The sequence below is a fragment of the Lycorma delicatula genome, chromosome 9 (genome assembly GCF_047948215.1).
Source record: "Lycorma delicatula isolate Av1 chromosome 9, ASM4794821v1, whole genome shotgun sequence".
NCBI classification, from domain to species: domain Eukaryota; kingdom Metazoa; phylum Arthropoda; class Insecta; order Hemiptera; family Fulgoridae; genus Lycorma; species Lycorma delicatula.
The window spans coordinates 115,781,507-115,898,658 of record NC_134463.1 but is presented as its reverse complement, the minus strand read 5'-3'; the positions used below and the strand labels follow the sequence as shown (position 1 = coordinate 115,898,658).

The 117,152-nt window shown below is 31.0% G+C and overlaps 3 protein-coding genes across 7 annotated transcripts; 2 read left to right on the top strand and 1 right to left on the bottom strand.

Moving 5' to 3' along the window:
- The first annotated feature begins 4,744 nt into the window (after positions 1-4,744).
- On the top strand, positions 4,745-64,129 carry LOC142330736 (uncharacterized). Its single transcript, XM_075376184.1, has 8 exons — positions 4,745-4,831; positions 29,146-29,278; positions 32,085-32,180; positions 35,766-36,032; positions 38,821-38,923; positions 45,278-45,363; positions 46,775-47,003; positions 63,957-64,129. Exons 1-5 carry the CDS (start codon positions 4,745-4,747, stop codon positions 38,823-38,825), a joined length of 588 nt encoding a protein of 195 aa, XP_075232299.1. The 3' UTR covers positions 38,826-38,923; positions 45,278-45,363; positions 46,775-47,003; positions 63,957-64,129.
- LOC142330365 (sphingosine-1-phosphate phosphatase 1-like) lies at positions 7,451-27,117 on the bottom strand. The gene is made up of 4 exons (XM_075375592.1): positions 27,019-27,117; positions 22,799-22,974; positions 18,205-18,341; positions 7,451-7,458 (listed from the first exon to the last, which is right to left on the bottom strand). The coding sequence occupies exons 1-4, from the start codon at positions 27,115-27,117 to the stop codon at positions 7,451-7,453; spliced, it is 420 nt and encodes a 139-aa protein (XP_075231707.1).
- A 21,972-nt stretch (positions 64,130-86,101) lies between the features above and the next one.
- Positions 86,102-102,881, top strand: LOC142329790 (lipid droplet-associated hydrolase-like). 5 transcript variants are annotated; one of them, XM_075374588.1, is made up of 5 exons: positions 86,102-86,285; positions 89,643-89,881; positions 96,723-97,042; positions 99,356-99,544; positions 101,710-102,881. In XM_075374588.1, the coding sequence occupies exons 2-5, from the start codon at positions 89,650-89,652 to the stop codon at positions 101,917-101,919; spliced, it is 951 nt and encodes a 316-aa protein (XP_075230703.1). In that variant the 5' UTR covers positions 86,102-86,285; positions 89,643-89,649; the 3' UTR covers positions 101,920-102,881. The 5 variants fall into 5 exon arrangements, with proteins under 5 accessions (XP_075230703.1, XP_075230701.1, XP_075230702.1 ...); XM_075374586.1 differs by having other exon boundaries at positions 86,105-86,355; XM_075374587.1 differs by lacking the exon at positions 86,102-86,285 and adding an exon at positions 86,681-86,836.
- Positions 102,882-117,152: the final 14,271 nt, after the last annotated feature.

Here is a 117,152-nt window from a genome sequence, read left to right as displayed (position 1 = left end):
CGAGTATATATGTAAATTATATGATATATAAAGACGATCAGAAAAACCAACTTAAATAACAGACCTGAAATAGAGTACATTTGAACTCTGTTTTTAAATACTCTTAAAGAGTAGTTTTTAGATGTAACTTTTATCGTAGTTATGGAATGTTAAAATTTCGCACGCGGGAAAACAGGTGACAAACTTAAGTACTTTTTATGTGTAATTTACCTAATGCCTACTTATTTCATTCAAATGAAATTAAATTTAAAACAATAACGCATAAAATAACAAGTTGTATTTCGGTATAAGATGTAATCTTTTTCATCGGAAGCGTAGTTTCATTTTAATACAAAACTTTTCTCAAGATGAATACTTCATTCAGATAAAACCTTTTTTAATATTGATTAATTTTTAGTTTTCCCTAAGGATTATCCATGTTCGTAATAATTACTCACAATTGAATTTTTTAGGTAGATTTCATAAGAAAGCCACCTATTGTAATGGCTACCATGATTAGACATCTGGAAAATTTCGAAATATCTTCGTGTTTCACATACCTCAGACCCCAAAACCACCATCAGCTCAAAGGTTTATATATATATAATCTATTTCACTTTCTTATGGACACGATAACTGCCATAATTTTGCGCCGATCACTTTCAAATTGTACATTAACTCGTTCCAAAATGTCGGCCGAGTTCGTTAACGGCCAAAATTTGACTATGAGGGTGAAAATGGGGAGGGGGCTTTTTCGGAAAAACTAAATATCGTTAAAACTTTCTTATTAAGTAAAATATCGTTTTCGTTTAAAGTTCTTACTATTCTTTTGATAAGGGCCTACAAGTGAAGTTTTTTGATGTCGCCAACCATTGGCTCAGGAGGTGGAAAATGGGGTTTCGAAGACAAAAAACACATACCTCCCTTATAATATACACAGTATCGAATCGGTTTAAAGTGGTCTTTAGTCTTCTAAACACTGTCTAAAACTTTTTTTGAAACAATTTTTGATATGATCAACCCTTACGGCAAGGAATTACCAAAATATTGCTGGAATTGTAGGAAGATGAAGCTTGTCGTATGCTAAACATGTGAAACTTTTTTCACATGCAACCATTGTCGTATTGAATAAATTTGAAGTTTTTCTTAATTTTAAGGTGTACATTTTTTATATCCCCTACTTATCACCGGTGAAATCTGTCTCCGCCTTCCGACGTGCCGAAAGGGTTTTTTATTTAAAATTGTATAAAATTAATATAATTTATTAAAAATGTATAAAAAATAAACCCCGCTTTAAAATATGCATAAATAGTTTAAAAAATGTATATATATTGTATTTATAGAGAATGTTAATTTAACAAGTTGACTGCCACACGGAAAAATTCAACATTTCCAAGGCTGTTATACTAATTTTGTTAAAGATATCCACCAGTGCTACTATTTTTTTTTCAATTTCTTTAAAGGTTTTGTTATTATATTACTAATTTTTGATACCAATTTCACTTTGCCACTTTAAAATATTTTAATTTAATTATAATATCTTTTACTTACTAACAACTGTTTATTTTTAATTCTACAACTCTTTTTTATTTATTGCTATACTTTTTTTTTTAACATAAATTACTAAAAATCACTCTCTTCTGTAATAAAATCACATTTTATTGATAATTATATTTTAACTGAGATTTTTAAAGTAAAATTTGAATTTAGAATTTTTAAGAGTACTTGATATTAAAATCTAACTAAAGTTTGTCAGTAAACAACTAAAATTAATTCAAATTTTATTACAACACTTTTCAATTATGTTTACGTTGTTTTTATTTGGTGATTTTTCAGACAATAAACATTCTTTAATTTCAAATTTAAAGAAAAACTTCTATGCTATATACAACACAAAATGTACAGAATTTTATCTTTAAAATAATATGTAATTTGATACAAAAAATAAAAAATAAAAATAAACAATAATGTAATGTCACATCTTAAGTGTGACATTACATTAAGACATCATTTGATGTCTCATAGTAGTATTGGATTGCGAAACTGAGAAATTAAATGATGTCTCATAGCAATAATGGATAATCGGCCGTGACATCATTTGATGTCTCATAATAGTCGACCTGTTAAAGGTGAATAAAATCTAGAAGTGTAATCAGCATTATAAAAGCCTATTTAGTTTAGGTTTCCATATAAAAAGGATTCTTACTGAAACGTTCACGAAAACGCTACACCAATATTAAACAGAGTTTTTCATTAATAAATTCATTAAAAGGATTAATTATTAATAGATTTCCTAATTAATTTTTACTTCTTCCGTAATCCATTAAAAATACGATAAGAATAACAATACGGCCTAGTCAAGTAGTTGTGAGCAAGATATACGGGACAAATTCTTAAATAAATAGAATAAATTACTAAAAAAAAAGAAAAAAGGTAATAAAATTCAGAAATATAGTGCCATTTAAGTAGTATTAAACCAATCAATATATTGGCTTAAAATATCCATAGACACAATTTCGTAATTTTTTTCTCTCTCACAAGGACACTTAAGCAATGAAAAATAGATTAACAGAATTAAAAATATTTTAGTTTAATTTTCAGATTGATAAAAAATATATCTAGAACCGATATAAGTAATCTATTATAACCAGAAAATTATTTTTGTTCATCAACTGTCATTTTATAAAAGTAGATAACAGTAATAAGCCACACGGTAGTTTGTATTGAACATTGAAGAATAGTGGTGGTCAGCTGTCAATAATCTATCTCTATTATTTAAACCTGAACCACCAACAAACCTACCAACCTAACCTATCCTAACTAATAACTAACTACCTGTCTATCTTGTTTGTACGTGTTCACCTCAACTGTTTTGTAAATAAACTTAACATGGTAGAATAGTCACAATGAATCGGTTGATTATAGGAGTAATCCCTAAACTTTAGCCATGTTTGTGTTCATATTTCTATAATACATAACCAGTCCTTAAAATTTTAAAATAAATTTAGTAAAAAAATTCTCTATGTTAATATTTTTTTTTTCTTAAAATCGTACCTCAGTTTTTATTCAACTAAAAATAAAATGATTTTTAGACGAAAATCCAATTTTCAATAAGTTAACGTCTGTAATTTAAATTTTAACACATTTTAAGTATATTAATAAGCACTACCAAATTTCTGTAAAATTTCTGGTATTGAGTATATCTACTGATAATTAATAAAATAAATTTGACTCGTCTATTAATGAACCTATTTGTTCAATCCTAAAACGAGTTGAAAATTGAAAGTAAGTTTTTTAAAAGATAAAGTTAATGTAATATTAGAAAATAAATTAGAATCTCTTAACCGATTATAGTTGTCTAATATATTTTTTCACATTTGAACATTTTCCGATGATTTCAAGCGGTTTTATTGCAATAGGAAAACACTAACAAACAGTTATATTCAATAAATACTTTCGTCGTATGTTGGCCTCCTAATAACCCATTAGTGCTACTTTAGTTATGATGTTTGCCACCAGATAGAAATCAAAATTACCAGGTACTTCTAGATTAGAAGCAGACATTATTAATTCACATAATTATCTAGAACGCAGTAAATCTGAGATTCTTTATCCTTGATACGAATCCAAGTTGTAGCAAGAAGAAAATCATCGTGGAGGATAAGATTACGGGAAAATAAAAATGGCATTGATAAGGGACGATCTACTCACAGATCATAAAAGTAGACAAATAACAATACCCAAAAAGTGCTACAAGAATTATATCCAGACAGTAGGAATCCATCCCGCCAATAATTCAAGAAGTCTGGGTATCTTTATTCAGTATGGGAGTAACACATGTAGATCAATTATTTTAGTTAATGTAGCTTGAATAAACAGAGGTTCCCTCACATATAAATTAGACAACTGAATCTAGAATCTGTTTTTGAAGAGAATTTCTTAATTCCGGAATTGGATGGTTTGTGCAAGTATCCTTTCTTTCTTTTTCCTGTTTAGCCTCCGGTAATTACCGTTCAGATAATACTTTAGAGGATGATATATATGAGTGTGAAATGTTTTGTACAGTCTCAGTTTGACCAATTCTAAAATGTGTGGTTAATTGAAACCCAACCACCAAAGAACACCGGTATCCACGATCTAGTATTCAAATCCGTGTAAAAAAAAATTTATTTACTAGGAGTTGAACGCTGGAACTCTCGACATCCAAGTCAGCTGAGTTGGGAAAACCCTTCACCACTAGACCAACCCGGTGGGTTGTGCAAGTATCCAACTGAACTGTGTAAATAGTTCTGTCAATTTTTCACTTGTAGGTGGATTTATACATTAGAATGAATAGAATTTAATCTTATTTAGATTTTATGACTCGATCTATTTAAACGAGTACTATTCAGAATAATGATTTAGTAGTTCTATTTAACGACGAAAAAACTCATTCAATGATATTTTGATCATTTTTGTGCATTAACATTATTTTTATGAATTTAGTTGAGGACAACATTTAAAATCTGAATGTAATTTCAATTGCCGGATTTTTCAATCAGACTTGTAAGAAAATTATTTCATTAAACGAAATATTGCCAATCATTTTGGAAACTGAAAAATGAATTATTTAAATCCAATTTTAGTAAATGTTGTACCGTATGAATAAATACTGAACTACATGCAACTTGAAAAATTGAATGCATAATCAGTGATATTGTTGGAGGGAAATAACCCACTCAACGGAGGGATTTTATTTTTTAAATGTATATGTTTACTTGGCAGCATGGTTGATTATGATTGGAGGGGAATACTGAATCACTTGTTGAGGGACCCGCCAGTTGCGTACGGGCTTCTGCCAGTTTTAGTTGTGGTTCGTCGTAATTTTTTCTTTAGTATATTTATTAATATTTTTTTTAACTGTGATTTTCTACTTATATTTATTTAATTTTGATTTTATATAAGACTGTTAGTTTTTTCGTATGTTATTGTATTTGTTAAAAATTATTAAGTGATTTCGTTTAATGAGTAATGTTAAGATTTATCGTTATCTTTGAAGTTACGAAGTTCAAAATTAATAACATTGTTTTGTTTACATATCGATAAATCGGACGTAAATAAAATGTAAATTAATTCCAATAATTACTAATATAAATTTTACTTATTTCTTGGAATGCAAATGATTAATTACTTAGAAATTGTTTATGTATCGTTATATTTATCCTCTAATCAAAATATTACATGTTTATTCGATTAGAACATTCTTCTGTAAAGTGATGTAACATTTCATTATTATCGCTTGAATATAAAACTTAAAGAAACAAACAAAATTAAAATAAATTGACTTATGTTTACATCAACGTAATGTGTGACATGATTTTAAAAGAGTGCTTTTATAATTATTTGCTCCAACGATGGTGGTGGCCCTGATATTTAAAGGTCGCGGATCGATTTCGCGGAAATGGAAATGGTCGGACTGAGAATGTACAAAGACTACACTTCATTTACACTCATACATATCATCGTCATTCATCCTCTGAAGAATTATCTAAACGGTAGTTACCGGAGGCTAAACAGGAAAAAAAAGGAGGTACTCACCGGCTTGGTCTAGTGGTGAACGCCTCTTTCCAAATCAGTTGATTTGGAAGTCGAGAGTTCCAGCGTTCAAGTCTTAGTAAAGTCGGTTATTTTTACACTGATTTGAATACTAGATCGTGGATACCGGTGTTCTTTTGGTGGGTGGGTTTCAATTAACCACACATCTCAGGAACGGTCGAACTGAGACTGTAGATACTTCATTACATTCTGTTATACTTCATTTACATTCATACATATCATCTTTATTCATCCTTTGAAGTATTATCTGAACGGTAATTACTGGAGGCTAAACAGAAAAAAGAAACGAAATAAAATTACTTACTTTTTTTTCTTAAAATGTTTTTTATATAATCTAAATTTTAAACATTCTGTTCGAAATTTTTTGAATAGCTCTATCGGGGTGGCATGTACGATTAATAAATAGTCTTTGTGTGCGGAAGGTTGACAGTTTCAGGTCCGGCCGGACCACTTCAATACTGTCGGATACCTTTTCTTAGCAGCCACCAATCTATTACTGAATTTTAATTAACAAAATATCCTTGTCTGGCAATTAAAAGGATTTACAAGATACAGGTACGTAAACAAGGGACATTTTTACCTGAATATATAAGATTGCCAGAATATATGAATCTAACAATTCTTCTTTTAACATTTTTTCCGGTTTCTTTTTTATACTTTTTTTAAATTCTTAACGGACAGTTAGTATTTTTTGTAGCATTGTATTTTTCATCCGTTCGAATTGCAAATTAGGACTGATTGACGCTAAATAAACGCAGTTTGCCTGGCAAAATTTATGGATATTACATATATATTAAACATTTCATGGTGTATATAAGATAGGATTTGTAATTTGAAATTAATGAATAAATGATCGATCTTTTTAATGGGGTAGTTGTAAAATAGAACAAGATTATATTTGATTAGGAAAATTGTGAAGTTATGTTTTCATGTAGTCTATATTTACATGAAAACTATACTTTAAACAACATCTTAGATGGTCCCATGTTTTTAAGAACTGGTTTTTTTATCTTCTGTATCTCTAATCTGTATAAAATTCTCAAACATACAACCTCTTAATGAGTGAGTGATAGATTGAATAGCTATTTTGAAAAATATATTTTTTTATGCAACTGTTTTTTCCTCGTATCTTCTAACGTTTTTTTTTTTACAAGGACATTGGAGCATATTTTTTTATTTTATAAGCACCGTTTCAGTTAATAATCATTAAATGCAAGAAGCAAAATTCTAAAACTTCAATATATTATAAACCATTCAATAAAAATTCGATGAATGATAACGATAATAAAACTTGTTTATATAGATAAAAAGGGCTTTAACCTTGAGTGCTAAAGTTTAATAACGCATTAAGGAAATATATTAGCAAAGCAAATAATGAACATATTTACAGATAAGGGTATTTATTTTATGTTAACACACACGTAATAATAGAAAAGAACCCGATCGTTTTATCACCATTTTAAAAATATTTTTTAAGTCAAAATGTTATAACTGATTATGATATGATGTAATTTTTAGGCTGATGATAAAATGAACGTAAAATTACTTTACCAAAGAAGTTCATATACAGCTTTCTTCTACACTTCACTAACGGGGAAAAAATATTTAACGATTATAAAAAAAATAACAGATATTAAATGGTACGTAAAAGAAGTAATTAAACTGGTTATAAAAGTGTTTTATTTATTTATGAACATAAAAATAAATTAAATTGCATAAAAAAATTAAAAAGAATGTAATACAGACAAGAATAAAGTTAAAAGAAATTGGGTAATAAATGAGTAGATTAAAGGAGGCATTACATTACAGAGATCCGGCATAAGATACATGTAATGTTATTTTCAGTCTTTTTTTATTTTTTTATCCTTTTTTATGGTTAAAGAACTGTAAATTAATAAGAAAGGACAATAAAAAAAATACATAAAAGATTAAAAAATTGAAATTAAATTAACTTTTCGGAGAAATAAAGATTACATTCACTTCGAGAAAATGTGTGTAGTACTTTTTTCTTGATTTTTTTTTTTGTTTAAGCAATCTGATATATTAATTTTTTTTCACTCCAGACGCAGCCTTTTTTATGGCTGTGGTGGATGTAAAGCAGCATCTGAGATATATACAAGAAACCAATTGTAGTAGTAGCTTCTGAAAACTTTTCTTAATGGACAGCCAGTCATTTAAACATAAAGAAGTTCCACTTGTAAAGCTGAAAATCTACATTTCATGAATGTATGGCTCGATGAAAATTCACTGAGAAATCACCCGGGTTAATTTCCTTAGTAAATCTGGCACGGGATTATCTTGATGATGGTTCTGCTTATTTCAACAAAGATATAAATCTCATGTTAGCGATGAGATTCATCATTGTTAAGAATTTTTTATGTAGGATTAACATGCAGGGTAAATGTGCTAAGATGTGATAATCTCATAATTTTATGTTAAAAATGTTTCAAAATTGTGGTATTACTAGAAATATAATATTAAATACATATTAGAGAGTGAAATTCAGACACAATACAATAAATAAAAAAATATAAATATTTTTTTCCATTTCATACAACACAGTTTTGTGATATATGAATTTTTGTGCAAGTGTTTTGGAAGGGGATCTGTAATTTGTATGAGATAGAGGAAGTAAACATGTTTGTTTAGCTAAAGGCGATTCCCGTAGAAAGGCCAAGTATAAAAAAAACAAAAAAAAACAAGATTTATAGTTCTATTTTTTCAGAAAATTTTATTTGTAAATGAATTTTATTAAAAAATATAATGAACCACGTGAGCTTTTTTTATTTAGACCAATTTAAAATAGAATATAAAGGTATGTAGATATGAAGGTTAAAGATTGTTTTGTTGTTTGATTGTAGTAGTGAAAAGGAGGGAGGGTTTTAATATAATGGAAGCGAACTGGATAGTATTCTGCGCGCTTTCACCTCGCAGACTAAACTAAAAAACTAGATATAACTTTAGTATTGTGGCGTAGTTACGTTAAAGTCACGACTTAGTATTGTCCAGAGGGTATGTTCTGACATTTTCGCTGTACTTTATCACAACACGACATCAACTATAAACCGACCGTGGTGGTGTTGGTTGGCTTAAGATAAATCCGGCTTCGGACTCTCCCCATTTAACCACAGTGTTTGAAGTATGACCAATGAGAACGTCGACCTGCATAACCGCTATATTGTTTTATCGTAAGTATATACCAGAACTAAGTTTAACATTAAACTTAAAGGGACATTACCCCCCCCCCCCCTCATTGTAATTCTATGTTATTAAGGAAACAATACTTCATGTAATAAATAATAAAAATTCTGAAGGTGAAATGTTTGATATTATTGTTAAAAAAGAAAATCAATTCTTTGTTGCACTTAAAACAGGCAGCGACATTAAAAAACTTTACCGATATTTCCATTAAATTTAAAATACAACTTTTCCTCCTTGATAATGTTAAAGAGTATGATTACTCTTAGTAATTAAAATTGCCGATTTCCGTGGCGAAGTGGTTACGTCTCTGCCTTTCATCCGGTGGTCCCTGGTCGAATCCCGGTCAGGCGAAGTATTTTTCATACGCTACAAAATTTCGTTTTCAAATCCCACGGGTAAGCTTTAAGCTTATGCGAAAATATTAAGAATAAACTATGGCGCAATTTACGCAATAAGACACCGACTTTATTACGCATCACAAGGTGAACGTTTTGAACGATATTATTAGGCTCGGCTACATTTTGGAAAAGCGACCACAAACAAAAACATTTTTCTGTGCTTTATGGAACTCTACAGTTGGAGGGCTTAAAACAAATACTAGTTGGTTTATTTCCTTTTGTTACTCATTACCCTTGATTGGCAGTAGTTAAGTGGTAAAAGTTAACTACTTCCGGTATTCTCTGAACCAATTCCTACCGCCTGGAAACTGTTTGACCCATGCCAATTCCTCTGGGCGTTATGCGTGCGTGTGTATGACAAACATTGCTCTTTAATATAATATTATTAAAGGGATTGCAGTTGACAATTTTGTATGAAGTTTATTATACAGTTTAGTATATATATATATATATATATATGGCTTAAGATCACTCCCGGTAACATAAGGATTCCAATGCGGGGGTTTACATCTAAATCGGTTCAGTCGTTGAGTTGCTACGGTGGAACAAACATACATACATATATTCTCCTTTACATTACACCCCTTTTTTTGGCAGTCTTGTAAAAATACTTGACCTTCCCTTCTACTCTTGTGTGAATCCTTTTAGCTCTTGTCTAAAGTTGAAATAGACAGTGATGCATTCACTATAAGGATGTAATCCTTTCATCGTTAATTAACACTTCAAAACAACTTATTTTGCTAAAAATCTGGCAGTAGTTAAAAATTTACATATTTCATGGAAATTAATTCAAGTATTTTTTCCTCAGTCGTTCGTTATTTCAACCTTAGGTTTATAAAAGTATGTAAGAAACAGGTGTAAAAAAAATCGTATTTTTCCTTAATATGATGCAAATTAGCGAAGTAATATATTCAATTATAATAATAATAAGTATATATGTAGCTTTGATTATAACAACCGGTTATTGATTTTAATGAACAGGTTAGTTATTTTTGTATTTCTAGATATATGTCAAGATAAAATGTTGTTATATGCTCTGAATAGAGTTAGGTAACCGTTATTGTCACTCTGAATGAAAAAAATATATTGTTTTCTTAAATTTGATTATTTTTGTATATAGGGCAAACAAAAATATTTCAAAGTAGTTTTCATCATATTATAATGAATCCGTGAATTAGTTCATTTATGATGACAAATTAAGAATATACATGAATGAAATACAGGAAAAGAAATTTGACTGTTAATCATCGATAATGTTATATGCGTGTAATGCAGTTAGCCGCGATGGATTCCTGCTTCATTTTGCTGAGAATTTTTCTCTTTTATTTCGAGAACTATGAATTTTTCCAAAAAAATCACATGAGGAAAAAGGTGTTCCTTTATATCGTTTTATGAATACCTTTATTAAAATTTGAAATTAGCGTAATTTTTTTAATTTTGACACTCCAATATAGCACTCCCTTTTTTGGTTAAGACAAGTTTAGCCGACCGAAGACGTGTTACTACCCAAAAGTTGATTGTAATTGGTTGGATCTGTGAAGCTATAGAAAGGAACATACCACTACCCCTATGTAACTAGTCGAGTAGAAAGTATTTTATCATTAGTTACGTTATGTGTTGTTATACTTGTAATATGCCATGTCATCATATTTTGTTTCTTTTTTTTGGAATAATATTTTATTTATAGAAAACGGTGTTGCCAAATTTGTATTATAATAGAAGGTATAGGTTTTTATAATACATTATCTTTTAATTATAAATTTTCTGGAGTAAAATTGACAAAATGAGTAGCATAAATCTAAAAAAAGTTTTCATAATACAAAAAGAGGTTTATTTATTTTATTTAATTAACTTAATATAGTAAACACAATTTAGGAAACAGATAAATAATGTAATTAATAATAAAGCAGTTAACTTTGTCACAGATTTCAAACAAAGTCACATAAATGAGTTTTTCGGCAGTATTTAAAACAGTTGACTTTTTTTTTATTGACTTTTTTCAGAAAATATGTTGTATTAAAAAGAATCTTAATGCAAATTTATTCCGTTTTTTTTTTTTTGAATAAAAAATAAAATAAATAATACAAGCAAAACAGACGAACAAACTTTGAAATAAACAATTTATTATTATACAAATAAGGAAGCGTTAAAAAGAATGAGGAAATAAATGTATATTTATTAAAGAAAGAATATATATGTAATGTATATATAGCCGCAAGAAAAAAAGAGACGACTGGTTTTGTACATTAGCCGTTATAACATTCGTCCGTACGTAACGGTGATATTGGATATAGTTATCATTTGATCAAAAAAAAAAAAATTATTATAAATTAAAAATAATCATGGAAGACATAGTAAAATAGGAAAAAAACGACAATTGTAAAAGTAAATTTGTGAAGAACAACATTATTATTAAAAATAAATATACATAAAACGAGTTTCCGGGTTGAAATTTTTATTTTCTTGCAGTATAATAATGAAACGTAACATGAACTTTTTTTTATCTGTTATATATGGATATGTGAATGCATATGTCTGTATATATATGTATGTAATAAAATATAATACAGTTAATGTTTGATTAGAAATAAAAGACACGAATATATAGATGGATGCTATAAAAGGAAAGCCCATCTAAAAGCTTTGACTTTTTGACACATCAAATTTAATGGAATACATTAACGGTCCTTGGTAATCCTTATATGAAAACAGAATTGAATCGCTTTGCTTGGTTACCTACCTCCCTTTAAAAACTACCTATCTTACATTACTTACTTTCCATTGAAACAGAACCGAATGAAATAAAATGATAAAGATTAGAGAGAAAAGAAATAACATAGAATTGTTGCTGTGCATTTTTTTTTTGTTTTGTTTTTTCCTTCTCATTCTTTCTCTATTATAAGAATAAAGATTGCTATAGAACTCGCTTAATGGACTAGGTTATATCAAACTGATGAATTAGTCTGTCGAATTGAAACTTTAAGAAACTTGTTTTCAAGCTTTGTTTCTTTTTAATACTAATAGTATATGTATGCCTTTTCGTATAACTACTATTAAGATATTATGGCAGTATCTGTAAAGATTTATCTTAGATGGTCTATACTATATATAAAAGCTTAATTATATGACGAGTCCATTATCATTATGGTGTACTATATTTAAATTTACTTGTATGCATTTATGTATACTTCTGCAAATGATTTAAAAGAATAATGTTATACTCTCGTATTATTATTTCTGAGAAACCAGAATTTCGTAAGTCGTTAGGTTTTTATTATTTTACCTATGTATTTCATTATAATGGAAAAATTTCGATGCTGAATAAATGGGATTTTATTATTATTATGTTGTGTTTTTAATTTAACTGATTTTTAAAGAATAGTTTTCTTCTTTCCCCTGATATATTTCCGCTAAATGTACTTCACCATTATATTTTGTTCACGTCTCCACAAAAGTTGTTAATTTTCAATAATACAATCGGTTTGTATATCAACCGTTCAACTTTCCTGGCGAATATAGCTAAAATAGCTACATTAAAAGGAAAAGTATGATGATCATACTTGAAAAAGAATGGGTTATTGGGTTTTTCTAAATTTAAGTTTTTGGGTCCAACTATTTCATCTAGACCATTCGTTTTCAAAGCGGGCAATAATGCCCCTTTTGGAAGGAAATCTTTTATTTAGTGTTTGTGTTTTAATTTTTTAGTTCGTTCTATTTTATCTATTTGGTCCTTTAACTTTTTTTAGAGCGCTGGAGGCGGTAGAAGGTTCAGAGGGGGCGGTAGAAGGCCCACAGAAAAATATGATTAAATATGCATTTTAATTGCTCTCACTTGATGTAAGTTTCAACCCAGAAATAAGATGCCACGTTAAAAACAATAATTGCAATTATTATTTTTAACAGATGGTAAGTTTACAAATTTTGGGAGCGCTAGAAAATTTTTGATTCTCAATGTGGGCGGTGGGCGATAATGTTTGAGAATCGATGATCTAGACCAAATGAACACATGTTGTAAGTATGTATGTACGTACGTACGTACGTATATGTGTCGCACTGCGTTTGGCCTTATATCTCAGGATTGAACGAACCGATTTTTTCAAATCTGACAAGTATTTTTATACGTGGGGATATTGGCCATATTAATATTTTTTCTAAATCAGTTAGGTGGTGCGGGGGATCGTGATAAAACCAATTACGATTTTCTTCAGAGGTATGTTAAGGTTATTAAAGTAAATTTGTCACCTACATTACATATATAAATAATAAAAAAAAAAATCAGCCCCTACTTCTTAATATTGAGATACGGTTTTTTTGTTCTATTTCCCTTAGGTTTTTTTTGTCTTCAGTCGTTTGACTGGTTTGATGCAGCTCTCCAAGATTCCCTATCTAGTGCTAGTCGTTTCATTTCAGTATACCTTCTACATCCTACATCCCTAACAATTTGTTTTACATATTCCAAACTTGGCCTGCCTACACGTTTTTTTTTTGTTTTTTACTGTAATAAAAGTTATATACTTCAGTTTGTCAATATATTTTAATAGTTTTTTCAATTTATTTATTTATTACTTTTTTAAGGTTCTCTTCTCAAAAATCAAATATTTTCTTATTTAAAATTTATGATTTTGATGCTTAAATCTTATTTTGGTAATCATAATTGACAAAAAAATGTTCCGTTGATACAAAATTTAAAAAAAAAATCGGATTGTTACTTATTTAAACGTTATTATGAAAACAAAAGTTAATTGAATTGCCAAGAGGTTTTGTAATGAAAATGCTGTATATTGCGTAACTTAAATGGCGTAGCCGGGAAAGTCACCCAATAATTCGCAAATTTTTTTAATATTTTTGCAGTAATACTAATTAAATATTAATTAAAATTTTTATATAAACTTTGTTTTATTAATTTTTTTGCTTATATCATTACACGATTTTTCAGATTAGAAGATGATTTATTAAAAATGTAAATACAAATCGACAAAGTTTAGAAAGCTTAAACATAAAGGTTCTTTAGAAGTTCTACCTGATGTGTCTGAAATGGTGTTGGTACTGCTGACATTACAGTAGTAACGAAATGGGGGTGATCGTAGGTAGTAAGTAGACGGGCTACGCTCGGAATAGCCCGTAGATATGTCAACAAAGATTTATTATGTCAACAAAAGGTTTATTATTATTATTCCTTTTTTAAAAAATTTTTAATAATAAACAAACTCAATGTTATAAAACAAATTATATATATAATTTTACTTACTGTACTATATACTGCACATACAGCACATTTTCTGTTATAAATTAATATGAACAAAGACAGAAATAATAATCTAAATTACTATGTCCCCTAGTTTATTATATAATTCTTATTTTTTTAGAAAATGGTTATCAATAAGTTCATAAAACTTTCATACGTTTCATAGTTTCCCCTTTCTGAATCCCTTCTTAGATATAAGTGTTCTGTTGATGAAATTCTGTTGAAGTTATAAAAATGTTACAGATTGGTTTAATGGAAATTGTGTCATAATTTACTTACATTTAAACCTAACAGTGGCAAAATCATACCTGTGATGTTAGTAACTATGATTGTAACAGCAATATTGCAACCACAGTGTTAATTTCAAGTTTTATTCAGTCGCTTTTTTATCCTTTAATACTGCTTCCTTCTACAGAATACTAAACATTCTAATTTCCTTTTACAATAATCATACAAAAATTCTCTTTAAAAGAAAAAAAATATCCCTTTCAAATGAAATACGTAAGTGTTTAATATTATAATATGACAGAACATATTACAATATTATTGCCATATTGTAATATGGCAGAGAATAGTAATTTCATCTTCAACAGCATTTCTGTTTACATTTTATATCCATTTGTAGAATGATAGGAATGGGGGGGGGATGAAAGGAAATAGAAAAGAGAAATAACATGAGATATATTGAAAAGTGAAAACATACAAATAAGATAAAAGAAAATGGAGGAGATGAGTAAACACTGTGACTGATCAGTCACAGTGGCTCAGTCACTGTGTTCCCAGTCAGTGACTAGGAATGAGCCAGTTTAGTATAAATTTTAAACTATTAAAATAAAAGCTATTATACTACCAGACCTGGAAGTATGTGTATAGGCAAATGCAATTACTGATATGGCTTACCAGGCTTGACATAGTTGCAGATGTAGTGTAATGTAAGTGTAAATGTACTGGTAAACATGGAGTCTGGAACAGACTCAGGTCTACCACTCCTGAGAGCAACTCCCTAACTAACTTAAAGATAATTAACTGATGACTTCCTTAGATTCTTAGCCCTGTGGAGGATGGTTGAGGAGATCTGATGTTATCATAGAGTATAGATAGAATAGCAACCTGGATGGCTAGGGGCCCCCTGCCTGGGTGCTTACTTCACCAAGATAGGCGTTTTGGCACTAAGCCCCAATTAACCGAGATATTTGTTGTCACGATGAGAATGGATGTGAGGAGAACAGTGTGACAGAGCTGTGATATAGGCGTTGACCTTGCTCCTGAAAGCGAACTAGAGCAGAGAGAGATCGAGGTTGATTAAATTTATGAATCTGTTTCTTGATTTTTAAGTAAATCAAGAGGACTTTGATTAAATTGAATTGTAGGAAAAAATCGTCATTGCGATCAATACTTGTTTTGCTAGTATGAGGATCGTAGTTTTGGTGTTTAAAGACTCAATCAAGAAATTATCTTAGTGTATAGCCTAACTGAAGTTAGATATAGAAAGAGTTTTTGTGTGAAAACTTAGGTGTTAGAGGAAGGTGCAGGAATAATACTTCTGCAAATCTGTTAATATGATACTAGAGGATTTAAGTTATGGTAGGTGGTCATGGTTGGAAGAGGACATAAAAAGGCAATATTAGGTTGTATAAATACACTGATAGAAATATCTGCCGAGGCATTTGCATCAGTGGCATCCTGACAGAGGCCAATAGATGATCAGAGGTTTAATAGATGACCTCTGGTAAAGTCCATCAAGGCTAGGAATAGAGGGGGTGGTATCACTGGGTTCTAGGAATAGAGGGGGTGGTATCACTGGGTTCATCACCCGGCGAGTGTTTAAGGCAGATGTGTGTGGCCATCCTACTAAATAAAATATTTTTTTTTTTTTTGTCTTCAGTCATTTGACTGGTTTGATGCAGCTCTCCAAGATTCCCTATCTAGTGCTAGTCGTTTCATTTCAGTATACCCTCTACATCCTACATCCCCAACAATTTGTTTTACATACTCCAAATGTGGCCTGCCTACACAATTTTTTCCTTCTACCTGTCCTTCCAATATTAAAGTGACTATTCCAGGATGCCTTAGTATGTGGCCTATAAGTCTGTCTCTTCTTTTAACTATATTTTTCCAAATGCTTCTTTCTTCATCTATTTGCCGCAATACCTCTTCATTTGTCACTTTATCCACCCATCTAATTTTTAACATTCTCCTATAGCACCACATTTCAAAAGCTTCTAATCTTTTCTTCTCAGATACTCCGATTGTCCAAGTTTCACTTCCATATAAAGCGACACTCCAAACATACACTTTCAAAAATCTTTTCCTGACATTTAAATTAATTTTTGATGTAAACAAATTATATTTCTTACTGAAGGCTCGTTTAGCTTGTGCTATTCGGCATTTTATATCGCTCCTGCTTCGTCCATCTTTAGTAATTTTACTTCCCAAATAACAAAATTCTTCTACCTCCATAATCTTTTCTCCTCCTATTTTCACATTCAGCGGTCCATCTTTGTTATTTCTACTACATTTCATTACTTTTGTTTTGTTCTTGTTTATTTTCATGCGATAGTTCTTGCGTAGGACTTCATCTATGCCGTTCATTGTTTCTTCTAAATCCTTTTTACTCTCGGCTAGAATTACTATATCATCAGCAAATCGTAGCATCTTTATCTTTTCACCTTGTACTGTTACTCCGAATCTAAATTGTTCTTTAACATCATTAACTGCTAGTTCCATGTAAAGATTAAAAAGTAACGGAGATAGGGAACATCCTTGTCGGACTCCCTTTCTTATTAGGGCTTCTTTCTTATGTTCTTCAATTGTTATTGTTGCTGTTTGGTTCCTGTACATGTTAGCAATTGTTCTTCTATCTCTGTATTTGAACCCTAATTTTTTTAAAATGCTGAACATTTTATTCCAGTCTACGTTATCGAAAGCCTTTTCTAGGTCTATAAACGCCAAGTATGTTGGTTTGTTTTTCTTTAATCTTCCTTCTACTATTAATCTGAGGCCTAAAATTGCTTCCCTTGTCCCTATACTTTTCCTGAAACCAAATTGGTCTTCTCCTAACACTTCTTCCACTCTCCTCTCAATTCTTCTGTATAAAATTCTAGTTAAGATTTTTGATGCATGACTAATTAAACTAATTGTTCTGTATTCTTCACATTTATCTGCCCCTGCTTTCTTTGGTATCATAACTATAACACTTTTTTTGAAGTCTGATGGAAATTCCCCATTTTCATAAATATTACACACCAGCTTGTATAATCTATCAATCGCTTCCTCACCTGCACTGCGCAGTAATTCTACAGGTATTCCGTCTATTCCAGGAGCCTTTCTGCCATTTAAATCTTTTAATGCTCTCTTAAATTCAGATCTCAGTATTGTTTCTCCCATTTCATCCTCTTCAACTTAAAATATAGATTTTCCAAATTCACAAAATTACTTTAATTTTTAAATACTTTCAGGTATCTGGATACAAAGACATTAAGAAAAAGAACTAATTGTTTTAGGTGATATAATTATTTTAACAGTTTTCTTAAATGAAAAGGTAATAAATAGATATATTATACTAATTAAAATAAGATAACTTATATTAAACTTATAAATTATACTATGTTATATACTAACAGAAATAATATATAACTAAATAATTGTTTTCAGCTAAAATAACTACAGATAAAACAGTTTTAAGCCAGCTAACTTAAAACAATTCCAAAAACAGCTAAAATCTATGTTTACATAAGATAAATTTTACATAACAAACAACTTTTACAACATTAAAAAAAAACTCACCTATCATCCCATAAGAAGGCCAAATAACATTATATGGTGATGGTAACGAAGGTTCATGCATCTCACCCAACTGATAATTGGTCCAAGCACCAATAATAACACCCACACAAACACTAATCACTAATGTTGTATCACCCCTAAAGTAACAAAAAAATGTAAAATTTAAGTTTAAATTTTATATAATCACAAGTCAAAATTTTTGCTGCAAAATAAAAAACTTCCCAACCTTCAAAAATAAAACTGATGTGGACACCACATAACTATCTTGTACGCCTATTAAATTACATATACACATTTTTTTTAAATGAAGTACATAAAATTTTATTTCACTAATAACTTCAGATATTTTTTCTTTTTTTTTATTGTAATTATTGAATCATTATTTATTGTAAGTTTTTTTACAATCAGAGGTTAATAACACTGCCCAACAATGAAAATGTTCAGGCTCAAAAATAGCTTATTCTTAGGTATTTTCATCTGGAGAATTCAAAACACCATAAAAATGACCCATTAGGCCTTGTTTTGGAGCTACACTAACATGTCATTTTTTACCTATCTATGTTTTTATTTTGGGAATAATTTTGTTTTTGGTCTTGTCATACCAGTTACATATGACAAAACACAACGTTCTCCAGGTATTGTTTGTAGGTTGTAAACATTATTACTGTTGCTATGACTGTGAGTTTCATATTGTTTGTGTTGTAATTAGTGCAGAATTTCTGGTTTTCAGTGCTTTTGAAGGGAAAAATTTGTTAAATGAAAATGCCACAAAAATGTGTAAACTCAGTGAATAATTTTTGTTACATTTGTGGCAAAATAACATATTCATCACAGAAATGCAATCTGACACCTCTTGTGAAGAGTGCCTATCAGCATTATTTTGATATGAAGGTAAAGGACCAGGATAAGTAGTGATCGCTCTAGATATATGTTGCAAATCTTGTTCAGTTATACGAGAATGGCTAAAAAATAAAAAAAAACAATATATGGCTTTTGTGCCCATAGTTTGGCAGGAACATACAAACCATATAGATAACTATTATTTTTGCTTGACTTCACCTATAAAGGCTGGATTGTCAATGAAGACAAGAGGAACAGTTCAATACCCTAATCTTCCATTTACTATTCAATCTATTTCACATTCAGATAGTTTACCAATTCCTACTCCACCCTAAAATTATGAGCTTGAAGTAAAAAATGAACAGTGTGGAAGATGAAAAACCCAACAAGCCTTCCATATCCCATGATTCTGATTTTGATGAAAAAGATGATAAACCACACAGATTGAGTTACGCAAAATTGAGTGATCTCATTCGAGACCTTGATTTGTCAAAGGAGAAGGCAGAACCTTTAGGATTACGACTACAGTAATGGAATCTTCTCCAACATGATGTCAGGGTCTCACAGTACAGACATCGTCATAGGGATCTGCTTTCTTTTTAGAAGAAAAACAATCTTGTTGTTTGCTGTGATGTTAATGGCTTAATGAAATGTTTGAATTTGAATCATGAATCCAACTGAGTGAAGGCTATTTATAGACTCCTCCAAGCTTAGTTTGAAAGATGTATTACTTTAAGAAGGAAGATAGTTGCCATAATGGCAACCATCTTCCTTCTATTCCTGATGGTCATGCAGTTCACATGAAGGAAACTTATGCAAACATGGCAATCCTCCTAGACTCAATTAAATTTGCTAAACACAAGTGGAAAATCTGTGGTGATCTAAAAGTCATCGCTATACTCTTAGGAATGCAACTGGGGTACACTAAGTGAAACCTTAACTCTAGTGAGAAAAGTGCCGTTGCCAAGCCTCTCGTGGACCCAAAACGTATTCTTTTTCCACCCCTTCATATAAAGCTGGGTTTGGTGAAAAATTTTGTCAAAATGATGAACCGAGAAGGTCAGCCCTTTAAGTACTTAAGAAACAAATTTCACTCATTAAGTGATGCAAAAGTTTAAGGAAGGTATTTTTGTTGGGCCACAAATTTGACAACTTGTAAAAGATCCTGTGTTTGACCAAATTTTGGATACTTTATTTCGTACAAGGAAGTAAAAAGAATGAAAAAAACATTTATCCAGTTGATAATTTGTATTTGCATACAGACTGAAATAACTGCCATGTTATACAATGTTATTTCAATTGCTTAACTTTTTTATCTACCTGATTAATGGGATTCTATACATGTTGTTAAAGTGGAACTTTAAAAACCTATTTTCCAAATGAATTTACTTCTCATTTTAAAGGAATATTTACTGTTAGAGCAGTAGTAAAGTTCTAAGCCTATTAATTGATTTGTGTGCAGAAGATAATAATTGGGTGCTTGAAAAAGTAACAATATAAAATTTACAAGAAGTGATAAAAAAATGAGAATTTTATTTTGCATTGTTTTTTTGTTTGAATTAGTATTTTTCTCACATGATGACAGTACTATCTATAATTATATCAATATTTTCACCGATATTAGATGCAGAGTTCAAATTTGGCAGCCTAATAATTAAGATATATTTTATTATGAGTTATTTTGTTTCAAAATTATCGAATAAAGAATTTAGATTAAATTTTGTGTTAAAAAGGAATAAACCGAATGAAATGGTGAGGCTGTTACGTCAATTCCAAGGGTTACAAGTGGTACAAATGGTTTTAAGAAGAATGCCATGAAGAAGTTGAAGATAACAAAAGGGCTGGACATCCAAATCAAATCAACATATGAAAATATCAATGTAAAGGACATTGTGTCCAATAACCATTGAATCGCTATTAGAGAACTTCTGAAGAGGTGAGAATCTCTTAAGGCTCATGTAAAACAACTTTGGCTGACTTTTGGGTAGGAAATAAACTACTTTTGGGTAAGCAAATTTTGTTCCACAACTGTTGAAATCTTTAACAAAAACAATATCACAGAACTGTTAGCTGACATCGCTGATAACTCAGATTAATCCCAATGGAAGCTTTCTGAAGAATCAAATCCAAAAAAAAGTATGCAGAGTTTCAATGAATGTTAAGGTTCTTCTGTGTTTTTTTTTTATTACAAAGGCAATATCCGTTATTAATTCTCCCCACAAGATAGTATGGTCACTAAACAGTAGTTTTATGCAGTTTACGTAAGACAACCCAAAGATAATGATGACAAATCTGGGCAAATCATTCTTGCATTTTGCACTACAATAATCCCGCAGTAATCACTTCACTATTAATTGGTGATTATTTAACCAAAGATTACACCATACTGATGCTCCAGCTTCTGTATTCTCCAGACATGGCTCCTGGCGACTTTTTTTGTTCCCACTAATTAGAAAACTTTAAAAGGATAACAATTTTCAATAAGAAATAAATTTTTAAAATTCACTAAGTGAAATTAAGCTATATAAAAAAATGTTTTCTACAAATGTTATGAGGATAGGAAGACGTTTTGGTATAAGTTTGTTGCATATCTGAAGGGCTACTTTGAAGGGGACAATATCAATATTGAATAATAAATTCATGTTACCTACTATAAATTACAAAGTAAATATTAAAACTAGGAAATATAAAAAAAGAGGATATATATACTTTGCATGGATGTTTTTATGGCTAGTTACTTAAATTTTAGAATATATTAGTAACAAAAAATTAATTATAATTTATTTCAGGAGTGTTGGATGTTGGGTGTGGAAACATGTAAGACCTAACCCCTTGCACAAAAAGTTTAATTTTTTTATATCCTGGAGGAATTACATTGTTTTACATGAAGTTTACCTATAGTCATATTTTATATTAATAAAATTATATATATTCTTATAGTCCAATAAATAAAATAAAATAATTCAGACTATTCAGTTTATAAATTAAGTCAATGTCTTGAAATCTCAATTATTACTTTTTTTATAATAAATTTATGTGATATAAATATAACCACTTTCTTTTAAAAATTCACACATATTTTTACTTAGAAAATTTAAAAATGCAGTTTATAAAACCAATTCACCATGAAGACAACTGGACAATACAAATATATTCATATTTGTATACACCTTTATGAATATAAAGGTATGCTCAATTGAGATTAAAAGTAATAAAGAATACATATCAACAATATCTAACCAACATGCTTCAGAACTTCTACGAACAGAAATATTGTTTAAATAAGTATTATTTTTTAAAAGGTACAATTTGAAACAAACCAAATCAGTTGAAATACATCTGTAGAGGATTGGTTGAATAATATTTTCCCAGACTGCTGGATTGGTTGGTACGGAACCAATAACAGCTTGTTCGTGGTGACCTCCAAGGTCACCTGTTCTGACCACATGTGATTTCTTCCTTTGGGCTTTTATGAAGGATCTTGTGTATGTCCCTCTGCCATCTACTGATTTACCCAATTTGAGGCAAAGGATTGAAACAGTTGTCACTTATATTACTACAGATATGCTTGTTAAAGTATGGGATGACCTCAGACTTGTAGGGAAAACTGTAAGAGGTACCTTCCATTTTATTTGTGGTTCAATATTAAAATCAAGGTTAAGAGACATTAAATAACTTTAAAACCCCGATATTTTTTTTTTGCAGACCTATATATTTACTCTATGATTAAAATTATAACACAAGATAACAATACCTTGTTGGTGTCCAGCGGCCTTTCCCTTTTGGATAATAAGCAATAAGCAATATGCTGACAATAACAAGAACTAATGGTGTCCACTTGTTAGTTAATAATATGTGATCTAAACTATCAACCATAGGGACAAGTGGAATCATCAAAACTAGCGCCAGCAACAAACCAGCAACTACATCCTGTGTTAAAAATAAAACAAAAAAACAAATTTAATAGCTTAATGAATATCTCAATTAATTATAAACACCTTGTATTTTACATGGAATAAAGTGTTCACTTAACATACATTGATTGACTATTTACTAAACAAAACTTTTTTTGTCATCAATCTTTATTTTCTATATTCTCTTCTTTTCTTACAGTTAATATTTTGCAACCATACACTATTCAAATATTTTCAGCAATTTCTAATTTTAAGATCTACACCTGATAACAGATTTTTCTTCACAAAAGCTCTTTTTGTTCATATCAGACTGCTTTTGATACATTTTTTACTTTCAGTGTTTACAAATCCATCCTTTTTAATTTTACTACCTACATAGAATTTTAGGTAGATTTCATAAGAAAGTTACCTAAATAATGCGTACCATGATTCAACTTTCGGAAAATTTCAAAAATATCTTCACGTTTCACATCTCCCAGACCCCAAAACCACTGTCAGCTCAAAAGTTTACATATATATAAATTTATATATACATTTCATTTTCTTGTGGACACGATAACTGCTGTAATTTTGCGTCGATCACTTTGAAATTATTCCTTAAAAATAATTTATCCCAAAATCTTGGTCGAGTTCATTAACAGCCAAAATCGGACCATGGGATGGAAATGGGGAGGCTTTTTCGGAAAAACAGAATAAAATCTATAACTTTTTTATTAAGTAAAATATCACATTCGTTTAAAGTTCCTACTATTCTTTGGATAAGAGTCTAAAACTTATTTCTGGAAAGGTTTTTGATATCACCAACCATTGGCCCAGCGGGTGGAAAAAATGCGGTTTCAAAGAAAAAAAATCATACCTCCCTTAATAGGCACAGTATTGAATCGGTTTAAAGTGGTTGTTAATCCTCTAAACATTACCTAAAACTTTTCTCTGAAACAATTTTTGATATGACCAACCCTTACGGCAAGGGATGACCAAAATACTGCTGGAATTGTAAGATGGGTGAAATCTACCTCTGCCTTCTAGCGTGCTGAAAGAGATTTTTTTTTTATTTTTGGTATTAAGTTCTTTCACCTTAACATTCAATTAATATGATCTTCCTTTATGTAGTATTTTATTAATGTTGTTTTATTCTTATTTGTTTTCAAATTAATAACTCCCCTATCAATAAAACCACCTCACTCACAATTTTCTCATTTTTACTTTCTGTCAAGAGAATAGTGTCAGCGAATTTGAAATTTTTATTTTCTCTTCTCTATTTATTTATATTCTAATTTATTTTTTAATTCTCATAATGATTCTTCTGTGTAAAAGTTAAAACACACACTAGAGTTTTTTTCTCTTTATCCTTCACTTAATCACAGCTGCCTAATCCTTCAATAGGCTGTAACTTATTCAACTTTCTTGTAAATGCATATCATATGTCTACATATAACTGTACTTATAAAGCAACTTGTCATGACTGACTGATTCATCAGTGCCCAGCAAAATCTACTGAAGATAAATCAATAAAAATCTGTATATATGTTGTTCTTATGGTGTAAGTGCACACTAAGAAAGGATTTTTTGAAATTCTGAGTTTAAAGGGTTAAAATTAACAATGAAATTTACTATTTTTCCCCTCTCAGTAACAAATGAAGATAAGAACTTGATTTCTGGTATGTGCAATCTTTTTGTGATTATGTAAAAACCAATTTCTAGACTTTTTTGAAATTCAAGTATAAAAGGTTAAAATGGATTTTTGAATCTTTTTAAAACTGAATACTTTTTTAATTTCTCAGTAACAAATGAAGATATCAACTTGATTTTTGATGTTTTTAATTTTCATGTGAATATCCAAAAACTAATTTCTAAATGTTATGAAATTCTGAGTTTAAATAAGGGTTAAAATAAAGTTTGATTTTTTTTAAAAACTAGGTTTTTTTTTAATTTCTTTGCAACAAATGAAGATATCAACCTAATTTTTGATGTATGTAATATTCATGTACTTACTTACACAGACCTCGACTAACATATAATTATAATAAAAGAAAAACATATAATTTGAAATGTTTTAGATTTTAGAATGTATTATATTCACAAACCTTTTGTAGTACAGTCTGAAAACTGATTACTCACAAACACTAATTAAAATGTTGCCACCTGTGAAGAATGCATATTACCTTTATAATTTACTATGAAATATGATTTCTAATTACCCTTTACAATGGATCATTGTGATACTTTGAAGCAGACCAAAATTTTAGATCAGTCTTTACATGTCACACATGTGCTATTATTTTACATTATTGTTTGTTTTTTTTCATTTCCCCCTACATGATCTGTATTAGACTAGATTTTTCCCTTCTATTAATTTAGGAATTACCTAAAATATTACTTTAACAACTGCATAGCCCATAGGAATGGAAAAACAATTGAGATTACAATTTTTCTGTGATTACAGAATAATGAGAAGATATATGTTTTTACAATCTGGTTAATATGAACATGTAATGCAATTTTAAGACTTTAAAAATGTACAAATATAGATTGGCAAAATAAATAATATCTCTAAGGAGATGATATCTTTTTCAGTGTTTGTACTTTAATGACTGGTGATCTTGTTAAGGATGAGAACACTAACATATTTACAAGCTTATGTAATTATCCCAGTGATCTTAGAAATACGTAAAATTAATTGAATGATCTAATGGAATGATGCATAAAAGTGCACTTATAGAAGACTGCAGACAAGAGGAGGAATTCAGAATAAGCCCAGTAATTATTCATCTATTCATTAAGAAAATGCAATTTAAATAAAAAAGAACTAAATCTATGCAAGTAAGTTAATATCCAAGAGCGATCCTTAACTAGATACAGACTAGAATCAACACACTTTTTCCAAAGGACTCAGCAAAATAATTTAAGCTACTAGTTTTTAAGAGCTGGAAAAATGATTTTTTATAGAAATAGGGATTGAAACCTAGAATGATGTAAACTCCAATTAATATCTTACCAAACTTTAATCAGCATTAGTTTGGTAGCTAAAAGCCACCCAGAAGGCAACAGCCTACAAAAATTAAAGAGTTTGATATGTTTAACAATTAGTAGTGTAATTAGTTTCTATACAACAATGGTACTGGAAGTGATATTTATAACTAAGTGATGTTTTATTCCTTATTTAATATCTCTTGATTATAAAGTTGCAAAAGGGTCTGAATCTCAATCCTCAAGAGGGCAAAAGAAGTATTGAGGACACTAGGAAAATTTTGCAATATGACTATTTTTTATCATTTTTCAAAAAAACTCCACCACACATTATAAATTCTCCATCCTTCAAAACCAGTCTTAAAAGAAATCCTGCCATGTTTTATCAGAGATGGCTGGGCACACTCATCATCCGAAGCATCTAGGAGGTCATCATTGCTTACAAAACGTCTCCCTTTCAGTCTGTTCTTCAGCTGGGTGAACAGCAAAAAGTTACATGGAGCAAGGTCAGGACAATAGGGAGGGTGTTCTAACACTGGTGTTCCAGTGCTGGTCAAATATTTGGAACAAACTTTGGGCTTCCATCCTTGAGTTTGGGTACAGTTTCTGAGAGCTCTGACAATTCCTCATTTCTGCAACTGTCTTCCGAGTTTCCAACACAACTTGCTCTAAATCTCCTCTCAGACTAAAAAACACAGCCACTATTTTCTTCTTCACTAATCTGGATTTTCAAAGAGCCTCAGGTTCTCCTCATCTCTGAATACCCAAAACTTCTCATCCCTTGATTGTCATCTCATAACACCACAGCCAAGTTTCATCACCTATCAACATAGTGCCTATGTTGACAATACCATTCACATAGGAAAATTTCCCATTTTCAAACGTTTTCAGTATTTCACAGCATCATGAAACACTATACCTTCTGTTCGTTGGTCAAGTTATGCAGCACTTAAAGGGTTCAAAGCTTTCTAACTTGAAGATGATCTCCCAGAAAACATAACTACTGGTACACTAATGCCCAACGACACCAACAAGAATTTTTCATGCTGCAGCAATGTTTTCTTTAGTTACAGATGAAGAAGATTAACCTGACCTGGAGCATCCTCAAAGCCAAAATTTCCTCTTTCAAACTCTGAGTACCAGCTAAATATTTTGTACAATGAAAACAATCCTCTCCAAGTACAGGAGTCATTTCCTCTAAACACTGATCAACACTTTAGCCATGCAGAAAATTTCCCGACATTCAGTTTTTGATCACGATGACATCACTACTTCTTTTCACTAACACAGCAGAAAAGCAAATGAATAAATTGCATTAATGTTCTGCTTAACTAATATGGAATAACCAGAAGAATAACTTTACAAAATAAAAACCTATTCATCTAAATAAGATTTATTTGATGAAGATTAAGGTAATGAAGTTGAGGCTCAAATATATCCATACAATATATGTAGTACATGTATTACATCCATACAATATATCCACGTAATACATACTTCACTATTACAAACACATTTAAAATAATATTGTGAACGTATATTTACATATAAATATACAACTGATGGGGCAACTACAATCTTTGGTACTGTGATTAGCAAACATTTTACAGTACTATTTTCTTATCACTGTATTGCATTTATTAAAATAACCTTGTATCATGACAACATAACATGTAATGTAAGATACAGACAACACATTATCGATCTAATTTTTTGAATACTGCATCAAGAAAACTGAATATTTTAATCTTTTAATTATTTCTTATGATAGAATATTGTTAAATATTGTATGATATAACATTCACATTGACAATGTTAATATTAATATTAATGCTGTAGATTGTATAACTTCAGTTAGTATGACTTATCCCACTCCTCACACATGTTACTTTAAACTAATATCTGGAGATAGGATAGTTTGAATGGAATTTTACTGTTTTTTGTAGAAATTGCTCAAGTGAGTCTTTTTTTTTTAAAGTAATTTCTCATTTAATCATTTAAGGTAGAAACCCCTCAAGTGAGATTAAGCTTTTCTTAATAGAGTAAAATGTATCATATAAGTGTGATGCGACCTTACCCTTTGATAGATAAATTTGAATTTCAGTTATGAATAGATTTAAAAGACAGATCAGCTGATCAATGTATAAGACCATGATGATGTAGGAGTTTTGAAGGCTTGAAGTGTTTTATTACCTAATGGAAGTAGCTATAAAATGCTCTTGAAATTATGGTATTGCATATGAAACATTCAGTAATTCAGTATGAAAGTAAATCAAACCCAGATGACAGCGTATGAGCATCACCAGTTGCTGGTTACCTGGTAATATTAAGAAATGGAAGATTTAAAATAAGCCATGATACTACTGTCTTTAAAGATTACTTAACATTAATGTTAACTCTTCTAGATATTGCAGATCCTTGACATAATTTTAATGTCTTTTATATTAGAGCACTAAAAAAGTGAAGTTAAAAAAAATTATTTTGTTAATATAAACTAAATTCACAAGATATTTCACAAAGATTTTCACTATTTCACAAGATACTTAGAATAAAAAGTATCTTTGTTAACAACAGATTTTTTAAAAAGTCTTCCGTAAGGATGAATTGCTACATCACCTTCATTTGTAACATAATTATGTATTAGCTATCTGTGTTATTTGTCTATTTAACATATTTGATAATAACGTAACTACTTAGTTTACTTTCTTGCATGCAGTTGTCAAAAATTGGCCAAATCCTCAAGCGTCATGTATAAGATTCATTTTAAAATCCCCCTTCTCCATCACAGATCATGTATTTAAAGCTTGCCTCGTCCTTAACTCCATGTTTATACAGTAGCATTTCATCTGTTTGGGCAGAAGATCTTTCTGAACCATTTTTCAGTAAAAATTATATTTTTTTCCTAAAAGCACATAAAAACATGATCTATAATAAGAAAGTCCTCTCAGTGTAAGTAAAAGTGATTTTTTTCATTTTTTATATTTTCCTAGTGAGATAGAGGCTACTAGACTGAGAAGTAGGGTCAGACTAGCAGCTGGACTCCCATTAATGTATACTGAATCAAATAGCAGCAACATCTGTTTGTTTCAGCTCTTCTCATTCAAGTTTTCATTGAACTTGAATTCTATTTTTTCTATACAAGTATGTGTTTGTGGATCTTTTAACCATATAATCTTTGTTGAAACTATAATTATTAGTATGAAGTGTTTTATTTTTTCAGGTGCAGAATAGTGATTTACATGAAACATTCCATAGTCAGCTTGAAAGAGCAGAAGATGGTTTTTCTTTGGTTGCTGATTATTTTGGGCGTGGCATTTTCAATAAATTCACTGTTATTAATGATGCAACACTAAGTAATTGATTTAATTTTTATTGTTTATTGTAAATTGGTAATTATTTTCTTTTAATTAAATTTTCTTGAAATAGTTAAGTTGATATTAATTGAAAACATCAGGTATGTGGCAAGGTAACATTTTCTTTAATTTGTTGTTTCTGAACTAGGTGGTGTGATCTCTTTAAAAGTTAGAAAATATTTTTATTTTTTTATTTATCAAGAATTCCAAATAATAAAATTTCTGTTCTTACATCATGGAATTATTGAATAAAGTAAATAATTATACAATTTTTTTTCTCTTAATTACCATCAGAGACACTAATGGCAAGTGATGAATTGCTATATTTTTCCTTAGCTTGTTATTTATTTAGTGATACTTGGAAATCTCTTGTTTCTATATTCATTAAATTATGTCATATACCTTTAATTAGACAAGTAATAATTTTTAAAAAAAGAAGATAAATGTAATTTTTTTGTTCTTGATTATAGTATATATGACTCATAGATGTTATCGATTACTACAATTTTTTTGTATCCAAATATCATATTTACTTACATATGTAAGAAACTCAGATATATACATGAAACATTTTGCGCATAAGATGTGAAAGACAGACCCAAAAAATAATGGTGTAGGTTTTAGGAAAAAAGTACATGTAAAATTTTCAGTTAATTTCTATTTATTTTTTATGTAGTAAAAATTAAATAATAAAATATATACTTTAAAATTAAATTGTCATTAATTAATTATTATTATATACAAAAAATATGGTGCATTGATAAACACAATAACAAATAAGGAAATATACAAAGACTTGTAGGCACATCTAAAATAAAAAAAGAAGAAAGAGCCTATTGTAGCAATGTCGTATGGTGATTTTAAAAGACAAGCAAGTTAAAACACTAATATGGTAAATCTGAAAAAGGATTCTTACATGTTTTTTAATCGTCATTGCTGTTTGAATCTCCAACTTCAGAAGAGGTATGACTATTGTCCCATAAGGCAGTGTCTTCATTTCTATCCAGGCTGTTAGAGATACAGCAATTCTTTAAGCTCTTTACTATCAAATCATTTTAGTTAAGATTCCATGCAGCCAAGATCCACTCGCATATTAATGTGAAACTCAGCTTTTTCAGTCTTCCTGTAGGAGTTGTTTCATGGACTGCAGTTGCCATCCACTCGAATAAAAATGTTTCAAATGTGTTCTTCGAAAGGCCAATTAACATTGAGTGGCTGGAGTAATGACATCATTCTAGAAGGAATACAAACTTGCTTTGTTTTACTTTCTTGAAACATTTTTTCACATTGTCTATTACATGTTCACGGAAACTATCCATCACTAACATAATTTTCAATCTTAAAAGAGCACCAGATCACCACTCCCACATACATTTTACCCAATTTAAAACTACCGCATTATTCATCTATCCTTGTTCTTGGCACCTAATGACAACAGCAGGTAATTTTCAGCCTTTCGAAAGGTTTTACTATTAAATAAAATAAATAGTGAAAGTCTTTTGCCATATGCTAGTATTGTCAAAATAATAGTACTGTATTATAATACTGTACAAAGCCAATTTTCATAGCCACAAGCAAACACTGACAGCATAATTGTTTAATCTGCTGGTACATAAAAGTAAACTGATTGACTGATTGATAGGCATTTCTATCTGCCCTATTAAAAAGTTATTTTCTTGTTGTAACTGAATTACATGTCTCTTGAAGGCCAATAATTTTTCTTCAAAGGCATGCAGCAAACGTTTGACAAATAGATATATGTTTTCTTATTGATAATTCATACCTATTCGTAAAAAGATTCAATCATCGTTGACTTGCTTTAAAATTTGGTATTTGTAGCTCCCTCATGATTTATGTGGCTTTTAATTGTGCCATTCTGTTGAAACAGCAAATCATTGCTAACATATATCTTGAATATAAGAAAACAACTGCTCTTCTACTTGAAACTTTTGAATCCTGTCATGAAATACGCTTCTACTTTTATTGCTATTTGTAAGCTTTTTTCTTTTTCCAATCTCTTATATACAGTTCTGGAATATCATATTTACGGCCTGCTGCACAATTACAGATTTCCTCAGCTAAACGAATAACTTTTAATTTTGTGCTGACCATAAATGAATGCAAAATTTTACAACTCATTTTTAGTAACTCACTTAAAGTATTAACTGGATAAACTTAGTATAAGTATAAACACAAGACACAATCTACCTTCACATGACTAAAACAAAATGAATACTGTAATAATAATTTATTTATATTATATTTACTGTAATGTACTCGTTTGTATATATTAAACAATGTACATTAATGTATGTATATATATATAATATGTATACTAAGTTGCCTCTAGACCACTTAAATTTAATAAATAAATAAATATGGATGATTTTGTTAATTTTTTAAAGCTCTTCATGCATTTGTTATAGTCTTTTGATTATCTCATGTTTTCTCCTAACATGACTGCAACAATACTTATAATTCCTGATTGAAAGTAGTAACAAATTTTTCTAAACAGAGTTTATGTTATACTCTGAATGTTATGTTATATGCATTTTCATTTTTATGAATCTTCTTTTGAACATACTCTTTATTTCTCAGTTCAAATTCATCATTTTATTTTTCAGTTTGAATTCACTTTTTTATGGATTAGCTGTATACCTTTCATTTTGCATTCCTTTTTCTGTTTCCTAAATAAATACTAATTAATTATTTTTCGTGTTTATAATCACATTTCTAATGCATTTTATAATGGTCACCAATTTTATACGTGTTAATTTTTAATTTTTCAAATCAATTTTTTTTTCAGGATCAAAATCATTTTCTTCAAAACCTGATACTGTGCAAGCATTGAAAAAACCAACCAATATGTCACAATCAGTTGATATAAAAATTCAGAACCCAGGTAATATTACTTTGTAGAATTTTTCATCAGTTGTATAACTTTGTTTTCAGCTTAAATTGGCAAATATTTTATTTCATTCTTAATATAATTTCATACATTTATATAATTTTAAAAATTCATATTTAATTTTCAAACATTTGTTTAAAATATCTAAGCTTAAACTTAGAAAATGCGTTCATTTAATTTTTAGGACAATTTTTTTTACATTGTGTTCTATGCATCCAATTTTAAATGTATAGTACCAAAGTCAACTTGTCTATACACACAAGAAAAATTTCATAATTTGGATTGTAGTTAATTTAATATTTATGATGTTTATATAATTTATTGAAACTGAGATTTCACAGTAGATACTATTTACTATATTGTTTCCTGATTTGAGGTTTTTAATGTTAATTATGCTTGTAATCATTTGATCTTTTTTTTTAATGTTTTTCTAAGGAATTTTTCTTAGTTAAAAGTAACATCAGGCAGTCAATTTTTTTTTTGCAAGGGCAATTTCAACAAGATCCGTTTTCAGTAAAATTTTAATGTGAAATTACATTATATTGTTTTAATTAGACAATTAAATTCTGAATTACGTTAAAATTTGTTTAGACAATTTTTCTTTGTATTGAAACCAAGCATATTTTTTCTTCTTTGACAGTGTACAACCGTGCATTTATGTTTATTGTATACATTGGCATATGTTGATATAAAGACCTGTTTAATTGACACTGAATATCAAATGAGTTGAGTATTTACCTGGTCGTATTGCTTCAGCTAATATGTTAGGATGATCTTTGTTGGATGAACTACCTATACTTGCACATTTATTTATTGTTTTTCTATTAAATAATCTGACAGTCTTCTTAACCATTCAGACTTCCTTTACTGTACAAGAGACTTTGATTTTGCAGTTTTCATGTGGCTGTTTCAGTGAAGTTAATACACAGAATGAGTTGTAGTGTGTGTGAAAATGCCATGTCTGAATGAAGTAGACCTCTTATGACTCCATAACGTATTCCCACGATCCTTCCCTTGCTTGAAACATTTTTGCAGTGCTCTTTTAGAACGGCTACCAGCTGTGCTCTCATATCTGTCGTTATGTACTTCCAGTTTTTAAATCAGGAAACATTCAGCAGCTTCTTCAGCCTAAGGAAACAACAAACTATCATAAGCAGTTATTTCTGTTGAATAAGGAGACAGGTAAACCTGAGGAATTCTGTCTCTGACAAGAAATCCTGGGTTAGACGTGACAAATGTGAGTTTGTTATCAAGGTGCAACTATCACTTGCATTGTATTCCCACAGGTCTGGCCTTTTTTCCTGATTTGCAACACAATGATGACAGAATCTCCAGACAGTACTGTTTGTTGACAGTGTGGATGCATATACATGATACACAGCTGTACAATAGTAAAAAAAAACCAGCATTGTTTTCATTTTGCTCCTCACCTAACTTAATTTCTTTAGTCTTGGGAGATGATTGTGTCTTCCACTGTGACAACTGAACTTTTATTTCTGGGTTGTGCCCATACACCCAATATTCATCACCAGTTATGGTCATAAGAAAGTTGGTATTACTGTTGGACTTTACAACATCCTGTGCAGTATAAAAATGTATATCTTCCTATTCAAATGAAACCACTTTTGCGACAGATTTTGCAACCACTCTGTGCTTATCTAAATCATCTGTTAAATTTTTGTGTTATACCATTACTAATTCAATGTCATTTGCAATTTCGTGGATAGTAAGCTGACTATTTTCCATTATCAAATTCTGCATGTTATTAATGAGGTTTGGATTTTGGCTTGTTGACTGTCTACTTGTGCTAGTTACTCTCAGCTGAATTTTTGGTATTTTGAAAACTGTAATACCACTCTTTAATCTTTGTACAGCTTCATTTCTAAAACCCTGTTTAATCTTACAAATTGTTTTGCCTTGGCAAGACAAGTCATGTATAAAATAAAAATGTAAACGCCTACTATACAAATACACAATAGCTGCTGAACAACAGAAACCATGTACAAAAACTAATTGTACACAAGTTTTACTACTCATACTCATACCACTTATAATATTGAAATACTTTTCCAGGAAAAAAAAATGTGGCTGGATTCTTTTTGAAGACTTAGTGTATGTAATGTTTTTGTTTAACCTCCAATGGGCTATAAAAAAAAAGATACATTGACATAAAATGATTTTATTACTAAAAGTTGAGTAGTATGTAACTTTTTCTTCTATATAATCACCAAAACAGTTGACGCATTTGTCGTATCATGACACCAGCTTTCCGATGCCCTCTTCAAAAAAGTTTGCGATCAGTGAGGTAAGGTACGTCTTGACAGCCTCCTGAAGTAGTTCGTTGGTGAAGAAGTGTTGTCCACCCACCCATGCCTTCAATTCTCAAAAGAGGTGAAAATCACTAGGTGCTAGGTCTGGATTATACGTTGGATGGTTGAAAACATCCCACTTGAATTGTTTGAGAAGATGTTGTATCATGTTGGCACAGTACGATCATGAATTCTCATGGATCAAAACCATGCCGGACAAGAGCATGCCTCCTCGTTTGTTCTGGATCGATCTGCAAAGGTGAGATAAAGATTCACAATAAACTTCCTTTGTTATGTTGCCCTCTGCTCTATAAAGTTCACCAACAAGACACATTTATTGTTCCAAAAAACTACAGCCATTGTTTTCCTGTTGCTCAGTGTCTGTTTGAAAGTTTTTGGCTTGTTTGGAGAAGTTTGCATCCACTGCTCAGACTGTTCTTTGGTTTTGTGGATTGTGATACTGGATCCAAGTTTCATTGCTGGTAGTGATAGACTTTAAAAACACCCTCCTCCTCATTATTGTAACATGAGAAACTTTAAGGCTGATGACATTCACTGCATTATGATCGTCACTCAAATTTTTGGGACCCAACATGCGCACAGTTTCTGGTATCTTAGGTCTTTAGTCACAATTGTGTACAGAGAAGACCTTGGAATCTCTGGGAATTTTGCAGAAAATTGACTTATCGTAAACCTCCGTTTGTTACGGACAAAATCATCAACACGCTCAACCAGGCAAACAGTAGCAACAGACTTGGGTCCTTGCCCACCTTCATCATGGATGTACATTCACCCTTCTTTAAATTCCTTACACCATTTCCGTACACTACCATTACTCCAAGTGTTTTCACCATATACTAGGCTCATTCTGCAGTAGATTTCATCAGTGCTACATCCTTCTGCTTGCAGAAAACATATTACACTTCACAGTTCACAGTTGGCGGGAGCATTGATTGAAACAACTGTGATCAATTGCTTGTATCTCGGCCCAGACTAATGCATTGGAGCTGGCAATGGCAGTGGTTGTGGTGGGGGCCGGTGAAATCACACATCGTGCAGACCTGGCTCCCGCCTATCTCTTGTTTACTTAGATACACAATTGTAGGTTGAAAAAACAGCCCTTATATAATATAAATAAATAATGTTCTCTCTCTCTCTCTCTCTGTGTGTGTGTGTGTGTGTGTGTGTGCGCGCGCGAGCGCGCATATGTGAAAATCCTGATAAATTTTTATTATTGACTAAGGTTTTAACTTCTTTTAACTTTTTGCAGAGAGACCTAAAGAACTTGGAAAACAAAAATTATCATTAGAAAGATATAGTTCTATGTTAGAAGCAAATTTAACTCGAGATCAACATACTGCCTTAACGCCAAGCACTGATTCTCCAGAAATACCTTTAATGACTGTTATCTCAAATAAACAGAATACAACATTATCATTGCCTGGAAAGAATCCATTTGAGGATGATGAAGATTACTCATCAGGTACTCCGTTTGATGATGATGATGATTATAATAAAAATTTAAATCCATTTTCAAGTAAGTTAAATGTTATTGTTGACATGTATGTTATATGTACATTTGTATTATATTAAAAGATGGTTCACTATTAATGTAAATTGCCTGTTCAAGGAAATTTCCAAACTTTCAATATGAAAGATTTAATAAATAGTAATTAAATTGATTAAACAGAAAAGTTTGGCACAGCTGCATATATGTTAGACTAGAAATGTAAATGGCAGTTTTCATCAATTTGTGATTTAGTTCCTAATATAAAGTTATGACTTGTGATTTTTCTCTTATCAAAGCGGAGAAAACTGAACAAATTCATTATTATATGCACAGTGAATTATGAAAAATAAATGTTTTAAGGTTACACCAATTTGTAAATTGCTAACCTTATTCTTATTTTTCCTCATATTTATTGTTTGCAGACCTATTTTAGATGAATGGCTGTTTCTTTTTATGTCATAACTAGTATCAACTTGCACATAAAACTTGGTATGAAAATTATATTTATTTCATTTCATTTTGTATACTATACAGAACACTCTGTATATCATTAGATGTTATATAAGTTACATGAATGTGAATAAGTCAGATAATGGCCATTATCTGGAAAAAAAAAAACATTGCCAGTATACATTATATATGTTAAAAATCACAAAACTATTTCTCACAATTTTGAGTGGCGTAAAAGTCATTACCACCATTACAATTTGAAAACCATTTTAAAACTATTATAGGTTTATATCACTAGTTTTTCTATGACAGTTTGGGTTGAAATAACCTACTAAGGAGGGCTGGGACTGTTGTTTTTTGAAGAAACGGTTACAAAAGGGATCTTAACTAAAGGATAGAAATAACCTAGAAGTTTGTCATATGCTATTTCGTTTCTAAAAATTAATTTAATCATTTATATTTCCACCTTGATGACGCTGGGCCAGACTGTGGTACCTCAGGCTGTTAGTGTATTAATGAAGAAGTCTGACATCAGAGTTATAAGACAATGGATTTTCATAGATGTATTACCAAAATTACCATTCCTTTTAGGGTTATTGAAAGATACGATGTATGCCGTTAAACCAAAGATGCTTGAGAAATTAAACAAAAATATTACCTATTTGCTTCAGTATGTCTTCTAAAGCAGCTACTCTTGCTTTCAAAGAAAACTTCTTGTTTCAGTATTCTATGCATCTGTACAGATATAAACATTTTTGAGCTCAAATGTTCAGCAAGGTTAGTTGTGCATTAGTTTTAGTCGATGAACTGTAATTTTTGTGCCATTCTGTATTCTTTTAGGATTATAAGCTTTATTAATTAGAAAAGAGTCAATTAATAAGAGTCAATAATTGTTTTATAAATTTTTTTCAGTTAATTTTTAATTCAGCATTATTAGTGTTGAAAAATATTTTGACGTTTATGAACAAGCTCTACAAATGGCCATCAATCTCCCCATAGACTTGATTAATGACTACTCAGTGAAAGACTATTAATAAAGACTAAATCAAAAAGTATTGTACAATAATTAGCAATATCTAGTGCCGTTTTTTATTTAAACGTGCCTGTACAAAATTGAGTAATCGCTTTATTTCAGTTTACAGTTATATCTGTATGTAACATTTAAGTGATTCATAATGTAACTTGTATTGACGGAAAAAATATTATAATCAGATACAGAATTCAATAAATGCCCATTTTTGTTTTCTTTTTATATATTTATTTATTTAATTGTTAAGATTAAATTTGACTATATTAACAATAATGTTTAAATATCAAAATGTTTTGTAGGTTATAATTAAAAATCAAGACTGAATGTGGATTAAAAAACAACTTTCCACCATTGAATTCTGTTTCATACATTATTTAAATTGGTTTTATTGATATTGATAATCAGTAAAATAGAGTGCGTACTATGTTGAATTGTATAAAAGTGTGTGTGTATGTGCACATGCATGTTTTTATATATGTATTTATATAATCAAATAAGTAATTACCATGTTGACCACTGTGTTGATAAAATTTAATATTATATGAAATAATATGTTTATTATAAAACACAGTAATTAGATGAGATTTAATCATTTAGAAATTAATATAGTAAGTTTAACTTTTATAATTACTGTGTTTTGGTGTTTCATATTTCGCATAATATATATATATATATGTTTTATAATGCATATAAAAGCCTTTTCTTAACGAAGTTTCTTTTTTAAAAACCAAGTTTTTATTTTATTTACATATAAAATTTATAAATGTAGATATTCTTCGTGTAATATTATTTTGGATATACCTTCCCAACATAAATTTAATAAACAATGTTATGTGTACATGCTAACAGTGAGTTCAAGAATGAAACTTTTCATTACATTGTCATTGTGATGAAGTGAGTGCAACACTGAATAAAAATTACACAAAAGACAAAGCCTTCAACATAATAACATTTCTTAGAATTACTGCATTTCCAGGAATACATTCCAGTAATAATGCTTACATGTGCTAAGTAATATATTCTAACTATAATGTAATATAATATTCTACTATAGAAGAATATTTTATTCCACTATAGAGAATATTCTCTATGTTATAATTATAATTATACACTAATCTGTTGTTGCAAATTATCAATTTGCAATGTGCTGTAAGGGCTTCAATTAATCTTGTTTAGATTTAGGAATTCTGACTGACTGAGATACAGTTGTAATGTTTAAATAAGTGGTATCCACTACATTTTTAAAAAGATTTAAAACTGAGCCCTGCAGTTTCGCAATGAAAATAGAAATCTTTTATTTATTGAGCTAAATTTTGATGTTTTTTTTCATTCCAGGTTGATTTTATTCATCATTCAATAAAGAAGAGACCTGGTTTTCAATTTCAATTCATATCAACTAGATAATTTATTTTATATAGTATATATGCAGCTATCCATTGTATGTAAATGTAAAATATGCTAATGATTAATTTTTTATTCTATAGTAATTATATTTTTTGTACAGTATTTTATTTATCCTTAAATATTTCATAAATTTTTATAGAATCTGCATGTTTGTATATTTTTGCTTCTTTTCTGATAATTAATAATAATTGTGCATTATAATTTTTATTTATTTTTCATTTAACCCTTTAGTATTTGTTATCTTGTCTTTCATGTCAAGATTAAGTGATTAATTTATAAATCTTTTATACTTAATCAATTATTCAGTTTTATCATATAACGCATACTAAGCATTTGGGCAGAGTTGATAATGGGTTTTGATTTTTTTTTCAAAAATTCCTAATCTTTAGTAATATAAAAAATTTAATAGTATATTTTTGTATGTTATTGGTTGATATTTAAATTACTGTATAATATTTAATTTGGTGGTGGTTAGATATTTAGACTCTGACAACTTTTTAAGAAAAAATGCATATTCAATAAAACTGCAGTTAGCTAGGTAAATGGAAACAAAATTTTTCCTCAGCTCCTTAAATAATTATATTTCTTTTTTCTTCTTGAGAGCCAAACAAATACATACCATAATTGTTTTAAATAACTTATTCACTAGGTAAGCTTAAAAGCCTGTGTATAGAAATACTTTTAGCTTATCAAAAATCCCCAAGCATTATTAGGATTTGAAATCAGAACCTTCCAGATGCAAGGTGAAGATCAGTCCATTTTAAGGGTTAAAAATCTACCTGGATTTTTTTTATATAGAATTTTACTCTGGTGGATATGATTATGATGAGCTATACTTTATATTAAATACTTGTATTTTAATTTAGATCATTTACAATAAAGAAAATTTTTGTATCCATAAAATATCAATCTCAATGAAAAATTATATAGAATTATTATTCTTCATTTTACTATTGTCTTTTGTTGCAACATTGGCCTAAAGAATGTTACATGCCTATGGTTCATGCACACTTTAACTAACCTGTACTTTAAAATAATCAGAATTTTTAAAATCATATCACACTTTTCATTTATAATCCAAATATTTTTTATCTTAACAAGCAAAGTTACACAGTATTTCTCTAGGCACCAGATCTTATTTATTATCTGGATAGTAAAACCCTAAGTCAAAATTCCAAAAAATACTGTTTATAAAAATGTTCAACTTTTATTTGATCTAATTCTTGACTGCTGAAATCTTTTCCAGAAATTATTCATAGCAGCATATAAACCATAAAATACTGTTTCTCCTAAGACAGTTAAGCCTCCAGTTAACAATTCAAAAATGTTTCTGTGAAGATTATACACAATTATATTCGCTTTAATTTACATTGCTTGAATTTTTTGTTAAAGTAAATACCTAGCGTATAAACTAAAAAAGGTTTTACCAAAAGAAGGAACAAACTGGTTTAATTTTTTATCCTACAACTTTTTTTTGTGACATGTGTCCTAATTGAGTAAGTGACAAAATCTACTTTTCAACAAGACTGGGGGGCTCATTAGTAAATATTTCTTAACTTTCAATCATCTAAATTGATTTTAGCAAGTGCAGTGTTTGATTGAAGCAGAAGCCCTTTTGCTTCATTTTTGTATGGATGTTAAAATATTATATTTTAACATATATTTTTAACGGATAACGGGATATTTTTGTAATATAACGTTAAAATAAAATGCATATACAATTACACAAGGGTCAGTCAAATATAAACCATACTTTTGTTTTTATCATCTTTTAGTACAGAATAGAAATACAAAACATAATTATTGCTTTTCTATGTTGTCTAGAAGTTCTATACTTTTTCCCAACATGTGGGGAGCTTGTGGATCCTTTCTAGATAAAAGTTTGAGGATGTCGCAAGCCAACTGTGCATGAACTCCATTACTTCATTGCCCTTCTGGACTCTATCCTCTCAGTGCCTCTTTTAATGGCCTAAGCAAAAAGTCATCATAGATGGATAAATCTGGACTGTATGGGGGGGGGGGGGGTTTCTAAGATTTCTCAGTAAATTTCATCCAGTTTATCCTTAGTGCTAATGACTATGAGGCCTGGAATTGTTGTGAATGAAAATAACATCACTGATTGACTAGTCAGGCTACCATTTGTTTCCTGTATATGGCTTTCACTTTGTCCAAGAACTGGCTGTAGTATACAAAAAATCGATGAGCAATACTGTCTTTAAAAGTCCCAGAAGACTGTAGTGAGGCTTTAGTAGCTGAAGACCATGTTTTCATCTTTATAGGACAAGCCTATCCATTCTATACTTCCCAATTTTGACTGTGGAGTGTAATGATTGACCCATGTCTCAACACACGTTACTATTCAACACAAAAAATCCTTTCTCTCATTGAAATCAATTGAGGAGCTTTTTTGCAAATTTCCTGTCAGGCCTGTTACTGAGTTGTGGTCAAAAGTCTTGCAACTTTCCTCATACAGATATATTTGTAATAATGGAATAGGCATTTCCAAGACTGATAACCACTTAAAAACAATTTTATCAATCGTATGGTGCTGATAGTCTGCAGTGGGGTCATAGATCAAGCCCATTGGGCTGGTCTAGTGGTTAACTCATCATCACAAATCACCTGATTTTGAAATCAAGAGTTCTAAGGTTCAAATCGTAATAAAGGCAGTTTTACTTTTATATGGTTTTGAATACTAGATCGTGGTTACTAGTGTTCATTAGTGGTTGGGGTTCAGTTAACCACACATCTCAGGAATGGTCAACCTGAGAGTGTACATGACTACACTTCATTTACATTCATACAGAGGCTAAACAGAAAAAGAGAGGTCGTAGTTCAATGAATTATCATCCATCACACTTCTCCTTGAACGCCTGTTTTGGCTCATTTTCTACAGGTTTACCCTTCCTTTAAATTTGCTAGCTGTGTTGTAGACTTGGATACTGACAATATCATTTTCTCAAACTATCCTTGCAGTCTAGTGAAAATTCTGAACCCCTCATTTCTGAGAAACTTTATGACAAAATATAACATGACTGTGTAACCAACCATGGAAGACAATGCTGTGAAGACAAAAGCCCAGTTATTTGACTGACCCTCATATATGAACAAACTTAATGTATAATATACAGGTAGTGTGTGCTTCAAAAAATTACATGCTTTACAAAAATCATGGTGCAAAAGCCTAGCTGTGCTTTGCGTATAAAACCTGCACATCATTTTCTACACTGGGTATGTAAACCATTCTAGGCTTTGTTTATAAACCTGCTGTACATGCTTAACTCTTATTACAGGGATTATGTTTATCTGCTTTTTTCTTGTGAAGTTTTTCAACTTGTTCAGCAGTTGGCATTTCTCCAATTAAGGTTCAAAAATTATCAAGCAGCGCAAAGGAACCATTTCTAAAAAATAAAAGTTACAAAAATAGCAGTCAGTTACCAGTAAATTAAATGATTCCTTTTATTTAAATATTTCTACGGAAGAAACCAGTTTAGTACCACAAAATTATGCTGATTAAAGTGAAGAATTAAAAGTTTCTTACCAAGCAGCTGGAGCATTCAAAAAATTCAGTATGAGTTTAGTGTTAGTCAGTATTTAGCCTGTCAATCCAACAATTAGTTAAGGCAAGTGGAATTTTTCCACAAATTGCCGGCAAAAAGAAACCCAGTCACATAATTGATATAAATTTTATTAAATGTGTCCAATATTTTTACCAGAATGATGAGCAGAGCAGAGCCGAATGATGCCAGGCAAGAAGGATTGTGTCTCTGTAATACAAGCTGACTGGAAGAAAATTAATATTCTAAAAAGGCTTATCTTATGTAACATAAAAGAACTGTACACAGCCTTCAAAGAATAACATAATTTAAAAATTGGTTATTCAAAGTTTGCTGATTTAAGACCTAAATTTTGTGTTCTGGCTGGTGAGTCAGGTGCTCTGTTTGTATGTGTGTCATCTACCAAAATGTAAAACTTGTGTTATTTTCTCTAATAATGAAATTTAATTATAAAATTCTCCTTTCAACCATGGTATGTGATATAGAAAATGAAACGTGCATGCTGTCACAGTGTGAAAAATGTTCAGGCACTAATGATGGGCTCAAATTACTGCAAGAGAGTTGGGATGATTTTGATTCTGAAACTATCTTCAAACAGTGGGTTTCTGTTGACCGTTGTGAACTAACTACTCAAATTCTTCCATTTCATGAGTACTTAAAAGGCATCATGTTATAGTAAAGAAACAAGCTAATCCTCAACATTAAAAAGGAAAACTTGCTGGAGGGTGAATGTATTAGGAGACTTCTCTCAAAATTTTCCTTTTGTGATACAGGATAAAGTCCAGTAATATCACTGCTGAAAACTTATGCCGCAGTCATCCATTTCTAATATATTTAAAAAAAGAAGGAAAATTGCAAAGCCAAAAAAGCTACTGTGTGATTAGTGAGTACTTGAAGCACAATACTACATCGTTCTTGTGCTTCCAGAAGCAAGTCATAAATAAAGTAAAAACACTGTTACAAGTAAACAATTTTTTTATTTTTCTGATGGCTTCTCAGCCCAGTATAAAAACAAAAAAAATTTCATAAATTTGTCCTACAATCAAGAAGATTTTGAAATCGCAGCTGAGTGGCATTTTTTTGCCTCATACCATGGAGAGGACCATGTGATGGTATTGGTGGAACTGTAAAAAGGACTGTGACTAAAGCAAGCCTTCAAAGGACAGTCAACAATCAAATTGTTGCACCTTCTGAAATGTACAATTATTGCAAAGACAATATTAAAAGTATAACATTTATTTTCTGCTCCTAGTAAAGATGTTCAAGAGACTGAAGAATACCTCAATTCTTGTTATCAGGTAATCACAGTCCCAGAAACAAGAACTTTTCACAGTTATGTTTTAACAAGACAGAAATGTGTTCTGAAAGTCTGGGCAATCTCTAAATCATAAACACTTACACAAGAACATAAGTGTTTCTGATTGCTTTATAGGTTTACTAGAGTCAAAATGTAAAAATTATGTCTGCTGCATATACAGTGGCAAGTGGTGTTTAGGCAGTCAAAATACATGAAAATGAAGAGGAATATTGAATAGACTTTTCCCATCCGCAGGGTCCTAATACTTCATTCAAGAAATCATTGAGGGATAATCAAACATTGGTTCAACTGGAAAATATTTTAAAGATTCTCATGCTTTCAGAGCTTTTTCTATCAACTCCTGGAAGAGGACACAATGTAACACCAAAGATGAATGAGGACTTATCAGTTCTATTCAATAAAAAAAAAAAAAATGGCAGGAGCACTAAGGTATGTTAGTTAAGTTTTTGTCAAAAATGCAAGATTTATTCATAACTTCTATTATGAGGAGTAAAATAAGATAAAAGGAAATTGAACATCTTGTTAATGTATTTGAATTGTTTATCATTTTGTAATTATTATTTGTCATTTTGTGATTGACTATTTATTAATTAACAATTTATTCATTATAATGACTTTAGTTGTGACTTTTATAATCTGAAAAAATACATAACATCAGTATTTTTGGTTACATTTTTCACGGTTAGAAGGAACAGTGTTTTTAGCAGTTTTGATGGCTCATTACTTGTCAACCCCTTTGAGTAACAAAGCAAATTTTATGTGGTTTTAAAGTACGTAAAGAGTACTGTTGTAAAAATTTCAGATTTTTTCCACCTGTCCCACGTGTGATTTTGGGCCCAAAAAATGAGACATTTTCAAAATCACGGCCATTTTTTTTTTTTAATGAAGGACAGGATTCAGTAACAGTCAGATTTTTACTAGTGTTAAAAGATAAAAAACAGGCCTGTTACCTTAAGCCCTTCAAATTTTGTGCCCAAAATTTGAAAAAATAATAATTTGTAAATGTAACTTCAATAAACATTACAGGATTTGGTTGTGTAAGAAATTGAATTTTGAGTACACTAAGATGAAGTTCCATGTTTACTCATTCCAAAAGCCCTTTTTGATCCTCTCTACGATGTAACAAGAATTCTACAGCTCGTGGAAAAAGTGACAAAAATGGCTATTTTACAGGTTGACAAGTTAGAAAATAGTCTATTACTCAAGAAAAACATTTTTTGACCACTACAAGGGTAGTTATCATATACCAAATATCACCAAAATCAGAAATAGTGATGCACTGATCATTTTTTGAATTAAAATGGAATACCCCATATGTAGTTGTTATTTGTGACAGAAGATAAGTTTTTCTGTGATAGTGATTATAATTAAAATTTTATTATGTTAGCGGTGATAGTAGCTGCATGTTTTTTGTTTAATATTTTAGTTTTAAGTTTTTTATTTTCCTTTTTTATTTCATATTTAAGTTTTAATTTTGTTTTTAAATTTCTAGTGTATGTTTTTTGTTTTCTAGGCGATGATAACGTAAATGTTTTTCACCCCCCCCACACCAAAACAAAGTTACTAAAAATGTTATCTTCTGCAACAAAAATTTCTTAGGTAAACTTGTCTGTATTTTCTGTCAGTGTTCATTGATTTATGGTTCTGTTTCTTTGATGTGATGTAATTTAGTTCATTTTTTTTTAATGTAATAGATTAAGAGATTGTGAAACGTGTTTAAACAGACATAGCATTCCTCCAGGAACAAAGGAAGTTTGCTGTACATTTTTGGATATAAGGATATAAGCCACTATATGAAATTATACTACTTTACATCACCAGTTTAAAAGCTTATGTGCTAATTAATGGTTAGAAGGATAATGAATCCCTTTTTTTATTGTTTTACATACATGGAACCAACCAACTTACATTTACAGAATTCAGTGGTAGGCAGATAAATATAACCAAGAAAGGAGTAATCAACTGGAACACATATTTGTAGGAGATTTATTCAATTCCTATGTTCAAAGACAATCTTGGCGAAAATCAGTAGAGAAAGTTTATTTTAGTAATATGTAAAATTCTATTTACTTGTTACAAAAATTATGCAGGAAGTTTACATTTTAATAAAGGATTGTAAATAAAACAAATGAAGGGTGTTAAGACAACAGACAAGTATCACACAATCTAGCATCATTGAAAAAAAGGATGTTGAGTAACAATAATTTGTGGTCCAAGCATTTTCAATAAACTGGTTTCTATAGATCACCATAAGTAACTTAAGTACTGGGTACCACATCAGTGAATTGCATAATTACACAATGGTATTTTACGGCTTATATCCTTATCAGTCAATGCCTGAAGAAACCAGTTAATAAATTATAAGTATTCTATTAACACTTAAAAAGCAGTAGAGTTAATAGAATAGAATGTCTTTATTGATAATTAATTTTTACAATAAAATTACTGATTATCTCTTATATATTATATAGAAAATGAAGATTTCAGAACATTATTAACATTAAAATACAACTTAACCTTTTAACTTTTCTTCTGTTGGTGTTGGTGTTACAATTACAGCCAAACATGTTTTCAAATTTTTACACTGTTTTACTATAAGTCTCTTTACTCGTAGAACAATGTATGTAATGATTTTTCATGTAATAGAGCAGCAGTTTGTTTCAAATTAAAACGTGACTCATATTTTCTTGAGATTTTTTTTAAGAGTCTTTGTATTATATCAGAAATAAGTACATTAAAAAATCTTTACCATTTCTAATATAAAAATAAAGGAGATAAAATGATTAATTATTAACTTATTTATTCTGTTTAGATTATTCATTTTTACTTATTCTTTTATTTAATAAAATGAAACTTATAAAGTAAATAAATAACTGATATAAATTGTGAACCCAAAACAAATATTATTGTAACTCTTATATAAAATTCTGTTATAAATTCCTTGTTGTAAAACAGTTTCAGAGTACTTAAAAATATCAAGCATAATGCATTCATCATTATTCATTTTCAGATGGATTGAAGAAGCAGAGTCATTAGGGAAGAAATTTGATTGGGTTCAGATTTTTGAAAATAAAGGCGCTATAATGGGGTGCTCTAACCCACATCCACATTGTCAAATTTGGGCTTCATCTTTCATTCCAAATGAACCAAGGATTAAGGATATATATCAAAAAAGTTACTACAAAACACATGGTCGACCTTTGTTAATGGATTATGTTGATAAAGAGTTACAAAAAAAGGTAAATCTGGCTTTGATATTTACTGATTCCCTCTCAGATGCCATTCACTCATTCATTATTATTATTATTTTTTAGTTATTATTGCATTAAAATTAAACTTAAAATATCAAATGATCATTTAATGTTTAGAGCAAGTTTTTTCAATTTTAGTGCACTTTTTCGTTGATATTCTACTTTCTAAATGATAACTATTATTATTTTCCTGTATCATACTCTTGCTTAATTTTAAGTTTTCTGCTTGAAATTCATAATAATTAAGCATTAGATTATTAAAAGTATAGATAGCAACCCATAATTTTTAACAATTGTTTTTTAGAATCTATAAATTAAACATCTTTGCAGATTTTTTGTCACTATTCTACTCTTGTATATCGTTTTGCATGTTTATTTTTTATGTTTCATGGCTTCTAAATATCTAATAAATTCTATTTATATTCATACATCCTTGTTGAATAATGTGCACAATTAACAAAAACATAAAGTACATGTAAATTTATTGTGTAAATATTTGTTTGTTTGCATAATACTTTATATTGTATTGACTTACTTTAAACTTAAAACTATAACGGTAATCTAAGTAGGTTGTTAAAACTTGTTGGACATTATTACAATTGGTCCTTGACTTCTGAACATCAGTTGAGAAATTTGGAGATAAACTATGAGTACTATATATTATGTAGCTCAATACTGAGGTTAAATGTTAATAAAAATAACAATTAATTACTTTTTATGTTGAATGAATTTATTTTCAAATGTATCCTGAATGCCCTTCAGAATGCAGTAACTAATACATTTTAAGAGATCTAAGAACATTATCATTCATTACAATCTTGAAATGAAAGGTTGGTATTATTTTTCTGTAACAAAAATGTGTTATCAATTTTCCATTTGTGTTATTTATTTTTTCATAATTTTATTTTTTCTATGGATTGTACTATGCACAAAAGTCAGGGATTCTTACTTGTAATTGGTTTAAGAGCTTTTGAAAATTGACTTGTCATTAAATAGAAGGCTTTTTCTAGTATCTATCATGTTAAATTTAATATACAGTAAATACAATTGTTTAATTTATTATTCATGTTTGTTAGAAAATTCTTTATTTACTGATCTTGAATGAGATGTTTAAGTAAAATATTAATTATTTTAGCTGATGCTTAATTTATAAATACGCTTAAGAAGAAAAACCATTCAATATCGAAATAGTATTAATTACATTTAATATTCTTTTGACTTTCAGTTAGCAGTAGATTAACCGATCAGTTTATACACCCATCATAATTAATCACATCAATAAATCAATAAAATCAGTGAATGATGTAAAATCACTCATCATAATTTTCTTAATGTATGTTATTAGCTGAAGTAGTAAATTTAAATTTTCTGCAAAGTTACAATAAATCATACCCAGGACTTATTCAATTTGGTGAGTCTTAGCCTATATAGGGACCATTTCATTTTAACAGTCTGTGTTGAGCCCATTTACAGATGTGACATTGATTTAAAATGTAGACTGTTGTATAAAGAGGGAGGGTTTTAGAAAACTATCTGATGAGTTGCAACCAAATTTTTGTCCATGTTTCTTGGCATGACTAGGTTTATAGATATTTCATCTTGAAAAATTTTGAAAAAACATTAAAAACAACAATAAAAAAACAATGTTAAAAATATAATGAATGCTTCACTGCATCCATATGTTGTATGTTGGCTCTCCACTAGGTGGTTTATATGTTGTGCTTCACGCAACAACTTTTTACGTAGTATATTGGCTCTCCACTAGATGGGCGAACATGTTGCTCTTCATACAACTAGATTCAGTCTATTTAATCATGAGAGTGTATGCTGCCAATAATTGTTAATTATTGAATATTAGACAATTTTAATTTGTTTCTTTGATATATGTATAGTAGTTAGGTTAATGCAGCTGTTTTCAGTTCCTCAGGTAGTATGATATATTGGTTTTGTGATAGGTGATAAATATTTGATTAGTCAAATTTATTTATTTATCTATCTATTTTGGCAGTATTTGTTTGAATTTTTTTCTAAAGTCATGCTGAAACAGAAGAAAAGTAATATTGATAGAAAATCTACAGATGCGAGGCGAATGTCTACATCGCATGAGACTATGGAAGAGCGTAAGGTTCTATTTTACGATGCTATATAATATAGGTAGCACACAAAAGTTCAGATCTGCTTTTGAATATGATCATTTGAATTATATTAATAGTAAAGATTTACAAATTGGTGCAATGATTAAAATATCCAGTCATTGTTTTGCAAAAAAATGGAAAGATTAAGCATCTGGCTTCTGTTGCTCTGGTGGGAAAGTTTCACTTTCTACACTTAATGATCTGCTAGAACCAATCAAGAGTTTAGTTTAAGGATCTCATCCTTTATCAAAACATTTTCTTGATAATGTTAGAAGATACAACACTTTATTTCTTTCAATGTTAAATAAATTGTAGAAGGGATTTTATACCTACATTTAAAATTCAAGGTCAAGTTTACCATCATGTAGGAATTTTATTGCCAGCATCTGGAGTCAATTACCAATCTTTACAAATTTACTTCCTTTCTGATGCTGATCAAACTTCTCTTCGTTCTAATATTGTGAACATAATAATTTTATTGTGATTCATAATAATTCTGAAACATAATAATTTGATCAAGATAGTTTAAATGCAATATTGACAACTCAATATTGTATTGTGTTGCAATATTTGGGTAACGTGGAATATTTTAATTAATAATTTATGTTGATTGTGAACCTGTTAATCAGCATAGGGGTCACTATAATGCTCCAACTACTAATGAAGTTGCTGTTTTACTGGTCAAAAAATAAAGGACCTAGAGATATAATCTTACATGATAGTTAAATGCAATGTGTGTCTGAGCTTCATCGCTCTTATGATCTTAGGATCATAAGAGCGACTTCTACTTTTACAAGATCATAAGAGCTGTTTTACTTTTACAAAATAAAACAGTTTCCTGCAAGCAATTTTATGCTTATCAACTTATATTTTGAGAATTTTTTACATTATTACAGAAACTTAATTGATCAATGTTGTGTTGACATGATGGCCAAAATGATCACTGAAAGAGTGCCTTTTATTTGTAATAACCAAAAAAAATTACGTGCTGATGATTACATTCATCTTTGAGATACTGTGCAACAAGACATCAATGTTAATGCTAACAATGTGGGTCAAAGTGTTTCATACTTCCTTCATCTTTCACTAGTTTACCACAGTGCATGCATGAGAAAGCTGAAGATGCTACGACATATGTGTGTAAATATGGGCGTACAGATTTATTTATAACTTTTACGTGCAATTCTGAATGGCCAGAAATAAAAAATGAACTATTCACTGGCAAAAATCTACTAATAGACATGATATTATATTCAGAGTTTTCCATTTGAAAATGAAAAACTCCTAGACCTTATTAATAAAAATAAATATTTGGTTCGATCAAGTGCTATGTGCTAAGTGTCAGGTGGCAGAAAGGAGGCTTACCTCATTGTTACATATTGGTATGATTAGTAACTAAAATATGACCTGAAAAAATTGATCTTATCATGTCTGCTGAACTCCCTGATAAAAATGTTGACCCATTATTAAATGACATTGTTTGTAAACATGTGTCACAGACAGTGTGGTGATATAAATAGGTCATCACCGTGCATGATAAATGGAAAATGTTCAAAAAAATATCCTCAAATGTATATTTACAACACTCAGACTACAGATGACGGTTACCTGACACAGGAGTAGCCCAGAGGACAGAGGTCATATCGCAACTTTAAATATGCAAAGTAACATAATTGATAGTGATAATAATTGGATCGTCCCACATTGTCCACTATTGTCAAGTTGCTTTTATGCCCATATAAATGTTGAATTTTGCAACTCATTGCAAGCGATTCGATATATCTGCAAATATATTACCCAAAAGTTCAGACCAAGCAACTTTTTTGATTGAAAATCAAAGAAATGAATTGAATTAGTACATTAATGGTACATATATGCACATCTGAGGCCAATTGGTAATTTTTGGACTTTACAATATATATATATATATTATGCCACTATCGTTCTCTTAGCAGTTCACTTAGAAAGCTATCAACATATTTATTTCACTGAACAAAATTTCCAACAGTCCTTGAAGGTCCACAGAAGAGCACTCTTTTAAGCTTTGTCATCTGATGACTTTGCTGAGACACTGTTTTGAAGTCCGTTGCTACTATACCTATAATAGTAACATGCTTAGCTGAAGAAAGCATGGAACTGACTTTGAAGGATTCCCTGGAATTAAAAAGGATGCTACTCTGGATAGAGTACATACAATTCGTCTGAACCAAAGTGAATGCTTTCATCTGAGTATGTTATTGCACAATGTTAAAGGACCTACATCTTTTGATTACTTGAAAACTGTTAATGGTGTGCTACGCCAAACATATAAAGCTCCTTGTGCTGCACTTGGTTTATTGGAAAATGATAATCTCTGGAGGAAAGACACACTTGCTGATGCTTCTGTCAGTCTTCGCCTAAATCAAGAAAATTATTTGCAATTATATTATTTTTTTGTCTTCCTGTCCAACACAGAACATATTGTGGGAAATGTTCTAAAAAGATTTTTGTAAAGATGTTTTATATCAAATCTGATATCAAACCAATAACATTGAGATTGAAATTGAAGATATTGTCGTTATGTTAAGTGAGAAATACTTAACCAACACATGATAATCAAGACGCTATTAATCCTTACACAATGTTAAGACTTTCTTTCAGTGTTGATGAACAGAAAGAATTTATAAGTTATAATCTTCCTAAATTAGTACCAGATCAATGTTAGGCAGTTGATGATATAAATGATATAGTGTTGCTAGCAGTAACCCTAAGATTCTTTTCTTAGATGCTCCTGGAGCTACTGGGAAAACTTTCTTAATTAATCTGCTTCTTGCTGAAGTTCACTCAACTAAAGACGTTGCAATTGGTTTAGCATAATCAGGAATAGCTGCTATACTTACAAATGGTGGGAGAACTGGACATTCTACTTTTAAGTTACCATTAAATGTTGCATGTGGGCTAGAATCTGTTCATAAAAATGTTCTATATTTGAATCTGTTCTATATTCATAAAAATGTGAGAAATTTGGACAAATTTTGCAAGATACTAATCTTATAGTGCGAGATGAATGCACAAAAAGTCATCAAGCTCATATTGAAACCATTGGTCGAACCCTTAAAGATATTAGATCATGTGGTAAATTAATGGATGGTATAACTTTCGTGTTTGCTGGAGACTTTCGGCAAACATTGCCTGTCATCGTGAAAGGAACTAGGGCTGATGTTAAGGCATGCCTTAAATCATCAGCCTTATGGAAATTTGTCCACACTTTTAATTTAACAACTGATGGTGGCGATGTTAACTTTCCCTTACAACTTCTAAACATTGGAAATGGGACTCTTCCTCACAATGATTGTTACTTATCCCTCAATGAAAACATTGGTACCATTATGCATTCAATGGATGATCTCATTTCCAATATTTATCCAAAAATTAGTTAGCTTTTACAGAAATCATACGAGTGGCTTTGCGAAAGATCTATCATAACTCCTCAAAATATTTTTGAATTTGAAATTAATAATATAATTTTAGAAAATGTTCAAGGGCAAAACAAGGAATATCGATCTGTAGGTTCTGTAATCAATACCAAAAATGAAGTCCACTATCTTGCAGAATTTTTTAATTTTCTTAATCCTGCAGGTTTTCCAGCTCATAGTCTCAATTTTAAAACAGGAGTTCTGATTATTTTACTATGAAACCTTAACCCTCCAAGGTTATGTAACGGCACAAGGTTGCAAAACTATGCAAAATCACATCATTGAGACTAGTGTTTTGACAGGCCCAGCTGCAGGGAGAGCTTGTTCTTATACCCCACATCCCAATGATCCCAGCAGATGTACCAGTTCAATTCAAAAGGCAGCAATTCCCTATAAAATTTTCATTTGTTATAACAGTCAATAAAGTGTAAAGCCAGAATTCAAACACATTGGTATTGATTTACAATTAGACTGTGTTTCTCAAGACAATTATATGTTGGACTTTCTAGAATTGATAATTCAGACATTCAATACATTCTGCTACCAAAAAATCAAAACGCCACAAAAAATATCACATACCAAGAAGTTCTACCATTTTAATACTGTTAGAAAATTGGTTGGCTACATTATAATCTCGAGCAAAGCTGAGGTCAGGGGGATATATATATATATATATACATATATTTACTTATATACTTATAACTTATACTTATACTTACATAAGTAAGTATATATTTATATATACTTCTTATTATATACATACTTCAGTAGTTTTTATGTATATATATATATATATATATATACATACATAAAAACTACTGAAAAGAAATGGATGAAAATTTGAATACACTTTCTCCTTGTGGTATAAGTGCATACTAAGAAAATCCACTTTGAAATTCCGAGTTTAGTTCGTTAAAATTTAGTAACAATGACTTTTTTTTTATTTCTCGGTAACAGATGTAGATATCAACTTAATTTTTAGTGTTGATATAAATGATATATAATTTTTATATATCATTTTAATATGATATGTAAAAATTGATTTCTATATTTTTTTGAAATTCAGATATTAAGAGTGTTAAAATGGGTTTTTAATCTTTTTTTAAATTTCTTTGTAAGAAATGAAGAAATCAACCTGATTTTTTGTGAGTATAATCTCATGTTAATAAACCAATTTCTAGATTTTTGAAATTCGACCTTGAAAGGGGATGAGTAAATGTAAAAAAAAAATTAACAATGATTGTAAATTTTCCCAATCCTGACTACAGTAAACGAGACATTCAGTAGATTTGGGCTTGCAAATACTCTTCAGATAAACATTTAAAAACCATGGGTTTTTAATTTCAGATTTTTAAGGGGTGCAAAGTTAGATGGTGCTGTGGATCAATCAATACAATCACTGCTACTATAACTGTATGTGTGACTGGCTGCACCTACCTCAGGTTACTTGACTAAAGAACATAAAATAAAAGAATTGACCGCTATGGGAAATGGAAGTAACCATATAGCGCAGGCGAAGCTGCAATGGATAGCTAGTATATAAATATATCTTATATATAAAATACAAAAACATTTTCTTTAGAAGGAATATCGCAAGAGAAATGAAAATAGATGAGATCGTGGAACCAATATAACTGTCAAGCAGTGTTCCTTCTTAGCTGTGTGGATATGTGCGTGCTCATAGATTTTAAACAAATGGCACATATGAAAAATATTTGCGCGCACAAAGAGCTTTTGTTTGCTGATTTTTCAAAAATTAAAAATTGATATGTTAGTTGAAATTAACCAGCAAGTATAAAATCTGTGTAGATAGCAGCAATTGTCAGTGGTAACTGGCGAGGCCATGGAATAGTGATGCTCATTTGACAGCTGCGCAGCTAATTCTGGGAATCCCTGTTAAGCTTATGGCGCCATGTGTTCATAAGATTGCATCATTGTTTAAGCTGCTAATATCTTATTTGTGTTAAAATCATAATTATTTACTGACATTTTGTTATTAAATATTAATTTTATCAGACTTTCATTGAAATAATTTTATTAAAATAACTGGTGCACTAAATAATTAGTTGTATAATATAAGTGTTTGTTTAATAATAACCTTAGGGTTCAAAATTTTAAATCTAAGTTTGTTCATAAATTAAATTACCAAAATCCTAAATTATCTTGTTAAAAATTGAAAAAAGTTTAAAAAGAAAAAAACAGCTTGTAAAAAGTACGAATTCAGTTGAAAGAAATATTTACATTTCATCAAGAAATGGTATAATTGGTGTTTATTGTCATGATGGACAGGGTGGACCTGGACAGTCATATAGTGACTTTGTTACTGAAAAAATGTGGGATGGTGTTTGGAAATTGGACTATTAATAATTGCTATTAATTAATGCTATGTGGTGTTATTGTGGAAATAAGTGCTATTTAATTAGTAAATGCCACTCTGAAAGTGTACAAAAGTTAAGAAGTAAAAATATCTTATTACCAACAATTGATTAACTATTTTTATTAAATGAAACACCAGATGACCATAAGCAAAAAAATTAAATCCTGAGGAAGTAAAAATTTTAATTGATAATTTATTATTGGCAGTAATAATGAACATTTCTTTTCATTCAGTTCAAGAGATAAATAACTACATGACAAAATATGTCAAAATACCAGAAAGTTGGCAGAGTAAAAATTATGCCTTTTCATTTTTAGAAGTAGTTAGTTAATACAGTAGTAAAAAAAGAGATGATAAATGAAATTAAAATTGCTGATTTTCATGCCTTAATTATTGATGAAAGTACAGATATTTGTACAACATAATGTTTAATTTTATATTTTAAATCATTGAGAAAATCTAATCAATATAAAACAATTTTAGGCGGAATAACCCAATTCCTGTGATTCCTTTTCAATTTCTCTGCAATTTTACAATTTTATTTAGACAATCAGATTGATTTACAAAAGCTCATTTTGTTTACTTTCTGATGGAGCTTCTGTGATGTTGGGAAAATAAAATTCTATAGCAGCTAAATTAAAACAGTGTACCACATTTGTTACAACATGTGTTGCATATCGTTAAGATATGTGCATTTCTGATGCTTGGAAAGAAGTTAAAGTGACAAAAGATATTAAGTCTGTGGTAAGAACTATTTATACTCTTATTCTCAAGATCTACAATGAAGTGAAATAAATTTAAAGATTGATGCTTCTGAAAATGAAGCTATAATTTTCAAGGCCATCAATGAGGCAAGGTAACTCACCTTGCTTCATTGTTCTTTACAGCAAAATGCCTTGATAACCACCAAGGCATTTTGCTGTAAAGGCGATAATTAGTATGCTTTAATGAATCGCTTCTCGGCCTCTGGTCCCGTACTGTAAACTTGCTTTGCAATACTGATGCGATTTTCTGCAAGAAGAATGTTCTACATACACGTCGTCAGGGCTGTACAACGATCGGTGGCAGTTACTTAGCCTGCGTTGCTGTGAAGTATTATAAGGAACAGCGGTGTCGTGTGTTGAAAGGAGGGCCACCGTCGGCCAAATAAGGAGATTTTCTTTGTGTGTTGGTGTCCCCATCTTTGTAGTTCGTGAGGCCAAGCAAAGTTCCAGATCCTCTGGCAGGCTCGGGAAGCGATTTCGCTCCGACCTTGCCAGTGGTCTATAGTAGGAGCTTTTAAGCTTTGATTGTTTCGAGCAGGTTGCGTAAGGACAGGTGGCCTTGCTCGGAATAACTAAGCGAAAAACGCCCACCTGTTTTGTAATAGGTGATAGGATTCTTTCAAATTGCAGCTGTTGTACCTGGCAGTGCAATTGGTGTATTTTCTCATTGCTAAGCTGCTGTGGAGCAATCCGAGGGAGATTGCCTCGAGAACGTGGTTGTTTTAGCCAAGGACTTGGTTACTAGTGACCCCTTTCTACCAAAATAAACTCGAAAAAGGAATCGCACATTTTGGTCGAGTTTCGACAATTCCTTTCTTTTTCCTGGTTAGCGTCAGGTAATTACCGTTAAGATAATACTTCAGAGGATGAATGAGGATGATATGTATGAGTGTAAATGAAGTGTAGTCTTATACAGTCTCATTTCAATCATTCCTGAGATGTGTGGTTAATTGAAACCCAACCACCAAAGAACACCATATCCACGATCTAGTATTCAAATTCGTGTAAAAATAACTGACTTTACTAGTACTTGAACGCTGGAACTCTCGACTTCCAAATCAGCTGATATGGGAAGACGCGTTTACCACTAGACCAACCCAGTGGCTTAGAGTTTCGACAGTTAGTTGACTCGTACCTTTCCAAGTGTGCTTTGATGGTTTCTGATCTGGCATTAAAATGCGAGGGCCTCCAGGGCGCTAACCGAGCCCTAGATTCGGTCGTTGATCGACTATCTGGCAAGGTGGAAGGAGTCAGGACTTCAAACCGATAACAGGGAGGGTCCTTGGCGAGATCCTTACCTCTTTAAAACGGGTGTAGATGAAGGTGAAAAAGCCTGTCTCCTTCGCTGCAGTAACAGCCGCACCTGGGCCTAAGCGGACCACCGTCAAGGTGGTCCCAGTAACGCCTGGTCCGGGGGCTTCATCTACGATGACGGAGCTGACCCTGAAGAAGGTCCTGGATCCACGGAGAGAAAAGTTCAAGATCTCCCGGGTCACGAAAACAATTATATGTCCTGGAGGTCGTAATTGCGCAGCAGACGAAGTAGCTGCTGGAGGCCGACGTTCTGAAAAAGAACGGGCTGAAGACTTAGTTTCTGGCCCAACAGAAGCTTCAAATATTGGTGTATGATTTACCAAGGGCAACGAGGCCAGAGGAGCATGAAATCCTCAAGGCGATACACAGCCAAAATCCAGTGTTGGATATGGCTGTTGAGGACTTTCTCAAGGAAACCAGGGTGATCCGACAGTTGCAGGAGAAGGAAGCCTCAAAGAACCACTGTGTGATTGAGACCTTGCCTAAGATCCGGCAGGTCTTGGTGGCCAGTGGCCAGCTGTTCCTTGGGTGGACCTCTTGCAGGGCCGCTGACCATACAGAAGTACCCCGGTGCTTCAAATGTCTAGGCTTTGGTCACACCTCTCTCCGTTGTAGGGCACAGTTAGAGATGTCTGGCTATTGCGCCCGTGCAGGGCACAGGGCAGTTAATTGTCCTACTAAGACCGCGCCTGCAAATTGCGCTTCTTGTGCCTTGTTGAAAGACTTCGATGCCGGACAGAGCAGACAATGAAGGTCGCACGAAATAGCACGGGCGAAGATCGAGCATAATACGGCGTATGGCGACGCTTGAATTGGGGGGAAGCTTTCGAGTACGGTCGTCACTATATTGAACCCTTACGCCTGGGGCAGATAAACCTGCAGCATTCCCGGGCGGCCACCAATGAAGCCATGAGAATCCTTGAGGATATTACCTAGAGGTCCTCTTGATCCAGGAGCTGTACACGGTCGGCGATAGGGTGGTCGGCTTCCACGGGGCTGATGTTATTCATTCTCGTGGGGAACGGCCGCTCTCTGCGATCGTAGTCGGCTCGGTCTCGTTGGGTGTCTTCTGGATGCCTCAGTTTTCTGACGACCAATTCACCATCGTGCGAGTCACGAGGGGTACGCTCGATGTTGGACTGGTGTCAAAATACTTCCAACTTGGATGTAATGTCGATGACTTGTTGGCGAAGTTGGGGCGGATTCTGGACAGTCTCCCGGGCAAGAGTGCTGGTTGCTCTGGACGCTAATGCCAAGTCTTCCGCCTGGGGTTCACCGCTCACCGACTCCAGAGACGCTAGTCTCGCACAAGCCAAGAACCTTCTTGGCGTTGAAGCCAAGAACCTCTACTTGCTTAACGAGCCAGAACAACCGCCAACTTTCTCTTTCGAACTGGGGGAAAGTTACATCGACATCACCTTGGTGACGGCCGATCTCCTTAAGTGTACAGGTAGTTGGACTGGCTGGCCTCGAGGCCAGTGTGAGTGACCATAGACTTATAACCTATGAGATCGCTTATGGTGGTGGTCCAAGACCTCCAGATTCAGGTCGCTATAACCTAAGGGGCCTAGATCAGGACAGGCTGCGGCTGCCTTTCAGGAGTTGGAATGGCGCATGGAGCGCAGGGAGGAGGTGGAATTTATAGCTGAACAATTCGGCTGGGCCATCAAGACTGGCTGCGATGCCAGTCTTGATTGCCAGATGATTGGTGGCCACTACCCTTAGGTAGTGGCCAGTCCACTGATCGGAGAGTGTCTGGAGCTGTCATGACCGCTGCTTCCAGAGAACAGTCTGTTAAACGCAGGCAGAAAACGGGAAAAAAGTAGTGTTCCTCTGACCTTAGCATGCTGCGTGCAGGAGTTAGGTCTGCTAGGAGAAGATACCAGCGTCGCCCCCTAACGGGGATTATCGTATATGACGTGCGTTCTGAGGATCTACCGGCGCGCCCGTAATGAGTACATTCATATCATCAAGGAAGCCAAACTCAGTTTTGGTAAGACTCCATGCGCGAGTTGTAGCGCAACACTTGGCAGCTAGCGAAATCATGTTACCGGCCAAAAAGCCATTGCATGTGCAGTTCAGTGTTCGATGCGGTTTGTCACCAAACTTTAACATCTGTGGTTACTTACCAGGCGTTTCTGGATACTCTGGGGGTTGCTTTCCAACTTGTTGGAAGGTGGCTTTGGTGAGGGTGCTCTTAAAATCACAAAAGGATGTGAGGTCAACAGTTAAAGACCCACCAGCCTCTTGCCGGTAATCGGCAAGTTTGAAAGACTGCTTGTGGAACGGCTCTGGGAAAACATCGATATGAATTCGCTTCTAAATCAAGACCAGTATTGGCTTCATGAAAGGGGTTGGCACCGAGGATTGCATCTAAAATGCTCTTGCCGAGGTGGAAAGTGCCAACTGTAAATATGTTTTGGCAATTTTTATTAACATAGGGGCAGCATTTCCTTCTCTGTGTTGGAGTTCTGCCCTCCATGAGTTGCAATGCCATAATGTTCCCATAGCCTTGCAGGCCATGGTACGTGATTAGTTGTCTGATATATGGTTCTGTTTAAGGATGTGCACCTAGTTGTGGAAAAGTCCGTCACCAGGGGAAGCCCGCAGAGCTCCATTCTCGGTCCTTGCTGTGGAACCTGGCATTCGACGGATTTTTGGGACTGACATTTCTGGAAGGTGTCACAACCCAGGCTTTCGCCGATGACTGTCTCTTGTTAGTTCGTAGTAACTCACGACCGCAGCTGGAAGACCGAGCGCAGGCGGATTTGTTAACCGCAGAGGGCTGGATGGACATTCAAAATTTAAAGATTTCCACCAGTCCCTCCAATATAAATGCGACTATTCCAGGATGCCTTAAGATGTGGGCTATAAGTCTGTCTCTTCTTTTAACTGGATCGGAACAGGCTGCGGTACGAGTACGCAGCTGCCTTAACAGGCGTTGGAATGGCGCATTGAGCACAGTGAGGAGGTGGAATTGATGGCTGAGCAATTCGGCCAGGCATCAAGACTGGTTGCGATAGGGTCATACAGCAGCTCTTGAAGTCATGTTACTGGCCAAATCCATTGCACATGCTGTCCAGTGTTTGGTGCAAGTTTGGTGGTCAGGACCACACATTAACATCTGTGGCGACTTACCAGGCGTTCCTGGATACTCTGTTTCCAGATGCTCTTGAGGGTGAAGCAAAAGTTGGCGTCAGGGCGGGTGAGACACCATTAACCCACCGGGTTGGTCTAGTGGTGAACGCATCTTCCCAAATCAGCTGATTTGGAAGTCGAGAGATCTCAGCATTCAAGTCCTAGTTATTTTTACACGGATTTGAATACTAGATCGTGGATACTGGTGTTCTTTGGTGGTTGGGTTTCAATTAACCACACATCTCAGGAATGGTCGAACTGAGACTGTACAAGACTACACTTCATTTACACTCATACATATCATCCTATGAAGTATTATCTGAAAGGTAATTATCCGAGACTACACAGGAAAAAGAAAGAGTGAGACATCATTCTTTGGCATGCGGACTGTGGATCCCGTGGATATAGACTGAGTGGTTTCTTGAATAGCACTGAGAAAGGCACCGAGTATTGACCAACTTGACCCGGATATCTTGTGGCATCTGCTGCCTGTCATAAGAAAGATGCTTGGCACGCTGTTCTCAGGGTGCCTTAGCTGGGGTTGCTTTCTGACTTGTTGGAAGGTGGCTTTGGTGAGGATGCTCTTAAAACCAAGAAAGGATCCGAGTGAGGTCAGCAGTTATTGGCCATCAGCCTCTTGCTGGCTATCGGCAAGTTGCTAGAGAGGCTGGCTGTGGAACGGCTCTGGGAATGCATCAATATGAACTGTTTTCTAGATCAAGGCCAATATGGCTTCATGAAAGGGATTGACACCAAGGATTGCATCTTAATTGCTCTTGTTGAGGTAGAAAGTGCCGACTGTAATTATGTTTTGGCAGTTTTTATAGACATAGAGGCAGCATTTTCTTCCTTATGTTTGAGTTCTGTCCTCTATAAATTGGAACACCGCAATGTTCCTATAACCCTGCAGCCGTATTGCATGACTATTTGTCTAACTGTACAGCTATGTTTAGAGATGCGCACCTGGCTGTGTAAAAGTCTGTCACCAATGGAAGCCCGCAGGGTTCCGTTCTTGGTCCCCTGCTGTGGAACCTGGTATTTGATGGATTTCTGGAACTGACATTATCAGAAGAGGTCACGGTCCAGACTTTTGCCAATCACTGTCTCCTGTTAGTGCATGGTAATTCTCAACCGCAACTAGAAGATTGGGCTCAGGCAGCTTTGTCAACCGCGGAGAGCTGGATGGACATGCAAAATTTAAAGATTTCTGTGCCCAAGATGAAGTTTATGCTTCTCAAGGCTCAAGGGTGCAGGCAAATTATCATACATTCGTAACCCCCACATTAAGTATAAAGGCTGTGTGATCAGCTAAGCTAAAGTTCATAAGTACCTAGGTGTTTTGTTTGATGAGAAGTTGCTGTTTAGCAACCTTATTAGGCAAGTAGTGGTAAACGCCATGTCTGTGATGCACAAAGAAGATTGCTCAGAAGGATTAAGGGCTGTCGGACCATCATTTGTACATGGTGTACTGAGGTGTCTTCGAAATTATGGCCTCTTATGCTGCATCCATTTGGGCGCATAGGTTGGACAGAAATAGAGCACTTATTCAGAATTTAAGTAGTGCCCAGTGCATTAAATTCCAGTGGTTGTTAAGCCTGGTTGTCCTTAAAACAATCTCCTATGAGGCTACCACTGTACTGGGAAAGGCTCTCCCAATTGATTTAGTGGTGAAAGTTTAGGCAGTCATATGAAAGTTGCGAAGAGGCAGGGAGGCCGAGGTATTTGGGATGCGGTTTTAAGCCGAGCCTGTACCAGAGCAGAACGGTGATCAAAATGCACCAGTTCTAAATTTTGTTCAGTTGCCCACCTCACGCCTGCGAAGGAGGTTTTACAGCCTTGTGATGGCTGCATGGCAGCAAGAATAGCTCACTACAACTAAGGGAAGGTCCATCCTTGTATACATTTATACAGGACTTGGGGGGGATGGTATGTCTCTCCTTTGTTTTTAAGGGCAACAGGTGCCTAGTTGCTCTCTAACCATGCAAACTTGAACCAATATTTATTACAGTTCCACCTGGTTGCTAATGAGTGGTGTGTCTGTGGGGAGGTCCAGTCGAACGAACATATGATGTTCAACTGCCCAGCTCTGCACCCTGGAGCGTAAAGATCAAGGAGAAAATTGGCCACTCATAGCGGCGAGTCAATGAGCTGCATTGTCAGATCTTGTGGGTGTTCGTTGATGCCATTGCTTTGTTCAACCGACATCAATAGTTTATTTAAGGAAAAGACTCCTCCCTCACTGCTATGGAAAGCTACCCAAGAGTTACAGCTGGCCATCAGACAATTAAGCTCCAAGCACTTTAATATTGGTGGACAGGTACTTGCTGGCATTCAGCAACCTAGGCATGGCACAAATTGCTATCTTGACAAGATGAATTTAATTTATTAAATGCCATATTTATTTTAGTAGTAAAATATTTATGTGCCTACCCATTTTAGAATACATTACAAGTGAGTAGCGGGACACAAAGCAAGTGGTGTTTAGCACCATGCTTAGTTTGCTCATGCAATTAGGTTAGCTCTAGGAAGTAATTAGGACATTGGTCATTAAACTGATTCGAGGCTCAGTAGTCGTATGTGGCATAGACATTTGGTCATATCCTTTAGGTCGACCAAATGGGGTGGTGGCAGGAGAAGTGCCATGAAAATCAATCTTCTTTTTACTACATTTTTCCACGTGCTTCTTTCTTCATCAATTTGCCACAACACCTCTTCATTTGTCATTTTATCCACCCATCTGATTAAGATTCCCCTATAGCACCACATTTCAGCGTCTAATCTGTTCTTCTCTGCTACAATGATGGTCTAAGTTTCACTTCCATATAAAGCTACACTTCAAACATATACTTTCAAAAATGTTTTCCTGACGTTGAAATTAATTTTTGATGTAAGCAAATTATATTTCTGACTGAAAGCTCATTTCAAAAAAGAATGTCTACTATATGTAAGTAACTATAAGTCATCTGAAAGGAATATTGCTTTTTTGACAATGTAGTTTTAATGCTTATTCTTTTACTAAGGCTCAAAAGAATCTTTAAAGTTCTGGAAGAATACTAAAATTGTTTAAAGGTTAATGTGGAGAAAAAAATTAACATTCAGTATAAGCGATGAATGAAGACATATTTTAATTGTATGTGTAAAATTGAGTTAATAAGGGGGTAGTCTGTTTAAAGGGGTAGATCCCCTGAAGTAATATCTTATAGTGGTTCCGCAGGTTAAACAGAAAAAAGAAAGATAGTATGTGTGCTTATTTGGAATATCCATCTCTGAGTTGGGTCTGTTTTTCCAGACTTATGGGATAAGATATTTAAAGCTAGCAATGTAATCAGTTTATTATATTCTAAATAAATTAAGTGTAAGCATAATTGACTGATGTTTAATTATGATACTTAATGCAATGTTAGAATCTGTTTTATTTTAATTTGTCATGTAAATCACAAAGAGACACAAGGAGTTACTTGCGTCTTTCATGCATGATACATCATGAAAAAATATAAAATTATCTTTTAAATATTACCATTCAATTGTAGGCGTTCTGTGAGTTATACATTTAAATTTAACTCCAGTTTAAGTTGCAATTTTATTGTATTGAATGCATGTGTTGTTACTCCATTTGGTAATGGAGTAACAAATGCATTTTTAATGCATTTGGTAATTTTGTTCGATTTACGGGATTAGATAGCTGATATACCTTCAGGGAGACCAGTTTTTTCCAGTTAAAAATTTAAATAATTTTTGTCTATTTTCTGCCTTTTTAGGTATGAGATGCTTGCTCAGAGTCAACGAGATCTGTCCGCTGAAAAAGCAACTGCTATTTTACGTAATCTACCCGATGTTCATTATTCAAGAAGATAACTCCTTGCTTTCACTGAAAAGACTTGTAGTTACACATTGCAGATTTATGATATAATAAATATATTATAAATGTGTAATGATGTACACACTAATGATATATTACACTATATATATATATATATATATATATAGTGTAATATTTTATATTTACACATATATATTTATATATGTGTTAATAAGTAGATATCATATATATCTGATTGTATGTAATAACATTTTTACAGAGAAAGTGTTAATGCAATGGAGTGACTGTATTTTCAGAAAAAAATTAGTTATACTATGAAAATATTTTGTAAATCTTTAAAAAATATTCTACCTAAATGAAAGAATATAAGTAAAAAATGATTATTAAAATTAGCATTATTCTGAGTTTTTTATTGTTTTCCATTGGTTTTTAATTTCTAACTATTAATTGATCAATAACTTGTAAGACCAAATATTAGTGTGAGGGTCATTCTAATATTAACAGAATTTGTTTACACAGCTTCTTTATTGATATTAGATAAAATTACTAATAAATCGCCTCATTTTTCTACATAGTTTCTTTCAACAATACATTTTCTCCTCCGGATAGGTAGCAGCTACCTGATCCTCATCAATGAAACAAGATGGCGGCCCAACAATCACCTAATGCTTGACTGAGGCATCATCTTCAAAGCTTCTTTCAGAAAACCAAACATTTGGAAATCACATGGTAATAAATCTGGACTGTATAGTGAGTGTTTCAAGAGGTGTCCAATGTATTTTAGCGAGTTTATCATGAATCTGAGTTGCTGTGCATTATCATGGAGAAGGAGGACGTTGCAAATTGGTTGCCGGCATCATTTGTTGCGGTAAGCAGCCCTCATGTCATCCAATAACTAGCAGAAGTAAATCACATTTATCCTCTTTTGTTCATGTAGGAAATCAATCAGCAGCAGCACCCTTTGAGTCCCAAGACACAATTGCCAGAATTTTTCCAGCTGATAAGCATTTCTTGGCCTTGGATCGATACTCCCTCCTTGGTTTTTCTCTACTCCATACTTTTTCTTTTGTTTTCCAGTGGTCCTATGTTTTTCATCGCAGGTCACAATATTATCTAAAAAGTCTCTCCTTCTTCCTCCAACTCATTCAGAACCTCTGAAAGATGTCTTTTCGAATATTTCTTAGTGCCTGAATGAGAAGACATGAAACCACCTCACTGACCTTTGCTGTATCCAAGAGTGTTTGACAACACTGTATGCACACTCCCAACATTTATGCCCACCTGATCAATTTCAGCAATGGTTATGTGGTGGTCATCTTCAACAAGGTCACAAATGACCTAAATGTTATTATCATTGACATTGGTCTGCCGATGACGTTCGGGACTTTTGTTCTCCTCTCCATCATGGCCAATTCAATTCTTTTTTTTGCTGACTATCCCATCTAAACCTCTCTGTTTCCATCCCTATCCTTTTTTTTATCACACTTGTTGACCCTTTCATCCAGAATCTACTCTCTGCTAAACAGTTCCACCTCCTGTTCCTTTACCATTCTTCCATTATTCAGGCAATACTAGTTGCCTTATTCTTCTAGTTTGTTTTGCCCTACCCCTTCCACGATACTGTTTCCTTTTATTTGTTATAGCAAATCCTTTCACAAACGTCTATTGCTGTTTATGTCAAAATTTGTTTTTAATTCTTCACCAGTTATTTTTTTTTTTTTTTTCTTAAGCCGTTTTTTATTTTTCCCATTTTTCTTTTCTGAACATTCTACAAGATTCACATGTTGATAATTCTGTTTGGTCAATGTACCATTCCTCTTACATAATTGTAATCATATCTACTCTTTATTATTTTTGCTCCCTCATCCTTCTCATTTATACTTATTTTTAAACCGCTGTCTATCTTCACCGACAAATGCCTTCAAGTCCTCCTCTAACATTACCTTTTCCTTATCAAGTTACCTACGGAATTTTTAAATATTTCCTTTTTTTCATTACACCTACTTAAGAAGCATATATTTTTTATGAATACTTTCTTTAACTGGCATTCTCATTTTGGATTGACCTCACAGATTTCCCTCAACATCTCATTAAATTTCCCTTAGCACCATTCCCTTTTCATCTCTCCTTCCTTTCTCATTTCAGTATGATACTCTTTTACCAGTTCATCATACATCATTCTTCATTTTCTGTAGTTTGCTAGTTCCAACACATTGTCTCCTCTACTCTATCAAACATACTATCTCCACCATTTTTCTAGTCAGTATTGTAACATTCTGAGTTCGTAATGCAAGTAATTTTAGAGTTCGTAATTTTTATTTTATTTGATTAGGACTCATTTTTGACTTCCTATATATTTGCTTTTACTTCTCCTGAATCCTTTCACCCTTTATATGTGTAGTAGTGATGTTAGGACAAACATTTCCGCTTAACATCTCTGCTGCACTGTCAATATTATTCTATGACTTGATATCTTATTGTGAATATCTGTAGTTTTTATTTTTTTATTTTCTATTTCAGATTGATAGAATCAGGTGACACCACTGCTATGACTCAGCTTGAGAATAAATTTACTAAAAATATTACAAATTTACTGAAAAATGAAACCACAGCTGGTGCTAAAGTGTTTGTTGTAAAGTCCTAAATTATTGTTTGTTTTTATTAAAAAGTTATTCTTTTTAAATTAATTTCTTATTTATATCTTCATTCATGTACAATTTTGAACATAATTGCATCTGCATGTATTGATTCTACTTGACCTAACATTTCACAAATAATTGCCTACAGTAATGAAATTTGGTATGTTAGTTTGTAAATTAACGGTATTAATTTTTATCAGATTTTTAAAAACAAATCAGATGTTCTTGAACAGGGTTTGATTTCATGAAATTTTTATTTGGACATATTTTTCAGTTTATCAAAAATTAATAACACTAAATATATCTTAAAAAGATATTTTAAAAAGTCATAAAAAGCTCTCCTACATCTAAATTTATAGTTCAGTTTTTCCAACTTTTTACTGTATTAATGCATCTTAATTAAAACAGAATTGTTATATATTATTCTTAACTTTAACAAAATTTAGTAAATAACTACTCTATTACTAATTTGTCTTTCAATTATATTAAGGTTTTTTTCAGTTGATTATAATTTTATACAATAAAATGGAAAACTAATTTTAGTAAATTTGAAGTTTAAAATACGATGGTATCAAATAAAATTCAAAAAATGAAAAATAACGTAAAATTTTACTATCCAACATGATTTGAATATTTTGATACAATTAATAGAGAATTTGTACGTATGTTTTGTTTATTATTATTGTCTTTTGTTTATTATCTTTTATGATCTCACAGCACCACTTTAACCAGTCCTTATCCAAGCCTCTTCGATGGGAATTGTTTGGACCTTGTGGTTCTCCCAGTCCTTTTTCATATGTTCCAATCTTTGTGCCCTTTATAGTAGTGAAGATGTTTGTGTTTTGAGTTTTTTCTAGTGAGTGTTAGGCAAGTGTTTTTTTCTTGATTTTATTGTTTAATTTTATTTTATCTGTGGTGTCCTCTCGTGTTAGGTCAACTTCCTTCAGATCCACTTTTACTGCTTTGATCCATCTGCATCCTGTCTTGGTGTTTTTCGAGTCGAGATTGTACTGTATTGTATTACCTGTTTCAGAAGTTTTGCATCCTCATGATGTGTCCAAAGAATCCTAGACTCCTCTTACACATGGTATCAGTGATGGATTGTAATTCTCTGATTGGGCACAATCCACCACTGCCTGTCATTCTGGTCCTTTTTATTGATGCAGGTTCTTCCAAATCTTCTTTCGATTTTCGCCTCTGATTTTTACCCTCGACTTAAGAGTTTCTGAGGGTTAGTTTTATCGTGTTTATTAATTTCGTACGTAGTCCGAGGTGTCCGAGGTGAATTTTTAGTAGAGATATCTCTGTGGATCCCGTCATAAGCTTCTTTGCAATCTACAAATGTTATCACAATGTCTGTGTTTCTTAGCATGAGACTTATGATCTGGTCTGAACAGCTTCTGCAGGGTCTGAAACTTCCCTGGATTTTCCTAGTTCTTTCTTGAGTTGTGAACAGATCCTTTTGATTCTTGAAAGAATTTTGTAAGTTGTGTCTAGGAGTGAGATTCCACTGTAATTTTTAGGGTCGTTTTGTCCCCTTTTTTGTATAGCGGATGGATGAGGGCTGTCGTCCAGTGTTCTGATAGTTCTTTGATCCAGATGTGACTGTTGATAAAGGGCACTTTTTACTAATCTTTCTGCGTGTTTCCAGATCTCTATAAAAGTTTAAGCTTCTCCTGTTGCTTTGTAATTCTTCATCTCATTCAGTGCTTGGTGTTCTTCTTTTACCGTAGGAGAGTTGATGTTTTCTAATGGTATTGTTATTGAGGTGTTGGTGTTAAAGTCAAGGAGTTCTGTCTCTTCTTCACAACTTCGGAGTTTGTTGAAATACTTAGCTAGGATATGACTGTATTTCATAGCCCTTTGAACTGTTTGTTATCAGGCCGACCTCTGTGGCCAAGTAGATAGCATTTTGGCATTTCATGTTGAGGTCCTAGGCTCAAATTCCAGTCAGGCATGGCATCTTTTCATATGCTACCAATTTCCAATGGGCTAATGACCATAGTTGTTAATTACTGCTCTTATATAACAAATAAAAACTGTATCAGAATAAATATGCACTACATAAGATTTTACAATCTAATTTGGTCTTGAAATTTCTATCTAAGCATTACATAGACCAACAGATCGCTTCAAGAGCAATCGTTCGTGTAATAAGCGTAAAACAGTCGTTTGTGGAATGCCAGTCTCTCGTACCGCATGTCGAGTTGATTTCTACGGACTAGTGCAAAGCTTTTTCTGAGTTGTTCCACAGTAGCTTCAGGGTCGCGCGAGCGTCCTGGTGGTTTTGTTTGTTCAACAAAACATGTCTTAACGAAGGTTTGGTACCAAGAGTACCTTCTGTGCTTACTACGAGGCTCCCAACAATCCACCGGGTTGGTCTAGTGGTGAACGCGTCTTCCAAAATCAGCTGATTTGGAAGTCGAAAGTTCCAGCATTCAAGTCCTAGTAAATACAGTTACTTTTATACGGATTTTAATACTAAATCGTAGATACTGGTGTTCCGGTGTTCTTTGGTGGTTGGGTTTCAATTAACCACACAGCTCAGGAATGGTCGAACTGAGACTACAAGACGACACATCACTTACAATCATACATATCATCCTCGGTAGTAATAATACCTGAATGGTAATTACCGGAAGCTAAACAGGAAAAAGAAAAAGGAGGTCCCTACCGCAGGGGTGGCCAACAAGTCGATCGCGAGGCCAATTTTGGTTGATCGTCGATCGCTCGCAATATCTGGGGTGGATTTCCGTGTACCATGGACTTTGATGCGATTGTAGAAAACAAAACTTTCTAGCAGTAGTTTAATGCATTCTGGGAATTTGCCAAGGTCATAAATTCCTAGAATTTTGACAGCCTGACACTGTGATCTCCGCCCACCCAGCACAATACATTTTGACTTATGCGTTACACTTGTCACCGGACGCAACAGTTGCGACTCGACTCATCGAAGAACACAGTCGGTTAGCTTGAATATTTGGTAGTGTCATACGGTAGCTTCTTTTCTTTTGTAATAACAGTATTATTATTAATCGATATTATTTATCCTTGGTGACCCGTTCAGTTTCAATTTTTCTTCTGTTTAAAACGTAAGTACCTTTTCTTTGTTTTAAATTAAATTGCTTTTCTTACCTATTTACTTGATAAGTGAGCATTCTCGGCAACAGATATCTAAACTGCGGTCATTACACCGAGAGAAAAATAAGGGACAGTATTACAAATATATTAGGAATAACAATAATTCTATTTAAATTAAGAAGTCGGTATTGTAAACCGTAATAAATATATTGTAACTTTAACATACTTCTTGTAAATTTGAATATATCTATATTAGATTTTAATATACTTGTTTTGCTGTCTCCGATCGTAATATGTAGTATTGTTATTATTTCTCTCAATGTAACGGAGATAATTGCCGCAGTGCATGATTTTTTGAATTTTATCAACTAAAATATGACGTAAAAATATAGGAGAAATATATACAAGAGAGGTAATGGACATAGCATTTAAAATTGTTAATTCAATTCGAGGAAGTTCCCTCAAACGGCGTCTCTTCCAGCTGCAGCTCGATGAAGGCCAACCTGAATTATTACTGGATACCGATGTCAGATGGCTAAGCAGAGGTAAATTTATGCAGCTGTGCAGAATTTAAATTTAAATGATGAAACTTGGCTTAGTGACTTAGCATTTCTTAGCGATTTTTCTTCGATATTAAGTCATTTAAATTTAGAATTACAAAGTAAAAATAAAACAGTAATTGATATGATCAGCTGCATAGACGCATATAAAACAAAATTTATTTTGCTAATAGAAGATCTGAAAAAATAATCTTTCCAAATATGGCAGATAACTTACAAAAACATAAAAATATTAATTATAATATCGACAAATACGTCGCGGAAATCCAAAAAGTAATTGAAGATTTTGAGGTAAAATTCTAAGATTTTGAAAAAATTAAAGAAATTGTGGAATTTATATCTTTTCCTTTTAAAAAAGATTTAAGTGTGAAACGCATTAGCAAAAAAAATCAGCCATATTTCATATGGATCAAAGGGCATTAGAACATTAAATTATAATTTTATAAACCGACTTAATCTTACAAGCCAGAAAATTTGAAGAAGATTTTTGGAAATATGTCAACCGAGAAAAATATCCCAGTATCACCAAATGTAGCGAATATATATCTATTCTTGTTTCGGATCTAGATACCTATGCGAATCGGCATTTTCATACTTGAAGCTAACGAAGGCTAAACAACGTTCTGTCTTGACCGATTCCCATACTGAAGACTCATTATTATTATTATCTTTGTAAGGATATACACCTAATTATGATTCCTTGGTTAGAGACATGCAAACTCAGTCTTCCCATTAATGTTAAGGCAACAAATTAAATTCTAAATCTGTATTTATCTATAGCTACTTTGAATGAATAAATATTGTTAATAATTATCCATGTTCTTTTAATTCCCCTGGACGTGAGTTTTTTGGCCCTTTAAATAATTATTGTTGTTGTTGTTTTTTACGTAGATAGATAAGCCGTATATCTATATTTCAGTACGAGGTGTACTCGGCGAGCTATTGATAGATTAGATTATTAGTAAGTCATAGTATTCTTTCATTATAAATTTTCCTGGCCCAAAAAAACGTAAAAGTGAAATACTGAAATCAAATTATCACCCGTAATGTGCATTTTTATTAAAACTTTTTCATATTTACGAACAAATAGTACAACAACTTAAACATTGCAGTCGATAAAAAAAAAATTAAATTGCTTTTTAAATTAGTAAAAATCTATCTTGAAAAAGCGTTGGAAAATCGAATTTTTTAGGTACCGCATGTACGGAATGCTGCTATCAAAAGTCGGGTCTGGAAATTTATTTTCTTCGTGAGCCTATATCTCGAAAACTTAATAAGCGAATTAAAAAATAATATATTTTACTTATCTACCCGTACCTCGCTGGAATGCACCTTATACTGAAACACAGTGTATAAACATAGTATGCATTTCACACCCCTTCTTCACCCTTTCGTCGCTCGCGACACACTTTTAAGATAAAAAGTCGATCTTATATACAGAAAAGTTGGCCACCCCTGGTATAAACAATATATTTGCACGACAAAATTATTTACATTGTTAAGATATTGATTCATTTGTGTTACTATGGAAATGGAAAACAAATTTAATACATAATTCTTTAGTAAATTCATTAACTAAATTAACAGTATAAATGTCATTTCAAATTATTGTCATCAAAATTATCAGTTTTTAGTTGCAAAATTTATTAATAAATTTTTTTCATTTAAAAATATAATTATACCTACATCATTATACCTACATCATTTCATTATGCCTACATCGATATTAAAAAAAAATACAGAACAAAAGGACAATGTTGCTTGTGACGTTTGTCAAGCAAGAAACGTCAGTCGTAAAGTCCAAGTCCACTTTCACCCTGAAGCGAAAACTGAAGATGCAAACAGGAGCAGAAGAAAAAAGGGTGAAAGATCGAGCATATTGCCACACATTGGGTGCTTTATTGGCACAATTGTGGCAATACGAATATTAGGATTTATACTGAATACAGAAGAATAAAGGTAAACTTTATTTTTAAAAAAGGTAACAAAGGTTATTTATTGCTCTATTTGTACATCTTAATTAATATAGACTTAAGAAACTTATTAGTTATATCGCATATTTATAGCATAAATAAGAAATAAACATTTAAATAAACATTTCAAGTTTTGATGGTATTTTAACATTCAAATATACATAATTTATTGATATATAATTTTAAAAATGTCATGGAAAATAGATTTAAGAAAATTATTTCCTTATTATGAACCCCTTTGGATACGTAAAAGAAATAATATAATATAGTATTGTTATATAAAAAATAAATAGTTAAAATATTCGTGTAAATATTTTAACTGTATATAAATATCAGCTCGGTGAAACTTGGTAGTGTATGAAAAAGTGCCATGCCTGGCCAAGAAAAAATTATATTAATATCAATTAATAAAAATATTTAATATTTAAATATTAATTCTTTTACACAATTTTTATATCAAGTTTTTAATATTCAATACTAGCAAACATTTATTATATGTTTGCTAAAAGTAGATATATTTATAAATGCTGAAGAGGGAAAATATTACAGCAACATATAATATCTATTTTTCATGTATAGTTTTCATCCCTTTTAAGGTTGACTTTCAAAATATCTAGAAATCTCTTATTAGTTAGTTATTCGTGTGAAGATTACACACACCAAAACTCCAGAAGTGCGAGCGGTGTGTGTGTGTGTGTGTGTGTGTATGTATATATATATATATATGTATGTGTGTGTGTGTGTGTGTGTGTGTGTGTGTGTGTGTGTGTGTGTGTGTGTGTGTGTGTGTGTGTGTGTGTGTGTGTGTGTGTGTGTGTACAGAACAATATTCTGCTCATATTCCAAATATTCAGTATAACAAAGAAAAAATTTAACTTATTTAAACAAAACATACATAAACTTACACCTGAACCAAGGAGAATAAAAAGACCACACCATAAAGATACACTTTAGTCAACAGAAGAATCTCTCAGTTGAGAGACTATTACAAACCTTCAAAAATTGCCTCAAAAAATGTGAATCCCAACCATGCTAATAAAAAATGAAGCAGTAAACTGGCCCATAACAATAAAGACAACACGGAAATCCTAGCTAAATATTTCAAACTCCTAAATTGTGAAGGTCTGAGTAAAAAAGATAAGGTAGAAAATGTAGAAGAAGAATGGGAGAATGTTAAAAAGGAAAGTATTAAATCAGCAGAAGCGAACTTAGGGGGAACAAAGAGAACTGGTAGAAAACCTTGGGTTTCAGACAATATATTGCAGCTGATGGATGAACGTAGAAAATTTAAGAATGCTAGTGATGAAGAAAGTAAAAGGAACTATCGGCAATTTAGAAATGCTATAAACAGGAAGTGCAAACTAGAGAAAGAAGAATGGATTAAAGAAAAGTGTTCAGAAGTGAAAAGAGAAATGAACATTGGTAAAATAGACTGAGCATCCAGGAAAGTTAAGGAAAATTTTGGGGTACATAAATTAAAATCTAATAATGTGTTAAACAAAGATGGTACACCAATATATAATACGAAAGGTAAAGTCGATAGATGGGTGGAATATATTGAAAAGTTATACGGAGGAAATGAATTAGAAAATGGTGTTATAGAGGAAGAAGAGGAAGTTGAGGAGGATGAAAAGGGAGAAACAATACTGAGATCTGAATTTAAGAGAGCATTAAAAGATTTAAATGGCAGAAAGGCTCCTGGAATAGACAGAATACCTGTAGAATTACTGCGCAGTGCAGGTGAGGAAGCGATTGATAGATTATACAAGCTGGTGTATAATATTTATGAAAAAGGGGAAGTCCGTCAGACTTCAAAAAAAATGTCATGATACCAAAGAAAGCAGGAGCAGATAAATCAGAAGAATACAGAACAATTAGTTTAACTAGTCATGCATCAAAAATCTTAACTAGAATTCTATACAGAAGAATTGAGAGGAGATGGAAGAAGTGTTAGGAGAAGACCAATTTGGTTTCAGGAAAAGTATAGGGACAAGGGAAGCAATTTTAGGCCTCAGATTAATAGTAGAAGGAAGATTAAAGAAAAACAAACTGACATAATTGGCGTTTATAGACCTAGAAAAGGCATTCGATAACGTAGATTGGAATAAAATGTTCAGCATTTAAAAAAAATTAGGGTTCAAATACAGAGATAGAAGAACAATTGCTAACATGTACAGACCAAACAGCAACAGTAACAATTGAAGAACATAAGAAAGAAGCCATAATAAGAAAGAGAGTCTGACAAGGATGTTCCCTATCCCCGTTACTTTTTAATCTTTACATGGAACTAGCAGTTAATGATGTTAAAGAACAATTTAGATTCGGAGTAACAGTACAAGGTGAAAAGATAAAGATGCTACGATTTGCTGATGATATAGTAATTCTAGCCGACTGTAAAAAGGATTTAGAAGAAACTATGAATGGCATAGATGAAGTCCTATGCAAGAACTATCGCATGAAAATAAACAAGTACAAAACAAAAGTAATGAAATGTATTAGAAATAACAAAGATGGACCAATGAATGTGAAAATAGGAGGAGAAAAGATTATGGAGGTAGAAGAATTTTGTTATTTGGGAAGTAGAATTACTAAACATGGACAAAGCAGGAGCGATTTAAATGCCGATTAGCACAAGCGAAACGAGCCTTTAGTCAGAAATATAATTTGTTTACATCAAAAATTAATTTAAATGTCAGGAAAAAATTTTTTAAAGTATATGTTTGGAGTGTCACTTTATATGGAAGTGAAGCTTGGACAATCGGAGTATCTGAGAAGAAAAGATTAGAAGCTTTTGAAATATGGTGCTATAGGAGAATGTTAAAACTCAGATGGGTGGATAAAGTGACAAATGAAGAGGTATTGCGGAAAATAGATGAAGAAAGAAGCATTTGGAAAAATATAGTTAAAAGAAGAGACAGACTTATAGGCCACATACTAAGGCATCCTGGAATAGTCGCTTTAATATTGGAAGGACAGGTAGAAGGGAAAAATTGTGTAGGCAGGCCACGTTTGGAATATGTAAAACAAATTGTTAGGGATGTAGGATGTAGAGGGTATACTGAAATGAAACGACTAGCACTAGATAGGAAATCTTGGAGAGCTGCATCAAACCAGTCAAATGACTGAAGACAAAAAAAAAAATTGAAGAACCGACTGAACACCTAAATTTCACCCCAATAACACCACCAGAAAACATAAATCCTCCTGCAATAAAAGAAGTCCACCAAGCACTGTGTTAGATGAGACTTTTGTAGAGATCTGGAGACATGCAGGAAGATCAGCAAAAATTTTCCTTAGCTTGTCAACATCTGGATCAATCAGAACTACCAGAACACTGTATGACAGCTCTAATTCATCTGCTACACAAATGAGACATACAGATCCTATTAATTACAGCAGAATCTCACTCCTAGAAGCAACATACAAAATTCTTTCGAATCATCCTCAACAGGATCAGTTCACAACTCAAGAAAGAACTAGGAGAATACCAGCGAGGTTTCAATCTCTGGAAAAGCTATCCAGACCAGATCATGAATTTCAAGCTAATAATGGATTACAATAGGAAAAGAAACAGACATGGTGATGACATTTGTAGATTGCAAGAAAGCTTATATAACTGCATCCACAGAGAATTCCTACTAAAAATTCTAAGACACCTCGGACATAGCAAAGTAATAAACAAAGCAAATTATACATACCAATAACACATACCAAATTAATAAACATGACTAAACTGACCCTCACAAACACTAAGTTGAAGGTAAAATTCAGAGGCGAGCTCTCGAAACCATTTGAGATCAAAGCCAAGGCGATGGGCTATGATTGCTATTACTCAACCGTGTTCCAGAAGTGGTAACGAGGAAATAGCTCAAAAAATGCCCCCCAAAGTAAAAATAAGCTGAAAAAACAAAATTAATTATCTTGGTTTTCCTGACGACTTGGCACTGGCAGCAAATGACATCAACAAAACTAAATCACAGATATTAGAATATCAAAACATTCCAAATAAAATTGGTCTCAAAATATCATTTCAAAAGACAGCAATTATGTCACTTAACACAATTAAAAGAAGTCAACATCAACGATAATAAAATCAAAATAGTAACCCAGTTTAAATATCAAGGAGAAATAATAACAAACGATCTAAACGAAAAAACCTCAATCTAAATAAGAAGAACCAAGCTAGCTAAAGCTCAAAGATTAACCTGGTAAATCTACAATAAAAAATGCCTATCAATAAATGCAAAAATATGACACTGAAATACACTTGTAAAACCAGAAGTCACTTATGCAGCAGAAACACTCATCCACCTGAACAAACAAACAGACAGAAAGACTCCAGAAAATTGGAAGAAGAATTGGAACAATCTGCATCAATAAAAATACCAGAAAGACATGCAGTGGTGGACTGTGCCCAACAAAGTTGTGTACAAAAAGTTAGAAAGCATCACTGATACCACCCACAAGAGGAGACTAGTTTTCTTTGGACATATCTCAAGGATGCAAGAATCAAGATTTCTGAAACAGTTTTTACAGTACAATCTCAATTCGAAAAACACTAAGGCAGGATGCAGATGGATCAGAGAAAAGAGTATCTGAAGGAAATCGGCCTTACACCAGAAGACACCCCAGAATATACAGGTTGTTATTTTATTTTTGTAACATAAAATTAAATAAGAAAATCAAGAACAAAAGCACTAACTTTACACTCACAAGAAAAAAATAACTCAAACATTTTCAACACTAGAAAAGGACACTACAAAGATCGGCATGTATGATAAAGGACTGGGAGGACCACAAGGCCCAAACAGTCCCATCAAAGGGACTTGGATAATAGACTGACTGAAGTAATCCTATGTGATCATGAAATATAATAATAATAATAAACAAACATAATAATAATAAACATACAAATATAACCATTCTGTATTTGAAATGTAATTGATAGAATTATATTACATAAAATAAAAATCACATTTTTTAAATATTGTGTTAAATCTTTTTATTGGTTTGTTTTTCCTTTAACAGTAATTTTTTTATCTAATTAATTTTTTTAATATTGTTCATTATAGAAATTATAGTTATAGAAAATATACTTATAAAAAAAATCCTCAAAAAATGTCATGAAAGACCAATATAGTTTTGTTCATCTACAAAATATAATGCATAATCAAATTTGTTTTCTATAATGTATAAATAATGAAAACAATTTTCAAAAACAAAAAATCAAGTACCACCTCTTAAAATTAAAATGGTTTTTTTTGTTTCATCTTCCTATAGTTTAAATTTTTTCAAAATTTTTTATAAGTTTTTTTGAGGTACAAGGCAAAAACTGTTCAGAAATATCTGCAGACTGACTTAAAACTTTGGAATTCTGAATAACTTTACAAAGCATTTTCATCTTATTAAACCTCAATCTTCTACAACTATTATACAAAGCCAGAAATTAAAAATATTGAAAACTACCTCTCCACTTTTTAATTTTGTCCATGATTTTTAAGATAAAACCATCATGGATCACAGAGATTATATTAAACCGAAATTTGTTTTTACTAACATTCTAATATTTGCATTTATAGAGTTACTGCGTAATTAGGCCATTAATATTTTAAAACCTATTGATTTGAGATTTTGAGAAAAATCTGTCAAGTGAAAAACCAGGAAAGTTATCTTTTGCAATCTCTTAAAAAAGATAATTTTTTCAAAAATACACGAAAATAATAGTTTAAATAGAAATTTAAGCAAACAAATGATGTACTGAGTATATTAGGTACACACACAATAATCATTATGGTATATAAATTGACAATTTGAAATAAACATAAATAAAGCACTTCCTGTATTACAAAAACAGTGGATACTGATATCATGACATTTGTAATATTGATACCAAATACTTTTAAATAATTTAACAGTTAGAGAAGCTTCCAGAAATAAGAGAGAGGAAATAAAAAAGGAAGAATCTAGAAGGAACAACAAAGGGATTCTTTCCAGAAGAGGACTTATAGAAAAGCATAAAAAGCGCAGACAATGAAAAATTATTATGTTTGAACGATCAAAAGAACGAGGTGGGTACCGGTTATAAAGCAATCTTGAAAAGATGCAATGAACTGGAAGTAACTGAAGATCAAAACCTACTACAGATCCCAATATTTTAAACACCCATTTTGCACACGTAGGTAAAAGATACACAGAAAAATTAAATGAAAATCTTAATAATCCAGCACCCTCCACTAATCCATACCCTGTTATGGAAATAAATTTTCCATACTCCTTTTTTCTATCTCCCATGAAAGTAATAGAAATTTTAAACTTTATTAAATCTCTTAAGAATAACTCGTCTCCTGTCATTGATGAGATAAGCAATAAATTTTTGAAAAATATTTCCGCTTACATTGCAATACTTTTGAAAGAAATCTCTTCATTTTAGTTTTTTTAATTTTCTTAGTGTTAATTTTTCTTGAAAATAAACTCCGAATCACAATAATTGAAACATAATAAACTGACAATAAAGTCATCAAAATGATGAACACTAAGATAGCAAAAATATTCATCGTGTAGTACTGGTACCAAGTAAAGTCTAATGCAGCCGGCTTCAGATGTGAAGCACCTTTATGTCTTAGTACATATTCCACCCACCAGACTGCAGTATCCGCAGCTGACATTGGTTTATCTTTAGTTATTAATGATAATCGCATCATATTTTTCTTATAACTTAAATAAGAAAAAATTAGACTGCCTTAAACATATTTTGTTAAATGCAGTAACATTAATAAATATTAATAAAAAATAAATCTGTACACATTCAACCCACTTACAGTGTACTTGGGCATTTATAATGTCTAGGTGTTGATCAACATATACCTTGGTTTTGAATCAATATTTTACTGGTTTATATTGTGTGTTGAAAAGAAGTATACCCAATGAGTAGTCAGTGAAGGCAATTGTCCTCCTAAAATCAATTACTATAACACACCCCTTTTCTTAAAGTTTTAACTGGTATGTAAATGTTGACTAATATGTATTTTTCTGGATTAAATTATTTGTTTTTTTAAAAATATTTTTAATAATTTTTAGGCAGACGTCAACATAATTCTAACTAAAAATAGATAAATTTAAAATAAATTAATGTGAAAAAATAGCTACTGTAAGATGATCTGCAAACAGAGCTGTAGAATTATTTCTAAATAAGAATGTTATCATTAAAACTGTTCAGGTAGTTCTTGCCCTTTCCAAAAAGCAATGTTAAATGTAGAATATGTTCACATAATTATGTAGGAATATGGATCGGCATAAAATTAAAATTTTGAATTCATATTTTAAGTAGTACCACATATCCATAAAAACACGGACATAACAGTTAAAAGGTTAACCAAACGACCTACGACAGGTTCAGGGTTTCTATTAACTGAGTTTCTACTTACAAAATATTTAATCCAACATGAAACACAAATTCAAAACAAAAATTAAATTAATTTTAAAAAGACAAACAATAATTAAAAGAAACAGTCTCTCTCTCTCTCTCACTAGTTGTAAGGTATAATTTTTGTAACAATAACTTTATTGAATTAATAAATACGAAAAAATTACTTAGGAAACATTATTTTTAATTATTATACAGACATTAGATAGACAAATTTTATGTATGTTATGTTACTTTATCTTATTATTTAATTTTCCATTATCTCTCTTTATGCCACAGTTCATAACCTTTGCCTAAGTTCATTTTCAAGTTGAATTTCTTTTCGAGTAATGAAACCAATCATTCAGATTTTTTTTATTCATTTTTCGTTTCTGATAAAAGAACAATCTCATCAATCAATTTTAACAATTATTTATTTTTGGAGATTTAGTACTTTTATTTTATTTTACATTTGTAAAATGTAAAATAAAAGTAGTTGACATTTTTTCCTATCTGGTGTCTATCGAACCTCCATTGTTGGGCTAAAGGACAAACTGGGTGCAGCCATACTAATTAATTCCATCCAATAGCTAAATACAAACTATCTTATATCGTTCTCTCTGACTGCTTTTCTTCTTCCAATTAGATATTAGAATTAATATTCTTCCGGATTTCAGAAAATATCTTGACTTACATCTAAAAGAGTTTAATAATTTTTGTATTCAACCTAAAAGAATATTGACTTTGTATTTGTGAGAAGCTGTTTTAGGTTTTTGTACACAGCTTCATAATTCATATCCTGAAATTCAACCTTTAATCCAGCACCAGCATTCAATAAAGTACATCAGTACACAATAATAAACTGCTTCTTGAAAACTCTGAAGATAAACCTGACTTATAAAAACCTTCATCTTTGGATGGGCTATATCAGTAGTAATTTAAAAGATAGCAACATTTTTAAGTACATGTTTTAAATTATAGTTGTTCACCTGAGTTACATTTTATAAATTTTGACTTTAAAACAAGTACAATATTTTGTTCATGCCTGTTAAAATGTAGTCCTTTTTATATATGTATAGAATATCACTTATCATACTCGAACATAATTAATTATATAAATACAAACATAACTTGTTTGTATTCATATGGAATACATCCAGACATTAAATTTACATACATTATCTATCTAGACATAAAATTTGCAAGTTACAGTTAATATATTTCATTTGTCGTGTTACAGTGAAATGATTATTAAAAGTGGATTCCACTTTTACTGGCTAGGACATTGTATGAAAAGGTGTTTATTAGTGGATGCAATAAAAGGCTCAGTGAATGGAAGGAAAGAAAGAGATTTTAAATAATGGATGGGATTATGGAAAAGGGAAAGTATGCAGAAACAAGGTTAGCATAGGATAGAACAACACTGCAGATCAGCAGCCATGACAGGACCTGCCCTAATGGCAGAACACTATGAATGAAGTATTATTTAAAAATTTAATGACAGAGTAATGTTTTTTGTAAAAGAAAATAGTTTTACTTTATTTTTATAAATTAGTAGAAAGAGACTTTTAGTTGGTAATTTATTAAAAACTGTATAAATTAAATTTCCACCTACCAAGAATTTAAAAAGTGTAAATCCTAGTACTTTCGGAACTGTTATTCCATCTTCAGGGATTTTCTAAAAGATGTTAATTTAAATTCAAATCAATAACAGTTTTTAAATTAAACGGTTATGCTCATAATAGTCGGTCATCAAGAATAAAATTAATTTGTACATCAATAAGACAGTAACGTCATGTTTGTAAGATGCTTGTGACTATTATGAAATGATTCTATTTTCTATTTCTACTTTCATCTTACAAACATGATGTTACTATCTTACTGACATACAAATTAATTTTATTCCTGACAACCGACTATTATGGACATAACAGTTTAATTTAAAAACGATTATTGATTTGAATCTAAATTAACATCTATTAGAAAATCCCTTTAGATGGGGTAACAGCTCTGAAAGTACTAGGATTTACACTTTTTAAATTCTTGGTAAGTGTAAATTTAATTTACATAATTGTGTTAATACCAATGGTGCTAAATGCTTAGTAAATTATTAAAAATTACCAACATTAATTTTATGCATTTTCTGCCACCAAGTGTGGGAGCAATTACACTGTACTACTTTTATTATTGTACGGAGTACTTCATGGTAGTTATTAACTGATAAATATTCATATAATAGACAATGTAACACGAGTAATTAAAATTACTCAAAAATTAGAGTTAGGTAGAAAACCTTTCATATTCCTTATGTTCCTAAATGCTCCTGTTCACAGGAACCGGAGTTACACCAAAAAATGAGGATCTTTGTACATTTTCAGATTTTTTTTGTTCTACTGGGCGCAATTTTTAACTGATTTTGATGAAACTTGGTAGGATGATGTAAACCTATTACAAATAAACCCCTATTAACTTTTAGGCGGTTCTGTTCGCAGGAATCAGAGTTTGAGGCAAAAAAACTGGGTTTTTGGGTAAGTTTAACTAGGTTAACTAAAACCGAAAATCCTTCCTTTGACGTATCAGTGAGACAAAGTTATTTTACTACAGTTTAACTAAATAGAATTTTTCATTGTGTTATAACATTACTGGTTGCATTAAAACTTGTTAATATTAGGGATAAATTTGGAATTTAAATGAATTCCTTGTACTTTTATTCTTTGATCTACTAATTGTGAAATATACAAAATTGTGAACTAAAAAAATATTTGTCTATAACAAATAAAAATATTAAATAAGGAAATATTTGCATTTGAAACTAACAGACCCGGTAATGTTTCGCTTTCTCTATTTTTGAGTATATATGTAGATTAAATGAACACAATTGAAAGTTTTATACAACATTAACAAAATGAACATTATGGAACTCATCAAAATGTAACCTTTCTTCCTTTTACCCCTTTCCATTTCTCTTACCTATTTTTCATTATTACCACATCCCCTTTCCCTCATTCCCCCCTTTTCCATTTTCCCCCTCTTTCCCTTTTACGATTTTTCACAGTGCGTAAATCGGTCCAGTAGTTTTTTAGTCTATAACGGACATACACATTGGAAAAATTGAAATGAAATCGTAAAATACTTAGTATAACATCTGTTGCCAACAGATAGCGCTATTTTTTTAAAAAATGTTTTTTACCTGTCACAGGTATAAGTACATAAATAGTAGGTATATAAAAACACATGAATAGTTGAATGCAATGTTGTTCAAAATTTCAAAGCAATGGGTGAAGAACTTTCGGAGATTTAACATTTTGAGCAAATGAACATTTACATTTTTATTTATATAGATAAGTGTTGGTTCCTAGAAAAAAGTCTCCTTCATCCTAACCTAAGATAAAATAACATCCTCAAGTGAACGTGGTGAAAAAGTAGTTTTACATGTAATACCACTATTAAACTACCTGAAAATATAGGTTTCTTGTCAAATCACAGACTTTACATGATTTTTGTCAGGTCAATGATTGTTTTTAATCAATTTCTTTACATCAATTTTCTAAATTTTTCTATTACAGCAATTCTGCTTGGTACCAAATTAACATCTTGATTGCTAGGCCAGGAAAACTTTGTCTTGCTTTTAAAACAAGAAACATGTATACCATTTTTTCTTTTGTTGTAATTTTGGACTTGATTTTCTGTTTTAAGAGAATTCAAGTTTGCCTTAACTGATATATTGTGTTGCAAAATAGATATACAGACTGTAGATTTTAACTATAACCAATTCATTAAACAGTGCTCATAATTCTTATAACCTTTTTCTAAACAAGCAAAACGCACTCATAATTACATAATGTCCCTACAGTAAGAGTCTGTAACTGAATGACTGTTCAAAAAACCATAGAAAATGCTAAGGTAGCAAAGTCTAGGTAGAAAATCTTAAGTAAATTGCTTATTCTTGATCTAATAGGTAAGATGCTTTAGACCAAAGTCAATTTGGAAATAATGTAAGACCACATTTATATAGTCACGATGACAGATTTTTCTCTTCATTGAATAGTAAATTATTAGTTAGGAAATTTCCAATCATATTTAACTGTATTTATGGCTTTGATATAAGCACATTTTAAAAATGGTTTCTTATCACCAGAATTATACCATTTGAATGCAGCAAAATCGGTAAGCTCATGTACCAGGTTCCACAATTTCCTAAGAACTTAAATATATCCATACATAATTTAAAACATAAGTACCAAAATTTTGCATGTATGTAAAATGATTGCATGCACATGGAAACTCCTTGCAACAACTACTTGGTAAAGTTAAAATTATGAACAATCCAAGTTCTGATCAAGTTTCAATTATTTAGAATGATGAACAACAAAATATAGTATATCCTAATTACATTTAACCACCTTGAAATTGCAAAGTTGGACTAATTTTAACAATATTTTTATTTTTTATGATACACTCTTTTATATGTTCAAAAGAAGCTCTTCAATGTATTTTAGAGATTTAAATCTCCATATCTTTAAAAAGTTAGAAATAGTGAGCATTTCTAAGCAGCAAAAGAAATGGGGTCTGATACATAAATTTTGTTCAGTTTGCACAAGTTTTATTGTATGGAAATTAGGATCCAGGATCTGAACCACTTCATTCATTCCTGAAGACATTAAGTTGCAACTGCAAAGAAAAATTAATATCATATAGACTCTATCCCGATTAAGCTGTATTCTTCATCAATAAAGAAATTTTTAAAGATGAGAGCTTCATGAGTTCAGTAAAATTGATTAAATCTTCGGACACTAATCCAATCAATCAATGTATTAGAATTTCTTAAAGAAATTTATTTCCAGTGTAATGTCAAAATAATGACTTTACATTCATTTTAATCTTAAAAAGGGTTATTGGACAAGAATGCTGTGAACATTCCACTAAATCCTTAATAAATTTTATTTTAAAGATATTTAATACATACATCAAAACAAATTAAAACAGGATATAATAGACACATAGTTGGAATTTAGGATAAGGATTTAGTTGGGTTTTATGACAGATATTTTGATGTGAATTTGTTATCTTAAATGTGACCTTGACATTAATTACTATTATTCATATGGCTGCTTTACTAATTTTGAAAGGTCATGTCATATATGATTGTAATAAAATTATTAAAAACAACATGTAAGCAGCAAAGACATAATTATTATATTACCAATTTATATTTAAAAGGCCACTATAGTAGTAGAGTATGGGTTAATAGAAGAGATTGATATAATCAGGGCTTAGCAAATGTGTAAACGATCACCCTTACTAATTAACATATACAATGAAATTATGTGTCAAAAGAGATTCTGTTAAAAGGTGAAGTAGATGGCAAAAAATGAATGTTATGTTCCAGAAAATATAATCATACTAGCAGCAAGCCTTATATATTTACTATTCTATGCTGTTGTATGGCATTGAGAATGGGCCTTAATGCAGTTACATTAAAAAGGCAACAGATTTTGAAATTTCATACTACTGAACACCAGTAAATACATTTTAATAGTTGATTTTATTACTAGTAATTCAGTTTAAAAATTAGACTTCAAAGCAATTAGATTAATAGAATTGCAATATTCTGTACCTATGATAAAGTTTTACTACTGAAAATGATTTTATAAAATTTAAGGGCAAAGTTAGTGCTGGACCACCAACGTTTTGTCGCTGCACAATATGGTTTGGCTGAAGTTCAAACGAATTGTTTGTATGATCTATAAATAAGGTAAAAACCGATTTAAAGTTGTTGACTAAGCGACAAGTACTTGCAGGGACTGAGCTTGTTTTTATATCTCCTAGTGTCGTTTAGTTTACTGTATAAACTTTACATGGTATAATAAATATTACTGGATTTAACAAGTTACTTCTTTCTATTCAATCTTAAGTCGCTAGTCTTAAAACTGTATAATGCTTCGAGCTGATTTTCGTTCGGGTGCATTAGCGTACGCATATTTCTTTACACAAGCACTTTAGTAATGCTATTTGTCAAACAAGAACTAAACCAAAGTTAAGTCAATATGCGAAGACAGTTAAGTCAATATGGCTACTATGTGTTTTCTTACTGACTGTTGTAAATTCAAAACATGCTTTAATTAATTTACGGGATTATTAACATTGATTTTTAATAAATTACAAAAGAGAAAATTTTTGTTTAATTTTCTAATAATTTAAAATCACTGTAACGACAAAAGATGGGTTATAACAGAATTCAAATACATAATTAAACATGAAAAAATGTTTGGTACTAATTTAAAAATGATGAAACAATTTATTTAGAATATTTAACTGATAATTCAATGGTAATTACAATAGAATATATAAATATACTCAAACTATTTCTTTTTGGTAAATTATACAAAATTACATACTCGCGATAACATTCCAACCTCTTAAATTCGTTAATAAACAGTCCAAAGGTACAACCGCAAACGATAGTTGGATCGTGAAATTCCGATTCATAGACGCTATTTACATCGACGGTACCGTCTTATTCCACCAGTCAATGCCGACAACGTAGTAGTGTAGTGTGAATTTGATCGTAGATGGTATAGACAACTGAAGAGTACAAGTATTTCTGTGGTGGTAACTTTTGCTTTTATATTTTACTGAATAATTGATTATATTTTTTTTGTGAAATCCTTTATATAAGAAGGTAGGTTTGTATAATATGATACAAAACTTAATGTATCTTACAAAATTTTATATAATTACAATATAACTTTATATATCCTGATGAAAAAATTTTCTTTTCGTGTTGCAAACTTAATGAAAACTAAATACCATCATGGTGAATAATTTACATATCCGATTTGATTGATTTATTTTGATTTTCGATAATTCCATATAGTTTTTTAATTGTACGTGTTTTACAACAAAAAATACTTGAAATCAAGAGTTAAGTAAATAATGTTTTTTGTTTTATACTATTCTTTTACAGATAAATAATTATTAATTTGGTATTATTGTTATGTTAATGGTAACTGATTTTCAAACATCACCGCAGTGTGCCAATCGATCATTAAAATTAAATTTATGTAGCGTTAACTACTTAATTATCCGATTTGCTGAATATTTGATTCCAAAATTCATTTCGGATTCTGTTTAAAATGTGCTAAGTATATTTAAAATGCCAGGTATTTAATATATTTTTTTGAATACATTATTTTGGTTTTAGCATAACTAAACATTAATTTTGATTGTATTTTAAAACCAATTAATTTTGATGATTATTGTTAAACTCAAAACATTACAATTTTATGTACTAATAATTTTATCAAAATATTAAAAATGATTAACAAATTGCATGGAAATTGTTCTCGCATAACATTTTTTCAAAGCCAATTACCCACAGTCATAGTAAAGTTAAAGTGTTATTGTGATTGGTATACAACTTAAAAAGGTTGATTAATACATACAATCTAGGTTATGTTTTTTTAATTTAAGTGTGATTTTTTTTCAAATTTAGTGTGTTTGTAAATTTCATAATGTTGAAACATATTTGATGTATTGATAACTTTATTCTACATATTAAAAGAACCAGTGCAACTGTGTGTTTGTTAATTTCTAAGATAAGAAAAGAATAAAACTCAGATTATGTATAAGTTTGCTGATAATGTTAGAGAGCCTCTAATATTGTTTTGTTTATTTAAATTGATTGTAAGCAAATAGAAATGAATGTACTCATGACTTTGTTTGAAGAATTAGTAAAACAAATTAATAGAGTGGAAATCCATTATCACATAGATTTCTATTTTTATAAATTAAAATTTTATTTATCTATTTTGAATTCATTTAACAATTTTAAATTAAGATAAAGTAATAATGTAATAGTAATTAAGAGAAAATAATATATGTACGAGTTACATAAAAAAATTCATTTTTAAAAAAACATTGTTAAAACATTTAAAGAATTAAATTAAACTAATTTTTTTTCTAGTAGGCCTAAGTAAATTTTTAGAATATAATAACTACACATTTATATGTGAAGGTTAGTTGAACAATTAACATTGGGTAAATGCCTATTCAATAAAACTTATTTTCTAATTAAATGAGTATTGCTGAAAATAATATTTTATTGTAACCATATCCATGAAGTTAAATAGAAAAATCCTTTATTCAAGAAAAACAAAAGTGAAGAAAGATTAAACCATAAAGAGTATTATGAAAAATATTAAGTATTGGCTTACAGTGGACACAATGTACAGCAGAACCACATTTCAAATATTAAATGTTTTTCCTAACCTATAATACATGTTGATGCATAAAAAAATAAAAACATAATTATGTTTAGTTTGAACTAATAAATAAAACTAAATAATGAAGCATGATAGTTTGTATATTTACTGCCAAAAAAAATCTGACAACATTTAAATTCACTATACTGAAACAAATCTTTTAGGCTAAAGTTAGTTGATAAGATAATTATTTATTAAGTATTGAAACTGGGTGGTAAACAAAATTCCTTCAATTTGTTTTTTGAAAAGTATATTTCTAGATTAAATTTCCATGAACACTTAGTTTTTTTTGTTTTATATTGCTTTATTTTTGATAAATATGTTTGTAGTACTTTTTTCAGTTTATTAATAAGTTGCATTTTAATCAGTTTCTCTAAATTGTTGATCTGAAATAAAAATCTGCCACGGTTAAAGCCAGGAAAGTTTTGTTAATCTCTTTCTACTCATAACTATTTTAAATAAATCTTAAAGGGATTTTCTCAAATAATCTTTGAGTCATTAGAATTTTTCAGTTAAAGTATTTACCAATTCTTTTATGTGTGGTATTAAATTGAACTTTACCCTGAAAAATTACTCTTAAAATAAAATTATAAAATTCATAAAAACAATTTATCTTTCCTAAAATCCAAAATTAGTAGATGTTTTTAAATGTTAACTACTATCAGTAGATAGTGAGAAAATAAATAAATAAAATCATAATTTCATGATAAATTTATTAATTAACAAATAAACAGTCCTTAATAAACATTATAAAATAAATCTTTCTTACAGTGTTTATAGAATAAAAGCTAAAAATACAAACAATATTGTCATCTTAGCCAATTCTAATTGACTGGTAAAGTTAACTTACAAACATTCAAACCACTGTAACATGATGCCGGCCTCCGTGGCATGAGTGGTAGCATCTCCATCTTTCATTCGGAGGTCCCGGGTTCAGATCCTGGTCAGGTTTGGCATTTTCACATGCTACAACAACTGTCCATCTCATCCTCTGAAGCCAATACCTAACAGTTGTCCCGGAGATAAAAAAAAATAAAACATGTTTCAGATTTCTCCTAAAGGATATAAGATCTTTAAAAATTCTTTTACTAGATTAAATATAATTAGAAAAAGTAAAAACGTTATAAATGACTTCTGAATAACTATTTTTTTAATCTAAACTCTAACTCTTACTGATCTCATTCTTTTATTTGGAAAATTATCAAAAATATCAACATTATGTTATATTTCTTTAAGTTTATACTTAATTTTATTATACATACAATCTGTGGTATTCCTTTTCCCTTTATAACAGTTAACACATAAGTTTTAAAATATTTTTGATTATCAGAATTCAGGAATGATTCAGATTTAAATTTATTTACATAATCATTAGTAATTATAAAAGGTAGTAATGGACTAACACCTAAAATGAGAGAAATATTTGAGTAATGTTTTAGAAAATATGCAAAGATTGTCTTAAATATTAACCCACATATGAAGTTAGAACAACAAATAAACCAATTATTTTCAAAACTGTGCCGTACATATTATCAAACTGATAGTACCATTTCCTGTGGATATAATTATTTTTCTAGATCTAGATTTTATAATAGTTTTCTAACAAATTATAAGCAAATAAAATTTTTAATTATGTTGCTTGTATAAATAAAAAAAATGTTTAAAGTAGAAAAATAAGTATTTATTTATATTCTTTTTTATGAAGATAGGCAATGGTTGACCCAAAGGAAGGTTGGGTTATTGTAAATGGTGTTCCAACACATGTCTGCACGTGGGGTGGATGGATAACGGAAAAGTTGTCAAAATCACAAGATAGTTCTTCAGATAATAATGCAATAATATTACTTTTAACTGGAAATCCAGGTGTTATTAGATTTTATTACTCCTTCCTTCAAATAATATATACACAACTAGCTGTACCAATCTGGATATTGTCTCATGCAGGTATGTATTATGTTATAAAAGCTTTAATGTATTTGATCTTTGTTCAAAGAGTACATTGTGTAATTAAAATAAAAATATCTCATATGTTTGGTACAGACTTTTGTATCCTTAAAAGCACGATCCTTGTGATTCAACTCGCTTAGTTCAATTTGTTTCGTACAGTTCAAAACATTTCCACAAATCTTATCCTGGAATGGCTTCAGCAGTTATAAATCACTAGGACCATACCTGGAGATGAGATAATCGAGAACCTGGGGTATTGCACATTTGAATAAAAAATTCTTGAGTAATTATAAAATTTACTCAAAAAATTAAATTTGGAAGCTCTTGAGTAACATGTGGGGGAGGAGAGTATTGCCATGATTTTTGAGTTGTTTGCATATCCAAATCATTTAAAATTATATGTGTATTTGCTTAACTTTTACCATTATGAATGCCATCAGCAAGTTCTTAATAAACTTTTTCAATAATATTAATGCTTTACTGATAGTCTTCTATCGAAGATGGACATATTTTGAAGTATTTATACCATTCTTTCACCAGCACCTGCTCTAATGATTATGTCGCCCTGGACAAAAAGACAAATTGCCGCTCCTTAAGAATATATATATATTTAAATAAAGGTATATATTTTTTATTTTCAATAAAAATATAAAAATAAAGTCATTTATTTGTACAATCATTTAGCAGTACAAAACAGTAGAAATTAATTAAGAAATATCTGTATCTAGTCACAAATTGTTAACCATATAATTTTTTACATTTTTAAATGCTATTAAAAATGTGTATTATTGCACAAACAATCAAAATGCTATTATTCTGAAAATAAAACAAGGTAACATCAACTACTCTAAAATCACAAAAAAAATTTTCTCACTTTCAGTTTTGCAAACTTTTTTATTACATCTTTTAAATTTACTTGATCAGCAATTTATGCTCAATTGCTAAACTGGCCAAACCATTAAGATGATTTTGTGTAGTAGTCAAACGTAAAAAGTTCTTAATTAATTTTAACATTGAGAAATTTCTTTTGCAACTTGTTATAGTTATTGGTATGTTATCAATATTATTAAAGCAATAGTAAGATTTGGGGAAAATTTAACTTTGTAATTAAGCTCAGTACATTGTTTAGGCTTTCTTTTTTGCCCGAAAGTGCAGATACTGCTGAAATTTTGACTGCTAATTCTACCTCATTTATGTCAACAGAATCACAAACAGTTAAAATACATTCTAAATTCTTACAGTGTTTTAGTAGCATTTTTTTGGACATGGTATTTAAAATAGTTACTATGATTACTAAGTTGTTTAAATGTAGCATCTACTGCATTTAGTGCTAGATCGATTGTAAAATAAAAAAAATTATTTTATATGGTTCTTTTGGATCTTCAATGGGTGTCTTCATGCTTCATATGAGAAGTTCCTTTTTCTTCTTCTTACGTGGTGTTGTGTTATTGTTGATCAAAAATTAGCCACATCATTTCGGTAGCAAGTTCTTTTGCATCAATAATAGTTTCATCGAAGTACAAATCCGATCGAAGATTCTTGAAAAATATTTTGCAGTTTTGTAAAAGATCAAGTGCAGAGGCTGGATCAAAATCTGGTTTTCATAAACTTGCTTATTGGATTAATGATATTTAGTATTTTATGCCAAATAACTAATGAACACAAAAACTTAAATTGTTTAATTTCTTGGTTTTTGTAAATGCTTAGCAAGGGGTCGTATACATCTCCCAAATGGAATTTCAAAGGCTTTAAGGCCTCTATTCTGCTGTCCCATCTAGTGTCACTCAGTGGTTTCAAAGTTAAACTTTTAAAATGTTTTAAAAGTATTGCCCATCAAAAAGTAGACGCTGAGGAAAATAAATATATTTTTTGGACTATGTTGAAGAAATTAGCGCTTCCAAGGATGCTTTTGCCAACAACAACAACAACAAGATTGAGAGAGTGGCTATTATACGGAACAACATAGAATTATTGTTTGTGAATTATATTGTTTAATAATAGATTGTACTCTTACTTTATCGCTCCTCACATTGGACCTGTTGTATCCCTGCCCTCTGATATTGACATTGTTTTCCTGTGGACCTTTCGACTTTTAAGAAGCCTAAAAAGCTTTCATTAATTTTAATTTCAACATGAACGTCAAATTTATTGATTGAAACATATCTGATTATAAGAGTCATTTGCTCTACCTTAATAATATCAAGAGTACAGTGTAAAATTATGGAAAAATATTTGGATTTTTTCATTTTGTCAATAATAGGAGACTTTACACTTTGATGCAGCAGATCTATTATCTCATTTGTATATTTTTCCCGAGATAGTGAGCTTTACTCTCTTGTTTTTTGAGCACTCTATGGACATGCTCTTCCATAATGGGATCAAATTCAGATAGCAACACAACTCTTTTTAAGAAATTTCTGTTATTCTCAAACAACTTGTCGCTTGTACCTTGAAAAGCCAGACCATTTTTACCAAGCATTTTAGTAATTGCTATGATTCTTAGAAGCATCTCGTTCCGATGATTGTTTTGGCATTAGTAATTCTTTGACTGGCCGCATCTATAGTTTTACAACACTTTAACCTTTAGTTCATTTCTAGCCATGATTTTTGGAAATTTCATGCTCTTTTAAAGGTTCATCGAGGTGCTTCCGACTTTTAAAACCCTCCTTTGTAAACTAACAGAACTAACTATACAGCCAAAAATTTTGCAACAGAAGCAGTAAATGCAGATTTGTGAAAGAGAGTACATTAGCCAGTTTTGTAAAACTTGCTCTTTGTTGCTTAAAATTTGTCTATATAATTTGTGCTAAAATGTTGACTAGTGTCATTGGAAGGAAATTTGTAATATGCAATGGTTTAGGTGGACCTTGTCTTACTAAAATACTTGTTTCGATATCCTAAAATTCTTGCCCACAATGTTGGATCTGTACTCAAAGTATGTAGAATTCTTTCTGTGGGTGTCATGTTGGTGTCAATTTTTTCAATTCTTTCATCTCGTGATGGTAAAGTCAGAGTGTCGTCAGTTCCAATTGATTTAAAAACTTTGTCCATTTGTTTTTCATCATCCTCTGACGATTCTGTATTTTCTTTTATAACCAAACTTGATTTTGGATTCTCAGAATCATTATTTGTTTTGGTACAACTCTGGATATAATTTTTTAACGCGTTAGCTTGTTTTTGCCTTTCGGCTTCCTTTGGAGCCTTCTTTTTTTGTACTGGTAACCAGACAGTTTTCTCACGTACATAATTCAAATTAAACAATGTAAAATATAATATAAAAAATTAAATAAATTTGTTCTAAGTGAGCTAAGATCGTAATTAACATAACTTCAAAATTATATTCCGTCAATCTTCATAAAAAGTATTTATGCACTACACAAAATATTTTTCATATCTTGTGAACGTCAAATATATTATTATAAAACGCATTTAAAAGCAATAAACTTAACAAATGTCTTGAATTATTGATTCAAATAATTATTTTCATAAGACAAGAATATAAATAATTATACTTATAGAATATATTCAAATTTGATACATTGTTTTATCGGTTCAATAAACAGCCTTCTTGGATAAATATAATATTTATTTTATTTAAAAACGCTTTCATTGTTTTGATAATCAACTTACAATAAACTAGTGTCTGTCAAACTAAACAACAAACTTATTTATAAATGTACTTACCCTTAAAAATTAAGAAATCGCATTGAAGTAAATTTTATGAACTTCCGCTCGTTATAACTACTGACGTAATAGCAAGAATAATGCTATTGTGTAAATAAACCGCTCTTTTATATTTAGATGTAATAAGCAAGTCTATGCATGTTCAAAACAAGTTGAAGCAGTGCTCTGTTCACATGCTAACGTTATTCTGTTCAGGGAATTATGTGCGTGTTCAAAGCAACGTCCTTTACAAATTCTGTGTTAATTTTAATAGTGTAAATATTTTCAGCTTTTAGATATAAACAGTATAAATACGCTATGCACTGTAAATTTTTAGCAAATGAAAAAATCGATATGTGAAATTTTCTATTAATTGCGTATTTAAACACATCAGTATTTTTCTCATACTTACAACCACACTGTCGCTGCCAAATTTTGGCACCTTGGACAAATGTCCAGGTCGCCTGCCCCTAGAACGGGTGCTGGTGTAACCCTTATAATATACTGTCACTAAAGCTTGCTGAAAACTTGCACATAATTTCAGCTGGAGTATCGACAAACTTTTCTCTAAAATAGATACTGTAACTTTATTAAATATGTTCTGTCATCATGCATGAGATGATGTAATGGAAGTATATAACATGTATCTAGACAAGCTGTGGTGATGACAAAATTTGCTGATATGGTTGGAACAAATCATCTAGCTGTAACAAGATTAATTGCTGCATTGTTGTTTTTCCTCCTCTTGATTTCAAAGAAAAAATAAGGTCAAATACTTTTTGAACGATGTTGTATTTATTACATAACTTGTAAATAATATACTACTTGTTTAAATGTTTAATTTTTTTAAAAAAGGAAATAATGATGATCGAACAGGTATTTTGAGTTGATGGAAGGTAACAAAATAATTAATAACTTAACAGAACAGAACTCCTTCTCCTTTAACCCATTTCTAGTATTAATATTCATCTTAATGTTTTGCATTCACAAGTCTTCTTCATTCAGTTAAGCCTTGACAGGTATAACTGTATGTCCTCCACTTTTCTTAATCCTGAGCATCACCTTATAGGTTTTCATTTCCTTATATTTGTAATTTTCCCTAACCATTTTTTTTCTTTCTCTAATCCTTCATGCCACTGTTCTGGCTCTTCCGCTTTTCTTTATCAAAGACAGTTTCTGTACAGTATGCCCTTACCCGGATGTTTGTTTTTCTCTTACCTTATCAAATTTCTTTCCTTTCATATTTTTTCTCACTACTTCATTCCTCATTTTGTCTGCCCATTTCCTTTCTAAATCACCACTTTCCAAATTATCCATGTACTTATCGTCCTTCTTTTTGGTTTCCATGGTTGAAATCTATATAACATATACCGCTAAACACTGGCAAACATCTTCCTCGTGATTAGGATCCTTCTTGCTGGTAATATTCTATTCACTTTTACAAAAGCTCTTTTCCCTATAGGTATTCTGTTTACTATTACTTGTACGAGTATAAAGCTTCTATTCAAAGTAACTAAACTTCCCAAATACTTAGACTTTATCTTCTTCATTAATGTTTCTTTCCATTCTTTCTAATGGAACCTTTTTTTTTATTTGTTCTGATCAGTTTTGTTTTTCCAGTTTTCATGAGCTGCAGTTCATATTTTTATTCCATCAGCACTGCTAGTTCACTTACGTATGATTTTCTTTATTCTTTATCTCCCCTACATTATTAACTCTTTCTATTACTGACCTCAGACGCCCAATTACTCGCTCATAAATATAGCATAAAAGTGTTCTTTACTTTTTTATTTTTTAAAACTGGATTCAGTATGTTTTCTATGCATTCATTTCCTTTCCTACTTTCATTGTCTCTTTATTAGACAGTGAACATTAATAAAGAGAAACCCTCCCGAATGTGTAAAAGCCTCTTGATATGCTGACTTATACTTTCCAGAATGGTAATACAACCGATAAGATGTTTTAGTTGAGGTTTCCTAAAGTAGGCATTTTGATACATTATCCTGAACTATATTGCAGTGGTTTACAAAAAAAAAAAAATAAAGTAATGAATTAGACATAATGGATTAAAATTTTTGAAAACTAAGATCAAAATTATTCAGTTCCGGTTCAGAGGAAACTGCCTTTATGTTCCTGTAATCGTCTTCAGTACTGATTATAATAATTTGTGTAATTAATTGCTGCACAAAGCATCGTAAGTGTGATGGTTTCAGGCAACCTGACAATAACTATATACAATACTATATGAGCCTCGAAAGTGGCATTGCCGTTCTTAATGAAGTAATTTCCTTTTGGCTCCTTTTCTAAGTTGAATACGCTATTCCGTGTTAGCTAAATTTATAAAATGCTTGCCTCATACTAATACTGCCTCTGTTAACCACAGGCTGGCTGTAGAGTGAATAGTCAGTAAATGTTTTTTCTCAGAAAGCAATTTTGACTGGTACCTCATATATCTCATGTGCTCTATGACTAGAATACCTGATACAGGTGTGACATAGTCAAAAGTTAAAAGAAAAACTTGGATTTTTTGTGAATAACCATGCAAGCCTAAATTTCGTTTTATTTGGCTTTATTATTCTTTCATATAATCTCTTATAATTTTATTTTCTTATTTAATCTCTTTCCATATTATTAAACAAAACACTGAAAACATATGTTCTGAGTTTAAATTTTTTTAAATCCTAACATCTGTCAGGAAAATTAAATGAACAAAGTGAAAAATGAAGTAATGAGGAGGGTAAAGGAAAATAGAAGCTTAATCAGAACAGAAAAACTAATCGGGTCAGATATATCATGAAAAAAGAAGGATTGATTAAAACAGTACTGAAGGTAAGAAGAACAAGAGAGGACGGAATGTATTAAAATGATAGATGAACCAAAAGGAAATGGGAGCTATCAAGTACTCTGAAATTTAGCTGTAAATAGAAGAAAATGGAGAGGATGTTAGAGACTTATCTCAGAGCAAATAACAGATTACAGTAATGTCCAACCCACAAAAGTAGCATTTATTTTTATATGTAAATTCGACCTATAGTTGGACCTACGACAGCATTTCAGTTTTGGTATAGTAATAATTTCCTAACAGCACTAAGTAATAAATAATAAATTTGTTTTTCTATTAAAGTGAACAAAATGGTTTTTCAATTATAATTTACATAAATTATATTTTTTTTAGGTCATGAGCAGCCATCAAAAAAAGATGATGTACCTCCATTGGTAGATAATCCTGATTTGTATAACGTATCGTCACAAGTAACTCATAAAGCTGAATTCATAGAAAAGTATGTACCACTTGATAAAGATATTTATATAATATCGCATTCTTTTGGTGCTAAAATAACTGTTGAATTACTTAAACGAGAACAATTTCGTAAACGTATTAAAAAATGTTATTTATTATTTCCGACATTAGAAAGAATTGGTGATACACCTAATGGAATATTTATTAAAAAAATTATAAAATATTTATTTACTGTTACTCTACTTTTATCATGGGTATGTATTAAAATGAAAAAAAAAATTATTTTTAATTGCTTGTTTTGAAAGAACTTATGGTATTATTGTGATACTGCAAAAAACACAGATGGTTGTGTTTATAATTTATGTATGCTAGATGACATTGCCATAATGGCTTATAGTTTATGATGGGTAAAACATGATCATTCATATGTTTTGCAGAATTTTTTGAATCCAAATTTCCAAAGTTAGCATAAATAAACAAGTGAAAGAAAGAAATAATTTATGCAGACTTTTAATTTTAAGTTAATTTCTTGTAATAAACATTACACCTCTTTTCTTTAGCTGTGGACACCACATGACTTCCTTTGTACCCCTATTAAATTACATAACACATCTTTTGCTGCACAAGAGAAGATCATAAACATAAAGAGGAAGAAGACGTTAAGACCAAGGAAAGAATAAAAAGATGAAGATTATGAATATAAAGAGAAAATTTGAAAACTAGAGAACGTGTACACAAATTAAGACCAGAAGAATTTTATATATCAAACCAAACAGCAATTAAATGATCAGCAACAAAAAACAAACGAAATGATGATCAACCCCGACTTAGAGAGATTATTATCCGACAATATCAGATTAGTAATGAACTAAAAGATAAGAATTTTTTGTAATTTACTAAAGATCGGCCATGAATGCCTCAGTGTATATGTTGTTCTTGTGATAAAATTAAACAGAAATTCCAGAATATTAAACAGAAATTAAACTAGAAAATCCAAATATAATATGATTCTAAATTATAATTTTCAATAAATGTTATATAATCAGATTTTCACCAAATCTATTACATATACATGCATGTATTAATGCCCATTGAATTACATATACACATATTTAAAAGTTCATAAAATTTTATTTAAAATAAGTTTTTTACATTCATGGGTAATAATTGTTAATAAATCAATATATTTAAATTAAAAGAAAATGAGAAGAAGTCTGTACTGGGTACTGTACTGGAATGCATTGTGATTTAATTTCTGCAGTTTTAAACTGGATTAGTTTTAAGAAATCCTTTTCAAAATGAAACATTGTTTGAAAAAAAAATTAATAAAAAATAAAGAAATTTAATTGTTAATATTTAGTTTTTATGTTTTAAATACTCATAATTAAGGAAGTGGGCCCATCAAAAGCTTCAGGCTATGACAACCCTAAACAAAATGGCAGTTTTTAATGTTAGGTAGTTTCATTCAAAAATGGTCTGCACTACATAGTAACTAACTATGATATACTGTAAAACACTGAAAATATAAAATTTATTAAATACTCCTGCCTCAAAACAACCTACTTTCAGTATATGAAGCTTTAGAAGCTGGAGGTTTTATTTATTTTAAAAGTAGTTAAAAATGAAATTACCAGCTTCTGGAGAATGATCATAATTTGAGCTTTTAATATTGCTCAGGTAATATTGCCTTTTAATATTGTATTTATATTCTGCAGGCAGGTGTTCATTTTGATTCCTGGGAAGCATCTGGGGCATTTTTAATTGTCTTTTCATTTTAATATTCCTAGTTAAAATATATGTAAAATCATGTCAATTAAAAAAAAAATTATAAGATATAGTTCTTTTAACAGCCTTTAAAAACTAAAACATCTGTATTTGCAAATTAATTTAGCATGAGGGTCATTTAAATATAAATCAGAATTTATTTACATATCTTTATTGATATTAGACAAAATTACAAATCAGTTACCTTATTTTTCTATATAGTTTCCTTTAACTGAAATAGATTTTCTCCACCAGATAGGTAGCTTCCTGATTCCCTCATAAAAAAAAAACCAACTGCACACATACTGCTCGACTGCAGCATCATCTTTCAATTTTTTTCCTCTTACAGCTTCTTTCAGTGATAAGTCTATACTGTACATTGGGTATTCAAGAGGTGTCCAAAAGCTTCTTCCTCAAAACACAGAAGCCGCTGACAGATGTTTTTCTGGACCCCTGTGCCTCGGAAAATATTGCATAAAGTGTCAGAAAATATTGCATGCACACTCCCAATACTTATGCCTACCTGTGATGTAATTTCAGCTACGGTTATGTGGTGGTCACTTTCCACAAGGTCACAAGCTGCCTAAATGTAGTATAGTCATCATTGATGCTGTTCCATTGATCACATTTGTGACTTTCTTTCTGTCTGGATTTATAAATAAATTACAAATTGTGATGAACCGTACTGCCATACTGATCATATATCAGTGGTTGTACCATAGGTTAGTGCTGGGCCTAACCTCTGTGTGTATAGATATAGGTAAAATATGTTCTAATAGTAATTATTACTGTTTTTATTTCAGGTATTTACAGTTTTACCAACTATTTTGAAGTACTGGTTAATCAAAATATACTTTATGATAGATGGAAAATTTAATGTAGAATCCAACAGTATTTATGCAGTAATTGATCTTATACATCCGACTATTTTAAAAAATGTATTCAATTTGGCAAGCAATGAAATGGATAAAATATGTGAACTCGATAAAGAGGTAAATAATTAACAGCTGCTTTTAATTATTATGATATTGTAATTGAAATTAGATATGTATTCAACAGTATGCAAAATGGTTTATATTTTATCCCAGTTGTCATTTTGGCTAACCACAGCTAACCTCCTGTAATTCACATACCACCATGGCCACCGAACAAAGTTAAATCATTGGCTCTCAGTAAGTCTACCTTATCGGTTGGTATTAGATCCTTCTCTTAATGTGATCAAACTATCTAATTTAATAGAAGAAAAATTTATGCACAAATAACATTTTTTTAATATCACAGCAGTTTTGGAATGTGCAATCTTAATGTGATGAATGAGAGAGGCTTGGCTTCTTCTGCAGATTAAGTTCTATTCTCTGTTGAATATTCTCTCTTGAAAGAATGTTTTCAGATTTTCAATACTTATTCTATGACAATCCATTAAAAAGAAAAGCCCATAAATTTATTAACTCACAGTGTTACTTACACTGCTAATTCAAAAGTATAATTTTTAAATTATAACATTCCTAACTTAATAACATAAAATAACTTTTTTCATTAAAAAGCAATTTAGAGAAATTATATAATTAGAGCTTTCTTAGTTATGTTATAATGCAGCAACAACAGTACAGAACATAAGTTTATTTCTCTTTCTGTTCACATTGGTTATAACAGAAGAGAATCATACTGTTCATAACTAAATTTTATAAGTACATTTTATCTTTAGATACAGTATAAATTAAAAATATTCATATTTAAAGTTTGGGTCACCTCTTTTACCCCTAAATCTTACACAGATTTGGAGATACATACCACAAGGAGTACATATGTGATAGAGCTTTTACATCTGGCTAATATCATGTATACACTGTGATGATATTTATAAATATTTGAGTATTTTGAAATTTTATAATAAAAATAGTCATCTAGTATAGGAGTTCTCTGAACAATAGGAAAAAACAATAATTTTTTTTTACAAAAAAATTAAAAAAATTATTTACAGCCTTTATGTCAGACTATAAAAAACAATGTAAATAATTACACTTTTCTTACATTATTTTATTTTCAAAAGTAAATAAATAAAAAAAAGAAAATGTAAAATAAAAAAGAAGAATATCAGAATGTAAGCACATTCTTCTTTATCTAACACTATTTCTGTAAATTAATATCACTGTGTTCCTGTATAGAAGTATGTTTGAGATTCATATATTTAATAGACTGATGTGTAACAAAATAAAACCTGATAAAATGCTGCAAAATTATAACGACAATTATTTTTCTACATTCTCTTTTTGCTATTCTCCTCCTTAAAGTAGTTTAGTGTAAACTGGGGCATTATCATGAACCAAAATCCACAATGTGGATTTTGCTTTCAAGATGTTTCTTGGGAACTGTACATGTATTTTTTGTCCCTTTGACACATGTGAGTAATTTTGAGTTGGCAGTAGTATTAGCAGCTAACAACTGTTGTGCTAATACTGCGGCAGTAGTAGTATTAGCAGCTAACAACTGTTGTGCTAATACTGCCATTTCTTTCTTTTGCCAAAAAGTCAGTCAAATTGTTTCACAAGACCCATAACAGATTCTCACCCTGTTGGTACTTTCATTAGTTTTGGGAAGTCCAATCTGTATGTCATCTTGTATGACATAAAAACCCTTTGCATAAAATATTTTGTTCCTTCTTGCAGTGCTGCCTTTGTGTAGGAAAAAGACAAACACAGTTGCGCAGAATTAAAAATTTCTCATTTTTTATTACATTTCTTACCTGACTGTAATAGGCTAAAAATAAATATGCAATTAAATAAAAGTTGTTTAATTAATTAGACCAATCTAGAAAGATCTAGAGGACTGCTATTAACCTAGTAATTCATATTTTCATGATTTGTTTAGACTATGATTTAATATTAAATCCTAAGAATATGATAGTCATGTCAATTTTTTACATTAGGTATCTACTTCTCACAAAATATTAATTAAAAAAAAAATTACAAAAAACACCAGACCAAGGACAATACTTTTGTGTTATTTCTTGTGGGTTTTTTGCCCATTATGTTGAAGTAATGGCTGTTGTAAATTGGAAGTTAATGTTAAAAAATAAATATATTTATGTCTAATACGTTTCTTCTTTAAACGTTTTACAACTTCTTACAAAGGTATAAATAATTTTTAATGATTGCAGGTCATAAAAGAATGTGTCGATAAATTACAAATTTACTTTGGAGCTTCCGATGGATGGGCACCTTTAGAGTACCATTACCATTTATTAGATGTCATTCCTAAAATCGATTCAAGAATTTTAGATAAAAAGTTTCAACATTGCTTTATGCTTCAAACCGCTGAAGAATTAGCTTCAGATTTATCAGAACACATTGAAAATGACATGAAATAAAATTTAAATATTATTATTATATTTATATTATTTAATTATTCACTAAATTTTCTTTCAATAAATTCACTTTGCTCACTTATACATTTTTATATTAAGGAAAGTTTTTTAAAATTAATAGACAAGTTCTGTGCAAAAATAGTTTTTCTTTTAAAGATACAATTTAAAGAATACAAATGGATAAAAAATAAAGCAGAGGTTCTTGAACTACTCTGCAGTGACCTTGTGTGCCAGTGGAACTGCCCACTTGTTTTTTGTTTGGTGGTAACACAAAAACTCAAACGAATGGCTTAGGTCCTTATTACTCAGAAAATAAAGCAGGTTAGAAATTTTGTATTAAACATATCAGATAAATATCATATGAAAACTTTGTAAATAATTATGAGAATCACTATAGATATGATATTTTCTTTCTCTTGAATTTCAATCAGAATCAAGTTTTGAATTATAAAGTTATGCAGTAGATAATATCAAGTTATGCAGTAGATAATTCGAACTTGGAATACCTGGTTTTCCATGAATTTTCTTTTTAAAGGGGTTAGTTCTGGGAATTAAGTTAAGAGGCTAGAGTACTGGAATAAAAAAACAGAGAAATAGGACGACTTTATATGTCAAACATAGTTTCTCTTTCTTGCTGTATGTCATTGGCTGTAATAATTCATACAGCATAAAAATTATTCATGAATTCTTAAAACAGGGGAAGAGTTTTAATCTGTGATCTAATAACCAAAAGTGGTGACTTCATTTTTTGTGTTGATTGCAATTTTATACATTATAAAATGATATCTCATCACTAATTATAGTTGTACATTCATTAAGTAGCTGTGAAATGTATTATTAGTTAAAGGTAGAAGTTTATATTCAAATTTTAGCTTTTAAGAATGGTAATATTGTGCGTGGTAATTTCATATTTTTGTTACATGTATATTTTATTGGTAAATAAATTTTGTATTATATTTAAGAAATTGAATAATTTATTATTACGGTGTGAAAAGGAAAAAAACTTCTTTTTGTGAATTTACCTTTGTTTTTTAAGTATTTAAAAAAATGACCACCACCATGATCCTTCAGTTCTCAGAACGAACAGGCATTTTTTTCCTTTAGTTTTATGATTTCAACTTTACTGAGCGATACATAATGAAACAGCTGTATAGATAAGTAATAGGTACTTTACTCTTTTCTAACAACCTCTTTTTCCTGCAATTTCCAATTTAAATGGAAATTATTTAACAATAGTTGTCTTGTACTGTGACATATCTCTGAGAAATTTTGTTGGCACCACAATCCAGGATAATGATAAAAAATTTAAAAAAATTGTTTATTTAGACTGGCTGATGTATTGTTAGTGGTTACCAGGGCCAGATGCATACATGTGTGGTTCCAGTAAACTGTGTGGACTAAACTGTGTTTACAGAGTGTTAAGTTACAATATGTACAACATGTTATGTTGTAAATTTTTTGTATGCAAAAGTGTTTTCTGATTAGCAGTATCACAAAGTTGTGTATAACTGGAATGATAAATTCCTTCAAAAATTTCTCAAGAATGTTCTCATAATTTTGCCTACAGCACAACCAAGAACACTTGAATTTCTGATAAGTAATTTCACAATGGTTGTGAACATTATCAAATGTTGGCCTTATTACTGTGCAACTCTCTTGGTACATCGATTGAGAAGATGCTTAACCAGATTGTCACTGTTGTGTGAGGGTGTGTGTGCAAGAGATATAAAGTTATAGTATATAAAGATTCTCAAGAGCTGTTAGCCCATTCCAGAAGTGAGGTTGTAGTTAGCAGTTTAATAACACATCTAGATCTACTGACTGGATGAGTATTACTTCGTCATGATAATCCAGTCTTGCTAACTGTTTGGTCTGTTAAAAACTCACCTTGGTTTTAGGTGAAGTTTCATGAACAATATAGATGAGGCAGATGAGATGCACATTTAGCTAAAGATATATGCAGCAGGTTTTGGGACACTGATAAAGCAGGTGGATAAATGTACTAATAATGATGAGACTTTGTTGAATAATAAAAATGGCTTTAAGCAAGTATTTCACAAAGCATTAATTTAAAGGGTGTATATATAACTGATGCCGTTGTAGTTGCATGAGCTAAGAGATCCAGATAAAGCCAGTTTGAATTGAATCGTTTTTTAACAAGCTAATGATGAATTGGATGATGGAATTTATTTCAACAGTAAATAATCTGATTTGAAATTGTTCCTCAGCTGCTGGAAGATGCCAAAGAAGTATTGTTTTTTGTTGTAGCCTCCATTTTGCTTTGTGCCTTAATTAACGCAATAACTCCCACTGCAGTTATAAGTTCTCTCATTTTATTGTCATCTCTTCTCTCTACTTTTGCATTCTTATCGATTGTAACTGTCAAGCATGCAGGCTTTTGTTTATCAATATAGTAAACTTCATCAGTAATGTCTTAAAATAAATAAATTTCATAATAAGAAGAAGTACTTGACAGTAAAAAATTCCCAGTTGATCCTCTTGATCAATGGCATTTTATCATCAAAATTATGCTGTATATTTATAAAAAAAGAGAAAAAATGGATCCTTTGTCTCCCTTGCTCAACAGTTATATATGAGTTGGCTCATATAATATTTTTAATAATAACCATGACTATTATAAAAAGTGATAAAGTATCAGAAATGACTAAAAACAAAAACTAAAAAAAATTGTTGAATTCTTAAAAATTTCTTTCTTTTTTAAATAATTCCCATGTCCTGTACATTAATATTAGATACATCTGGATTTTAAATTTTGAAAATTAAAATTAAAAAAAAACTGATGTTCTAAGTACTGGCCTCCTACAGCTCGTTTATTTTTTGGGCTTAAAAGTTTATTTATTGGAGTGCTTATTTATTTCAATAAGTCTGCTCATTGTTACAATGTTATTTATTTAACAAAACTAATAAAAATTGTAGTTTACAAAAAAAAAGTAAAATTTGTACCACCATAATGGCTTCTTATCCAGCTTTTGTTATACTAATGCTCAAAGACAATTTTTTTTTTTTTTTTTTTTTTTTTTTTTTGCCGAGCCAGTATAGAGATATTTAAAATACAAGCCAACACATTTGCTTTCAGAAATTTTTATAACATTGTTTGTTTTGGGGGCTATTTTAAAGGGGTCTCTAAACATCAAACTTTCAACACCCCTGTTAGTCTAGAAAACCTTCATACCCAAAATTTTGGTAATTACTATGCTTTTTCTTATTAGCTATGCTGCTGCAGCAGCAATAGAACTACAGTCGGAAAAGTAAAAGAAAGCCATTTGCCAGAAATGAAAACATACAGAATATTTGTCTTTATAAAAATAAGTGAAATGCACAAAATCAACTTAAACTGCTAAGGGTTGATGAAATTCAAGAATATTTCATAAAACGATTTAAAAAAGCGGTTCTCCTTTTTATCTCAAAGGAAAGGCAAATGGGCTGTAAAATTAAAACTACTTCAACACAGATTGTTTATTAAGAATTATCTGCTGTTGACTTAAATTGAGAATTACCCCCCCAAAGTGTCAACAAAAATATTTTACACGAACATTTGGGCATGAATAACCTATGCATTAGTAGATTGGTACCACATTTGCTCAAGCCTGACCAAAAGCAGTGCCAAAAGAACAACAACAACCCGTCAATTTGTGACTGTTGATGTTGGGTTCATCATTACACTCCCAAGATAAAAAAACAGTCAACAATGGGTTGAAAAAAGTCAACCTGCTCAAAAAAAGCAAAAATAACTTTTTGTGCAAAAAAGTTATGGCAACTGTTTTTTGATATGTACGTGGAATAATTTTCATTGATTATCTTCAAAAGTGTGAATCAATAAATGGTGAATATTATGTGATTACTGCAGCATCTCAGTAATAAAATGAAAGAAAAATGACTGCATTTGGCAAAAAAAAAGTGATTTTCCTTCAAGACAATGTTCCAGCTCACATTTCAGTAATTGAAATGATAAAAATCAAATTCAGTTTGCTCCAACTTCCACTGAAACTAGCTCCCAGTAACTTCACTTGTGTCCTAACCTGATAGAATCAGGTGACACCACTGCTACGACTCAGCATAAGAGTAAATTTACTGAAAAATGAAACCACAGCTGGTGCTAAAGTGTTTCATAAAAAAGTCAAGGAGAAATAATAAAATCTTTGTTATTGTTTGTTTTTATTAAAAAGTTATTCTTTTTAAATTAATTTCTTATTTATATCCTTCATTCATGTACAGTTTTGAACGTAATTGCATCTGCATGTGTTGATTCTACTTGACCCAACATTTCACAAATAATCGCCTACAGTAATGAAATTTGGCATGTTAGATGGTAAATTAACGGTATTAATTTTTATCAGATATTTGAAAAACAAATCGGGTGTTCTTGAACAGGGTTTAATTTCATGAAATTTTTATTTGGACATTTTTTCAGTTTATCAAAAATTAATAACACCAAGTATATCTTAAAAAGATATTTTAAAAAATCATAAAAAGCTCTCCTACATCTTAATTTATAGTTTAGTTTTTCAACTTTTTACTGTATTAATGCATCTTATCAAAATAATTTTATTATTTTTTTTCCAAACAAGAAGTTAGTCTTCAGCTTTTAACTGAATTGTAGGAAGTAAGGTTAATACTTCTTCTGAAAGCTGACTTTTCTTCAGGTGACAAAGTATTACTAATTCAGGGCATGTTCTGTAGATGAACAAAACTGTATTGACCTTTCATGACTTTTTAAGTACAATTTCTATAATGAGCAATGTTTAAAAAACTAAATATACAAAATAATTATTGTTCAACTTGTAAAGGAAAAACAAAGCAATAAACACATTTAACAAAATATTTTAAAAATGTGAATTTATTTTACTATTTTAATTCTACCATAATTGTTTTAATTACAGAATGGTTATATATTATTCTTAAGATTTACAAAATTTAGTAAATAACCACTCTATTACTAATTTGACATTCAATTATATTATTTAAGGTTTTTTTTTCCAGTTGATTATAATTTTATACAATAAAAAGGAAAATTATCTTTAGTAAATTTGAAGTTTAAAATACGATGGTATCAAATAAAATTAAAAAAATGAAAAATAACGTAAAGTTTTTCTATCCAACATGATTTGAATATTTTGATACAATAAAGAGATTTGTATGTATGTTTTGTTTATTATTATTAACTTTTATGATCTCACAGCACCACTTTAACTAGTCCTTATCGAAGCCTCTTCGATGGGAATTGTTTGGGCCTTGTGGTCCTCCCAGTCCTTTTTCATTCGTTCCAACCTTTGTGCCCTTTCTAGTGTTGAAGATATTTGTGTAGCGAGTTTTTTCTAGAGAGTGTGAGGCAAGTGTTTTTGTTCTTGATTTTATTGTTTGATTTTATCTTATCTGTGGTGTCTTCTCGTGTTCCAGTCATAAGCTTCTTTGCAATCTACAACTGGTATCATAATGTCTGTTTCTTTTCCTGTTGCAATCCGTTATTAGCATAAGACTTATGATCTGGTCTAGACAGCTCCTGCAGGGTCTGAAACTTCCCTGGATTTTCCTAGTTCTTTCTAGAGTTGTGAACCGATCCTGTTGATTCTTGAAAGAATTTTGTATGTTGTGTCTAGGAGTGAGATTCCACTGTAATTGTTAAGGTCTGTTTTGTCCCCTATTTTGTGTAGCGGATGGATGAGGGCTGTGGTCCAGTGTTCTGGTAGTTCTTTGATCCAGATGAACTTCATCAACAGCTTTGACAAGCTGTTGATGAAGGGTAATTTTTACTAATCTTCGTGCATGTTTCCAGGTCTCTACAAAAGTTTGATCTTCTCCTGCTGCTTTTTAATTCTTCATCTCATTTAGTGCTTGGTGTTCTTCTTTTACTGTAGGAGAGTTGATGTTTTCTGATGGTGTTGTTATTGTGGTGTTGGTGTTAAAGTCAAGGAGTTCTGCCTGTTCTTCGCATCTTAGGAGAAATATTTAGCTAGGATATCTGCATTGTGTTTATTGTTATGAGCTAGTTTACCGCAGTCTTTATTAGTACAGTTGGGGATTCGTATTTTGGAGTCGATTTTTGAAGGTTTGCTAGTATTCTCTTGACTGTTTTATTGAATTCTTCTCTTGACTGCATTTTATTGAATTCTATTACTTCAGTGCATCGTTATGGTGTAGTCATTTTATTCTACTTAGAGTTAGGGTGTATGTTTTGTTTAATTAATGGTTGAATCTTTTCTTTGTTATTCTGAATAACAAAGAAATGAAAAAAGAACACTTTCTTTTCGTACAAGTTGCTTTTTCCTTTTTCTATATTTCGTAGATAAAACAACAAAAAAATGTAAAATATAATTAACTTACAAAAATAATACGACTGAATTAAAATAGAAAAAAGATACAAAAACGTAATACTATTTTATTTTTTTCATCCTCCTCAACTTCATCTTCTTCCTCTATAACACCATTTCTAATTAATTTCCTCCGTATAACTCTTCAATATATTCCACCCATCTATCGACTTTACCTTTCGTATTATATATTGGTGTACCATCTTTAACACAATATTAGATTTTAATTTATGTACCCCAAAATTGAATATGTATCAAAATTTAATAAATTTAAATTTATTTTATTTTTCATTAAATTTTGATATATTTTTAATAAAATTAAAAATAATTACTAATACTGTATTTAAATGAACATTGGTAAAATAGACGGAGCATACAGGAAAGTTAAGGAAAATTTTGGGGTACATAAATTAAAATCTAATAATGTGTTAAAGATGGTACACCAATATATAATACGAAAGGTAAAGTCGATAGATGGGTGGAATATATTGAAGAGTTATACGGAGGAAATTAATTAGAAATGGTGTTATAGAGGAAGAAGAGGAAGTTGAGGAGGATGAAATGGGAGAAACAATACTGAGATCTGAATTTAAGAGAGCATTAAAAGATTTAAATGGCAGAAAGGCTCCTGGAATAGACGGAATACCTGTAGAATTACTGCGCAGTGCAGGTGAGGAAGCGATTGATAGATTATACAAACTGGTGTGTAATATTTATGAAAAAGGGGAATTTCCGTCAGACTTCAAAAAAAGTGTTATAGTTTATGATACCAAAGAAAGCAGGGGCAGATAAATGTGAAGAATATAGAACAATTAGTTTAACTAGTCATGCATCAAAAATCTTAACTAGAATTCTATACAGAAGAATTGAGAGGAGATGGAAGAAGTGTTAGGAGAAGACCAATTTGATTTCAGGAAAAGTATAGGGACAAGGGAAGCAATTTTAGGCCTCAGATTAATAGTAGAAGGAAGATTAAAGAAAAACAAACCAACATACTTGACGTTTATAGACCTAGAAAAGGCTTTCGATAACGTAGATTGGAATAAAATGTTCAGCATTTTAAAAAAATTAGGGTTCAAATACAGAGATAGAAGAACAATTGCTAACATGTACAGGAACCAAACAGCAACAATAACAATTGAAGAACATAAGAAAGAAGCCCTAATAAGAAAGGGAGTAAGACAAGGATGTTCCCTATCTCCGTTACTTTTTAATCTTTACATGGAACTAGCAGTTAATGATGTTAAAGAACAATTTTGATTCGGAGTAACAGTACAAGGTAAAAAGATAAAGATGCTACGATTTGCTGATATAGTAATTCTAGCCGAGAGTAAAAAGGATTTAGAAGAAACAATGAACGGCATAGATGAAGTCCTACGCAAGAACTATCGCATATAAATAAACAAGAACAAAACAAAAGTAATGAAATGTAGTAGAAATAACAAAGATGGACCAATGAATGTGAAAATAGGAGGAGAAAAGATTATGGAGGTAGAAGAATTTTGTTATTTGGAAAGTAAAATTACTAAAGATGGACGAAGCAGGAGCGATATAAAATGCCGAATAGCATAAGCTAAACGAGCCTTCAGTAAGAAATATAATTTGTTTACATCAAAAATGAATTTAAATCTCAGGAAAAGATTTTTGAAAGTGTATGTTTGGAGTGTCGCTTTATATGGAAGTGAAACTTGGACAATCGGAGTATCTGAGAAGAAAAGATTAGAAGCTTTTGAAATATGGTGCTATAGGATAATGTTAAAAATCAGATGGGTGGATAAAGTGACAAATGAAGAGGTATTGCGGCAAATAGATGAAGAAAGAAGCATTTGGAAAAATATAGTTAAAAGAAGAGACAGACTTATAGGCCACATACTAAGGCATCCTGGAATAGTCGCTTTAATATTGGAAGGACAGGTAGAAGGGAAAAATTGTGTAGGCAGGCCACGTTTGGAGTATGTAAAACAAATTGTTGGGGATGTAGGATGTAGAGGGTATACTGAAATGAAACGACTGGCACTAGATAGGGAATCTTGGAGAGCTGCATCAAACCAGTCAAATGACTGAAGACAAAAAAAAAATACTGTATTTAACTATACACCGTCTTAAATTAAATATGTATCTTTGATTACATGTGAGTTATTAAGTTATAAAATTAATAGGAAAATCGACGTTGCCGCCGACTGTGAAATATGCGGAGTCATACGTTTATTAAACCGTAAAATGTTAAGCCGGTTGAAATTCATAGGCGGTTGGTTGCTGAATACGGTGATAATGTTATGAATGAAAGAGACGTCGGAGGCCCTCGTAATCACGCTCAACGATTTCCGAACCGGCCCTTCTTTTTCCTGATGTTTCAAGAACAGTTATCGGTCGCATTGTACATAACCGTTTAGGCTTTAGAAAGATTTGTGCACGTCGAGTGCCGCACGTCTTAACGGAACGTCACAAAATCCGAATCGGATCTGCTTTGGAATTTTTGATGCGCTACAAAGAAAAAGGTGACAAGTTCTTTAATTCGATCGTTACCGGCGATGACACACGAATTTCATATTACACGTCAGAGAGAACGGCAGTCGAGTGAATGGAGTCATCCTCAATCACCAACCGGACCGACAAAGGTAAGCCACAGTGTCATTTGGATGCAAACTGATGGCCGTAGTCTTTTGGGATCGGTTTGGTACTGCCGATTGATTTCATGCCGCGCAGTAGGCAGAAGCCAACTACGAAACTCTACGTAAGTTACGGCGCGCAATTCAAAATCGGTGACGTGGACGGCTGACCGATGGCGTCATCCTGCTGCACAATAATGCGCGTCCACATGTTACGGGTCTGACACGTGATTTACCGAGAACATTTGAATGGGAAATTTACGATCGCCAACCATATAGTCCCGACTTTTATTTCGGAAATTGAAAGAATTTTTGAGCGGTAAGAAATTCGTGGGTGACGATCGACTTAAAAATGCTGTTAATCAGTGGCTAAATGGACTGGCGGCAGAAAAATACGATGAGGGTATATCGAAGCTGATGTATCGCTACCGTAAATGTCTTAATTCATGTGACGATTATAAAGAGAAGTTGTATAAGGCGTGCGGTTTAACAGAAATAAATAAACTTTTTATAAAGTTTTCAGAATAAATATTTTTACAACGAAACCGTTTTTACTTTTAGAGATAATCTCCTCTCGTATCTACAGTAGTTCCAATTCCGTAGTAGTTTCGATCGAATAGACAGGTTCGGTTAATGGATTAGATTAAAACAGAAATTCTAATACGTTAAAACCATTTTAGCTAGTGAAAATAACGGGTATACAGTAGAACCACGAATTCTTTTTATAGTAACGGTACGATTAATTTAATAACGGCTATTCGATGGAAACCGTTAACTTTTTAAATTTTATTCTAACATTTTAAAGAAAAACAACGTTTTAAATGTAGATTGCCTTCACATAGCCTATAGGAAAAAAGTAAAAAGAAAACCTCGTATAAACAATATACGCAAGTAAGAAAGAATGTTTGTTTCTATGCGTTCGTAAACCGTGTGCAAGATCGAACGATGTATAAATAAACCTTTAAAAGTTAGTTAGTAGTTCAGTAAAAATATTATCCTTTTTTTGATGAAAGATATTATAAGAAATATAATTAATTTTTTGTTTTAAGTGTTGACGCAGTAGGGTTGTTATTGTTTATAAAACAGAAATAATTTAACAAAAAACGTTAATGATATAAAACATTAAAGATCACACTTAAAAACGCAAGTATACATTTACAAAAATATGTGCTTTATAAGAACAGACTGTTTACCTTTCATATTCAGTTTCAGAAAAAATAAACGTAACTATGTGTAAAACATATCAATAGTAAGGTACAATGTTGAATACATAATTTGACGGTATACTGGACAGAAGCAAACCGGAAGTTCATTCACCTTTTGACATACGATTAATTAAAATAAAAAACCGACAACAAAGTTGTAGGACTTAAAATTGTGGGTTGTTTTTGATGCACAGCTTACACCACACACAACTTAACTTAAAATATTTATCATTTTATTCGAATATAATATATTTTCAGACATTTAATTCAACGATTCTAAATAAAGCGCGCGCGAATACCGTATTTAATTCGGGCGGGTGTGGCGGTACTAGAGGCGACAGTCACAACTAATTAAACTAATATAACTTCACAACTTACGTACATAGAACAAATTTCGCTGGTGTATCCGCGAGGCTTAACACACGAGGTACCGAGTCGACCGAACGATCGGGCTTGAGACCCAGCCAGACCGAGTTACTTTTTTATACTTTAAATATTATTCATTTATTTAATTCTAACGCTTACCATCGACCTCACAAATAGCAGTAGTTTTTAGAACATTTTTTGCGCGGAAGAGGTGCGATTTTACAAAACTTTTTTTACAAATACTGTTATTTTTTAATCGTTAACAGATGTACCTACGAAAAATATCACCTTAATTAGACGAAATCTCGAAATATTGAGGAAGACCGTGCTATATAGTCTCACGCCCTTGACCTTTTATTTAAAAAATTTAACGGTACCAATGCCTCATATGCAGAAGTAATCTTATCAAGCTTGGTCAAATCGGTTCAGTAGTTCCAGAGATATAAGGTGATTTACAAGTCGACACTAATGTATGTATGCCTCGAGTTCGTTTTTAAGGGCGTCGGGTGCCCAGGTGTTCACCAACCATGTAAATTTGAACCGATATCTGTTTCGGTTTCGCCTGGTGGCTGATGAGTTGTGTGACTGCGGGGAGGTTCAGTCGAATGTGCATATGATGTTTGACTGCCCTGCTCTTGGGGGGATACTTTTTATTAACATTACGTAAATCATTCGATTAAGTAAACAAAATAAAAACTTTCCACAAAACATATTGGAAAACAGATTATAAGTATTTATGGATTTGTTCTCGGTTATAATTTTTTTCACAAAGCTTAATATTAAAAATGATCCGTTACTTTTTCTTTTGGCGTAGAAATAAACAAACCATTATTTTTATAAATCTACACAATCTAATATTATATTATTTATTAACACACAATCTAACATACAAATCATTTCTGATACGACAAATTAAGTTCAAATTACGTTTTTCTTTTTTGTTTGTAATATAAAAACTTATTTTACATAACATTCACTAAAATTTAAATTCATCCGGACGATATTAAATTCTATTATAGTGCTAAATATAATAACAATAACAGAAACATAGAGTAGTCTTTTATCCTTTAAAATTAAAAAAGGATGTCGCATTGTTTTTCAATTAAGTACATTTTATTTTTTCTATCTTTTTTTTTAGTAGATAGTTTCATCATTTTTGTACAAAGTTTCACAGTACACAGTATAATATTTAATCAAACTACACAGAATATTCAATAATTTTTTTTAAACATTATCGACTCTTCCCGGTTGAAAAATCCAGACCTTTGATCGCTTAAATTCTTTAACAAATTCTCGGCAGCTATTTAAAATCTCGTTCAAAAAAGGGTTTTTCATTAAAAATATACCGGTAACCTACTTAAAATTGTACGCTAAATTTAAACGATATTGAATACAAAATACGTTTCATTTTAAGGAATTTGGAATCCTTTCCGTACCAAATAATTTTTATTTAGTTTATACTTACAATAACATTCAAACTAAGAATCAATCATTTATAAAATGGTAAAAGTAAAAAAATTAAAAAAAGTCAGAAAAGCTAGAACGAGATATTTTATGATAATAAAACGTCTCTCTTTAGCATCTATTATTGGTATCCTTTTCCTTTTGTCTACAGCACCAAGTTGTAGTTTTACACACCTATGTAAGTGTGGGATCTTATTAAACAGATAATGGAAACATCAATTATGAGAAAGGAATGGGAACATCTTTAATCGACAAAATACTGCTGAACTAATACTAATTTTTTTAATAATTTTATTCAGAAATGTATGAAGATGTAAGTTTACAGATTTATTTTTTTTAAATAAAAAATTAATTTAACAAGAATCAACAAAAAATATAACCTTTTTAACAATATTTTATTTGCATATTTTAAAAGTTACCCTAAAAGAAATATGTTTTGTTATTAGATTTAAATAAATAACCGTGAAAAAAGTATTCAAAAATATTTTTTGTAAATTTTTAACTACTGTTAAAAGATGGGACCAAGAAATTTCGTCGACTGCAAAATGTGAATTGCTATTTTAACAAAACCGGTTTATTCTTGTAAATGTTTCCTTGTCTTCTTAGAATCCAACAAAGGATTACAGGTCGGGTCATTATAATAGTTTATACTACAGAATTTTCCTTATTTACAACTTTATAACTGAATAACGATTATAAATTTTAAGACTACATTTTCTGAATTTCAAAATCTACTACGGCAGAAATAATATAGTATCATTCTAAAATGAGTATACTATTCTAAAATCAGTAAGATATTTGTCATCAAACATTTTGCAATACTACTCTTCCATTAAACTGATACTTTTATTGTAATGTGAAAGTATTATAGTTACGTGAAAATGTAATCTAAAATTAATTTTTACGTTTGTTATTTTACTTAAATGTAACTTTCTTACATTACACGCCCGTGTAAGTGTGGGATCTTATGAAACAGATAATGGAAACATCAATTATGAGAAAGGAATCGCAACGACTATTTTTAATATATTAAGCAATATTGTATAAAAAAAAAAAAAATAGTTTATCTGCAGTCTTGAGGAAAAGAGGTAAGACATTTGGAATGTTGAAAAAGGCGATGATTTAGGCTACATTAGAAAAAACAGTATAAGGAAATTAAAAATATTCTGTAAAAAAGAAAGATGTTGAAGAAACCTAATGATGTACTAAATAGACTTTTTAAAAGCTATAATTTATATCTAACCGTATTCTGACTGTATTCTAATCAGCGGCAGCTTGCATATAGGCACTGTGGAACTGCAGCCCCTCCTATTTCCACTTGATATTATCGATAACGTTTAATAAGAGTCCTTTTTTCTTTAATTCTTTCCTTATACTTGTACAATATATAATCCTTAAGCTCGACTTAATGCGAGTAGCCATCCCCCGGTTTATGAAAAATATACAAACATTTTTGTATGCGACTGTGCGCTTCACAGTTTCAGTAGTGTGGTGTTTGGCTGTTGTATGCGTGCACACATAGGAAGCTGCAAGGGAGATAGAGCACTGTTGCTCCCACAGTGCTGACCCTGGCAGGCTGGTGGAAGGTAGATTTTTTTTATTCTACAAGTGTATGAAACGTTCCTTGTTCCCTTTTCTAGTTTAGTCGGTGGAAGGAATATGAAAGCGGTTTAGTTGATTTTTCAGCTAAGTATTTGTTTCTGTGCGCATAGAAATTTAAATTAAGTACCGCTGGACTATAGTGTTTTTAAGCGGACAATTTATTATTTAAGCACAATTTGCTTAAAACCCGTGTACCGTATTCTTGAATGCGATAACGTAGAACTAGATTATTATCCTGCTTCCAGCTATTCTACTCGATTCATTTTTTTTTGTTCTTTTATTTTACAGAAAACTTTAACTGTGGCCTTGAAAAGGTCCAGAAAAACATTTTCTGGAGCAGCACCCCGCTAATTTTAGCTACGAGCCGCTGCTGATTCTAATGCTGTGTTTTCCAAATTAAAAAAGAAATGAACACACCTAATGTAACCTATACTAATACCGAGTGATGTCACAGTGAGAACAACAGCAGTTACCAAAGGTAAAAAAATATGACCAAAAGTATTATGAGCTTTTTAAAACACTACATTAATTAAATTTGGTTCATTAACGTTAAACAAATTGACAGTTTTACATAAATTTCATTACCAAAAATCTACAAAGGTAGATAACCTTTGTAGATTAGTCTTTGTACTAATCTACAAAGGTAATTAACACACAAACTAATTTGCAATCGCCTAATAATCTCCACATAAATATTAAAAATAGCAAAAGTATGAAAATAATTAAAAATCTATTATATTTGTATCAATTTATTAACCTAAACTCTTCGTCGTCTAATATATCCACATATAATTAATTTAAAGTATAAACAAATGCACCAAAAGATTTAAAATAAATTAGGCCAAATAAGTGATTAATTTTTAATTAATTCCGCAGATTTAATCATTTAAATTTCAATAATTTTAAGATGAAATAAGTAATGAGAATTTTCTACATAATTTATTTTGTACATTAATTAAGTATTATTTTAATTAAAATTTTATTATAAAATAATTATTAATTATCAAAATAAGAAATAAAAAAATATTCTTCTTACATTACTAATAATTATGATTAATTTCATTAATTCAAAATTGTTGTTGTTACATTAAATTCATGCTATTCTTAAGAAGCAGAAAATTAAATCTATATCAGAAACCACTATTATGTGTAATTTTTCACCGGTTAAACATTTACATACTGTGTAAATTATTGTAAATGGAAAAAAGCGTAATCCATTTAATTATATTTTATTATTAAACTGCATTTGTTAGTAATTACTACTTTGTTTATTTCAACCTGCTAAGTGTACAAAGAGAAACTCAATTACATGAAATGGACAAAGGTAGTTATTAGAATATTTATCTACGAATCAACGGGAGATTATAACTACTGTAAAATGCCTTGACAATAAAAAAAATTTAGGTTTACTACTTAATGTATTATTTAAATACTCATTAAAATAAAAATATTGTTTTTAGAAAAGAAAATCTTTTAATTTAACCGGTCATGGAACCTTCAAATCATTAAGAAATATATTAATTAATTTTAATATAAATAAAAGGAAGAGGTTTTTCTTGTTTCCTAAAATACCGTTGTATAAAACAGTTTTTATGCAAAATAATTTGATTGTTGGTTTTGACAGTAGTTTTATTATTTAGAATTAAATCAACCTCACTGAT

Bases quoted from the DNA above. Each gene is read 5' to 3' on its own strand.
- LOC142330365 (XM_075375592.1), bottom strand. From the start codon at position 27,117: ATGACTCCTGTACTTGGAGAGGATTGTTTTCATTGTACAAAATATTTA. The intron at 22,975-27,018 runs GTCAGGTTAATC...TTTTTAACACAG, and splicing joins TGGCTTTGAGGATGCTCCAG to GATGTAGTTGCTGGTTTGTT. The intron at 18,342-22,798 runs GTATTGTTATCT...TTGTTACTTTAG, and splicing joins GGCCGCTGGACACCAACAAG to GGGTGATACAACATTAGTGA.
- LOC142330736 (XM_075376184.1), top strand. From the start codon at position 4,745: ATGGTTGATTATGATTGGAGGGGAATACTGAATCACTTGTTGAGGGAC. The intron at 29,279-32,084 runs GTAATTGATTTA...TTTTTTTTTCAG, and splicing joins TATTAATGATGCAACACTAA to GATCAAAATCATTTTCTTCA. The intron at 32,181-35,765 runs GTAATATTACTT...AACTTTTTGCAG, and splicing joins TATAAAAATTCAGAACCCAG to AGAGACCTAAAGAACTTGGA.
- LOC142329790 (XM_075374588.1), top strand. From the start codon at position 89,650: ATGGTTGACCCAAAGGAAGGTTGGGTTATTGTAAATGGTGTTCCAACA. The intron at 89,882-96,722 runs GTATGTATTATG...TATTTTTTTTAG, and splicing joins CTGGATATTGTCTCATGCAG to GTCATGAGCAGCCATCAAAA. The intron at 97,043-99,355 runs GTATGTATTAAA...TTTTTATTTCAG, and splicing joins TTACTCTACTTTTATCATGG to GTATTTACAGTTTTACCAAC.